General features: G+C 41.0%; 6 protein-coding genes across 10 annotated transcripts; all 6 read left to right on the plus strand.

Moving 5' to 3' along the window:
* The first annotated feature begins 1,576 nt into the window (after positions 1–1,576).
* gemin7 (gem (nuclear organelle) associated protein 7) lies at positions 1,577–4,222 on the plus strand. The gene is given in 3 exon segments (XM_034548443.1): positions 1,577–1,680; positions 2,866–3,140; positions 3,142–4,222. Coding segments are annotated over 3 exon segments (420 nt in total). The 5' UTR covers positions 1,577–1,658; the 3' UTR covers positions 3,265–4,222.
* An 18,028-nt stretch (positions 4,223–22,250) lies between these two features.
* Positions 22,251–32,598, plus strand: bmp16 (bone morphogenetic protein 16). Of its 2 annotated transcripts, none has more exons than XM_034549130.1 (4): positions 22,251–22,269; positions 22,885–22,968; positions 28,843–29,219; positions 30,083–32,598. In XM_034549130.1, exons 3-4 carry the CDS (start codon positions 28,850–28,852, stop codon positions 31,156–31,158), a joined length of 1,446 nt encoding a protein of 481 aa, XP_034405021.1. In that variant the 5' UTR covers positions 22,251–22,269; positions 22,885–22,968; positions 28,843–28,849; the 3' UTR covers positions 31,159–32,598. The 2 variants fall into 2 exon arrangements, with proteins under 2 accessions (XP_034405021.1, XP_034405019.1); XM_034549128.1 differs by lacking the exon at positions 22,251–22,269 and adding an exon at positions 22,458–22,490.
* A 17,731-nt stretch (positions 32,599–50,329) lies between these two features.
* Positions 50,330–51,005, plus strand: LOC117741432 (histone H2A, orphon-like). Its single transcript, XM_034548468.1, has 2 exons — positions 50,330–50,359; positions 50,561–51,005. Exon 2 carries the CDS (start codon positions 50,568–50,570, stop codon positions 50,982–50,984), a length of 417 nt encoding a protein of 138 aa, XP_034404359.1. The 5' UTR covers positions 50,330–50,359; positions 50,561–50,567; the 3' UTR covers positions 50,985–51,005.
* Positions 51,006–51,863: 858 nt separating this feature from the next.
* Positions 51,864–89,033, plus strand: ppp1r37 (protein phosphatase 1, regulatory subunit 37). 4 transcript variants are annotated; one of them, XR_004610685.1, is made up of 14 exons: positions 51,864–53,726; positions 66,926–67,023; positions 75,207–75,252; positions 75,366–75,466; positions 78,114–78,233; positions 79,512–79,662; positions 79,808–79,963; positions 81,030–81,142; positions 83,099–83,240; positions 83,331–83,497; positions 84,469–86,200; positions 86,321–86,406; positions 87,079–87,671; positions 88,608–89,033. XR_004610685.1 is itself a non-coding variant. In XM_034547921.1 (13 exons), exons 1-12 carry the CDS (start codon positions 52,976–52,978, stop codon positions 86,395–86,397), a joined length of 3,654 nt encoding a protein of 1,217 aa, XP_034403812.1. In that variant the 5' UTR covers positions 51,864–52,975; the 3' UTR covers positions 86,398–86,406; positions 87,079–89,033. The 4 variants fall into 4 exon arrangements, 3 of the variants coding, with proteins under 3 accessions (XP_034403812.1, XP_034403813.1, XP_034403814.1); XM_034547921.1 differs by having other exon boundaries at positions 87,079–89,033; XM_034547922.1 differs by having other exon boundaries at positions 86,321–86,401; positions 87,079–89,033.
* A 4,881-nt stretch (positions 89,034–93,914) lies between these two features.
* LOC117741915 (zinc transporter 1) lies at positions 93,915–96,997 on the plus strand. Its single transcript, XM_034549179.1, has 5 exons — positions 93,915–94,503; positions 95,218–95,547; positions 95,770–96,011; positions 96,186–96,373; positions 96,689–96,997. Exons 1-5 carry the CDS (start codon positions 93,915–93,917, stop codon positions 96,993–96,995), a joined length of 1,656 nt encoding a protein of 551 aa, XP_034405070.1. The 3' UTR covers positions 96,996–96,997.
* A 1,909-nt stretch (positions 96,998–98,906) lies between these two features.
* mrpl28 (mitochondrial ribosomal protein L28) lies at positions 98,907–101,781 on the plus strand. The gene is made up of 6 exons (XM_034548445.1): positions 98,907–99,033; positions 99,773–100,082; positions 100,505–100,657; positions 100,742–100,876; positions 101,035–101,121; positions 101,408–101,781. The coding sequence occupies exons 2-6, from the start codon at positions 99,798–99,800 to the stop codon at positions 101,498–101,500; spliced, it is 753 nt and encodes a 250-aa protein (XP_034404336.1). The 5' UTR covers positions 98,907–99,033; positions 99,773–99,797; the 3' UTR covers positions 101,501–101,781.
* Positions 101,782–104,127: the final 2,346 nt, after the last annotated feature.

Below are 104,127 nucleotides of genomic sequence, written 5' to 3' on the forward strand. Positions count from 1 at the left end.
ATTGGTAATTTTTACAAGAGACAGAGCGTTATTTTGGACTTCGTCATTTGGAGACAACAATGTGGTTGATCACATATGTGTTTGGTTGTCATATATGAGTACTGATGAGTACTAAAACTGATTTATTAGGAATTCCTTATAAAGCTGACCATTGTTAAGTGTAGAGCAAGCACAGCCTTTTATAGGTTATCGATTACCCCCTGACTAACAAACCCACTCACCCACTCAAGCCGCCGCATGCTCCTCTCGTCCTCCTTCCGTCTTCCGTCCTCGCCTCCTTCCGCCTGCCCCACTCCCTAATCGGGTGACTGGGACTCCAGTCCCATGTCCCCCCTAAGGCCTCAAACCCTGAACCCTCAGGGACTTACTGACGTCACCTGTTAATGGCTTGAAAATAGTGTCAATATGAATGGGACAGCATTTTGCTGCAACATACCACGTGACCATAACAACATCCTAAAAATATTGTGTAGAATGTGGGTATTATTTACTTTTTACTCCCTGATTTAAATGTCTTCCAGCCTCTTTCCTCATACAAGAGGTAATTTCAAATAATCTATTTACTTATTTTTTGTCAAACAGCTTCTCAATAACAAAATTAATGTTTGATGAATACATCTGTGATGTATGTAATCTCTGCTTGCATTCCTCTGATTGCATGTGTTTTTTTTGTCCCATCTTTAATCCTTAATGTTGTTGTGTAAATGTATTTATCGGGCTGAGCACCGACCACATGCGTCCTCTTTGTTTGCATCTGCATTCTTCCATTGGTAACTGGGTGTTTAACCCCACATTGCAATGAATTGTGGGTAATTCCCTTGGGCAAAGTCGGCAGCGGAAAGGGTTCATAAAGGGCTCACGTGTCTGCCAGAGAGCCCTCAAACATTCAACAATTTGACAATGTGATGTTACAGTGAAGTCATCAACTCTAAACCAATAAGCGACGACCTTTGAGCGTGGCTTCTGTTTCCATGACGTCATGATCAGAATCAGAACTGTTTATTGTTGGAATGCTGTTAAACTTCTTCACTTTTAAGCGCAAAAGTCTAAATACTTTCAGCTACAGACACAGTTCAAACGTGTATGTGTTGACAAAACCTTCAACTATTACTGTATGATTCAGATATATTGTATACTTTTGAACTGTCACTGTTTATGTGTTGGTGCTTTTTCCTGACCTTTTCTGACCTTATGTTTTCTAGTTTGAAATGACGTCTCATATCGTGAGAGAAAGAGCCTGGAAGAAGTTCAAATCAGGGAGTAAAAAACATAAATAAATACCCACAATTGTACACAATATTTTGTTTAGGTGTCATGGTAACATGATATTGCCATCTCATATCATTATCCAACCCGCTATCATATTCAAGGTCCCAGCAGATATTGAAGGCAGGGTAACCCCTGGACAGGGCGCCAATGTCTCATATAGACAGACAGACAATTCACGCTCACATTCACACCTACGGACAATTCAGAGCCTCCAACTGACCTGAGCTGCATGTCTTTGGACTGTGGGAGGAACCCGGAGGGAACCTTAAATGTTCTGCTTCACACTCCAGTCTGCTAGGGCGGCGGTAATAAGCCTGTGAGCTACTTTCCTGTCTGCCAATAAATCCAACGAAGAAGAAGGAAAGCCTGCCTGCTGGCTGGTACCGCTGATGCTGATAACTGGAGGAAACAGTGAGTAACTAAATATGTATATTAACAAAATGAGGGTTCAGTTAAACGGTAGTTCGTCTTTGATTAAACTCGCACGTTGTTGGCTCTACTGGGAGGAAGAAAGCATGTCCAAATGTGTCCAAATAAACGCAATTTGACCAAAGTTGTCTGAGCAATTAGCAACGTGCTAACTTAAAGTAAAGTTTAGGGCTAAGTTACCTAACTGTACAACATATAGTTTAACGCCTTTTCTCATGTAAAATATGTCTCTGCATTGTGGAGCGACCTTACTGGTGCGTTGAAGGCAGATGTGTCTCACTTTCGTTAGTTTACGTGTCCAACGTTAACTTGGCTGTACTAACTAATAGTTTAAAAACCTGTATTAATGTGAAGCTTATTGGTACTTCTACCACATGAAGCTCGCATCAAAAGCACGAAATGCAACGTTAGCAATGAATCCAAACACCAAAGCACACGAGTCTGTAAAAATGATCTTTAGTTGAAGTATTGAAGCCAAATGTGTTCAATGTGTTCTGATGCTGATGTTAAACTTGTGATTTATATTGATGGCCTGCTTCATTTGATTTGATTTCATCATTTAGTGAGCAAGAGAAAGTCCAAAAACAGAAAAGCAAACGTGTCCATCACAAGTTCCTAAAAGAAGGCTGAACTGTCTTAAACCCAAGTTATTGAATAAATAATGTATAAAATGGAGAAAGCAGTCAATCTTAACATGGGAGATGCTTGATGGAAGCTTTTTGATGAGTAATACAATTAATTGATTATCAAAATGATTTTCACATTTAAATAATCGTTATATCAATTTATTTTATGTCCATCAACTAATCAATTAAATGTTTGCATTGTTTTTGAGTGCTTAGAGTTAGTGCCTGCACATCCCAATATGATATCAAGTGTGTGGAATAAACCAGATGTTCCCCAAAGACTGTTTTAATTACAATGACATTTGACATGTATTCAGTGTGCGGGCATGGTCTTCTCTCGAGATTGTGATCATATTGCATTAATTGTTTGTAATTTATGAATCCAATTATCCAATTTCTTTTTGTATTTCTTGGTCATCTGTCTGAATATTCTATACGTCAAATTAATGTCTTTTTAAAAAGGTGCATTGTAATTTTAACGTAGGCCTTATTCCTAGTTGGTTTTGATCATTTGTGTTTTATTTTTAATTGCCATTGGCAGAAAGACTGAACATGGCAACGCCGGTGACTGTGCTCCGCCTGCCAAAGGGACCCGACCCCAACAGCCGCGGATTTGACCCCAAATCACCTCGTTTCATCGCTCTCTGTCGAACCTCCATTCCCACTTCTGCTGCGTCCGACGCAGATCCTGAGCAGCTGCCCAGGGAGCAGCATGCCCGATCCGTGCTGAGAGAAAGTTTCCTCCGATGTCTCCTGACCATGGCCAATAAGAAGATTCAGTTTCACATGTATGAGAGGGTGAAAGGTGGAGGCCACGTTTAGAGCATCTGACATTGACGTGTTGAACTTTCAGGTGTCGGACCTGCACACTCCCATCGGGGTGCAGAAAGAGGCACTGATCAGGTGTCAGGATGTGATTTCATTCACTTTTGATGCATGAACACTTGAAGCTTTTGTTTCCTGCTAAACAGAATATGCCATTTGGGATGAGAGGCACTTGGAAGTCTCTCTTATTGTTGATGCAAATGAGCTCTGTTTTCACAACTGTGAGATAGTTTATACAATTTGTTATATATTTTTTTTTTAGGTGTGGTTGTACATTGTGTTTTTCTGTCTGTATCATAAATCATACTGTTCTGTGAGATTGCTTTCAAAAGTCAGACGCTGACTAGCAGTCCCACTTTTGAGCACAGAGGGAGTCCGATGCCCGTGTTTCAAGAGGTTGTGAAGGAGACGTTTTTGAGAGATGCTTTCTGTAGATCGTCAACACTGCTGTCTTGCTTTTTTGAGATGCAGAAAGAGGTTATTACTGGAGATGTGCTCGAGTTGACGTGTTTTGTTGTTCGTCATATCATTCTTTAACTGAGGCAAATGAAACATTGCACTTAACATTTCTTTTGAATGTAACACTTTTCTATTTTAAATGTCTATTTTGTTTGGAAAAAATAATCAAGACACCTGCAAAGATTCATGTCTGATAAAGATTGATGTTGCTCCAGAAAATAATTTGATACTGTAACCCCAGACCACCACTTCCATCAAAACAATATCGTATTTCATAATCACTTTAAAAACAGAAGGTTTCATGCCAAGTAAGTTTTCCAGTTGTCCTCGGTGCACTGCTTGGAGATAGTTGTCCATAACTCTAACAGGGTGGTCCAGTTGATCTCTTTGTCAACAGTATCACCAGTGTCCACATTTATAACTGCAATCGATCAGTCGATTAACGGAAAATGAATCCGCAACTATTTTGATAATCAATTAATTGTATCACTTTCCAAGCAAATATTGTACATTGTTGTAAATTGATTGATTTTTGATGACACTTTGGGCCCCAGGAAATTGTTGTGGCAATTTGTCACTGTTCTTGTTGTTCATCGAAATAAACAATCTGTAGATTAATGGAGAAGTAAAATAATTATTGAATGCAACACTGTTCACAATAATGGCAGATTTAGCATCCATGTAGTTTTGTAATCATTGTCCATGTCTTTGTTGGCATGTGGCGTCTATGGAGTTGTTCGCGTCTCCTTGCATCTAAGCTGCTGTAGTTGATTTGCATGTCTTTGGGGTCATTTGGCGTCTGTAGTCATTTTGCATCTTGTTGCGTCCCCTGAGATGTGCATCACTTTGTGGTCATCTCATGTGCCTCTTTGTAGTTGTTTTGCATCTATCCATGACGGTTTTGCGTTACTTTACAACAATAAATGTTATCACTTCAAACAGATGTTCAGGGTCCGAAGACCCCTTGTACCCCAGGATGTGCGTCTTGTAGGCCTATTCGGTACTTCATACGTGAATACAGAAAGTAAATTCTGAACCGGAAAACCCCACATTGAGCTATAAATCTGTTTTGTTTTCCCATCATTGATCTAAAACATTTTTTAGAGTGGGCTATTAACCCAAATCAAAGTAATAGGCCCTGAAATGTACTGAAGTCCTCGATGAGCAGGTTTCAGTAATCCAACACAAACTGAGCCAAGGTCTCATGGCAGGACAGGTATTCGTTATAGTCACTTATTTAAATCCTTGGTCATAATAATACGGAAGAGCAGGATTGTTGTCATTGTTTAGCGCCAGCCTCATGTGGAGTAGATGCGGGCATCAATACTATTTAATCTTACTAAAAGGTGTATTTTGCGAGTTTCCAATAAGTCATTTCATTTGAGTGCCATTAGGCGGGGCGTGCTGTGCCTGTGTCTCTTTCTGTACCTAAATTATCTGACCACTCAGTGGAGAACGGTCATCAATGAGGCAGTGACTCATCCTCCCTCTCTTTCCCCCTCTCTCTCTCTCTCTCTTTCTCGCCCTCCCTAATCCGAAGTATGACTTAAACCTTGCATGACGTCATCGAGCCTGTGTGATTGAATCAGGAAGCCCTCAAGGACAACCAATGTTAATTTCATATACACAAGCCTGCTCCCTCAGTTCTCTCACCTCAGCGGCAAAACATACTGTACATAAACTAATGCATTTCCATTACTAGGTTTGTTGCGGACAACATTTCTATTCAATTTAACGCATAACCAACTAATAAAATATAACTTGTGAAGATGAAACTGCCCAACAGTATGTAAAGTTGTTCAAATGAGTTCCACTTAAAGCAGCTACACCATTAAGTCTCTTGCAGTCTAATTAAGTGCTTTTACTTTGTCATATTACTATATTTACTTTAGATCTGGATCTGAATTCTTCGTAAACAACTGAACATATATTAACGTGTAAATCATTATTACCACATTTAGTTAATTCCTTAATTGGGGTCACCATATAGCATTAAAAACAACACAAGACAGATAGCATCAACAAACAACTTTTGAATAACATTAGTAACGATACAAAAAAGAGGGGCATACTGTATAATTAACTTATTTATTTAAATGTAGTATTTTTTAGTTATTATAGATTTAGAAATTCTATTCCAATCTGGCCATAATAATATTGTCCAAACCTCAAATTTAAAGATGTTGGCCAAAAGCTGCCATAACCTATTGCTGATCAATATTTCTTTATGTTACAATGGATGAGGTGAAGGGGTCTTTCCTCATGATTAACACAACAAGTATTATCAATACATCTGCAGCTGTGTGTAGTGTCTCAGCTTCTTTCAGCTCATTGTTTTGGTTTCCCAATCTTGTGTTTAATTAAACCACAGCTTGTTTTTCTTGTACTGTAGAGGAATTACATGATTAGGATAAGAACGGTTTAGTGAGAATGTATATGTTTTAAAAGTGAATCGGCCATAAGAATGATTTATTCTGAAGAGCCAAGCTGGTTTCATGTTCTGTAATTTGTACCCGGGCACGGGGACACACTGGCTCAATGTTATCTACTCTTACTGTTTGTCTTTCCTGACTGTCTGCTTCTCCCCGATTTCAGTGGAAAAACATTCCTACCTCTTAGTATGCATGTGTGTTGGTTGTGTCAGTTATGATGGTCCAAGGAATCTGCCCTGTGTAACAGCGCTGGCCAACAGGAAGCACATTCCGCTTCTTCCTGTTTGTGGCCCTCTCTCACTTCCTGGTAAGTGTCTGATAACTTACAAAACCACTTAATCACCCTTTTGCCCAAAACTCTTACCAGCAGATTAAAATATGTGGGTGGTGACATCATGCTCATATATTTTTAGTGTGTTTTTAATAATGGACCTGAGGGTAGGAGATGATAATGATTCACTTGATAAGATACATGTTTGTGGAAGTATCAGCTCAGGTATTATTGTATCAGACTGATAGGCCATTTTTTAATAAAACATATCGAGAGCAAAGGGAGGCTGCATACATTCATAAATATGAGTCAAGCAGTGAGATCGGGAATTTACCCAACCAGCTGACGAGTCAATGAAACTGCTTCTCAGCTGGCTCATTATGAAACTAAAGTGAAACAGAGACATAATGGCTCTGCCTGATGATATTTTGACACTTTAATTTCACCTTTATACAACATTTTTGTAGACTTGTCATTTTTTGCTTAATTCCAGCTTTAATTCAATGCCTTTTCTTTTCTCTGTGGCTTCTGTGCATTTTATTTTTAGCCTCACAGCATCTATAGGCAACCTCGTCTGCTACAAAATGATGTTCCCATACAACTAAACAGCAATCTCAGTTGCTTTAAGAGGGAAACATATTTTCTCCCAGATTACGGTTGAAGCTTTAAACACATGGTTAGCATTGTAAATAAAACAAAAAACACAACAAAGATACTCGGTTATGTTTAGGTAAACTTAGTTTAGTGAAGTCATCGTGGTTTGGCTTAAAATAAATATGTTTGATATGTTATTGAACTTAAGGATGTAAATAAAAAAATTAGTGAACACACAAGGGACACAAATAGCAGTCTGCTGTGTGAAGGTCCTGTGTTGTTTGACCTACCCCTCCATCTGATGTCCTCCCTACACAGACTTCCACGGGCTATAATTGGAAACATATTTGTGAGTCATGGGACCTACGTCACAAACAAAAGTAATCCGGGTGAAAATGTGTTTCCTTTGAGACGTAATTCACAGAGCAGTTTTGTTGTATGGGAATGTTATTATTAGGAGACCAACATATTCTAGGGATAGCAATGGTCCTTTGAGGGTGAATCCCATTGACATGGTTTATCCCCTGATCTTTCCCATAGTGCATCATTCGTCAACATTTTCAATTACCCTTTAAAACAATTACCCTTTAAAACATCTCAAAAAGTACGATATGGAATGACACAACATTTGGTACAGACATTCATGTCCAGTCTTTTGCTGACTTTCCCCCTATAGAGCAGTCATTACGTATAACCAAATACCTGCGAAACCATCCCCATGTACTGTACCACCAACCGCATGTAAATATTGTCATTGTTGGTTCTAGACGCTTTGTGTGTAAGTCTGAAATCACAATCTATTTCCTGTATATTGCACTACATTAAAACACAGCCATGTTATTTGAGCGTCTGAACTCTGAGTGTGAATTGTGTGGCAGCCTCACTTACCCTACCTACCTTGGATCGACGTGTCCTTGGGTAAGACACTTATCCCCAAATTGCTCTCGAATGCTGTGCCTTGGTGTATGCTTGGGTATGAATGTTTGTTAGTCCTGATGGGAAGGTGGCACCTGACATCACTGTATGAAGGGATGTGAATGGGTGAATGACATGTAGTGTAAAAGCGCTCAGAGTGGTCGGAATACGAGCAAAGTTCAATAGTACAAGACTTTTTCTACCCTCAGAAATATTCTCAATGGAAAGAAAAATTCTGACAAGTACTCTTAATTATGTGCACTATACAGGGAATAGTGAATCGGTCCATGAGGGAGTGTTTTTGTTTCATAACTTATGTCTTGGGCTGCCCAGTGGTGTCTAGCACTGTCACCTCACAGCGAGAGGGGTCAGGGTTTGTTTCCCAGTCTGGGCGATCCTTCTGTGTGGAGTTTGCATGTTCTCCCCGGGTCAGTGTGGGTTTCCTCCAGATTCTCCGGCTTGCTCCCACAGTCCAAAGCTTAGGTTAATTGGACTCTAAATTGCTTAGGTGTGAATGTGTCTCTATATGTGACCTGAGATAGACAAGCGAGCTGTCCAGCTCCCCGCCATCCTGAATAAGATGATCGGTTCGGATGATGGAATGGGAACTTGTATCTCTTCATTATGTGTAGCCGTTTATTAGCCACTATTATTATTATAAAGAGAAATATGGTGTAAAGTCATCAATCATTAATTTTATGAATGAATAATAACACATCCCCATCTACATCAATGCATACAGTACATTAATGAATGAATGTCCCTCTAAGTACGACTATGGTGATATTTACAGTTAAGTGCTCATAGCCAGACGAGCAGACATGAGAGGAATGGCTGAGTCACCATCAGTCCCCAGCTTTGTTTGAGTTGCCACGGGGGGGGGGATGTTGGAGCAGCTCCAGCGATTGTGAGGACCAGGCGTTGTGTGGCAGCCTCACTTCCCCGACTCAAGTGGCCAGAGAGATAAAGAGGTTAGCAGGGGAGCATGCCAGCTGGACCCCACTGAGCAGCGGCCCAAACATAAACAAAGGTTTAAGGTCAATATAATGTGAATGCAACACCATATTCAGCTGGTTTTGCTTGTGCATAAAGCTGTCATTGTTTCTCTATGTTGCTTTTAGGCAACATAGAGAAATCAAAGCATTGGATTTTCTTTGTGAGATATTTAGTATGTCAGTCACATTATGACCTGCAACCCTGTGAGTGAATGCTACTGTAAATGTCCAATTTGAAGAGACAAAAGGGACACATTTGCGCAACTCAAGTCTAGACAGGAAGACATGTGAGGAGGTGGGAGGAGAAGGGAAATGCTCATTAGGAGTGAGATTAAAGTTATCTTCATTTATCTATAAGTCTGTAGACTCCATCGTGGTCCACTCCCTTCCCCACAGGAGTAAACACAGGAAGATGCTGCTAATTAGTGTCTGTGATGCTGAAGACCTCACGATATCATCACTGATTGGATAAATTCACCATCTGTGACCATTTATCCTGACCAATCAGATGGGGCTGTGCGGACTGGCTGACTGGTTTGTGAGTCTAACTGTGGGATTATGCATCAAATGTGTGTCATGTGTTATACACAAACGTCAAATTAGTGAATAATGTTTGTTTTAAGCCATAGAAATGTGGTGTTGGTCAGTCAAATGCTTTATTCCGATATCTACTGGATGAATATGAAATAGACAGACATTCAGGGGTCCCATGACACTATGGGGATGATATTTTTAGTTTTCAGCTAAATATTACATCATATAAGCATACAACTAATGGATGGATTACCATGAAGTTTGATGCGGGCAGTCATGTTACTGAACCTCTGACTTTTATAGCACCATCATCAGGTTAACGTCCTCATTCATCCAATACTTTTGTTTTTGACCAAGTACCTGAAAAACATGCAGATCAGCTGTACTTTGTGTGCTGATTAGCAAATCTTAGCATGTTGACTCGCTTTATTACAATGGTATAAATGGGAAATATGGCATGACTGTGCCTACGCAAGGACAGCCCTCCAGGCTCTCAATTTTGTTTTATAGGACCTTAAAATACATGATATACTATATAAGTGGGTTCTAAGTCAAAAGTGGGTTCTAAGTTCAAAGTGGGCTCTATTAAATATGTAAAATATATAGTGGTGTGATTTTGTTTGTGTTCATTATTTATTGATTCTGCTTTCACATGTTGATATTTTTGTGATCTAAAACAATTAAAATATTTCCCCTTACTTTACAATGTGTACGTTAATATTATATAATTTTTACTTTGTATTTTTTCAGATTGTTTAGTTATGGTATTTTTCTGTGTTCTATTAATCTTCACTAGTGCAACAGTCACTTTAAAAAAATGCATCATCTTCTGCATCATCTTATTTTATCTTATGTCCGGAAGTAGGTCAGGCTCAATAAAACCCACTTCACATTGTCAAATGACCAAGCTGTACTTTTTATATAAAACTACCTCCTGCCTCACCTCTAAAACATAATTCAAATCACAGGTTGCACAGACACTGAATAACCACTGGTCAGCCAGTGCCTGCTGCTGAAGGAGTTTCTTTTTCAGTGCTACAATCCTTTAATCAGACAAAAATAGGAAGTCGTCATGCGGTATTTGAGAAGTGGTTTCCTGTTGGAACCGGCTGCAGGCACAGACCCAATCCTGACTTCTGCTGTGTGTGCCCACTCTCAAAACGGATCATATTATTATTATCAGCATCTTATGTGGGAAAACATATGGGTACACTCCAGCAAACAGAAATTCCTTTGGCAATGTTTCCATGACCTCAAATGACTACATGGCTTTTAAAGAGATGTGCTTACGGTGTTTGTGAGGGAGGTTGAATGATGGTGTTGGTAAAGGGGAAGCTGCCTTGGCAGAGGAGGTGGTTGTCTGCTGCAGAGCTATTTAATCAGGAGGAAGATCACATGCTTGTGTAAGTTTATCATCCTATGGTCATTAACTGAGTCTGTGGGGCAGACCTGCAACAGACTCTTGGTGTTTCCCACAAGGATGAAGGGATGTTTCTGAACACCAGTGGAACCAGTGCTCTGCTTTGTACTGCAGTAACACCATGTTGTGGTATTTCTACTTTACTTAAGAATGAACTCATGCCTTACTTTTTACTCGTGACTTTTGCTATTTGTGCATTTTTATAATGTTGCATGGCTACTTTTACTTGAGAAAAGGGTCTGAATATTTTCTCCACCCTCCCTCCTCCTCTCTCAACCTCCACCTCTCATATTCTCTCTTTCACAAGTGTCCACTCCTCCATCTCTTCAGAACACCTGTTTCTCTGTTTTTTGGACTAAATACCACGCAGCGCACTCACCCTAAACACTTTAAAACACTTTAACGGAGTCATTTCACCTTCTCCGGCTTCCCTCCCCCTTCTGCCTTCATCAAAACAGCATTTCAACAGTGGACTCAGGCTGAGACTAATTGCTCATAATTTCACTTAGACACACATTCACCTCCAACCCCAGTGACGCGCTCCTCAACAATCGCAATATCTCACTTACTTTTTTCCTCCCTTCCTCTCCTCCTCTCTTTCTTTTATCCTTTCTCCCAAGAGACTTGATTTACTTGTGTCAGGGACAAGGACATCTGCCTATTAGCAAGTGCTACTGACGTAGCCGTCGCCATCCCCTCCTCCTCATCCGCCTTCTTCTCCCGCTCCTCCTCCTCCTGCCTTACTCAAATTGGGGTCACCAACCTTCATCGTGCAAGCTGGTGAATCATCAGTGGGACTCGCGTCGCACAAGGAGGAGGCACGTGGCCTGTCCAGGATACTTCCGTCCTCCTTCCCAAATTACCAGGGTAACCCGACATTGTCTGCTCTCTACTGTCACATCACTCTGTCGCAAAGAGAGGAATAAAGAAAGAGAATATGAATGAAGGGACGTAGTGGTTAAGGGGAGCGGGGACTTGTGAAAGATGCAGTATAATGTAAACTACATAATCATATTCAAAGCTCACCGCCTTTTTCTTGCTTTATCAAACAGCTATTGTAGTGTCATGATATAAATACCTCAGTACTTATTCACTGCATAAACATGGTGGACATAAAGTAGACTAAAAAATGTGGCCTATACCCCACCATTACCTCAGCATTTTAACTTGTTGCATTGCTCTATTTTATCATGTTTAAAACATATACCACCATGCTTTTCAAAATGACTTTTGTGGGCGCCTCATCCAAATTCAGGGTTGGCGTTGGTTATCCCCTGATCTCGATGTTGTCGACTTGTATACTTTCATAATTGCTATCGCCGGCGGCTTCAATGTCGCCGACCCCAGCTTCAACATTCTAGAAGTTAGACACAATATACAGATTCATGATCGTCATCTTATAGAAATTACAACAAAATCACACCTCACAAAACAAAATGTAGGATGAACATAGTGCTTATTTTCCTCAACTGTCTCTCTTGTTGTTCTTTGGCCCCACCAATGCTCTGTGTGTGTGTGTGTGTGTGTGTGTGTGTGTGTCTGTGTGTGTGTGTGTGTGTGTGTGTGTGTTCACAGAGGGCAAAGGTCAGCGCTGGCTTGGTCCGAAAGCATGCTGACTTGGCCGCAGCTTATTTGCTGATGCTATCTGTGAGTAGGAATCTGAGTAAACAGTGAGGCAAGATAACAAGGAGAACACACCTTCCTTCTCTCCTCTATCTTTCGGTTCTCCACCACAAACTTCCTAAATCCTTAAAGAGAACAAACAACTCTCATCATCCCTCCATCTCTTTCGCATCAGCCTCTTGCGAAATCTGTATTTAAAATCCCTTTCAAACCTAAAGACCGCTCTCTGTCTGTTTCTGTCTCCGTCTCTCAGTGCCAGAGAATGTAAGACTTGAGTGCCCTTCTCCTGCCAGATCTCTGCCTTCAAGCTCCGTCCTGTTCGTCTTGCTGAAGATATCAACGGACACAGCTGTCGTGACTGGACAGGCGGTGACATCCTGCCAAAGATAGTAACAGCGAGATGAATCACTTGATTACTTTAATCAAGCCAGAGATGATAATTTATTTTAGCACAAGCACAGATAAGTTTATGCTTGTGACATGATTGGAATCTTTTCTTTCACATTTTCTTCTCAAACATTCAGAGGATCTGGAAATGGGCCTGACCCTGTTTCAGGGTCTAAGAAGAGTCTGGACTGCGTGTCACTGCAGGTCACACCTGGACACATCTGGACAGTGGAGGCTCACACACTCCGAGATAGCAAGGAGATACATAAATAACACTCAGACATATGTATAGTATGTTCTTCATGGGAAATACACAAATGCAGATGGGCATGCACTTTTCTGCACCAAAGAACATCCTACGTGTGTGTGTGTGTGTGTGTGTGTGTGTGTGTGTGTGTGTGTGTGTGTGTGTGTGTGTGTGTGTGTGTGTGTGTGTGTGACTAAATGTATGTTAACTTGCACACACACATGTAGACCAGATGCAGCTGAGCCGTCCTGCCATGTCATGAGTTGTGAGCCTGCGTTTTTATTTTATGTATAAAAGGAGACTTGTGTTTTATCACACTATCTCCGAGAGAAATATGAGCAGGTGCTGCAGCTGTTTGAGGGGCATGTTAACCTCCCAGAAGAGCCCACTAACAGTGCTGGACAAAACATTCAAAATGAAAGCTCTTCCTCGAGGTCGATCCACAGATACAAAATCATCTGTGTTGTGGAATGCTTTAAATAAATAACTGGTCATCTGCAGTCAAAGCAATACATAACGGTGTCAGTTCTCATGGGTCTACGTAACAGTATGTATCATAAACAATCATCTTTTTTAAATGAGCAGTAAAGGGCGTTTTTTTCCAGGCAATTAAATGACTAAAGAAATTAAACCTCAAAGTTCAGTCTTGACCTTGGTAGGAGTAAAATAACAGTCCACTTACGTATTGCATGGTCGTACGGACTTCATCAGCAAATGCTCATTTGACGATCACATGAATGTTATGGGCTTAGGTTCAAGCAAACACACTGTTTAGTCCTTTCCTCACAACTTTGCTCTTGTATTTTAATTTATTTCTGCAGAAAGTTGTCTTGAACTACATCCCCTTCCTGTAATTCTTTTTGTTATAGTTTCCATCATTTCTCCATTTATCCGACAAGAGGGTGTGCCACCATTTACCACATAGTTATTTATTCACATTTAAGGGAGGATTGCTGTTCATATACAAATACATTCCTTTTGTCAGCCTTGTGGCTTTGGTGCTCCACAGCCACTTGCTGACTCTGAAACCAGTACTAACTCCTACTCAAACCACATCCCAGACTGGGTCTCACTGTCTTTAAAATTCCCATTCTTTGGTCACCATACATCCCCTCTCTCCTCTTCCTCATCTCTCTTTAAATCAACCTCTGCCGTCTTCTAATTGTAAAGTCTGTGTTTCTTTTCAGATGTAGCTCATGCACTATCTTCACTCGAGCCCATCTGGCATCTTCAAAATCTCTCCCACCCATCCACATCCTACTATAAACTATTTGCATGCAATGCAATTGGTTGTCATGGCGACGGGCTGGGCCGAGGGGTTGAGCTGCAGGTGTTCCTGTTTGGGTTTGGTGGCGTGGAGCGCTCCGCATTTCTTATTTTTAGTCTTGTGGAGAGCTCTTCTGCTTGTGGGTTGAGTGAGGCACTCGCTTGTTTGTGTATTTATTTCAAATAGCCAATGACTTGTTCAGGTTTGTATCAACAAGGAGGGCCAACTTCCTGTTATTACTGACCACACACACGTATGCATATACAAACCTATAATATATGTACTGTAATTGTGCATCGGTATGCAAGCGCAGAGACAGACACATGGGCTGTATGTGCACTGCATCCGCTTTCCGAGACAAAAAAATGGAAGCAAACAGTCTACTTGTCGAAATGTGCACGAACTGCAAGACACATCTGCCGAAATCCTCTCCTTATGTGTGCTTATCTGTTGAACTTATATTTTTTAATAGTTTTCTTTTCAGCAGTCTCACCGCATGCTCTTCTGACAATAAAAGGGCACCCAAAGTTATGATGAGCTGAACTTAAATCAAATCATCCAACTTTATTTGTATAACACCTTTCATTAGTGTATTTCACAGTATTTGACATGGCTGACAATAAGACTGCACAGTTGAAGAAAGTAAACAATTGGAGACTAATGTAAAGAAATAATGAGAATGTAAAATACCTTTTTTATCATGTTCAGGACAGTTATGTAAGTAATATGTAACTCATTCACTGATGAATCTCCATCTCTGAACTCCTTTAACATCAGAGATTCAGAGGATATTTGTATTCAGCCCTGACAATTAATAATGAATAATAATTCATTTCCCCCTTAAAGAGAAAGTGCTTAGCTCTTGTCTCTGTGACACATTATCCACTTTGCTGAATTCTCCAGGATAGAATGAACATTGCTCATCGAGGCCGGCTGTGTTAGACAAACCCCTCACAGGGGAGAGTGTGCCAATATAGACCAAGTTTGGCATCTGTATTTTACTGCTTTCTACAATATACACTGATTATATTAATCATCTTGTACCGAAGCTAGAATATATTTTAAAAGCTATACTCAATATACTCATAAATATAGTTTAAAATGTATGCACTATAACTTAGCACCATTTCATCATTTTTGGGTTTATTAAGTAGGAATATTAATTAACTTTACTGTTACTGAAAACTTTGATTCTTTTTTTATGCTTTCATGATAGATTGAATGTTCACTAAAACATTTAAACTGTATTTAATAGCATAACGTTTGTTTGTTTTCTGATTCAAGGATACATCCAGAAATTTGACAGTAGCTTATAACTGTATTTTTTTAATATATATTTAACGTGTCATTGTCCTGTGCTCCTGTTTTCTGAGATGTGTGTACTTCTAATTGATTCTGAGGTCATTATCTTCCATATATTATGACCTGAAAGGGGTTTGACTTGAATCAAAGTCTACAATTATTCTTTCTTCAATCTAAATTAGATCTAATTAGATTTGTCAATCTCCTACATGCATGGTACGGTTTGTTGCTTGTTTAACACCAATATTTATTTTCAAAACTAGACAAAGCTATGCTATTTTGGTTATTTTGTGTTGAAAATAATATAAATGTTAGCAAATTAGACACTACAAACCAGTGCAGCTGATAAAACATACATGAGAATATGTCTCTGAAATGATACATGTGACACCCTAATTAGATTTATAAATCACAATGCTGCTCTAACTAACAACATGACAGTGACTTGTCGGACTTTACTGTACAACATATTGAATCTTTCAGTTGAGTTCTTTTATTCCTCTAGGAATTCAAAAGACAAAGCACACCTTCGATTAACCCACATGGTTACCTCTGTGCAATAAGAAGAGGTAGTTTTTAGGACAGGAGGGTGTGTGCACGTGTGTGTGTGTGTGTGTGTGCACGTGTGTGTGTGAACTCAGATACACTGAATGCTGAATCACTGAATGAATCTGTGAAGCAGCAGTAGTAGTTTCTGGAGTGTGTAGGTGGGTGATGAATGAAAGACGAGTCCATTACTGTGTCAGTGTCCTTGACAGAGATAATGAATGCATACCAGCTTAGGATTCTCTCTCTCTCTCTCTCTTTCTCTCTGTCTCTCACACACACACACACACACACACACACACACACACACACACACACACACACACACACACACACACGGAATGACTCTTCAATGACTTTGTCTTTAGCATCTGCAAACATGATATGACTGAAATGTTTGCTTTTTATTGCTCTTATTTTGGACATTCGCCGTATGTATATTTACCCTGTATTTGCTTTCATATTTTTATTGGTTATAATAATAATGATGATTATACACTTTATTGATATATCACTTTTCTTAACAAGGTTACAAGGTGCTCAGAAAAGAAGAAACAAATGCAAGGATCATAAAACACAGGGGGATACAAAGTAAAAATAAATGTCAAGGATTATAAAACCCAACAATTTATAAAATATTAAAAAATGCAGGTCCTATATGGGTCAGCAGTGTCCTTTATGCTGTTTCCTATCCTAGCCACACAGAGTCTCCCAGATCAAAAAATCTAAGAGCTGTCAGCAAGGAAACAGGAAAGGGAGTAATGAAGAAAACAAAACAATGAAGGAGGTACAAAGGCAGGTAGGAGCTATAACTGTAAGCTTGTATCCTTTATTAGTATCTGTGTCTCTGTCTGTGTGCACATTCATGAAGAATGTGTGGCCGTGGAGTGGACTGTACTCCTTTATGTGAGCATCTGAGGAAATCTTGTATTTGTCGCTGTCCTTTTCTCGACTTCCCTCGTTCTGACGTCCATACGTCCTCCAGAGCACATAACGCTCACAAATCATCCTTCTGCCTTTTTTTGCAGCGTCATTCTGCTTTAAGACCCACATGATGTCTAAAAACAGCAAAGCATGTCAAGGTATTTACTTTATATTTTACTTTATTTTATTATATTTTTTGTATATTGGATTATGTTAATATTTTAATTGTACTTCGAAATAATACTAATAATAAGAGACCCATAAAGCATAGAAACTCAACTGTATACTATTTCTACGTACTGTGTACTACTACTTCAGTGGGAAACATTGTATAAATATAATTACCTGACAGAGGAACCTTGCAGGTACAGATTTCACTCACAAAATATAAAAGATGAAATATGATGCATTGTTAGTTCCTTTAACTATTCAGCATCATATAAGATTTGAAAGCTTAACGTTCAACAGACGTTATGCATTTAAGCACATTGTGCTGATAATGCCTGTCTTTCACCCTTTACTTGAATTAAACATTTGAACGGAGGACTTTTACTGCCATATGCTAATAGTTTTACTAATAATAGTTTACAGTGTTACTTACAACCACTGCCAATACCAACCTTCCCAGTTAGAGAGAGGATGAAAACGGAAGCCAGGCGGCGTTTGCCTGGAGGCCCAACATCACTAAATTCGCCTCCCAAAAACACATCCAAGTTACTCGGGGCCTTAGTAAACTTAGCGGAGGTATTAACTTCCAAACAGACGTATTAGTTGCCTGCAACATCATCACTACGGTTACAAAGTAGAACTTGGGTTTGTTTAGTGGAGATGTTATGAGTGTGTTATAAATTAGTCGGGCAAACATGTAATTTGAATTACATGAGCGTTGTTACAGTAGCTTTTCCCTCTGAGCTTGTTGACACTCAAAGTTATTTATTATTATGGAATGTGTCACATGTATAAATTGCTCCCGATTTGACACCGCACGTCTTTGGGTCAAACAATAAATCATTAAAACATCTAAACCATGAGTTGTCTTCTCATTTGGTTATCGGTGTGAGCTAAGCTCAGTGTGACTAAGTGTACATTTAAACTTTATAATAGAATGATGATGAGGAAAAAAACATTTACTGTAAACAAATTAAGTCCAAACTGTCTGTGTTTTTATTCTGTGAAGTCTGCAAAGTGTCATAGTTGCACATCTAAGGCATCTGGAAAAAATAAAAACATCAATAACCCATTACATCTACACAATGAAGGTAAATGTAAGGTCATTCCAGAAATGCGCTGCATGTTTGTCATTCAGACTGTTTCCTTGTGAGGCATCGATCACATTAAGTGTTTAAACATCAATCTTTGCTTATTTTTAGGTCTGTGAAGCTTTTCTCTCATGACTCACTTTGTTCCATGACGTGCTCTTCTCAGGAACATTTGATTTTGGAAAAAGTCTGTAGACGGACCGGAGTCATTAAGCTCAATTGTTTCCATACATTCCAAAACAACACTTCACATTATGTTGATCAGCGTCACTTAAAACAGCGACGGCGCTGATTGCTAAGTATTAGTTGTTTTACAACAGATCTGCAACACAATGACACATTTACAAGCCGACACACTAATCCCATTCATTATTTTGAGCTGTTTCCATGGTTTAAAGTAAAGGGACTTTCCCACAGGTTTACATGAAGTGAATATATAGCTGGGGTTAACTATTCAGAGAACATAATTATTGATGTGTTCAACTGGTCTGATAAAAAAAAAATATGCCTCATTTATTTGATACCCAAGCAAATTTAAACATTTTATTATTTCGGGTTTTCCATTGACCTAACAACTTAAAGATGCAAAATACAGCCGATTTTTTAAAATAATAAGTCAGTAACTGCCTCACATTTCTCGTCATATTCACAATTCTCAAAATGGTTTAGCCACCTGGCCGATATGAGTAAAATCGTCACTCCCCTTTTAACTCTGTAGAGCTCCGTCTGGAGCATGCGTCAGCTCTGGGAGACGGAGACAGACCTTCTGTCAGCGGTCTGATCTCTGCCTCCACACCTGATCACCTGTCAGCAAACCTTCTGATGCTGCTGTCAGGTTGGAGCCACCAGCCCGTTGGGACTCCCAACACCAGCCGAATCCAAGCCACCACAGTCGCCTTTACCTGCTGTTAGTAGTTGGCTGTTTTACATTTTGATAACTGTACATTTACATTGTATGGACTCAGTAGTAGCGGTGAAATGCAGCCTGAATTCTCTCTCCGTGCAGCAGCCATGAGTGTGATCATCATCTGACCTCCACTAGCACCTGCACCCCAGTTCCCTCATCAGCTCCTCACACCTTACCTTTAGCCACACAAGTCATTCCAGCTGAAGTGATTATATTTGTCCTCCCTTCTTATGCCCTATTGGACTGAAATCCTTGCCATACCTTTTTTTCTGTTCAGTGATCCAGTAAAATAAAAACATAAAGACACAAAGAAGTTGTATTAAAATCACCCTGTCTACATGAGTGTTGTGCACAGATAATGTCTGATGGCCTTTTATTGAAGGAATAAAGACTTATGAATTCCCCTATTATCACCGTGGAAGCATTTACTGTCACTGAATAACTGATGATCACGTTGATCGATGAGAAATTTTGTGCGACACTTTGCTGAAAGAGTAAAAAGAAGAAAAGAAGTAGTTGAACAGAGAATAAGTCCAAACGCCCTCCTCCCCCTCCTCCTCCTCTTCGCTCTGTGTGGAGCAGTATGGAGGTGGGAACACTGGGATGCAGGACGGATGGTTGGCTTGTTAAGAAGGCAGAAAGGTATTACTTTAAAAATCTCTCCGCCCCCGTCGGAAGTCAGCCGACGGCTTTTCCAGAGGATGGGAAACCTGGAGGCTGGAATTACTACTCATTTGGAGAAGCCAGATCTGTGGCTTATAGGCTGCCTGAACCATGAAGGCCTGTATCCATTTCTACAGAACAAATGCTCACACATCTCAGAACCTGTAAAGGTCCATATCAGTAAATGTATCATGTCAGTCCTTTTTTTTGTTTTTTTAATTATAGCTTTAGGGTTGGAAAAATAATTGTATAGGCAACCCCACTGTCTTATATCTTTATCAGATTATTCCAGCTGTATGATGGTTACAGGGAATGGATCAAACCCTCATGTATAAATTTAACTGACATGTTGGATATTTTTAGAAACCTGGGTTTCATATATAAAGTTCTAAAGTTTGGCTGCTCAACATGTGTTTGTCATGACTGGCCACCTGTAGGTCAGTGAGGTTTCAGAGGCTTTCTGAAATAGTATATTCAAATAGTGTATTTAACATTTAACATTTCTCCTGACTCACTGTTATATATGATGATGTTATTGCAGTATGAAAACCGCTCACAGGGACCAAGCTTGAGTTATGCAATCCATCACCGTGAGCATTATGTCACTTTTATTGTTATCAAAGTGGTGCAGTTGCAAACAGGGAATGTGATTACAGTTCAATTCTCCCTGTTAGTGCATTGAATAGTTTGTAAGAAGTATTCTGTGTTTGATCTCCTCATCAATTCAAACATGTTTTTGGACTCTAATATCAGAGTTCTTTTGAATTCACCAATAAATAATAAGTTTTAAGACAGCTTCTGTTCAACATTAACAAAAAACAAAATGGCCCCTTAATAGTCACGTTGATGGATTACCAATTTCTAGCAAGATTTGAGTCTGCATATTGATTTTTTACTCCATACTAAAATTATTTTGAATAAAAGCTGCCTGGACGGTAAGAAATCAATCTAAAAACGTAGGTATGCTTTTGGAAAAAGCTCAGTTAACTAACAAAGACCACACAATTTTAGTCAGCAAATTACAGGGAATTGGAATGGCAGATAATGGAGGTGGGGTTAAATGGAGTTGAGCACAACGGGACGGACAGAGGGTCAAATGAGGATTGATGATATAGAAACCCAGAGAGTGTTTCATCGTCCCCCCTTGTGGTTTCTGTAATGATAGAGAAGGACAAGACAAAAAAGAAAAGGCACTTTGGTTAAGAACTGACAAAAAAGAAGGAAAAAACTGAAGGTGAAGGAGGTTTGACAGAACAATACAAAGGAAACTAGATCAGAGTAAGACCTTGGTTTTTGTTCATGAAGTTGGGAAATTCTGTACAGATTAGGTGTTTCAGTTAAATTTGGATCACGCTGTCGTTTTTGAGATGAAGATGTGTGAACATTTACAAATGGACAATTTAATCATTCTCTCATATTTCATTAAATTAGTTACAAAAGCATCCTGAATCTGGTAAAATAAACAAATACATAAATCAGTAAATTCTGTGTGCTACAAGAGCAGAGCAAGTGTGTGTTTGTGTGTAAAGTTGTTCTGCACTGGGACAATTACTCTGCCTCTGGGATGAATGAGGTCTGTGGATTAGGGTTGTGTGTGTGTTTGTAGGGAGTAGACGGAAAGAGCAAGTGGAGGGGATAGAGAGGAGGAGCAGAGGGACGTGGGCAAGCGATTCCCCAGATGAGATCTAATATGTGAGACGATGCATCCCAAAGAGACGTTTTCTCATGGGTCCACCCCATGAATACCAATTCCCCGCCACCCGCTCTGCGTTGAAAGGACAAATGCACCTTGCTTCAACCCGTAGTGGAGAAACACAGCTTCTTTTTTTTTACCTCAACATTTACTTCCATCCAATCACAAAACTCAACTGAGGTGACTTCATGGCAGCTGTTATGAGTCATCCATTCATACCTTTTTCTTGTAGCTGAATCTGTGTCCTCTTATTCCCTGTCATGGGGCCTTGTGTTGGCCGAAACGTAAAATGGTGCCAACGAAAAGCAGCAGGTGAGTTTGTTAAAGGAGGAATTGTGGAAAATAATCTGTTTGCTTCTGTTTGCTGACCTTGGGGTTATCTGGAAAAGGTCGTACGCATGTGTGTTTGTGCGTGTACAAGTGTATGTGCATGTGAGTGCATCCTTGTCTGTTTGATTGTGTTGGATTTGGTTTTAGCACGATCATGTGTGTGTAAGAATGTTCATGAGTGTTTGTACTCATGCTTGTTTGCTTATGTGTCTGAGCTGTGTGTGTGTGTGTGTTTGTGTGTCTGAGAGAGAGAGAGAGAGATAACAGCAGTACAGTAAATGTATCGGGGCAGGTCTTAGTGACATCACTATCTGGGAGGATCATATGGCCAGGCAAGTCAAATACAGTTAAAGTGAGTTTACCAGCTGGGCACTTAGTATAGCATAAAAGAAATCAAAAAGATGTGTGTGTGTGTGTGTGTGTGTGTGTGTGTGTGTGTGTGTGTGTGTGTGTGTGTGTACGTGTGTGTGTGTGTGTGGGGGGGGGGGGGGGGGGGGGGGGAGGCGCGAGAGAGGGGAAGGGGAGGAGATACAAAAGGGAGGAACAGAAGGGAGTGCAACGGAGAAAGACATAGTAAGGCGGTTTAGGAACTAGAGGGAGTTGTTGCCAGTGATACAGAACTGACAGACACAACTCATTTTCCTCCTGCAGCTTCCATATGCACAGCGGCGACACCAGTGTGTTTTGAACAACCAGTGCAGGCAACAGAGAAAGGGAGTTGCCCACTTGCAGAGGTCAGACAGGCAGGCAGAGGGGAAGCCGGTTAAGAGTTTGCTTATCTGACACTGACAACAGGATGAGAAGCTGAGCGAGAGAGCAGAGAGGGGAGAAAAACATGGAGAGAGCAGCATTGCCTACAGCCCGTTTACATAGGAGACATAGAAGAGACCGACACTGGTTACCTTGAAAGAGGTAAAAAGAAAAGAGACAAGAGGTAAATAGTCCACTTTGTCCAATTTGTCCAAAGGAGCGGGAGCGAGAGCCGAGGTATCGTAACACTGGAGCTCAAGGATAAACCATGGACTCTGCATACATCCCACTACACCTGGACGTGAGTACTACATCTATTTCACACACGCACGCACACACATACACGCACACACACACACACACACACACACATCTGTCTGTCTGTCATGCCACAGGCCACAGGAACTGTGCTGGTGAAACCATTAGTCACTCTGGGGAACAACACACACACACACACACACACACACACACACACATTCATGCACATGGATACTCCGCTGGCACAGCGTCGTTCAATCAAAATCATGTCCGGTGAGCAACTTGTCCAAGAATAATGCGTCCATTATGAGTTCAAAGAGAAATAACTCACCACCCCTGCAACACACACAGGATGAATTGGCCCTCAGTGTTAACGCTCAGCAGCTTTAATGTGAAAAGCAGAGGTGTGTTTTTGTTCTGTATTTCACCATGGCTTAACTGTCAGACACACGATGAGAGCAGTCTCTGAGCTTTCAGCAGTCACGGGTTAGATATGTCAATGTTTCCATTGATGCTTGTGCAGTGTTGCGCCTCAGCGGGGCCTCCTGTTAACCACAATGCACTTGTGACACTGAGACCTACGGGCATCTCAAGAGGAGGTACTGAGGAAATAAAATAAGCAAGAGGATGAAAAGTTCTAAATACATGGCAACCTGTTGATGCTCTTTTTTTAAAGCTAACACACATGAGACTAAAACAAAGTCTGTTTATGTGATTCCTGATCAGTCGGTTATGATGAAGAAGCAGGAAAACACCGGGTCTACTCCACTCCTGAATGTCCACCAATTCCAACGTGTGTGTGTGTGCGTGCGTGCGTGCGTGCGTGCGTGCGTGCGTGCGTGCGTGCGTGCGTGCGTGCGTGCGTGCGTGCATGTGTGTTTAAACATACGTGTTAGTGCTCACTCTGCCTGGCAGTTAGCATGCGTTAAACCCTGCATATACTGCTCTCAACATGTGTGTGTCCGCATGTGTGTTTTTGATGTCTCGGTCATTAGCCAGCTAATCAGTCCAGCTGGGATGAATTAGAGAGTGTTCTATAAAGTCCAATAAAACCACACGGCAGCCTAGAATATTGTTACTAATGATTTCATCTGTTTTGTCTTAAAGAGCAGAACCACAACTCTACAACTGTTTTGGACATTTTTCACCGCGCCCCCATTATATATTAACTCCTCCGCTCAAAGTCGTACGTTAATGAGTATTGTGCAGTTATAACTTCACAGTAAATTCTACAGACTATGGCGTACACGCTCAGTTTATATATGTATGGCACAGTTGCAAGTGGAAAAAGAGCAGCAGTAAATACAGTCGTATACTCAGAAGTGCTCTCAGGTGTGCATACTGTACACACTGTACATCACATTTGGTCTCAGGAGGTTGTCCAACATGACATATTTTGGGGGTGTTTGAGTATGCTCAGGTAGAGAAAATTAAACCTGTGGCATAAACGTTGCACATATCATGTTCTGAGAGAATGAGACGGTAGCATAGAAAAATGAGAGCTAGAAGGGGAGGGGGGATCAGGGAGAATGAGAAAAGGAATTTAGGAAAAGAAACACGGGAAGAACAACAGGAAGGGAAAGTTGAGGGACCAAGCGTAACATGAAGACAGCAGCGGTGGATAAATCAGCCGGCTGCGGTGACACTCCGGCCCTCTGGCCCGGCAACAGTCTGCCGCACTCTTCCGCAAAAACACCATTCATTTAAAACCTAGGGAAAAAAAGAGCAACATTAATGGTAGAGGAAGAAAAAGAGAGAGGGAGAAAGGGAGCTAGGGAATAGAAAGGTGATGCAGAGAAGCACAAAAACAGATATTGTTAACAAGAAAGAACAAGAGAAATATATCAGAGAGGGAAATTGATGGATGAATCAAAAGAGAGGAAAGGGAAAAGAGAAAAGCAGTTAAGTGGTATGACAGCATAAAGCACAAAGCAAAAGGACAAAGTTCAAGGAATGCAAAAAGGAAGGAGGAAGGGGAAAGGGAGCAGGGTTTGAAATAAACAGATAAAAAGAGAGGCAGTTAAATAGAAACATGACAAAAGCAGGAGTTAGAAACGGACGTCAGAAGGCAGAGGTTTTAATCAGAGAGTTCAGAAAGACATGGGGCAGGCCGGCGACTATTCTCGCCCGTTGTGCAGCAGGGTCACGCCGCTGTCTGCTTGGGAGGTCAGGTCTAATATTTCTAATAGGCTGAGCCGCGTGCATGTACACAGGGAAACAATGCCCAAACGCTGCTGCTGAGGCCCTAACCCTTCATCTAACCTTATCATGGACCCATTAATCATCACAGCTGTCCTCCTTTATCCCCCAAGAACATTTGATTAGTACACATTCCTGCCAGAGAAATAATATAAAAAGTGTACAGTGAGGCAGGGAGAGTCAGATATGAAAGCAGGAACTGGGGGAATGTGATCATAAAAGCGTCAGTTTATACGGCTAACTGGAATGAGATGACGGACTGGATGTACACAACACATAAAGATGCTACATTAGGCCTGGATCATCTTTGAATTGGATAGAACCAGTCATAACACAGACACCCAGGAGAGCAGAGAGGCTGTATGTATGCCAAAGCGATGTAGGGAAAGCTTGTCTCCGCTCGCAAACCTCTTCCTGCTCTTTCCGTGTTTCTCTGCCTAGCGCAGGTCGGGACACACCCTGTTGTGTGATGACTGAACCTTTGAACCTCAGAGTCACTTGGGTGGTTTTATACTATGTGAGGAAAGTACAGGAGAGAGATGGTGTTGTTGTCCATAATCTGCTTTACAAGCCTCCAAAGAATATGGGAGAGGCTGTCCAGCATAGTGTCTAATCTGTAATTGTCCTCTGCTTCGTTGCCTCAGGTGAAACAGCCCTGGGTGGGGCCACAAGAGTTTAATGGATAGCCAGCAACAATCCCACGCTTGGAGGTGGCTTACTTTCCCAGGCCTGCCTTTTGAACTGCGTACCACATGAGCAACACACAATGCATACAAATGTACACACCTTCACACCTCTGAACTCCTTTTAACCCTTTTTCTGACAGCATGGTAAGATTAGTGGTCATTACAGTGTCATTATGTGTTCACTCAGCCATAAACGGCTCTGTTATCTTGCTGTAGAGGGCTTAATCAATTCTCTGTCCCTTAGAGAGATGAGAAACTGAGATAGAAAAGAAAGATATGTGAGAGCTCGGACGAGGAAAGAGTTGAGAGTTCTTCTTTGAATAAGTGACAGGTGCACTTTCTTTTGAAAAAGGATCATTTATACTTGTTTCGTCAACCAGGGCGACAATGGGTCGATCCAACTCTCTCCTACTTCTATTATATGTTGCACTTATGTTCCTTTGAAGTTTATATTATCTTGTGGCTCTGACCCTTTTACTCCTCCGCTCAACCTCTTCTGTTAAAGAGGGCCGTTAACTTGCTGGTTTCTAATTACTGGCTCAGTTATTATTAACACCTGCACTACAGATGTGCAGGGTGTTAGCCGGGTCGTAGTGATAATTACATGATCCCCTGTCTGCGGTCCTGTTCCCGCACTGAGAATAGTCATGGAGGGAGAGATAAGCTGATCACTTAAGTTGAGTCAGCTGAAAGAGGATTTACTCTCTGAACACAGTCAAGTTTAGCTTAAAGGAGCGCTGTTGTGCCATCTGTGGGGTTTCAGTCAGAATTATTCTTCCGTAATCAAATGAATGATGCAGGGGAGATCATCTGAGTGACAGGGAATTCATTTATAGGACAACACTACTGTTGGGGAAAGCTCAAAAGACACTTCTGCATATGTGCAAATAATACTCGCCTTGAAGTATATATTTTTTTAAGAAACAAATAGAGGTTCAAGAGCACAAATCATGCAAACCACAAACCTTATATATTTGAGCATATTTTTTTTCTTCTTTTTTTCGATATGAATTTGTTAAAAACCTCCAAAAGATTCCATATACAGACAACACTCTTCTCTTTCCCTTCAACAATATACATCAATGTTACTGGCCTGCAAAAGTCAAATGGCAATTAGCAATGCGCTCAATGTGTGCTTGAATGTAATGCTTTTGAACATAGCTGAACCAAAACTGAACTAAATGGTCTCTCAAGCACTTAAATTCAAAATGCAGGTTTTAACCCAGGTGTTATATAGATATAAGTTATATATATATATATATATATATATATATATATATATATATATATATATATATATATATACATACAATGATCAATATTAGACAACAACTGCATCTGAATGATAAATAGTGTTTAGGTTTGGTTAAAGTGTGTTTATATGCTGTCAATATACCTGTGATTTAAGGGTCCATTTAATTAATTGTAGTAGCCAGCATGTTTTTTGAGTCATTGGGCAAAGATTCCATGATAACATTTCAGCATTTTGTAATTCAAGTGGAACCCCAGGGTATGCAGTTTTATTGAAATAAAAAGCCATAATTTGAAAATACAGCCCTTCTCCTGCAGCTCTCCCCTCTCTGTCCGAAGTCCCTCCCACCAGACGAGCATGCAATTCATACAATAACCAGTACAAGTCGTCATTCTTTTCAGACTTCATCCTGATCACTTTAGACAGTGACCTTTTACTAATGGTTACTTTCAAACATCATTCTTCATACAGTAACCAAGTACTAGTACTCTCATCCCGATCGTGATTGGGATCGCGATGCCATTATAGCAGCAACCCCTGTCCTGTTTTCTTTGCAAACATGTGGGCCTGAAAGGAACTTTCTGACGACATACGTGATACGAGGCTCAAGCGAGCTCCAATTTCAACTAAGTATTTCAGAGATGAAGAGAAAATGTTGCTAATAGTTTAGCCTGCTGCTCACCATAGCTGTCATTCATGCACAGCAGCGCTGAGCATACCACTCACACAAAAGGCTAAACTATTAAATTATATCAGACAAGTGCGTTTTCCTTCAGTTATTGCCAAAGAAGGAAAAGCAACTTTTCCAGCAACTTTTTTTCCAGGACATTCCGCCATTGAATCCGGCTCTCACTGAAGGGACGTGCATCTGTATTTAGGATAGGAACACCCTGTCTCTGTGATTGGACCGGCCTCTGATTGGCCAAACTCTTTCATGTACAAAGTTTTCTAAAGCCTGAAAACAGAGTCAAGAGGAAGTGCAGAAGCTAGTTGTCTCTTAGACCACTTGAATCCAAAAATGCTCAAAGGTTCATATGGATTTTTTTCCCCAGATACACCAAAAATAAACGTCCTACCTCAGCTTTAAATGAAAAGCATTCAATCTTCTTCACTCATGCCGACATCATTATAGAAAGCTACCGAATGTTTGAATTAATATTCTCCAGTGATTTAAAAATGAAAAGAGAAGAAGATATCTATCATTGTGACTGGCCTCTACGACGCCATTACTTCACAGCCGTTGATTCATGTTATATGTATTTCATTCACAGCACTGTGATCTCTTTCACACACAACAAGGAGAATGAATACATTACAGAGTTTAATTATTCATGCGTATGTGTCCTAGGAGATAAGTGGCCCTTGGGGGTATGAAGCTCACCATAAATTAACAGAGAAAAAACAAAGTTGCACTGTTTCTACAACCAGGAGTAACAAGCAAACAACTTCATCTGGATATGGGGACAGTCAATTTCTTGAACATATGCCACATGAAGGCTGAAGACTGATGAGAAACTAGTGTGTCCAGGAAGGGGAAGACATACGCATGATATAAAGAGTCATGGAGGATCTCAGAGGAGCTATCTCTTTTGCAAATTTTATATTGTGTAATACAAAAATTTTAAGCACATGAGTTTAAAAAGGATGAAAAACTCAGCTTAAACTGCCTTCATAAGTTTCTCTATTGATGCTAAGATTGCTTCATTTGGTCTTTTATTAACCGCTTCTTCTGTTGTTTTCTCCACCACACATTTCTCCTCACCTTCCTGTCACCCTCCAGGTCCACCATGTTCACTGCTAACCTCCTGCTCCTCATGGTCCTGCTGCTACCTCAAGCCTCGTCTGGTCGCCAGGGTGGAGACACCAGCAAGATCGACCATGGCAGGGTGTCCACCGTGCCTTCCTCCTTGTCGCCCCCACCAGCTGGTTCCCTCCTCCTGGAGCCCAGTCTGGCTCAGACCATCCAGAATCTCCTCCTGAGCCGGCTGGGCCTGCACTCGCAGCCTGACCCTCGGCCTGGAGTGCCGGTGCCTGGGTACCTCCTTAATCTTTACCGCTTCCACCAGCAGCAGTACCATCTAGTGGAGGACCCCTCGTTTAGCTTTCCCAGCCATCACATCCAGCAGGCCAACACCGTACGCAGCTTCCACCATAATGGTAAGCTCACTGGTGCATCGTGATGCCATGCGGTCAACCTATTTAACTGCAATAGAATAAAGGTATTTGAAACACTATTGTTTGGCCTTTGCACTTTTGTTTCAAGGAAGCTGTTCCTTCTTTTATTTCCCACAGATGAACTGTAAAGATCCTATTTATGACTGATGTTTGTTGTGACTCACCATCACAAAGTAGGAGCCATCTGTGCGCTCGGATAAGACGGGTTGTTTACAAGTCTTCTTTCAAAAGATGTGTGAGAGCATACTTAGAAACACTGAGGGGAGGTTTGTTCTGGACGTTTGTTCTGATTAGTCCCAGGGCAAAAATTTGTTGTTGGGCCCCCGCCCATATCTTTTCTTAGTTTAATTTGTTTAAACCTTTTTTAGGAATATGCATGTGGCGGTAATAAACATGATGATCGGCTCGTTGACAGCAGCAGAATTTGAATCACCAGGTGCATGTCAGTGTAGGAATGGTTAAGAGCCTCAAATAAAGGTTATTGACCAGAAAATGCTATTCTGTAGTTATTGTTGATAGTCCAGCCTTGATTCAGATACAATAAAAACAATGTACAATTCACCAAAGTACACAATAATGCTTGTAGTGATTAAATTCCCTCAATATCTTCTGGCAAAAGGTAAAAGTTGGAACTTACAGTGTCAAGTTTAGCTATCCACCCTAGTAACATACCTTATTTCCTAATAATAGTAGATAATTTCGCGATTTTCCTGCTAATAAATATCTGGCAAATAACAAATCTGACTAATGTAGCAACTGCTATTTGTGTCTTGTTGAGTGTAAATAATATCTTTAAACCACACTAAACTCCCATACCCCCTTGTCTCTCTTCCTCTTTCTCTTAGAGCCCCTTGGAGACAGTCCTTTAGCAGTGGATCGTACGAGGGGGCACATCTCCTTCAATGTTTCCTCCATCCCTCAGGATGAGAGGGTGCTCTCTGCTGAGCTGCGGCTCCTCCGCGGTGACAGAGCCTCACTGGGTCCTGGGGTCCACAGACTAAACCTATACCTCACTGGGCACCATGAGGACCCTGAGCCCACCCTGCTGGAGACAAGATTACTCACCACCGGCCTCCACAGTCATAAAGCAACTGGTTTCTGGGAGGCTTTCAGCCTAAATGCAGAACTCCTCCATAAGGCCCTTGCTGGGACTGGCAGTCTGGGCTTCCTCCTGGAGGTCAGAAATGAGAACAGCACCACATTGATCCCTGAACAGAGCCTCTTCCTTGCCACAGCTGAAGAGGAGGCAGAGAAACACAAACAGGGACACCTGAGAGTATGCAGGTCTGTGGGTCAGGACGATCACAGCTGGGCCCAGGAAAGACCCCTCTTGGTGACATATAGTCACGACGGCCGTGGAGAGCCCTTGGTCAAACATGGTAGACGGACCCCCAATGGAGGCCAGAGGATGAGAGGGAGAAAAGGGACAAAAGACAGGACCAGGAGCAGCAGCAAGGGCCGCAATAGAGACCAAGCCTCAGACAGGGACAGGAAAACGGGGTATACGGTGCCGGGCTGGGGGGATGTTAAAGGAGGGGTCAGTTGGAGCGATGGGGGAAGGGTGAAAAGAAATGGTGGTCGTGCTGCAAAACTGAAGCGCCTTTCTCGTAACAGATGTCGCCGTCATCCTCTATATGTAGATTTCAACGATGTGGGCTGGCACAAGTGGATCATTGCACCCAGCGGCTACGACGCCTTCTTCTGCCTGGGAGAGTGTCGCTTTCCTCTGGCCGACCACATGAACTCCTCTAGCCACGCCATGGTGCAAACTCTGGTAAACTCTGTGAATGGAGCTGTGCCCCGGGCCTGCTGCGTCCCCACCTCCCTCAGCCCTATCGCCCTGCTCTACCTGGACCCTCAAGACCGAGTGGTGCTGAAGAATTACCAGGACATGGTGGTGGAAGGCTGCGGCTGCCGGTAGTGGACTGGAGAACTTACCCAGAGATAGCCATGACGTGGATGGAGGATGATCGAGGGAATAGGAGAAAGACAGAAGCATGAAAAGGCAGATGGTGGGAAGAAGAGACGCCAACTAACTGCAAACAGACATGGAGACTAATAGAGACAAATGTAACAGCTTAAGGAGGGTGAGGGGAGAGGTGGGACATAAGGGAATGAATATAGCAGCTAAATATGGATTATGAGGAGCAAGAAAAAGGGTCAGACATAGAAAGTGAAAGACAAAGAGTGAACAGACATAATCTGCTACACAACAGGATAAATAGTTAGACAGTAAGGCAGAGGAAGAAGAAATATGGTCAATACAGATATACTGCCAGGAATACTTTTCACATTTTACCATTTAGTGATGATGTAGCTGTTTACACCATCAACCAAAAGGCTACCAGCGCTTTAATATCAGATGGCGTCTATTCTATATCCCAGTGTTTGCCACTCATCTCATAAGTCTGACGGGCACATGTGCTTAGCAGTGGACACGCAATGTAAGCAGAATCCTCTAACTTCCTCATTGACTTCCTGATGATCTGATGATCAACAGCATTAGCAATATGACGATGGCACTAGTACATTATCTAAACTTTGTTTGACAGTGATGTTTCTGCAGTATTTGAACCAAGAAGTAGGGTGCATCTGTAATACGAATGTTTGTTTAATGGCAGACTGTCCCCCTTACAAGTGCCCTACATCACAAGCTATTTAAAACCACAACAATAATGCTGAGGAACTATTATGCTATTGTTTGAATGTACTACTATCACTATTATTTAAAAAATAGATTTTTTTATGTACATTTATTTTAAAGACATGAAGAAAATCCAAGTGATGGTTGTCTTGTGATTTTAAATAATTCCACTGAATGGCGATTCTAACTTAAAAAACACATGTATTTAAGTAGCAGCAATATGGTGTATTTAATCTTGAAAATATTTAAGATACCTGCACTCAGCAGAGCATACAGCAAACAAAATAAGAAAGCCTGCCGTCCACATGAAGTAATTTATGGTAGCTTTACTTCCGTACAAATGTTGAGTGTATTGAATCAACAGTCTGTGTTACTTAAACGTTCTACCTTATCATTTCACACATTTTGGTGTCCTACACATGATAGCAGACATAAGTGGTGTTGCCTTTAAAAGCTCAACTAACAAGTCAATTGAAAGCTCTGTGTATTGTAGCTCCTGAAGTGTGTAACAACAGGTGTCTTTGCTCGTTGTGTCTGCATGTGTCAAGAAAAAAAAGCAGGACCAACATTAAAACTGGACTTTAGTGCCTTTCTAACCGGTGCTTTAAACATGTTCTCTGCTGAGCTTAGTAAATGTTTTTCCGTGTTGCATTTTCCTCTCTAATGTTAAGCAACAGCTTGTAAAATGTTTGACAATATACCTCTAATAAACAAAGCAAACAGCATAACTGTCACATGGCTTTTCTTTTGCATCAACCATTTTCTCCTTTTTGCAAGTCACTTTTTTTCAGCCTACAATTGAATTATTGGCATGTTCAGGAAGAAAAAAGAAAGCCAGAAGTCCCACTGAGAGATTTAAACAGATTTGTGGATACGATACTTTAGCTAAGAAAGTAGCTTCAAATTCTCACATCGAAACAGCTGTGAGTTTTAAATTCAAGGGAAATGTCTTATCTCCAACGTGCATCCTTGCTGAGAACCACTGTATTACTTCACAGTGATACCCGGGAACAGTGCACACGTGTGTCTGATCCCTGAAATCGAACGTGGAAGCGGAAAGACAAAAAATGTAGTTGAAGAAAGATGCAGGAGCAAAGGTTTGCAGGTCATTCCTTAATGCAGGGGTCAAACCAACTCAACAGCATCTTTGACCTCCACATTCCTGCGTGTTCTCAGGAGAGGGCCGTGCCCTCTTCAGCCACCCCCAGATGGGCGAGCTCACTGCAGCTCACAGGTGTCTGAAGCGCACAACCTGTGAGGGGAAGGGTGTGATTTAGTCTGTTAGATAGAGAAAGATGTGTTGTACGTAACCTAGTAAGTATGCTACACACTCACACTATATTATTACTTCCCAGGATTATATCTTTATTTACTCATGGATTTTCTGCCATAAATGAAGGTTGAATTTTAAACGCAGAACTGTAATTATAAAAATACTGTACACACTATTTTGAAGGTGGTTGTAACACCAGGGCAACTGTTGTCACGTTGTACTCTGATGTGTGTGTGTGTGTGTGTGTGTGTGTGTGTGTGTGTGTGTGTGTGTGTGTGTGTGTGTGTATGTGTGTATGAAGAGAAAACCAGAGGCTAAACAAGAAAGTGTAGAGGCAGAAAAAGATACAGGACGTTTCACATGATGTGCACAGATGGTTTGTGCCTCTGCTCTAGTAGATACGTCTTTGGGTTAGTGCCAGTATATTTCATCTCTTGGGCTGTAACACATCGTGGTTCACTTAGTGGTTGACTGATAACCTCTGGCCTTTTTCCTCCATGACCTTCAACTCACTCTTTCACCTACAATCCATTCCCTATTCTACCTTTCCTGACTTATCTATCTCTCTCACCCTTCAGCTTGCCCTTTGCGAATCAGAGGTTCTTCAACTGCGTTTTTTTATCTCAGCCTATTTGTCAATCATCTGCCCATCTTGACTGAGTTTTTGTTTCTAAACCTTTTTCCTCTTTTAACCTGACCTATCAACTCAATCTTCTTCCAGCTGCTAAATCAGAAACAGGTGTTTCGCAGTCCATGTGTCCCTCATGCTGATGGGAGAGGAGTGAGTATTAATACGTCCTGACTGGTTTGATCAATGTACTGCTGATTGGATCGCAAAATAATTCAATGATATGTAAAAGGTCCCTCTTTCTGCACCATACAGTGAGTAGCATTTAGGGGAATCTATTTGCACAAATTGAATATAATATTATTGTTTTATTTAATGTATAATCACCTGAAAAAAGGAATAATTGTGCTTACATTGCCTTATAATTAGCTGTTCATATCTACATAAGGGGCGACCACTCTTCAATGAGCCAGCCAGCATGTTTAAAGTAGCCCAGAACTGACAAACCAGACACTGGCTCTAGATATAGGGATATTTGCGTTTTCGTGTTTCGTCATTCTTACGCTTGGCACACTGGAGAAGTTTCAGTTGGTTGCAATGTGCAACCGCACCACCAGATTCCGCCAGATCCTACAAACGAAACCTTTAAAGGAATACTTGTAGTTTGCTACAACATGGCTGTCATATGCGTTTAGTAAATTACGGTGGATCGTTCAAAGCCAATGTGATTGTCTGACTTGTGTTCCTTGATTATTATTATTGCAATATTATTAATGATAGATGTTGTAACAGCGCTCCTGCTTTGGCAGGGCTTGCTGTGTGTGTTTTCCCCCTGTCTGTCTGTGCTGCCCTGCAGTTCCTGGTGCAATTGGGCGCACCAATTCAATTCAGTTTATTTTATATAGCCCAATATCACAAATTATGAATTTGCCTCAGAAGGCTTTACAATCTGTACACATATGACATCCCTGTCCCAGGACCTCACATCGGATCAGGAAAAACTCCCCAAAAATAACCTTTCACAGGGAAAAAAGGGAAGAAACCTTCAGGAGAGCAACAGAGGAGGATCCCTCTCCCCGGATGGACAGAAGCAATAGATGTCATGTGTACAGAATGAACAGCATTACAGAGTTACATAAACATAACATTACATGAATATGACAATGTATGAATGGACCTCCACAATCCATGAAACAGATGGAGGTAGAGAGGAGGGGGGGGGCGGGGCGCATCAGCCGGGCCGAGGCAGGAGGCATCAGACACAGCCAGGTCCGATGGACCCTAGGAGACGTGAAATCAGTCGTGTTCTCTCTTGATCCTCCGACATCATGTTCTTGTTTAGTTGGTTTTTGTCATGTTTAAAGTTTAGGTTTGACGCCATTCAATACCTTTCATTCACCACACAACTATTTATACCTACTACAACTAAAATAACACTGATTAACACCCCCCATGACCTCAGTCTGTTTTGGGGTAATTGTATGTTTAGTCACTGAACTTTACCTTTCAGTTTACATCCTTGGCCCTCACTCCATTTGTCATGACTTATGTGCCAGATCATGAGTGATGGACAAAAATACAAAAATAAGGTTTTATGAAACCAAAATATGGTTTAGTAATAACAGTTTAGTAGTTAACTTATTATAGATAGCTAAACTGTGTTCAAACTCACAAAAGTGTATTTATAATCCATGAAGAGATTTCGAAGCTTCCAATGTTATTCCATATCTCAGGCTGAACTTTTAGGAAGTTTCTACAAAATGATGCTTCAGACATCTAGAATATTTCTATGTGATGGAATGGTGGAGCCCTTAAAAACATGGAATATAGGTTCTTAATATTCACTCCCTGTAAACAACTTCAATCAAGAGCTTGAACAAGTTTATAAAGAATATAAAATGTGTACAACATTAAAGGTGCTCTAAAGTGAGAACCAGTTTCTTCTGTCCTTGTTTTGTTTGGGCGACAGTAAATGTTGCAGTTCTTCAACACACTTTAACCTCTCCCTTCTAAGCTGTACGCTGCCGCCTTGATCTCATATCTATCTTTGAAGGATGTTTTCTTTCTCTCGTCTCCTTCCTCTCACAGTTGCTCTGGTTATGAATTCTTAAGGATGAGGTTGTGGAGCACAAAGACAGGATATGACCAGGATTATCTTGTCAGGTGTGGAGGCTGTTTGAGACTGTAGCAGCAGCTTTGATCCAGTCAGCCCACAGAAGCACCTTCCCTCAGTCCATAAATCATTCAGGGGGCTACGGAGGAGCAATGGAGGGTACTCTGAGTGACAGGGCGGCTCGGATCCATGGCTGTGCCTCTGTGTTTGGATTTGCCTGTGATGAACGCCAGATAAGTAGTACCAATGCCTCACATTAAAGAGAGTTCTTCTCACAAGGAGTGGGCATGGTCTAGCCGAAATTGTGTATGATTGTACAATATAATTTCCTCCTCAGGTTGATGAACCCATCCCAGTTTTAGTATCATTCTACCATACCATAACTTATAATATATACTGATATACCAGCAACAACAGTTCAACAGACATATGTCATACATGGGGATGTATGACATCATAATACACAAGTATATGTAGAATGGTTGACAGAATAGTTTAGACATTTGGAAACCCTTTGTTACAAAAAGCTTTCTATATATTTCAGAGAGATGTGTCGTTTTGGTAAATAGAACCAGCTACAAACAGTGTTTGCCTGTAGATTATTTGAACAGTGATGACAAACAAAAGACAAGATGACAGTGAAATACCAGCAGCAGAAGTACCAGGGCATCACTTAGACTGTCGGGGTCACAGCCCCTTAATGACTGCAAAATATTCCCTTTTGGACATCAGAAACTGTTTTCAATCATACTAACCTAAGTACACTAAATTGCAGTTTGATACATATAGTGTGTCAGACAATAAAATGATAGTGTAGCAAATCACTATAGCAGATGTGGATGTATCTACCAGTTGTGTGCTGCTGCTGCAGCTGCTGAGTTGGTGGTTTCAGTCTGGAACACACAGAACAGATAGTGAGAGTTTGGGGTTTAGCCTCCGAGCTTCAAAGAAAGACTCATGCTGAAACCGAATGAGCAAAACTGGACCTCCGGGTCGCAGAGTGCAGCATCCTTGTCAGTTGTGTCTCCCTGAATGTTCCACATAGCATCTTCATCAAAAGTTATACCAGTTTAAACAGGAACCTCTCTACACCATGCACCTCCTCTACTTTTCCTCCTCCTCTGTCCATCTGTTCATTTATGTTTTCATCTCATCTCTGTCTTCCCTTACAGCTCAACGATGAAAGATTATGTTTTTACAGGTGTCTCACAATGCGGTTCCTTCCCTCCTTTCTGCCATTCCTACTTTCTCTCACCACCTCTGATTTGCTCTTGACAATCGAGGCATGCGTTCAGGGACCACTGGAGTTGAGAAGAGGGAGGGGATGTTCATAAGTTCAGTTTTAATTGGCCCTGTGCTGAGGATGGAGGCAAAGATTTGGATTCTGCAGGGTTCCCCACAATATTTAGCTCTTAATTCTCCCCTGGAACAGTCAACATAAAAGATCAAATATATTACAGCTTGGGTCTCATTTTCATTCTCAGTTGTGAGAAAAGCTTATTCACCAAAATAATTACTGAGATCTGGACAAGAACATCACAAGAACAATGTCCAACAGGGTAAGAAACAAGTCAGATGAACATCAAGTTGTAAACATGTTACAGGCCTATGGTCAAGTTTAGTATTAAAAACCACTTTGATCGAGGAGAAAACATTTAAAGTGAGTGCACCTGAAATCCTGGTAATAATCTTTCATTGCAAAGCAAATGCAAAATGCAAGCGGCAAGTAGTCTCACATATACCATGCCCCTCTGCATTTGTTTAAAACCTGTCTGACTGCGCAATTAGTCTTTTCTTAACAATGTCGCCATATTCCCAGCTTTAAGCCATTAACTCGATGAGTGCAATGCTATTTTTTATCAACTGAAGTGATAGCCAAAACTACAAAGTTAAAACTCAACTCATAATAAATTGTAATCATCTTTACTTTTATTACTAAAACTATTTTAAAACTATTTAGTAAAGTCAGAAAAAACACCTTTCCCTGTGACCTTCACTCAATCTGTGTCCTCAGTGGCCTCCGTCGCTCAAATCACAAGACCCAGAACACCAGGGTAGAAGCAGTGTAAACAGATCCATCACTGATGGTTAGATGCTGATGAGCCAACATACAGGAAATATAGAGGAGGGTACAGAATGACTGAAACACAAGGCTGTGAAGAAAAGGAGAGAGAAACATGAGAAGGAATCAAGTGATGACGGAAAAGAGATGACAGGGGGGAAAGACAGAAGCTGGTGGACAGCTGTTGGTCTGTTTACTACGAGGATATCGCTCTTCTCCAGATGTTTAGCAGCACACAGAGGAAACAGGAGAGAGAGGAAGGCATCGGGACGAAAGAGAGAGAGCAACAGAAAGATGGGAGTGGAGTTTCGGTGGCGGTTGTGCTTATCGTGGTGTACTTTATGACTACATTCAAAAAGCTACGTGGTCGGTAACCAGCGGTCATAGTCAGAATGCCCTGTCACAAAATAACAGAGGAAACAAACACTAGGCTCAATGATGAGTAACCACATCCACCTAGAAAAGTAAAAAAATACATAAAGTGAAAATCACACAATGTGGATATGATATGTTAACCTATAAATCATTAGCTCATGTCCTCATGCAGAACATAAATGGTGTTTTATTTCTTCCACATGTACCTCTAATCTCTGGCTATATTTCCTGGTATTGTGACTTCTTTGTTTCTTGTCTAGCTTGTCACGAGGGGAGAGGCTTAATCCACAGGATTTGGGTTTACTGTTAGATTCCATGAAGTGAGATTAACTCCTGTGTAAACACATCGGCTGAATCTAAGGGAGCTGTCAGTGTTCAATGTATCCACTCCCTGACACAGAGTCTCCCTCCTATCGGTCAACTGGAGGGAGGAAGGCAGAAAAGGCAAGAGGGAAAATCATGGAAGAGAGTGACAAGAGAAGACAATTACTTAAAACTCGAAATGGGGTAATAAATGTATTCATTTCACCAACATGAGAGGTCGATGTAATCCCCCTTCATCCTGTATCTAACCACATTCCACAGCTGCAACACACACTTGTCTGACCTTAAATAACAAGTAAAGTCTGGACCAGTCGAGTGTTAAAAAGAAGGGCATTGCACCTGACCACTGTGGCAGATTTTCCTTAATAAAGAAAAGATCATCCCACCCTTCCTTGTTCCTCTTGTCTCATAGGTAGCTTTGTACAAGGATATTTTCACTATACTTGTTATTAGATCTAGACTCCTTCATTGAGATTGCACATGTATCTAAGTCTAAAAACAGGGCTGATAACGGGCGCGAATAACTAGGGCCCGTCACCGAGCAGCAGCGGTGCATGATGCTCCTGAGATGCATTACTGCAGGCCGCAGCATTTCCAAACTCTCTCCGAAAAAGTAACAGGAAGAAAAGAAAAAAAACTGAGACAGGGAGAGGGGAAAGAAATAGAGAGGAGGGAGAAGGCCTGGCATAAAGATTAGATTAGCACTTTAAAACATCTGTGGACTCGTCCGGCCCAAGCTACGCTTCCCCACAGATTTGGGCCTGATCTCACATTTTCTTTCCTCCAGCTCCCCTCCTCTGCACTCCACCTCTACTTCCTCCACCTTCATCCCCCTTTTGTGGTTTGTCTGTTCGATTTGATCTGTCATTGGCCTTTTAGTTATAAGGCTAAGAATAGTGTTGTTTTATCTTTTTTTATTCTCATTGAGCAAATTGTGTGTAACTGGATTTGTTTATATCATCTAAAAAAAGAGTAACTCCGTCTGACCATAAAACGGCCATTGGCTATTTGTTCCAACAACCTTGGACAAAAAGATTAACTTATATTTCAGAATTTCCAAAACTGTACAGTAACAAATCAACCTCATTATGAGACCTAACAAAAAAGATAGCTATTCGCCTGGCAGAATAATGGACCATTTGTTTTAAAAAAAAAACAATTTGACTCTTTCTGATATGTGGTGACATTTGCTATTGGCATTAGCATTGTAGCCCCGTTGGCGTCGTTAGGAGTTCAGGAGTGGTGAATAATTCACTCATCAGTGTGAATTATTTGTGACGGGAACCGGTGCATTTTCTTCCTTGGGCCCCAAAACACAAACGCATGCTTAGCACACACACACACACAGACACACACAACCACAGCATTAACACTCCCACCTTCCCAGAGTTGTGTTTATTTAGGACATGATAATGTGTGTTATAAACAGCCTCTTCCAGACCATTCAAGTGAAGGTAAGGGACAACATGCCTCCTATTCTGTTACCATATCACTTTTGTACATCTATTAGGTGGAGAAAGCACTGGCCTGGTTCAGAGGGAAAGGGTTTCCTCCTTTCCTTTCCCCTTTAGCTGTGCATTTGTTTCCAGCTGCATTGAGCTGTAACTCCAAAGGGAGGAAGGGTGGGAACAGTATGAGACAAAGCGATGGAAAGACTGATATATACTCTCTAATCTCCTCTGGTGGTCTGGTGAAGACTCAATTATTCTGTCTGAACATCAAGAGATGAGCTGAAACTCTTGAGGGACCACAAGAATGCCAATCAAAAAAATAAATGTGTGCTGAATACTGTATATTCTTTAACTAAATGCATGATGTCTCAATGGAACTTTGCTGGCACGCCCAAAAACTGTTCAGTAAAGTCCAGCTGAGTAAAAGCTATAAAAAGACTCCAGCTCTAAATTGAGAATTATCTTTCTGCCCAGCTTCATGGGTTGTAAGTTAACACAATAAAGGAACAACAATTTTACAGCTGATTAAAATAACATGAATAACTATAGACTATAGACAGCAAGAGCTTCACTTAATCAAGACATCAGAACACACATAAAACACAAGTGTGTAAAAGTAAGTAAATCTGTTGGCAAGGCATGGCAGTAATGTCAGGGTTTGGATTTCTCCACACATCGAAGAGGTGTGTATCGGATTGTTGTAAAAGATGATCGCTATGTACAAGACTTCAGTTGCCTTTCTGAAACCAAGAACACAAGCAAGTGTACTGAATGGATTAAACGGTGTGTTTGTTAGCCCGGCTGCAATCATTAGCAGACATTAGAGCACCACACCAACTACCTTCATTGCGTTACAAATATCTGGGTTCACGACTGCCACATCCACTGAGGTGTTTCTCCAGCGTGTGGATGTGATGAGAGTTTAGTTTAACATTAGCGGCACTATACTCCTGGATTTGTGGTACAATGCTTTTCTCATTTCTTCTTAATGTCTTATACATTGATCATTAACTGTGAGGGTTTTTTGCCTGATAGCTTTAGTTTCAGTTATGTTAATCACAGGGGGCTAAATGCTCAAGGAACGCCTCATAATCGTAACACTTATTAAGCGTATGATTCCTACCCATTGTTCTCTTGGGCCTTTGAAACTATTTGTATTGTACTTTTTTTTAAACTTAAATATTTCAGACATGTTTTATGGTGATAAACGGAAACGCAAATCAATTTGAATCATGCTAACACCACTCACATATTTTGGTGGTCGTTTTACTCAAATTGTATTTAGACTCAACTTGAAAGGATTCATACATTCCAAGTTACTGGAGCTTTCAGAAAATGAACAGTATGGCATAGTCTAAAATTGACTTTCATCTTGAAAATAATGAACATATTGCTGTGTCAGCGTTTCTATTGACCCAAAAGTGTATGTGGGTAAGAGTGATGGACACATTATGCTTGTTTTATAGGCGCAAATGTTCCGCATCTGTAGATATACACTTTATAATGATACAGCACAATTTTTTAATATGGTTAATTAATTGGCAGACCCCCTGACTGTGCCCCACTTTGAGAATCAATGATCCACCACCATTATCGTAAAATGTGAATGTGCTTTGCTAGAACAGGAAGCTTGACAGGCATAGCAACCATAACCAAATAGGGAGGAGCTTAGTGAATAATCAGTTGTCAGGTCTGTCTGTTTGTGGCTTGCTGCTCTAAAAATAATGTTTTGGTAGAAACACAATATTCTTCGTGGCCTGTAGTAAAGCTCTCTCATTTCTTTAGCTGATGTATTATTTCCACTCTCTACTTTTCTCTGGCTGTACTAAAACACAAACTTTTTCTTTAACTCAAAATCCAGACAAGTTCCCCATCAACCAGATGTCTAGCCGAGATCAGTGGTTTACTGGAAGCGTGAACTCTCGAACAAAACACACCAAGATCAGGTGTGTGTGCGTGTGTGTGTGCGTGTGCGTGCGCGTGTGCGTGTGCGTGTGCGCGTGCGCGTGCGCGTGTGTGAGAAAGAGAGAGAATGAGTGTTTGAGTGTGTGGGGGTGCTATATACCATTTGGCAGAATTTTGACAACAACAAGTAGGAAGGAAGAGAAGTGAGGCGAGAGCGAGAGGCTATGGAGTATTTCCATCTGAGCGCTTGCGGGACATCAACAAAGTCTGTTGTAATAACAATGAGCACTATAGCAGGTGTTGATATTATACTTTTTTTTTGCAAATTTCCTCCTGAAGATGAAATAGTATTATGTTTGGGAGTGAGAGAGAAATTGTAATTGTGGTTTGGTCACAGCATGGAAACACCAAAAACAGTGTGCAACTATAAAATGCTGCTGGGTTCATAAAAATCTGCCCGCTGGGTTATTTAAATGTGAATTGAAGAGGATCCGATGTTTGAAACGACTCGTGCCTTCATGCTTCTGCAATTGTTTTACTGTTGATTGCACTAAGTATTGTACTGCTGTCCTATAAGCTCTGATGAGCACCTCCGGCTGTTTTGTTAGACTATTTGTAATCATATCCACCAAGATGAATAAGACATGAGGTAATTCTTGGGAGGCCATCTTTTTCTTTATTTTGTTTTATTGTATGCGACGCGAGTGTATGATAAGGAATAAGTCAGTCCAACACGTTCATGGTTTTCTTCTTTAGTCCCAACACCGAACCAGACAAGCCAAAAACACTTCTCTTCATTCGCTTCTCTTTTTCTCCTCTCTCCTTACTTCACCCTAACCTCCAGATGCCTGAACAGCGCCAACTAGTGGTGACATTTTCGCATGCAAAATGATGTTTAAACCTGGGTTTACATAATGTTTTAAACCACACAATGTCACACAATGTCAACATCTCAGGGTCCTGCCGAGCTACAATTGAGCATTCAACACTTTCTTCTGTCCAGTGGCCCTTCCTTCCGTCCCTCTGTCCCCTTCCTGTTTTATTTTGGCCAAAGCAACAGCACAATAACATAAATCACAGGTTTGTTATAGTCAGATTGAGAAAACCAAGACTTAAGCTACGAGAGCATCTGCTCTTGCCTCTATATACACAGACATGCACGCAAACACACACCAGCCTTGAGCTGTCAGCACAGGGGCCTGAATCCTGCAACAGGTTATTTTTGTACATATTGACAGGCAGGGAGGGACAGACCTGAGGCGTCGTGTGGTCCACATGGGAAGAAAGGATGAAATCATGGAGGAGCAGGAAAAAGCAGCTAAATATGAGCAAGAACAGGAACATGCAGAAATGAGCAAACAGGCCGTTATGAAAAAGGACAGAGATATTACAAAAAGCTGCTACATGATCTCTGTGTATCAGAGTAGATATAAAGCAGAGGTAATGCTATTAAGACCACTCCCAAGGTAGTGCTGACCTTTGATTACACACTCTTATCCAACCAACGAAGACAACGAGTAATAGACAATTAGTGGCAGAGTCTTGGTAAAAGTTTTTGGGAAAACTGAATGAAGTAGCCGAATCAGCTGCACAATCATTCATGATGTCGCCCTGTTCCCCTCTTTGGCTTAATTCCCTTTGACTGAGACCACCAGAGAGACTCTGGATATCTTCACCTGAGAGTTGAGATTTTTTTTCAGTCTTCCAGTCTGAAATAAAATGTACGGATTCAAGTTCACATGTTTATGTTGGGGAAAACATGCCATGCATATACTGAGTGACAACCTAGGAATTGTTTCTGTCAAAAGTATTAGAGAAATTCTAGGAAACCTCCAGCTGTGAAATAGAGTAATATGCTGAGTTTATTAGCGAACAGGGATGTGCAGTAAAGAAGCTGATATTATCTGGGAAAAGGCTTTTGCAACAACCATTTTTTTTGTAACAGAATTCAGAAACCCGTAATATTAAATGGACGGGAACCTCCATGGCAGAGGTCCCTCTCTCTCCTACTCTCTTTTCCAACTCGGTCGGCGAGGTAGGTGGGAATGTGACCAGAACTGCCACTTCCTACATGACGGTTCTCAGGGAAGCAGCAGGGCTGCGAACAGGAAACTCCCCAAAACACATCACAGACAGGCGGAAATGAATATTTAAAGAAATGATGTGTGCGAGCGCCTGTGTGTGTGTGTGTGTGTGTGTGTGTGTGTGTGTGTGTGTGTGTGTGTGTGTACCAAGGGTATAAGGAGGAGAGAGAAAGGACAGGAAGAGAATTACCTTTTTTTTTAACGAGTTATACAGTGGACAGAAGCCAAAATAAGTTATGACTGAAAAGAAAGAGAGGCACAAAGGAAATAGAGAAAAACAGATGGAGGAATTAAAAGCAAGGAGGAATGGAAGTTTTGCACAGGTGGGATGGATGGTTGGTGGCTGTGGATGATGGAAAATCTCTTTGTCCGTCTTTCTTCCCCCTTCTTTAAATGATGTGGCAGTGATTTGCGGTGCCTGTCATCTTTCTGGTCAATCCCCACTCACAGGAGTTCCAATGTTATATCTTCCAAGGTCCACCCTCTGTTTTCATAATGTTTAAAAAGGGAAATGTTTTTTTATTGGGAAACCGGTGACATGTGGTATGGACATATGGAAGCCATCACAGCTGGATTAGAACCTGAGGAGGTTAAAAGATGCGTAGGATGATGCAAAAGCTGAGGAAGGAGGAGAGGAGGGGAGAGGAGAGGAGAGGAGGATGGTACGAGAGAAGGAGGGCCGGAAAGGATAAAAAATTCACAATTTCCAGAAATAGTAAGCACAGGAGGGACTACTTTTGGAAACAGACATACGGTAATGTTATTACTTTATCATAACAGGATGACCAAGCTAATATGAGGGTTCATTCTAAGTGAGACTACACAAAGTTGAATATATAAGCTTTTTAGTACCATTTATTTTTCTTACTATTCCTCCAATCTAGCTCAGCCATTCACACTAAAGAAGACTAACTGTGAAATACACCTGTTTGAATCATCTAAGCTTTGTATTAGCTTCAGCTGCACATTAGTTGTTGTTTTTGCACAGACTGTTTCATTGATGACACGTCAGAGAGGAATCTCTTAATGGCCAGAGAGGACAGGAGGAACAATTACAGCGACAACAAAAAACATTTTTAAAATGCATATGGACATAAGACATACTTTACAAAAGGTGAACTTATCCTTTAAGAGATGTCTGTATATTTACTCTTCATTGGAGCGCTGCAAACTAAACCGTTCATCGTGGACACTGACGCTCTCTACACTCTTTTTGAGCTCTCAGCAATGGGAAGTGACCCATGCGTACACTTCCCCTGCCCACCAGAAAGGTTTATCTGCTCATCCTGATGTAGGCTTCATATCAGGATTAGGCAACGGATCAGCAGTGAAGGTGCCACATGCCCCCTTTATCAAATAAAGACCCATGAAGGGCAACAAGAGCAGGTCTTTTAACAGATCAGTCATGACCCTCTTCAATCAATAATGATGACGATGATGATACGTGTTTATGCAGCGTGCCCTAAGCAGACAGTTCCCCACCTTTATGCTTTAATCTGATGTATACACAGTGTGGCCGAGTGTACAGTAATACTTAAACCAAGTGTGTGGCTTGGGGTAGCAAAAACCAGCAAGGTCATTAGTCAACTTAAGAGCCCCTTCAAAAGCTTGTGTGCCTTTAACTGAAGATTTCACTTGTATAAAGTTACATTGACATTGTAGCATACACTGACATATCCCCAAAAGAGGTCTGGTGTCTTCCTACCAAAATCCACCTACCAGCAGAGCCACGCTGTTTCCCTCAGTTTCAAGTCTTTATGCTGAGTTAAGCTAACCAGCCGCTGGTCGTACATTGAATGGACAAACATTAGAGTGGCATCAATCTTCTCACATCCCTCTCGGCAAGAAAACAACAAAAGAATTCCCAATAGGTCAAACTATTCCTTTAAAAGCTGCTTCGGAGCAATACTATCAATGTTTATATGAATTCAAATGTACACATAAAACGCAATGTGAAAGATTTCACTCACAAAATAACTTTGGAGGCATAGTCTCTCAGAGTGTTCCTTTATTTAATGGGACTGCATGAGTCCAGGATGTTGCAAAAGAAGTCATGGAAAAACAATCCCAGCCTCGCAGGCATTTTTTTCAGGAGGCGACAGACTTTAAGCACCTAAGGACACCCGACTACACTGTGGGTATCCATCAGGTTTCATAATTAAAGGAGATGCACTCAGAGAATGACTCAGACTCCAATTACTGTCTGAACACCTCACATTCATTTTGTCTTTATTGACTTCAGATTACAAGAGGGGCTAGGCGTATTTGACACCTTTTTTCTGCTGTCAATGTGGCATTATGATAATGCTAATGCAGCTGTCATCTAGGAATTTATGAATGTGGAAAAAGTGTTTTATTATGAATATGCTATTATCCGTGGAAAGAGGTGAACAGCTGCAAAAAATACTTCTTAGAAATTCTGTTATTTTCAGTGGGGTTAATGCCCTTTGAAAATGAGTCAGTAATTCAAATATGAACACCATTCTTTTCACGTGAAAGGATGTCTATAATCATACAAGTGTGTCTGCACCTACGCTAGAAGTCATTGACCCTTGACTTTGTTTCTTGTAGAAGATCAATTGCTTTCCTAAGATTGGGCACGAACTCCTGTAGTCTGCCGCTGACAAGTCAAAGTAACAGCAATCATTCTAAAAGCCACATCTTCAGATTTATTACTGCTCAGGGAAAAGAGTAAAAAAAGTCCTCTGTGTGTCCGCCTAAGAGATCGTGAGGCTGCTTTCACTGTTTACCTGAACACCTGTCTCGTGGAAAAACAGAGAAAAAGACCTACCTGTAAATTCAGCAGTCAATTTTGTGAAAAATTGCTCATCAGAGATAAACTGTCTTATTGAACTTATTGTGGGTTAGCAGACATTAAAAGAAATCTTGTTAAGGGCTTTGGTGTCTGGTTTTGCCTTCAATAGCTGAGTTTAATCATATGTTTGGATCATTACGGGACTTCCTCCACTTTCCTTTTCATCTCCTCTTCCTACTCGGCAGCAGACAGCAAATTTCAGTGTTAGTAGCTACTGTTGCTAATAAATACAGACGGCCTTCAGCCTTTATCCAGACGAAGACTCTCAGGAGAATGGCACAAAAAAGGACTGGCTTGCTTCAATGACGACGACTCACGTGATGAAAAACTACGACTTATGCACTGATCTAGTCTGAATGAAAATAAATTGTGTTAGGAAGCAACTCAATGTGTGCACTGGCTTTATACTTTTCATACTTGAAAGTCAGGCTTCAGAGAATTGCATCATGAGAACTGTTCTGTGACAGCTTGTGAGTCCCGTCCTGTCCTCCTTGTGTCGGGAGGCTGTTGAGAGGTTGCGCAGAATCACATCTAATCTGTCCAAGGACAACCTGCTGGGAAGGTCCCCTCTTAATTTGTCTTCTCACTGCTCTGCAATTGGCTCTTCGCCATGTTTTAAAGTGAATCTGAACAGTCAAAATGTCTCTCTGTGTCTCTCCTCCATATCTCACTGTCGGTACGTGGGGGAGAAGCAAAAGGTACAAAGGACGAAGTTGGTTGCCTTAAAATTTGGCAATGAGGATATTGACATTGACAGAGCTCCCGTCATTGAAGCAAAAAGAAAGTGAGAAAACATGTGACAGAGGCCTTTAAGTGTGAGGTTAGAATATTTACTTTCAGCTCAAAAAATGGGAGGTATTTTGCCTATTCTGCTCAGTTAATGTGTGTCACTAGCAATTTAATAAATCCTTCTTAGGCGCAGAGTTCAATAAATTTTTTTATGAAATATCACTCATTTAAAAAATCAGTGTATGTTCTCACATCACAAACTGTGTACTAACTTTATCAACCACCTCTTATAAATAAAATAGTTTTTTCAGTTACTGACATGTCATATTGCTATAGCTTTTTGTGTCAACCGTCATGCATGGTCTTCTTTAGCAGGTGGCGATTGCTTAGTTGCCTTAGGGATGAATGTATTGAAATGAGAGTTTACTTTTGGAAAAAGACGATATTAAATTGTGTGGATCATAACATACTGAGCTCACAGCAAACTAGGAGACTACGTAATACGGTTGAAAATACCAATAAGTGGACCTTGATTAAGGATTGTTTTGTCAAACTACTAATTCCAAAGTCAGGAATTAACGATATAACACCCAAAATGACACCCAAAAACAATGGGATGAAAACACGGGCTACCAAGTTTGGATTACTAATCACGAGTTGCCTTTAAGATCGACCTTTAGACATAAATAAATCCCTGTGTATCTCTTATCTGATTGTGATGAAACACTTGATAATACAGAGGAGATGAGTCATCATCACCCCCCAAGCAGTTAATTAGTAGGCACATCAGGCACTCAAGGAGAAAGACAGTCAAGCACCTAATCATAAAGCAAAAGATCACGACACCATTAAATGGGGTTTTATGAATGCTCCTTTATTAGGAATATGTAATTTAAGTAGACAACCAGCAACAAGCTACAGGTCAAATCTGAGGTCTGTGCTGCCCTCTGCTGTTGATGTTTTTCAGCACATTATGAGATGAATGAAATTCATTAAAATGGGCGGAATAGATGACATGCAACGTTGTCTGTTTCATGTTTAAAATAATATTGGCATAATATATACATGTGTTTCTGAAAGGAGTACAAGAAAGAATTAACAATTATACTTACAATTATGGGCGTTTTGCAGCCGAGTGCGAAGCGGCAGGGATGAGAGTTAGCACCTCCAAATCTGAGGCCATGGTGCTCTACCGGAAACCGGCGGATTGCTCCCTCCAGGTGGGGACAAACTGCCTACCGCAAGCGAAGGAGTTCAAGTATCTCGGGGTCTTGTTCACGAGTGAGGGTAAGGTGGAGCGGGAGATCGACAGGCGGATCGGTGCGGCTGCAGCAGTAAAACAGGCGCTGTACCGGTCCGTCTTGGTGAAGAGGGAGCTGAGCCGGAAGGCAAAGCTCTCCATTTACTGGTCGGTCTACGTTCCAACCCTCACCTATGGTCACGAACTCTGGGTCGTGACCGAAAGAACGAGATCTCGGATACAAGCGGCCGAAATGAGCTTCCTCCGTAGGGTGGCCGGGCTCAGCCTTAGAGATAGGGTAAGGAGCTCGGACATCAGGGGGGAGCTCAGAGTTGAGTCGCTGCTCCTTCGTGTCGAAAAGGAGTCAGCTGAGGTGGTTCGGGCATCTAGTCAGGATGCCTCCTGGACGCCTCCCATTAGAGGTTTTCCGGGCACGTCCAACTGGTAGGAGGCCCCGGGGAAGACCGAGGACACGCTGGAGGGATTATATCTCCCGGCTGGCCTTGGAACGCCTCGGGATCCCCCAGAATGAGCTGGAAAGTGCTGCGGGTGAGAGGGAGGCCTGGGTCGGCCTGCTGAACCTGCTGCCACCGCGACCCGACCCCGGATAAGCGGGTGATAATGGATGGATGGGACTTACAATTATACAATTAAACATGAAATACTTGTCTACACAGGTAGAAAATATACTTGCTTCAAATTGGCATTGTCCCACACTGCATGCAAAACACTTTGCACCAGAAAAGTGCAACGATTTTCTTTTTATTACTGAAAGATCCATTTTAGATTAATAATTGTAATTGTAATGCTGACTTTCGCAAACCAAGAATACAGAGTGAATGGCTCTGGTTACAGACATATCAAAAAAATCTAAAGGCTGTTTTCGTATCAAAAGGAAAATTGCTAAATATGCAGCAGAATGCCTGTGTCATGTTAAATATAATATTTGATTAGTATATATATATATATATATATATATATATATATATATATATATATATATATATATGTTTGCCTCTGAAAGGTTGTAGAGGGAAAGTATAAAGTAGGATCAAATTCAAATAAGCCGCAGCAATTTTGAAGCTTTATTCTGAAATTGGTTGGGAAGTTGCAAAATCGTATTCACTGCAATTGACACTTCTCTCTCCACTTTCCCTCTCTTAAATGGGCGTTTCTCCAATAATGTAAACACTATGCACATATATATTTCTTTATTTCTTTCTTTCTTTAAAATTCTTATCAGTACTTTCAGATAATCCTGCTGCCACTTTAATTTTACTTTTTTTTTCATGCAGGGAATGTGATCCGTTTCACACAAATGTTTGATATTTGGAAATTACTTTCTCTCTCCTTTCATAGCCTTCAGGACTACATTATTCCCTTTGCAAATAAGTCTGTGGGTCTTTCAACGCCCAGTCTCATGTAGCAGAGGAGCCAGGTGTGAGCAATCAACCAATTACTGCCAGACTTATATATAAGCAGCATTCTTTGTTTCAGTATGTAGCTGCAGTCTTAACGTGAAGGAAGTGCAGAATACTGGTGAGTGTTTGTCAAAGTTGTATGTAGTTCTACTGCAAGAGGAATTAGTTTATAATGTGTTGTGCATTATCAGACTGTTAGCTCTAATGTTTAAACATGACCCCAACTTATTTAAGATGTAATTCAAAATGCAGCAGCTGTTTTAATAATGCTCTTTAGTTGTTGATAAATGTATTTAAGTGAAATTTCTCCTTAACTCAGAATAAAGATGTCTGGACGTGGGAAGAAGGCTGCACCTGATGCAAAAACGCAACTCTCCCAGTCTAACAGAGCAGGGATCACTTTCCCAGTGGGCCGTATCCACAGGCTTCTGAAGAAAGGCCACTATGCGGAACGCATTGGCAAAGGTGCAGCAGTATACTTCGGCGCTGTCCTGGAGTATCTCTGTGCAGAAATCCTGGAGCTAGCAGGAAATGCCTGTCGTGACAACAAGAAGCGTCGCATCTCTCCTCGCCATATCTTGTTGGCGGTGAAAAATGACGAGGAGCTCAACAAACTGCTGGCAGGGGTCACAATCTCTGATGGTGGTGTCATCCCAAATATCCAGGCAAGCCTTCTCCCTAAGAAGACCCACTTGCCCAAGGATGACAGTTCAGCGAAAGATGTTCAGTCCCAAGAGTTTTGATTGTGAATGTTCAAGTTTTGCCAATTTTATCTATTAAAGTGTTATGGTTTTTAAAGTTTGCTTTTCTTATTTCTTGACACCTGTTGCGCAGGGCACTGGAAGCGGAAGTATTTTTTTGGGGCGATGGGGGGTAATTGTTTATCAATGTGTTTAATAAGGAAATTTCACTGAAAGCTTAAGTATTTTGTTTCCTACTTAGTAGCTGAGGGAAGGTCATGGTTTTTGAGGACTTTGGTGACATGAAATAATTCTCCCTGTGAACCTGATGTTAACGATGAACCGCTCACAAGGAAATTTAAGTTGACATTGCAGCAAGTTTACTTTTTGGCTTGGATTTGTACTGACATTTTAAATGTGGGCCTAAAATAATTACTGGCAACTTAAGCTGTTCGGTTTCAATTTTAAAAGAACGGCAGAGGCCCAAAACATTTGTAATCGTTGACCTGAGTGTGTCAAGGCAATAAGATTATGGCTCTCACTACTTTAAAAAATAAAATCTGGAATAAATAATAATAATAAACTTATCTCCTAAACGGTTCTCCTAAATTTCACTGAAATTATCAAATCGATAGCCGTAGAACATTTGGAGCCATAGATCTCTGCAGAACTCTCGAAGATTATATAAAATGTGAAAAACCTGGCAGAAGTTTGGGAAAAATGACAATGAAATGCTACAAAAAGGTTGCACTAAAATTATTTATTTACTTTTTTTTAAAAACTTTATTCATGGTATCCTTTATATGAACTCAAACAGGCAACCAATCAATTTGCCAAATAATTCAATGTTTTTATTATCTTAACTCTTCTGTAAACTAACGATTCATCTAAAACTGTAAAATGTCTTTTTTTTTAGCAACGGTCCTTAACACTGCGTCTGTTGAACGTGCCCCCGTGGGTAACGACGTCCTGACGTAAGACGTGTGAACAACAAACAGTTCTCGGACTTCAACAAGCTAGCGAATGGTAACGCTAGACAAAACAGGTTCAGCGTACTTCTCCCGGACAGAGAAACACCGACGAAACCTGTGCGGTCGGAAAATCTTCATACCCTCGTAATAATCAGCAGCATTTGTACCGGCAGCCGTCGCTTCGCCGCGGATCCCGAGCGCAAACGTTAGCCATTGAAAACATGCTCATTGCGCGGAGTATGACGCCTGTTTTTTTCCTGGCTGCCGCTCGTCGACGGTTGTGATGCGAGCCGAGCAACACGACGGAGGGTGAGACTTACAGACGGGAACATATTTTTTATTGACACGAGAAGAATGGACTTTGTCGACGAGAAACAGACGGGCTCACGTAAAGAAGCTGGCACGCGACCGTTCACGGGCCTGGACGTCATTGTTGGGGAACAACTTTGGCAAGCTAGCGAACATTAGCTCGCTCAAATTCATGCAAATTAATTGGTTTGGTGTCGGGCAGTAAGCTCTATCTGATAAGCGTTATGGAGGCACCCGGAGGGACTTGTTAATATCAATTGACGGTCCTGGTCGTCTTGTATGTTGTTGGCAATGTGCTGTGAGCATTTCTTTGGTTCCCTCTTGGAGCTGCAGGAAACTGTTGGCAGGCATTAAGTGGTGGTTGCCTGTCTGGGGGATGATAGTGTAACAAAGTTTCCTGGTTTAGTACACACAGATAATTACTGGAACAGTATCCATTTCACATAGGCGTCACATATTTCTTGTATTGACATTTTGTGTGAAATTGCACTTTAATTAGCTGTTTTTTTTAAGGATGCACCGATGTCACCTGTGATTTGGGGTTTGTGAAAACTATTAAGTAATTCACCCCTAGTACAACAAGCTGTAGTTCTGATTGCGCTTAAATATAATTTGGCCAATAACGGATCAGTATAGGTTCACATTTACGTATAAGGTTGTGAGACAAAGGCCAGAGACAGCCTTATCCATGTCGGTTGGTTCCTAGTTACTGTTTAACCTAATATCGAGGCTGTCTGGCACAGTTACAATCTGAGTTTCACTGGAAATGAAAACATGAATATCGAAGAACAGTGTCTAGATTTGTGCAATGTCAAGACGAAAAGCAATGTGGCCGATGACCACAACACTACTAACAACACCGAAGGAATCACCTCCCGGATCTCTGAACTGATGACGGACAGTAATACAGAAAAACAAAACATTGTTCCCACAGAGGCCTCAGAAACGTACCTGATGCCTCAGCTCACTGACAACCTTCAAGCAGCTGAGGAGGACAACCACCAGGCACAAGACACTCTGGAAATTGATGAGGTCAATGGAAATAGAAAGAGCACTGCTCAAGACAACCCTGCGGTAGTGAATCCTACTGACTTGATCTTTTCTAATGATGAGCAGCACAAGGATGATATTGGGGTGGAGAAAATGAAGGAAGATAAGGACACTGCAACATTTGTTGTGGAAGAAGGGGATGATGGTGGGGACATGGACATAGGTGTAGATCTGAGTCTCGATGAGAGTGGAGTGTTGGAGGCTGAATCAACAAATGACAGATCATTCACAGACAACAATACTTTAGACTCAGAGTCTACAGCTCAGGATGTCCCAGCTGGCAGCGCGGGAGAGAGCTTGTCAGATGCCATCCAGACAAGCAGCACAGAAGCCGCTGCCACAGACCAAGCTGGACTGTACCCTTCTGTGGAGCACGGGGACGATAAACTCAAACCAAGTGGCAAACGGGTGACGTTTCCCTCAGATGAGGATATTATCTCTGGAGCAGTGGAGCCCAAGGATCCCTGGAGACATGGTAATATTGTGTTTTTGTTTCTGCACGCCTGTATGTGTGAATACATTTTTTTTTTTAAACGCTTCTATTGTGCCTGTATGAACATGTCGGTTGAACATGGTTTGTCTTGAAACAGCATCTTTCTCAAGATCTATGATCTACTTCAGATTGGGTTTACAATGTAATGTGACCTGTTATGGTCCATATTCTATGTGTGGTCACTAAAAATGTGATTGGTGGATGTATGTCGACACTCATGCAAGAGAGGTGTGTCGATGTGCAGGTTTTTTTTGCAATGTTTTGTGTTAACTCGTCATCTGTTGCATAACACTACAGTGCAATTAGTGCTACACCTTTGCCCTCAAACCTTTTTTTCAAAGTTGTTTTCTTACTTTAAATAGTTGCATAAATAACATTATAGCTTAGTCTAGGTTTATTTCTGCAGCAGCCAACATATATATATATGTGTGTGTGTGTGTGTGTGTGTGTGTGTGTGTGTGTGTGTGTGTGTGTGTGTGTGTGTGTGTGTGTGTGTGTGTGTGTGTGTGTGTGTGTGTGTGTGTGTGTGTGTGTGTGTGTGTGTGTGTGTGTGTGTGTGTGTGTGTGTGTGTGTGTGTGTGTGTGTGTGTGTGTGTGTGTGTGTGTGTGTGTGTGTGTGTGTGTGTGTGTGTGTGTGTGTGTGTGTGTGTGTGTGTGTGTGTGTGTGTGTGTGTGTAAATTGTAAATGTAGGGATCCACTCACACAGTATGGCATACAGCAGTCCTCTGCTTTATCCTACCACTCCTTGAGGTGTGCCATTTTCTTGGATCCTGTTTGTTCAGTAAGAACATGTCAAAAGGAAGCGTATGCAGGATATGGCATGAACTTCTTGTGTTGACATAAGGAACACAGTCTTAAAAATGGTTCGAAAAATTAAAAGTTTCTTTTTCACCATCGCCCATGTAATCATAAGCTTATATTTACAATATATGCTTAAGTTTTTAACTTTTTTTAAATTTAGCTCTACAACAGTACAAATAAAATAGATGATAGCCTTGTTTTTTCAATTATATTGTTCTTTGTTTTTTCAGTCTTAAACTGCTTTAGTGTACGGTCTCGTTTCATGTGTGTAGTTGGGCATCATCTCATGAACTCACAGTCTTAGTGTGACGACTTTGTGTTCGCTCACAGTACTGTGACGCAGTCAACATAGTTACACAGTTGATTCCAATCTGAGAGGATGCCAAATCTGTTTATTTGAACTAGGCTATATACTTCCAGTGTGTTTGTGACCTGTGTGGTTTTGAGTGTACATCAGTGACGGTACTGTTTTTTTGTTTGTTTGTGGTGTATAAAGCCAAAAATGTAGGCCAGGCCAAAGCAAGGGTCAGTGATGCGAGATATCCAGATTGGGAAGTAGAAAGAAGCAAAACTGCTTCATGTTTAGCTGAATATGATTTTTTTTTTTTATAAACACCCCTGCAATTGGTCAGATGGCTACTCGGACACTTACGGTTTCCCCCCCATTTGTGCTCACTGCATGGTACTCTAATTTATATTCATCCAACTTAAAATAATGTACCTTGTATCCATGAACCTCATTGCTTATCGCATAATGCTGTTGCCTTTACAAATGTTTCTATATCAATTTACATTGCACATGCCAGGTAGCTAGTCTGATGGTAAATTGGACATTACATATCATCTTCCAAACTCCACGGGGGGCACAGTACAACTTGGTTAAACAAGATTTCTGGGATATTATTAAACAAACAGTCAAATATCGAGATAACAGGAATCTGTGGCTCAGATTATTTATCACAGCACATTTATCATGTAGTTTATTGAAGTTTCAAAGGTCGAACTGATTGTGCAGTTGATATAGAGGCAGACGGACAGTTGAAGCCGGTAAAGTTAATCACATGATGCAGTGTGTTCTGTAGGTAGTGTTGGTGTGTGTGTGTGTGTGTGTGTGTGTGTGTGTCTAGATCCATCTAAGGGTGGTTATATTGAGATCAGATTGAAGACATTTTGTTTATTTTTATGTTTTGAAACCTTTCATACATGCGTACTTTGTCTTCATTCTTTTCATTGTTTTCAGTGAATTGTGTTAGATTGCTTCCACACCACTGAATTTTCAACAATTCAAATGGATCTTTGGTTGTGTTCATTGACAGCAAATCTTGGATTTACATGGAATTAAGGGACGTCATATTCCTGTAGCAGATGGATGCTTTAAAAGCTCATCAGACACCAAACAACTGCAGTTTATGATGGCAGGATTTTACAACTATGGAACAACTATTTTATTGTTCATCACACGATTTCGAAATGAACTGTAGAAGAACAACGTTCACGTTACTGGGAATTTTCTATTGTTCAGTATATTGAGAAAATACTGTCACTGTTTTGACCCCTCAGTCTGCTGACTGTTTGAATGGGCTACTGTGTCATTTAAAAGCTAACTGCACTAGTTTTTAAATTGGGAAGATGGGTAGTCACCTCCTTCAGATAATTTAGATAAACATAATTATTTTTTGCAACTGATGATGCCTGATGATTACTACATACTTGGAAAGTGTGTATTGTGCAATGTGTTATCTTTTTTTTTTGTCCTGCTTGTGCCATCATTGGGCAAATATATCTGAACCTCCACTCCAAGGCCCTTGAAGTTTAGTTAGGAGCACTGTGCCACAATAGCTCCACGATCTATCCAGCCCCTGTATCTGTAGATCTAGTGTCAGGTTCTCTGGGTCCCTGTCCTTTGTCATCTGGCTGTTTATGTTTAGAAGCATAACAGTGAAGTGAGTTTGAGCCTGGAGCTCTATCCATGCACACTATGAGTTACTGTTCAGAGCAGAGGGAAGAATGTGTTTGATGGGTATTGAATGTTTGCAACACAACACATATCTGGTTTAATAGCTGTCACAAAATGATAGCTGTTTAAAATAAACACATGAGGTTCAAGAGGGAACCGTGTCAGGGGAACAATAGCAGCCAGATGGGGTGTCCTATTTCCATTTATTCCTTGGCACTTATGTATCCAGAATTGATGTCCGGTTTTGTGGCATTATCTAGCATACAATGTGCGAGTCTAGAATTTAAACTCAAACGACATATTGTACTCCACAGTTTAATTTTGACTGGTAAGATATGTCAATGTCCTCTTGTCCTGAGTTCAATAATATCTTTTCCTCAAACTTTTATTTTTTTTCTCTCTTTACTCTCCCTGTTGAGACTTGGGGGACGGTTACTTCCCTCCAGGCCTGGGCAAACACTACATCATATCCTGAGATTTCTGAACTTCCCAAAATGCTGCATTCCTTCCTCTGCTCCCTTCACTTCTCCTATTTTCGTCTTTGTACTGGCAGATCAATCAGTCTATGTGCAGTTTTTTAAAGGATTATGTCAGCAAAGCATGCTATTACAAAAGCACTAGATCATACTAGCAGCATGTGCAAGTAAGTCATTTATTTGTGTGTGTGTGTGTGTGTGTGGTTAAAATGTCAGGTGTGTTTATTTTTAATTTTTTGACAGCAATCATGGAGAATGGTGGCACATGTTAGAGCACTATAATGTTGCTGTAATACACCTTTGTACATTTTTATTAAGGCCTCGTACTTGTAGTGCAGACAATTCCTTCGCATTAATCACTGTTTATCCTGCAAGCAGTCAAACTCTTTGGCCTACGTGCAGCTCCGTCTCATGTCATCAGACCAAAGGCCCACTTGGCACCAGGTTATTAGAGGCTATGTGACCCGTGTTGTGGCTGTGAACCAAGTTACATAGTGATAAGCAAAGCTTTCAGTGTACAGAATGGACAAAGGCTTTGAAAACCTAGAAGTTAGTTCATTTCGCAATAGTCAGTTCTGGATTTTCTCGGGCAAAGCCAATGGAGAGTAAAGGGCATAATAAACTGAATTCCTGCATTTCTGAAGTCCTCGATAAATGCACCATAAGGGTTAAGTGTTGTAAATCCTCAGACTTACCTTTGCATTCTATTGGGAACAATTTAGTGTTAAATCAACCAAATTCACATTGTTAAGTATTAGTTGATAACTCAGTCTGTCAAATAGGTGTCATCAAAACCCTGTTTTCCATAAAAACATGTAAAGAAACAAAGTTTACAGTATTAGTGAGACTGGTTTAGTTTTTTAGAAATGGATGAATACCGTGTGGGAACATCAGCCACTGGATGTTACCAGTTCATTATAAGCTGATCAGCCATAACCGGTGAGTTTGTGACTTATCCTAAAAAATCTTATCCTAAAAAAAAAATACTTTCCCTTGTTTTTCCCTTCACAGTTGCCGGTGTCTGTAAAACAAGTGATGAATTCTCATCCTGTTCAAATATTATATCAAATATAATATATTCCCAAGAATTTATCTTATGACTTCTGGGGAGGCAGGAAGTGAAAAATAGTACATACACATTGCTCAAAAGGCCTTGTTTAATAATGGAGCATACAACTGTGGTTTGCTCATGTCACTTTCCATCTGGACTGGCAGCTTTCTCGGCCAAGGCCCGGTTTCATGTGGGAGATGGTTTAAAATGGATTTAGAATGTTTTTTTGTTTTTTTTCAATCAATCTAGTTCATCATAACAAGAAAGCGGCTGCTGTTGATGCACAGTTGTGTCATACTTTGTTAAAGGCATGACGTTAACCTAGACATGTTGTGATTTACTGTTCAGCTGAAGTTACGGTGTCTGCAGTATTGTGCAAATATATCTTAAAAACACAATGTTGTCTCAGAGCATTGATGTTTTTTGTATTTATTGTATTTGTTCTTTGCAGCATGATCTATAGTTTAAACCTTTTGGTTGATTTGGTTTTGAGCAGAAGGCAGCTCCCTTCTAAAATGCTAAATGTTTTCTCTGTCTGTTTACTCATTGATGCTGTCTTGTCATCCTGCCTGGTTGAGGCACACTGGCACAATCCCTGCCTTCCTGCCCCACCTCTGACCAGCCAGGCAGCCAACCGTCATGTGCGAATGACACTGTTGTCACCATCCACAGCGGTGTGAAATTGCAGGCAATGGGACTGGAGACCGGCAGATGGGGGCTATTTTGAACACTGGCACTTGCATGTTAAGTAGGAGTGGGCAATTTGGTGTTCCGCCCACAACATCCTTGCGTCTATCTCTGGAGGTTTGCCCACATGCTCTGTATACATTGGTCTTGTGAAATCCCAGTCAGTGCAAAATTGAAGTGATTTTGTGATGTTTTTTTTCTTTAAACTACATACATGCTATGCCAGCGAAATTACAAAATTACATTTATCCAACAGAACAATGGCAAAACTAAACATTTTTGTTTTTTTATTTAGCCTACCATCATTGAAATAAATGATTCTTTCACCCCTCTACTGCAATACATTTCCACAGCACCGTAAACTTCATCTTGCAAGATAATCATAAACTCAAATCAACACCTCTCTAAAACAATTATATTAAACATTATTACCTTCATGAAGGTATTATTTATAGCAAGTGTTGTACCAGTCTGCATTAGTTGTAGCTAGGTGTACTGACAGCAGAGTGATTTTCAATGTTTTCCTAAAATTCAGTCTGTTTACAGATTCATCCACGGTGGTGGCTAAGTTAAAAAAGCACACATTTTTGGGTGCGAAGAACACAGTGTGTACCAAAAGCCAAAACAGACATAAATGGATTATGTTGAGTATGAATGTACTTGAATTTTCCCCCATCCATGCTTATAAAACCTTTTTGAAACCCTCAGACTAAAATGCTCTCCATCAACAGGATGACAAATCACACCCGATGGCCTTGAGTTGAAACGCAGTGGATTATTGGACACCTGGCCTCCATTTGTTGCTGAGGGCTCTGCGTCCAATCTTCTATATTGGAGCAACTTTTTTTAACTGCTTGCTGGGAATAATTTCCTCTTAAAGCATGTAGCCTGTCAACACTGGTTTCTCTGTCACAGCCTTTCATTACAGACATTTAACCTGATGAATGTTGTCTAAATGATCAATTCAAGGTCACTTTCCAGAGACCTCACACTTTCTATCGTTTCAGTATTTAGCTCTCCCTCCTCTCAGTGTGCTAATCCTTCCACCGGATTGGTTGTCAGTTGTTGTAGAGTAGTATTAGCTGCTACATAACAATTTGTTGAAGAATGAACTAGGTCAGTCAACAGGCTGACTATCTTTTTTTTTTTTTTCGACCTCCGTTTTCTCTCTCAGTTATTCTGTGATGCTGTCTACGCAGCTTCAGATGTGTGCAGACAGCAGGTCAGGTGTTTATCTGCAGTAGCTTGACTGAGGCGGGTACAGTCTTCACCTCATTCCCAGGCACTGCCAATGGTTTTCTTAAGCTGTCCACATTCAGATCATGCTGTATCGTTTTTAACTAGTGAAACCAGACTGTGCAGACTAATGTAAACGGAAGAAATTCAAGTTGTACATTTTCAATTAAATCTTCTTTGTGTTTTCCTCTACAGACATGTAAACACTTGTCTTTGCTTGTTTCCTCCTTGTTGTTGGAAGAATGAGCATCACTTGAAGACTGTGTGTTTGCACTTGGTTTCTCAACAAAGAATAAGAGTGAGTGGCAAGGCTGAGGAGGATAAACAGACTGTGACAAATAGAAATTAGGTCAGACTTTACTCAAATCCATTCTCAACAATTGCAGATGCATTGTAGTTTCCTGAACAGTTTCACACACAGCTAAATGGGACTACAACAAATCAGTGACACACTGTGACATTCTTGACATTAAATTGACAAACATCTTTTTGGTAGGTGAGGTGCCCGCTCTTTTGCGCTCCTTTTTGAAGTGCTCTCAAAGAATGTATTAAGAAAATAGTTAGAGGTTCCCACCCCTTACTTGTTTCTTTTAGATGTTTTTCAAAAAGTCTGAAAGCAGTGGACATATCTTTTTGGACAAGCGGCGGTGTCTGTTTTGCCCAATTTCTTTGTGACTTTCCAGAACTAGCTATCCGGTTGTGCTGCTTTTTGCATAATCTGCCCAGGTGTACATTTGTGTAAAACAATAAAATAAAATAAGCAGAGCTCAAAGTCCATCACAAACTCTTCACTATCAGACTTCCCCAGACCATCGCACGCACGCACGCACACTAGGAAATGCTACAACTTGTGCAACAGGTTTTAATCCTGGGAAACAGAATTCCACGGAATACACATCCATACTACTTCTCGAGAAATATAATAAACAAAAACAAATTATTATGCTCTACGCATACACCAAAAAAGCAAAGATATACATGCAAGATATAGTTATTACTATATCAATATGGAAATTATATTTACAGGATCGGTTGTGTTGGATCATAAAAAATTACCAATCTGATTAGTAGTGGATGGTGTGGATACAATTATAAATAATTTATAAGGAAAATATGAATTATGATACACTCTCTAAAAAGTGGGCAAAGCAGTGCTGCTGAGAGACGGCATATCTTCATTGATGATTCCATTTTCTCTGTCAAGTTTGGTGCATTATTCACCATAAGCATACGCCGCCTCCTCCTCTTCCACCTGAGTCTCTGCACCACCAGATCGACACACGTAAAAAGAGTCACCTGTTTGAACTGTGCTGTCTACCGGCACTCCAGGATCCAGTCAAGTCTCAGCAAAACATAGGACAATACTGCTTATTTTTAATGTTGGTTTGCCAACTAATAGACTAAAGCTACAGGCTTTTAGTTAAACCTGTCGTTTATGCATATTTTTTATTATTGCATTTAGTGTTGCTTTAGATTTGCCCAATTCCTTTTTGAATGTAGCTTAAGTGATATATTTGTAAACAAGTCAATATGCTGGTATTCCCAGGAAAGTGTGCTCCCGGCACAGGAAATGTCTCATTTTTGGGAAATTACTCTTCTCCTTTACACTCTATTTTATTTCCGGTCGCCTGTTTTTGCTGCAGTATTATGCAAATAGTAGTTCCTTGCCCTACATTCAAAGGTAGCCTCTCACACAAAGTGTACACTTTTACAATGGCGCAAGAAGTAAAAAGTTCTGATTCATGTCTCATTAAGTTGTTTTATGGTGATGGTAACAGTTAAAGGAGCATTCATACAACAGTCAACTCGTGTCACAGTAAGACTAACACAAACTGAGTCTGGTGCTAAAGCCCACTCTTCCACTCTGCGGGTGGGAGAGGCTTTGAGTGCAACAGTGTTACAAAGGCAAGGAGTATTCTTGTATTTTTAGCTGCATTTAGTAATAGCACATTTTTTTACTGAGATGTCATACTTTCATGGCAAAAGGCCTTTGTTTCATTATAGGCTGTGCATTACTCCAACAATCCCAAATAGCCCATGAAACAAATAATAGTAATGTCACATTAGTCCTTATGCCTCAACAATAATTATTCAGAGTTATTCAAAGTTATGCACTGAAACGCAGCGCTATTGAATGATAAACAGTCTCAGAAAAACCAGGTCTTTTATATAAAGTTTCCCCAGCAGCTGTATATTTGACTGAGATCTAGTTCTCTTACTGACAGTGAAGGGTGAATTCCCCATGCTGATTTTTAAGATGTGTCAAATGTGGTAACCTCTTCATATTGACCTTTTAGGTATGTCGTTTCAAATTACTGCTCTAAAGCCTGCCTGCCGTTGTTGATGTAAAATGACAAGTTACATTTTCAATGAAAACCTTGACCTCACCTTGTGCTTTATAGCTTCCGTGTAATTAGTAAGTGTGTATGTGACATAGCAGGTTTCAGTTGAGTGCTTACGTCCAATGGCCAACTTAAAGAACAAGTTATATGTCACCATATGTGCCTGTACTTGTTGCAGCTCTGCCAGTTGTTCATCTCAAGTATTTGATTTATAATTTATGCAGCCTCCCTTGTTTCCTCACCCAAAGATACCATTCAAGGTATGATGTAACAAAGCCTCAATTTCTCATTGAAGTGTGAAAAGACACAAGTTAAAGATACAAAATAAAAAGACAAGATAAAAGTGTATGGAAGAACTTAAGAGAGGGAAATCTTCTTTCTCACATTTGGTACATTCATAATGCTTTTGAGGGGCTTACCCCAACAAACTAAATTGTACCAAATGGATTTCCAGACGTGAATACCTACACATTTGTTTGTTTTTTTCCTATCTTCAACACCATCTCATGAGGGGAAATGTGTGAGGGTTAGAGATTAGGGAAATAATTGAGTGATTTAGAGTTTGTGTGATATCTATTTATCAATCTAATTGACACTTATTTTGACACGTTAGTTGGTGACCATCTTGCCTAACTTCAGCCAGATGTTGATCTCGTTGTTCAAAATGTCCGCTCCACTTAAGGCTAAATCTGCATCTGCAAGATAGCGGTCAAAAGCTCTTCATCATTTCTTCCCATTAAGTCCACAGAGCTTGATTGATCTAAGTCAGCAGGATCCTGCTCTTTTTCTTCTTTCGCTCCTTACGCTCAGCAATGGAAGACGCACGTTTAATGTGTTGTTGCACAGTGGACTGTGGCCAACAACAATAACAAGCTGGAAAGGGGCATGCTGCTTGTTTGTGTTATTTTACAGATTCACTGAGTCAAAGCAGAGATGGACAAGTTTCCTTCACACATGTGTCTCTTCCTCCTCCCCTTGCCTGGATAGAGTAGGACAATTTGCGGAAAATCTTAGAAAAAATCTGCACCATAACAATATTAGTATTTTTACTTTTTTTGTATCTTTTAATAGTGCACTTATTTAAGGGAGGAAATACATGTAAAAGCAATGTGAGGTCTTATGGTATGTTTTAGTTAACTGCCCATTTAAGTGAACCGTAACCATGAGCTGCATGTTTAGATACATTTCCAGCATCCCAAAAAATAGGAATGCAGTAACATTACAACCCTCTGCAAACAGTGTATTTTCCCATTACATGTGCAGCCAACACTACTGCACTGTCGTAACTGTACAAGCTATACTGTGTTACATTATTACAATATTTCTTAAAGGATGTTAGCAGCATTAAATTAGCTACTGAATAAAAAAAAACAACACCAGCTGTGAGCTTTAAAATAAAGTCCTATAATTATTAACAATTAACATACTGTAGGTGAGCAATAGCGCAGCCAGGCTGCTCCTGTCAATAAATGTGTCTGCGATAACGGAATGCCTCCAATTAATTTTGCACGACATTCGGTCTCTCCCTTTCTTTTTTTGCTTCCTTCGTGCCTCATTGCATTGTTGTATAGCCTATCAAACAAAAGTAACAACATGCCATGTCTGACTTTCTATAATTGTGCTAATTTACACAATAATAATCACTTTTCAAAGATGTTGTTTGTAGCAGTCCTTTCCCCTCCCTGTCTCCCCCTTCTGCGTACCTCCTTTTCGCCACTCCTCCTCACATGTACCAGCAGCACTGATGGGAGTGTAATAGACAAAGACAAAGCAAGCAGAAATCCAGCTGTAGCTCAGCTCTTAATGATTCTGCGGGTTAAAGCTCAAATCTTCTGTTTAACGTTACAAATCTTGAGGAGTTTTATTTTCTTTTTTCTACTTTCACAAATTCCATTAATTGTTGCTGAGGTGTTGAATCTAAACTTCCTTACACTACTTTATTTGCTTTTGAGCCCAGGGGTGATAGATTAGACCATATAATCAAACAATAATTTTTTTAATTCAGTCTGCATGTTGGCCCCCCACCCTTCTCTCTCTCTCTTTCAAATGAATGAGGTATGTGTTAAAATATTATCTAGTAAACAGAGGACCCTCCTCACCCACAACCCTTCCCTCAGGAAGTGTTTACACAAATACTTGCTCCACAGCGACTCTGCACAATAACACTTTTCCAAGGACACGGTGTTCCCTTGAACGCACACACTGGGATGGACAAACTTACAAGACTCCACTCTCACACATGGGCAGAAGAGGCCTTCAGGTTAAAGTTTCAGTTCTGTGTCACTTGTTGTCGATAAATCACAAATTTAGTTTCATTGAATGGCATTTGATTTAAATTGATTTTCAAGATATAGTAATGGCATCAGCTTCCAAGAAAACTCTTGCCTGGGTTCAGACCTATGAATCACCCCTACTGATACAGTATGGTATTGTGACATGAAATCAGCACAGGAAGGAGTAATAATAACAACAATGGAGAATGCAACAGAAGACACTGATGCTGCTATCAAGTCTTAATTGATTAAAATGACCAAACGGCACTCTGCTTTGATGTCTGGAAACATTTATTATTACCTCTGCCATACTGCTACGAGATGGCGGGTTAAGACGCTGGCATTGCTTTTTTCTTCTTGACATATTTGTTGGTGTTTCTCGATTCTTCTTCTCTTCCTCATTTGTGTCCTTGACTGTAACATTAAGCTCCGACTGCCCACTCTTAGCAGTACATTGTGAATCTTCAACCCTCACAAGTATTCTAAAACATATACACACACCTATTACACACCATGGAGGGAGATAGGGCTGGGCAATATATTGTGATGTTCCACACAAACATTTTGAAAATCGTAATAGGGCATAAGTGTTATTTTTTCTGGTTTTAATGGCTACATTACAGTGAAGTGATGGAACTTTCTGAACTTACCAGACCGTTCTAGATGTTTTTTGTAGTTTCCTTTACCCGCTTAGTCATCATATCAACCAGCTTTAGTGAGTTTTTATGTCTATTTACCAGCTCCTGCTGTAAAAGTAAAGTGGTTTCCATTTGAGTGGCTGTATGGTCTTTGTCTCAAAACAAGTAAAGGATGTGTTGTGGCCGTTCTCATTGTATTCATGTGGCACTGACTCGCCCTTTAATTTAGTCTCTCTCATACACGCACACCATTACCTCACACTCACTGCAGTACCGTCTCTTGTAGTATTTTCAGCCATTAGTTTGTTTAATTGAGACGGTGAATAATACAGTTGGTCAGACATGCACGACTGCTCGTTGTTTTTTGAACCAACATCTTTGACCCAAAGTTTATTTTGGGCACCAACTTGTACAGATGATGAACGTGAGTTAAACTGATGAGGAACTCTGTGGAAGGCAAAGGGGAGAGGAGGTGGAGTTGACTGAAAAGTGAAGCAGACAAATTGTCATCTTGGCAAGAGAAATCAAAAGGCTGACTGCAACAAAAAGTCTGATTCTCACACACGCATTAGCCTTGTGTGCAGCACTGTTACAGTAGAAGCAAAGGAACTATCAGCATGCATTGCGTTATCTGTCTGTGTACACAATCTAAAATATGTCGGTAGAATGCTTATCATCCTGTTTGCGTTAATCTGATTTATGTCTTGTTGTTTACTTCCTGCATACATGTTCTACTTTTTCATTTTTTTTTCTCTTTGATTCTGTCATTATTTTGTGTCTTTCTTTTACCGAGTGCCTCACTTCATCTCTCAGCAGAGTTTCTCAGCCAGAACAGTGGGTTTGAATGCTGCCCAGTCATCTGACTGGAGTTAGCCCCAGCAACAGTCTGGGAAGGCAGCAGCGGCCTACAAACACACACACACACACACACACACACACACACACCACAAAGAACAATACCTCCTTTTTGTTGACTTGAGTAGGGGAGCCCTAAAATGGGTTACAAATGATGATCCTATTTGTCAAGAGAGTGCTCCCCTAGACAGACAGACGGGTCACATTTATAAAAGCATATGTTCCAGTAGACTTCATTATGTTGATCATTTGCAAGAGTCATGGAGGGACACATGCAGTATTGGCATCATGGCGACTCCAGCTGAAGCGCAATCCATATCCATTGCAATTTGTTGCATTGTTGGCACAGGCACCTCAGCTTTACAAATAAGTTACCTGCAAGTGAAGTAGAAAGCATACAAATTAAATAAGCATCAGTTAAGCTAATGATATGAATAATATTTCAGGGTCATATTGCAACTGTGGTTTGAAATGTTGCTAAAGATGAAGAAAAGCGGTCTAAATCCTTCCTGATGACTTTAAAAAATATTATGGGAATCCATCAGAAGAAAGCTGTTATGCACTTAAGCCATCACAGATAGTTAAATTGGATTGCTAGCTTTAATGTATTTAATGCATGTTAGTAAGCGCTGTGCAGATTCTTATGCAGAAACAGAAAGAAATACAAATAGAATAAACAGATTGTCAATAGACAATATCAGACAATATTAAAAGATACGAGCAAAAGAGCCGGATCATCAGGACATACTTGTCACATTTCTTTGTTCACTCATTTCAATTGTTTTGTGTTAGCCAAAGTTGTTTCCTCAAAGAAACGAAGCAGTTAAAGCAATCCTAACCTCCTTAATGTTCTGTCTTTTGCAGCTCAGAATGTCACAGTGGAGGAGATCCTCTCTTTCTACAAACAAGCCTGTCAGAAACTCAACTGTAAACCCATACCCAAAGTGCTCAAACAAATGCAGGTGAGGTTCAACACGGACAGTCACACACACACACACACACACACACACACACACACACTGTAAAACCGTTTCAACACAAACTGGACCGTACAACCTTCTTGCAGGTAGGAATTATTGCAGATCTGTTGTATTAAACTGCATTAGCTTTAGCTAGTTGTAGCTAATAAACTGCTAAAGGAGTATGGCTCTAGTTTTCTTTTGTTTTCCCTTTTTCTCTTTCGCATAGTTTCGATTGTTTTATAACTCAATTTGTCTGCTGCTGGGAAAGGACATTTGTCATTTCACCCAGTGAGGAAGTGCTGAAATGCTGAATAATAATGTCAGAGAAAAAGTCGTGAATGAGAAGGGCTTGAAAGGAAAATTATGTTATTTGCCACCTCGAGTTGAACGCCATAATCTTTTCCTAAATCTCTTGGCTGAGTGGAAAAGCTGAGCTCCTGCTTTTTTCCCCCCTTTTCACTCAATTTGATTTGGCCTATTCACCTCTACGGCAGTCCTTGTCACTTCAAAAACTTCAACGAGAGCTCAAAAGTTTGTGTTAAACCTGCAGGTCCCCCTGCGGACTCAACATCAGACTGCTAGTGCAGGCACAAGGACACATCCCTCACCAACTTCCCAAAACAGACATACGCAATATTGTTTAGCACATTGTACAATGTTTTTTTTCTTCTTTTTTTCTTGCTTCATAGGTTCTCTGGGTTGACTGGTGGTCAGAAATTGTCAATTTAGGCTTTAGAAAATGTAATGACATTTTATAGATAAAACCATTTATCAAGAAAGTAATCTGCAAATCTGTGCAGACTATAGCTGGACAAGCTGGCTGGGAACAGTTAGGACTTCCTTATAGATCCACCCAAAAGTTGTCTATAATTGTTACGTTCCTGTTTGTTAGATTGAACAAAATTCAGTTCCAAGAACTACATCTTAAACAATTTCTTCTGGTGATGAAAACACTTCAAACGTCTGTTAATGTGGGCACTGCATGATGCACACTGGCATGACTCTGGACAAGTACTACTATAGTATCCAGTAGAGGTGGGACTTCTTCCTTGTTCAGCAAGGGTGGTTGTTACTCTCTCCAGGCAGACGAGTGTTTCATGTCTCCTTTTTTTTTTGTTGCCCTCTCTTGTGGGTTAGCCAGCACAGTCATGGGTCTCATAATCCCTCTGCATAAGCGACTGTGCAGCGACAGTGTGTCAGTGGTTATCAGATCTGTCTTTCCATCAGGGTATTGGCGGTTCAATCGATGCCCTAGTCGATGTGTCCTTGAGCAAGACACTTAACCCTGAATTGCTCCCTGTAGCTGTGTCTACGGTGTATGAATGTAACATGATTGTAATTCGCTTTGGATAAAAGCGTCAGCTAAATGACATGTAATGTAATAAACAGTTCTAATCCAGTGGGGGAAGCCTAAGGGTTGTTTGTTTTTACATAAGCTATTTCTGCCGACCTTGTACCTTTTTTGTATGTGAATTAGTGCATGTGCTTGATCTGTATGGCAATTTTTAACATGTTCAAATGTTTCTTATCTTGGGGTTTATTCCACTGAATGTGACACGTGTGTTTTGCCACAGAGAGCAAAATAGAGAGGAAACAAAAATGAACTTTTATTTTTAAACTCCTTCTCAAGCAGACAGTCATTACTGTCCACTTATCACCCAGTGTTATAGATGCTGGAGACCTTATACTAGAGGATGGTACATAGTAGGTATACCACAGTAAACAAAGCAATGGGTGCAGGATTCTTGTTTCTTTGTGGCTACATGGAGACGAGCAGCATTTGTCCTGCTGCCTTTTGACAATGACGGTAAAGTTACAGATGTAAGATAATATAATCCTTTATTAGTCTCGCAGTGGGGAAATTTACCGCATTACAGCAGCAAAAGGTAAAGTGCACACGAGACATAGTGAAATCACAAACAAGTGATATAAATAATAAACAGTAATAATAATGTAACCAGAGTTCTACAAATCCTGAATGGCCACCAGATGCAGTGTGTTTGCAGTAACTATCTTCGGTCTCATGCTAGTGCAGGTATATTCTTTATATCAACAAAGTCACGTATTACTTGTGAAACGTTCTCTCTGTCGAATCTAGAGATTGTGCTCGATGACCCCAATAAAGCCACAGCAAATATATCTTCCTAAGGCATACCTCTCTGGGTAGCCCATGATGTGACACACTCCTGGTCAAGTGGCACTTTACTCTAAATGGCAAAACATGGCTGTTTGCCCCGTATGCATAAGCAATGACCTCAACGATCCAGTGCTGTCTCGAGCACAGCTCTTCTTCGGACCACCATAACAGACCAAGAGCTGTTCAGACCGTGAAGTGCTCTAAGAGTCTGAACCGGGCACAACAAGCGTGACCTCTGCTCTGCTTCTAATAATGTGCGAGCTGGAAAGGGCTGATCGCTAGGTGAGCATGCCAGCCCCGAGGAATGCTCCATTTGGCTACACAATGAGATGGGAGCTATCTGAGTTCTACCTCAGACATGAATCACCCACAGACAGGGAATGCAACTCATCTACATGCTTTGCCGACGTGATGGCAAGGAGAAAAGTTGTTTTGCATCTCACTGCAATCAATGAAGGGGTCCGGACACCAAATTCGACTCTCTAGCTCAAACAGGTCCTTCCTGTTCGGAAGCTCTAGTGCGTTGATGTACTCCCGGTTCAACTGGGTCCTCCTACATGTTTCTAAAAAGTGTGACGGCGCCAGCCAACTCTGATGGCAAGTCTAAACCAGAGTGAACATCCGATGCCAACTTTCCTTATCAGAGCAAATGCCTGCAATCCATCCCTGAGGCTGGGGAAGGAGACTTTGCAAGTAGCCTGCTGCAGAAAAGCAGAAAGGCCAAGCATGAAGTGAGGGAAGGAGTTGCCAATACGGCCCTTCATGCCACTGTATTATAAGCCATAAAAAGCAGATCATCTGTGTATAGACATTGAGACCAAGGGCATCTGGCCAAAGAGCCTCTTCAGGACAAACTATGAGGGAAGTAATGGGAGGCTTAAAAGCTGTCGCATATAGTGAAAACCAAATGTCAAGCATCCTGCATCCACAATTCAGCCACATGTGGATTGGATTCATCAGCTGTCCCTGTTCCAGCACCGGAATAGAAGGTCGGGATGAGCTCAGCAGTTAGCAGATCCACCCTAGAAGACAGCTTGTCATACTTGGTCTTCTTGGAAGGAGCCTCCGCAGCCCGAGGGGCAAAGGTTGTGGCCCTCTTCGGGCTAAAGAGGAGCCGTACAGGTTTTACAGCCAGGAGAGTTAAACATAGTGGCGATGCTGGATAAACTCTGCCACACTAGTTGCTGAGGTTGTAATGTCAGTCTGAGCGAGAGCACTCTAACTGTGAAAACAAGCCAGGAAAACAGTCTACACAGTGAAAGGGGAGGAGACTAGACTAGTTAACATTCGCATCCCACCAAATTAGCCTGTGAAAGAGTACTCTGCCAAATGTGAACTGGGGGCATCAGCAGGGCCGAGGCAGGAGGCCGGACCACCAGGCAGGATGCATTTCGAAAGAGGCCGGACCAATGATTTATGGTCTCAATCGCTAGTTTAAAGTTGTCTTTAATACAGCATGATGTTCATTTAGTAAATGATGGTCCCATTTTGAGTAAAATAAACAAAAAACTAGAGTATACTTTACAGCGAGCTGACTGTGATTGACAGGTGGATGCCGCTACCGTAGCCGTAAACGGCGTCGCTCTGCATTCCAAATATGGTAACTCCTGTTGACTTGTTGCAAAAAGACAAGATGGCAACAGCCAAATTGATTAACTCTGAGCTTCATAACAGCAGTCCACAAATCCAATGGGTGACGTCACAATGACTGTCCACTTCTTATATACAGTCTATGGTCTACAAATATGAGAGCCTCTGTCTAATATAGACCTAGACTTTTAAGTAAATGCATGCCCAGGGTATTTCACGGAATTGTATGTTTATGTGATATCTATGATACTTGATAATTGGGTGTGTGCAAACAAACTGGAGATGTGCCCGTCTCTGCTTGGGTTTGTGTGGAAACATCCAGTCCCCAAACTGATTCCTCTCTCGTAAGACAAAGAAGTTGTCAGTATTTGCAGCAGGGACACATTAGCACTTTCTTCTGTTTGTTCTGTTGCACAGTGCCCTGCAGCACACACTCATAAAACCCTGAACTGGGCCTCTTCACTTAAGCTTTGCATATTTGTACCTGCAGGTGTGTTTCCATTTGTGAGTGATGTTGAAGTAAAGTGAGCCCCAGATGCAAACACATTTGGGATTCAAGAGACTGCAAAGAAATCCCCACACACTTGGTCAGCTGAGAGAACGAAGTTGGGTTAACATCTCAGCTACTTGAGGAAATGCACATCACTGTGCTAAGCTGCTGCTGTGAGTTTCATTTAGTCCTACAGTCTGGGTATATTTCCACTGGGACTTAGCAGACCCGGGGACAGCTGTAGCTCAGTGGGTAGAGTGTTGGCGGTCTGATCCCTGGCTCCTACTCGCCACATGTCAAAGTGTCCTGACCAAGACACTAAACCCAAGTTTCTCCCCATGTGCTTTACAGCAGCCCACTGCTCCTAAATGCTTAGGGTGGATTAAATGCAGAGGTCAAATTTAATTTATGTATATGACAACATTTTTAGGAACGATCATCAGAGAGGTGTCCCTCCTTCCCTCCATCCATCATATTCTGCTTTTTTGGTGATTGCTCTTTTGCTTATGTCTGGCTTCTCTCCATATGTCACTGTCATCTTTTGGTCCACTCCCGCCCCCTCTCATTTCTGCTTAGTCATCCTTGCAGTAACCAGCCACACAAACAAGCCAGTCAGACCAAATGGTTAACCAGTGAGAGGGAGGTTTAAAAGAGGAGATCCATCGTTTACATTTTTTTCCCCTCTTTCACTCTAAATGCTTTCTTTATTAAGTCCAACTGCACCGTACACATTGCAGCTCGCCAGGGGCCCTGCAGGTTATGTACATTTCTGCCAAGTTGTTTGTGTGTCTTTTATAAGGTTCCCTAGTTAGAAGCTGCATGTTGAATGCTTGCTCTGCAGTAACTCCAAACAACTTGTTGGCCTTGTGTCACATTTCTGCTGCAGCAATTCCCTCAGGAACAAGTAGTTCCCCTATGATGAGAATATGAAGAAACTCTTGGTTCACTATATCTTGCACACAGTAGTTTTATTCTACTGGGAGTTTACCGTAAATCTATCTGTAAAGAAAATGAAGGATTCAATATGTTGGTACATATGCCATATGTGCATCAGCAGTGTAAGACTTGGCAATATCCATGCGCAGCACCTACACCTACTTCTTCTATTATGCAATTTAAGCACAGAAGTATCATTCTAATTAGAGATGCAATTTAAAGGTCATGCAGGCTGCCTCACAATTCAGTGGCTGGACGCTTTGAACTCTTCTAGACCAAATATGTGGACAGACTGATAAAGCATTTCTAAGGCAGACTGCAAAAGAGGCAGTGTGTTCAATGCGTTGCATGTAAAGCAGAGGTTTGGATATAAGATTATTTGTTTTCTGACAGTTCGATGAGAGGTTCTATGCCACGCTCATGTCTGTACAGAAAAGATTAGGCTATAAGGTCACATGAAGGTTTTCTCATGCATCTCCACCTGTCCGTCTATATGATCCCCAGATTTTATATTTCTTTCTTGTCTTTAAGATGACGGTAAATGGGTTTTATAGAAACACACTTGGCTAGATAAAACACACTAATTAAAACAGGGCAAATAAATAACAGATGCACAGGAATCAAGAAGAGAATCAGTAACTTGATGTTTTCCACCCACAACTAATGTTGCACGGTGTATCGTTACTAAAAAGGTACCGCGGTACCCGTACGTTAAAAACAGACAGTATCGATACTGCATTAAAATAGCGCGCGATCAGAGCGCACTCTGTTCCACTCCCTGTCATGTTGCCTGCACGCATTGACTGCAAGGGGGCGGGGCTGCCCAGTGCTCACTCACAGCGCTCTCTGTGAGTGAGCACTGGGTAAACGATCGCTGGGGTGACATGGCGTCAAGTGCAGAAGCTTTTGCCGACCGTCCTCGGCTTTTTGGGAAAAAAAGATGCCAGAAGTGAAATCTGGAAGTGCTTTGGCTAGTGAAGCCCACTGACACACAGACAGTGAAGCAAAACCCACTGACATACAGACAGGGAAGCAAAACCCACTGACATACAGACAGGGAAGCAAAACCCACTGACATACAGACAGTGAAGGAAAGCCCACTGACATACAGACAGGGAAGCAAAACCCACTGACATACAGACAGTGATGGAAAGCCCACTGACATACAGACAGGGAAGCAAAACCCACTGACATACAGACAGTGATGGAAAGCCCACTGACATACAGACAGGGAAGGAAAGCCCACTGACATACAGACAGGGAAGGAAAGCCCACTGACATACAGACAGTGATGGAAAGCCCACTGACATACAGACAGTGAAGGAAAGCCCACTGACATACAGACAGGGAAGCAAAACCCACTGACATACAGACAGTGATGGAAAGCCCACTGACATACAGACAGGGAAGCAAAACCCACTGACATACAGACATTGATGGAAAGCCCACTGACATACAGACAGGGAAGCAAAGCCCACTGACACACAGAGAGTGAAGGAAAGCCCACTGACACACAGAGTGAAGGAAAGCCCACTGACATACAGACAGGGAAGCAAAGCCCACTGACACACAGAGAGTGAAAGCTGGTAAAAAAGGGAACCATACAGATGTTTTATTTATTACTATTATAGATGAATATACCAGTATCGTATTTGTGGTATTGTATCGAATTCTGGTATCATATCATGATATTTATGGCAGGTTTCGTATCAAAGTTATAATTTGGTATCGTGACAACCCTGCCCACAACACACACACGCACACATACAGATCCACCACCCCACGTGCAGAGGCACGTTATGCGTCATGCACTATTTTGGGTTCAAGCTGCTCTGTCAGGGATGTATTTACACTGATAAGCCATTCTCAGGTGCCCCATGTGCAGAGTTACACAGTGAACACCATCTGGTTATGGAAGACCATCAACAGTCTTTAATTTAATTTAACTTTTAAATTGTACTGAGAAAATACTGTTGAAAATGTCCATTTAGGATTTTTCATATAATGCTACCTAAAATGAATGATTCAGTTGCTTTCACAGATGAATTACCTTCATAATTATTACACTCTGTTATTTACTGTCAGTCTTTCTTGCTGACTGTATTGCATCATCATGCTTTTGAGACCCGTTGAGTCATGCAGGAGGCGATGAACCCGCCGTACAACTAAGTGATCATCAGTATGTTCATACACACAGATAAGTGATGGCAGTGTGGCACAAGGTTATTGAGTTCATACTGAATGGGCTGGGCAGCCAACTAGAGAGAGGGATTTGCTGGTACATAGTTTTGAGGGCAGCACTCTGTATGTTTTCGTGTTTGTGTGGGTTGTTAGATGGGACCAGGGAAAGAGGTTCAATATCGTTCCACCTTTTTTGATCTGCGATTCTATTCAGACTATGCCACCGGATAAATGACATGATCACGTTGAACACACAGAGACAGACAGCTGTTTAGGTTTAAAGAATCAAGTGGTATATAAAATGGCCGAGGCATATTTAGTCCGCGTTTCCACTGGTATGTGTGTCCTGCTTTAATGGTGCTGAGCTGCACATGTTTCGTTTCTATTACTAAAAGGCATGCATTTTATAAACATTCACTCTTTATAAACTTTCACTCACACTTATATAGCTTCTAATTGACTCTGGTTCTGAGTATCCACACTCGAACAATGCATTTGAAAAATGTACACCAGAATTGGCAAAACCCTTCTTGTACTAAGAAAAAATACTGTTCCTATACAAGTTTCCATCATTGGGACTCGCTCAGTGTTCACATTCAGAAGTTCCCATTGGTACCAGAACTCAAAGGCACAATGACACACACATATAGTAGGAACACACACACGGGGGGTTGAGCAAACGTGTCCTTCTTTGCAACAAGGTTTATCTTGGTTGACACGAGATCTGTGTTTTTATCTCCAGTACCAGTGTATTGAATTGCCTCCTGTGTGATGTATGTTTCAACCTGAGAAAAGCAACGTTTTTTTCCATGGACAACTCTTACTGACACTGTTTATTTTTGTCTCTAGGAAATGAAAGACCTGACTCAGCGAAATGAATGCTTAGATCTGAAAGGTAAGCACCAAAACATCAGCATACCATAAATCCAACTAGTGGGACTCAACACATACCAAGACTTCTTCATATTGAGATTACTTTTTACTAATTATTTCAATGTATGTCTTTAGGTGAGAAGCTGGACTACAAAGCATGTGAGTCTCTGGAGGAGATTTTGAAGAGGGTCCAGTTTAAAGTGATAGACCTGGAGCAAACCAACCTGGATGAAGATGTAAGAAGATCCTGCCTTTTTTTAAATATGTCTCTGTCTCATGCCCTTTCTTACTTTCTCTGAGTAGCTAGCATACTTACATCTTACATCCTTAATTCATGCTTGTCACTCTTTCACTGTTGCTTTCTGCCTTCATTCACACTGATCCTCTTTTTCACTCTCACTGTACTGACAGGATGTGGAATGTTTGCCATGGGTTTTCTGATTACTCCAGATGTCCACTTGTGTAAACACCGTTAGGGATGTTTGGGCTGTAGACACGCACCGATAGAGACCGTGCTGCACTGTGGAGCAGAGGCACACAGCCTGGACCACACTTCCTTTCACACAGCTCCAGAGATACTGTATAACATACACACTCTGCTTTTAGCCAGATTTGCATAAAATAAGCTTCTTTAGTGTTGGAAGGCTCACTTTAATTACTGCTCATTCTTTTATTCCCCCTGGCAAAACACTTTAACCACCAAATTGATTTTGGCCCCAATCTCCTGCTGTTTTTCAGCAAACTTGTAGATGGTGTGATAGTTGTAGTCCGGTATTTAGAGACACATGTGGACTTAAGGGTTATTTGGGCAGCTGTCGCATTACCTTCAGACTGTCTGTTAAGTGTGGAGATACAGATCACCTTAATAACCAGTCTACATGTGTTTTCCTTGAGATGGACTGGTGTTCTGTGTATATGGCTTATATGGAATAGGTCCAGCCCCATAAGATGGCATTGACAATTATGTGAACTCAAATATGTCTTTCTAAAGTGGAACAGACTTTACCCAGTTGCATGCTGGAACATTGTATTGTGTCATTTTACTTCACCTGCAACCAATCACAAGAAAAGTGTCACCTGACTGGCAACTCTGATTTGGTTTCATGGTATAGTTTTTATTTATACACAGAACAAAATGCAATCGGTCAACAATTCATGTTCATATCGACAATATTGTACATATACGTTTTCAACACATCTATGTTTTAGAAAATACAGACGCAGCTTAGACGCACACCGGAGCATCACATAATCCAAACAAATGCAGAGTGACGTACGTGCTTTTCTTTCAGCAAACATGGAGCGCTGCCCCGGAAATATGAAATGAAGTAGTTGAATGAGTCGGTGACTGAGTCACCAGAGAGCTGCATCTGTCTGAGACAAGTCTTTCATCTGAGCCTTGGGCTCAGATGAAATGAAAAGTGTTGAAAGGAGAAAAGGAAGTCGAGGTTAGAACGAAGGTAGGTCGGATGGGAAAGGAGTCAAATGGTGAAGCGAGAAGAAAGGAGTGAGAGACATACAGTAGTAGCAGTTGATTTGGCAGAGCTCCAGTAGTGTCGTCTAGTAAGGAATGATATGGGAAGTTCTTCTGAGTTTGGACTCATGGTTGAATGCACTTATTGTAAGTCGCTTTGGATAAAAGCGTCAGCTAAATGACATGTAATGTAATGTAATGTAAAGATGAAAGGAGAAGAAATAGTTTTGGAGAGATGTTTTTAGAAGCATGGGGAGGAGAAACACAGGATGGCTTTTATTGGGCTGGATGGAACTCGCCTTCCCCCACCCTGTAAATAAACACACTTGGATATACTCTATATTGTGAGTAGACACGCACACACACACACACGCACACAAATGGGAAAGGGTAAATATGAGACACTATGCAGCAGCTTGTCTTGTTATTTCTCAGTGGAGGGTGAACACTCACACCCCCATTGCGATCTGCTTGTCACATCCTGCAATTGGCTGCACAATTGAGCAAAGTCCCCACTGGATGTTGGTTCTGGTGGTGTTTAAGTTTGCTTTAAACTGTTGCAAAGTAAAAGACACGGGGTAAACATAATACACACATGAAAGCATGAAAGGACCCATTACTAATTTTGTTCTTAAAACATGCTAAGAAGTTGCTGTAAAACTGCAGAAAGCTAAAACAACAGGCCATCCACCTTTTTAATAACGTCATAACACTGTTCCATTGTTAGATGAAAGAGATGCACACCACATCACTACCAAAACCAGAATGAGATTAAAAACCTCTGATCCCATGAGTGCACTTTGGCTGCATCACCTGACTTTTCACTTTAGTCCTTCATCTGCTCTTTACCAAACATGCTTTTACCCCATGAGTTCAGTGTTTCAGCCTGCAAAGAATACCATTCTTTCATTATCGCTACAGCACAGCTGAAATGAAAATGTCTTGTTTTGATATATATACTGTCTATGTATATAGTTGGAAAGGTCATTTTTAGGTTTGAACTGTTGAAAATGATTAAGAAAGAAAAGAATCAGCAGATTAATCTAAAGTTGTATTCAACGCCCCACTCTAAAATACACTTCTTTCGGTATTTTATCTAGAAGATAGGAGCGGTAACATTGCCCATTTTCTCATGTTCACTACTTTATTGTTTACTGACTTTTTATTTGCAACTGTAGACGGTAACCCAGGCAGGTGTGTCTTTATCCCCATCTGAGGCCCCTTTGAACACCTCAGCAGGTCTCACCTATTCTGAGGGACTGTTACCGTGGCAACTACAGCTGCTCCAGCCTATATCATGTAACATCTCTTTCAGGGTGTTGACACTGACCAACTGAGATGTGTTTAAAACTGGTGGATTTCAATTTTGAAATCCATAATTGTTGTTGTTGTTGTTCTCCTATGCTCAGGGTGCATCAGCTCTCTTTGACATGATCGAGTACTATGAGTCGGCCACACATCTCAACATCTCCTTCAACAAGCACATCGGCACACGGGGATGGCAAGCCGCAGCTCACATGATGAGGAAGGTGAGAGGTCATCCCCACCTTCAGTGGAAAATATTGTCCACGGAAAAAATTGACAGAATGGGAAAGGATTTCATTGATCCACAAAACGCGCATATAACGTGTAAAATAGATTTTATTTAGTTGTTGTCAACCTGATATTTAATAGAAGACTGTTCAACAGTGCTGCATCAGCGGATAGCTCCTCGGTCTTAAGACCAAACTGAGTGCAAAATGTTATGTTCATTTTGTGTACCTGACTCAAAATAGTTTTCTTTACTTCTGTACGTGTAGCTTTGTGCCCAGAGGAGAAGATCAATCATTCCTCTGGTTGTTTTTTTTGTTTTGTTTTTAATCTCTGGACAAACTTGTGTTGTCTCTGCTCTGTCAGCACTCAGACATAAGGGGTCGACCTTTCCTCCCTTGCTGTTCTAAAGTCTTGCCCTTTACGGTGCTCTTTGACGTCAGTTATCACTTACTGTGAAGAATACAAATGGGCCTCCAGGCCAGCCCATTAATATATCACCCCAAGCAATATATGTGAGAAAACATATGGATATGAACAGCTGCAGGTTGGCTTTTAAAGATTTGGTTTGTTACTTTTCCACCTAAAGGGAAATTCAACAAATTATCAATCACAGGCACTAATGATCCAATAATTGAGTTTACAAAACATGGAATCATATTACTGTGTGTGTGTGTGTGTGTGTAACATATTTCTCATCTGCACAGTGTTTATAAAAGGCATTCCTTTGTCTTCAAGCATCGGGTGGCTTATGATTAATGAAGAGCTGTCTAGAGACACCAACTTGTAGATTGTTTGTCGTGTAGCTTGTCAATAAAAAGCTGCAGTAGCTAATTTTATCAAAACCCAATATATCTTATGACACCAATGCTTTGACAAGTGTGTGTGTGTGTGTGTCCTTGAATCCCCGAGGTAAGGCCTTGGATTAAGCAGGTGAAAAACAATATTATGCCTTTTTTATATTGGTGACAATGTGCATACACGTCATCTTTGTCTTTCACATTTGCTCATTTGAGGATCATGTTTTATCAATGAATTCTGATGAAACACTCATCTGGTGTTCGTCGGTTTACAACAGCAGCTAACGAGAGGTTAGAGGATAAGGAATAAATATCAAAGGAAATTGGGTGTCTTGTTACTTACTTGCATAACACAACGTTTTTTTTCATCACCTTAACGATGACATTATTTCAGAGACGTTTTAAATATCTGATTTGGGTGTGTGACCTTTTTATACGTACACACTAAATTTAATTGTATCTCTGTTGCCGTTTCAGACGAGCTCTCTGCAGTATCTTGATGCACGTAACACTCCTCTGCTGGACCACTCGGCTCCCTTTGTAGCACGAGCACTCCGGATCAGTGGCAGCCTGGCAGTACTCCACCTAGAGAACGCTGGTCTGTCTGGCAGACCTCTCATGTTACTGGGTAAGATGGGAAGAGCGGTTTCTCTTTCCAGCATGCCTTCAATGTCGGAGAATCCCAAATCAAGAATGTCGTCCTCTATTTCTGACATTTTGGTTGTCTTTTTTTTTTTTCCTCACGTTCCCTCATCATTTATTTTTCTGGACAGCTACGGCTTTGAAGATGAATATGAACCTGCGGGAATTGTACCTGGCAGACAACAAGCTCAATGGCCTGCAGGACTCAGCCCAACTCGGCAACTTGCTTAAGTTCAACTACAACATTCAGATCCTGGACCTGCGCAACAACCACATCCTAGACTCTGGTACGCAGCCGTGATAGAGCACTAACACATACTGCAGCCTAACTTTTTTATAGTCTAGGTGGAACTGTATTGTAAAATAGATGTTGTTTATTGTGCACCTCAGTACCACAAACTCCGATAAGTTGAGTTTATTGATCCTTGTGGGGAAATAAGATCATTACTAGAAAAGTAATACAAAATAATTCAATAAATAGAAAAGAGTAAAAGCAATACATATTTTTGCAAAGGTACATTAAATACTAATAAGTCTCCATTTGAGCATGTGTTTTTACAAAAGGTTTTTGCTGTTTAGTACAAACCAGTAAAGCATCTTCCTCATATTTTTAGAATGTGCCTGTTTATTTAACAGCTGCAGCACAGAGAGGTGTTGTGTTCAAAGAGAGACGGTATCATGAGTTTGATTATCTGGTCGATTACGTTCAATATGATGGTAGTTTTAAACCCAACCGTGGTCATGATAATTTGGTTTCATTTCACTTCAGAATATGATTACTGTTAAGGCTGGGAAGCAAACAAAAGTATTACATTTTGACATCTTTGTCTGTTTGTTTTTCTTGCAGTAAAGAGCTATTCATTTGGATTGGACAGCATTATGTTGCCAAACACTCTCAAATATCTCTGTTTAGAGGTCTGCATAAGACTAATTAATGAGCTAAAAATGACATCCAAGTCTTGGTGTAAAAATGTGTTTGTTGCTTTGCTTTCAACCAATACATACAGTATCTTTCATCTACAGTTGATAAATGGATGCACACATACAACTAAACGTATTCTAGCACTGAATACTCCCAGATGCAAAAACATAGGATGTGATGTCATCATTGTGCTCTCATATAGTATAGCTGAGGCCCATCGATTATGTTTCTTAGGCCATCTAAATTCATTGTTTTTCTTATGTTTAGAGTAAGTGAGGTCCTTTTGCTAGGACACATAATGCAAAGAAGCAGCTGCTATTGCACCAAACCACCTCAAATTAGACATTTAATTTGATGTTTTTTAAAATTGTGATATGTTAAAGTTGAGTTGGATACAGATGTACTAACTCTGTCTCTGTTTGTCATCACAGGTCTGGCCTACGTGTGCGAAGGACTAAAAGAGCAGAGGAAGGGCCTCGTCACTTTGGTGCTATGGAACAACCAGCTCACACACAATGGCATGGGCTACCTCGCTGCTGCACTGGTACAAACACACACACACAAATACACACTATGGGACAATAGATCTATTCGCACACACTTATCAGAGGCTTCAAGAGGAACACACTGGCTGTTTGTGTGTCTATAGCAGTTTCTCCTCAGCAGTCTGGCATAGATGATCCATTACTAAAGTAATTGGTTTGTTTAATGATAGCGTCGTTATCTTCTCACTCATTCTTCACTCATTGTTTTAGTACTGTGGTGTTTACATTTACTGCAGTGCTGAGTCATTACAGTCTCCTTGTCAGAGTAAGATGAACCTTTTTGTTGCTTTTTTCTTTCTTTTTTTTACTGCTTTCTACTTTTAATAGAACCACTGAAAATGTTCCAAGCATATCATAAATCACATTGTTGAATGACTATAATACAGCATGTTCACCCTGTTTATTGATACTGTTTTATGAGATTACCTTTTGTGAAGTGTATAATGAAGCTTGAATGTTGATCACGTTTGACGTCAGAAATTAGCTAGATATTTCTTATTAATTCCAATATCTTTCACAAACAAGAGATGTCTTTGAATAAAGTATCAGTGCTGTGAGTAATTATCAACAAAAATGCAATTTTGTTTATAAACTATACCACTGTAACATTCAGCTGTTATTACATTTATCACTGATGTTTGTGGAAGCAGTAAAATGTTTATAAAAGTAATCTTCAAGAAGTGGAATGAAGTAACTTCTAACTATTGATCAGATCAGGTAGAGCTATAAAGGAGCAAGAACCGAGAGCCTTTTGATTGCCTCTCAGTGGCTCTCAACATGTCGTAGCTAACAGTTCCTACAGTGCAAACTATGGCAAAAGTGCTTACAGAGTTAACAGTGTTTACCTGGGGGCGAATGTTTACAGCGTAGGTGACTTATGTCTGAAAAGCACTATAAATTAATTTTGCTTTACTTACTTTTTCATTATCAGCTGAAACCACCGTATGAGAGCAGTGCAGAGCAGCGGCTGTGATCTAACCAGTGGGGCAGGCTCACATGCACTAAACATGCACTAAAAGCACACACGGCCGACCCGGCTAAGTAAACAAAGCAAGGAGAAGCTTGAATAACTACATACAGAAGAAGAGTGTCTTTATTCTCTGTTTAAGTAGATATTACTCCACTGCATCTTTACAGCGCAAATGGTTGTTTGCTGCTATAATAATGTTCAGGGTGATATTTATAGCGCCCCAAAAGTTTTTAATAAACCAAAACAGACAAATAATGCATTTTACCTCTCACATGTTGTTGTGTAATGGAGAATTATGACACAGTAGTCTTGTTATTTTTAGAAACACATGATGGTTGTTCCTTTGAATTAGAAATACTGCCAGAAATATGTCTGATGGTGAGGCTTGTGACATGATGCAGGGCACACAGAAATGGCCTAAAAGCCTCATGTATACTGATAAAGAACATCCCATGACTGTCTACTTCATAACCCCAGAGATAACCACAGTGCACTTGGTGTCCTCATTGCAATGAGTTGGTGAAGTTGGTCATGTAACAGTAATGAGTATAAAGAGATGAGGCCGATACAGTGACCAAATTAATAGAGAGATAGAGATTTCTTGCGCAGTAATAAAAGAGCAGATTATAGACCTCAAACCACTCTAGCACTCACTGGGAAGTTGAAGCAGCAGCTAACCAAAAGGATAATTGAAAGGAGTCTAAAGCGTCGGACATACTTGACATGGTCTGCAGACTTGTACCAGTCGCATAGACGTGGACTAGGTTCCATTCATACGGTGACTGAGGGTCCACATTGGCCTGGCTTTCCATGGAAAAATGACATATTTTCATAATACACAGATTTCATGAACACATGTTTACACATAATAGCATCAGTTAATCACTCTATTTGTATGGTATATGTATGACTCCACTGCATTCTACCATTGCAAAATAAACTATTGTACACATCAATAGCTCTGTTTTTTCTCTGCCCCCCTCAGCCATGCACCCAGAGTCTGGAGACTCTGAATCTCGGCCATAACTCTTTGGGTAATGAAGGGGTCCACAAGCTGAAGGACGGACTGATTACCAACCGCTCTGTGCTCAGACTGGGCCTCGCTTCCATCAAACTGTGCTGCGAAGGTGGGACTTAGTGCAGTTTTTGTGGACAATTTTTAGCTGTCTTGCTTTCTTTTTTGACTTTCTTGTTTCTTCTTTTTCTCTGTGCTATAGGAGCTGTGGCTGTGGCTGAATTTATTGCTGAGAGCCCCAGACTGCTGCGTCTAGACCTACGAGAGAATGAGATCAAGACAGGTGGACTGATGGCCCTGTCACTCGCCCTAAAAGTCAACACCTCTCTGCTGCGACTCGACCTTGACCGGGAGCCCAAAAAAGAAACCGTGAGCATGCGGACATGGCTTGGGAAGGGTTTAGAGGAGAGGAAGTAAAGGGAGGGATAATGCATGCATTTCTGTTTTCACTACCATATGTGTCTGCATAAACGTTTGTTAGCAGGGCCTGTTTAGTCAAAGCCTGATATTATTCTTCTGAGCCATAGTCCTCCATTCCTGCACTTAATTCTACTGAACATGGACTCTATAGAGAGATATTTGTTTTCACAGCCAGTATTTAGTAACGTACATATATAGACGGGACAGAAAGTCTTAATGTATGGATTAATTCATTCAGCCCAATGCACATCAGCGAGGCAGATTGTTCGGGGCTAAGTAAATCCCCAACACACCATCCTGCTGCAAATACTCAACAGCACCAAAAAGAATAGTTGAAATTAATCCTCAAAGTGCACAATGAACTCCCGTTTGAATAATGACTTTGCGTTGAACTACAGTGCCCAACTGTTTAAAGCTAAATTTATCATTTTCTATTGTTTATTTTTTTTAAGAAAATTATAATAAAACTATGTATTTATGACTGCTTTCTTTAACACGTATGCCTTCAGTAGGAATAAATAGATTTGGTGCTGAGAGCTACAGACAGGGTACAAAAGTCAGAAAGTATTGAGAGATGGACGAAAGCAACTATGAGGTTTTCAGTGGATTTGTTGACAATAACTACAATACAGAATAATACTAGCTTTAGCCTTTTATGATTTTTCGGGAAATGTTATGCCTTTTTATTAAATGTCTCACAGGGGAAAGATGAGGGAGAGAGACAGAGCGACAATAAAGGTCTCCTTAACCCGAGGGCCACCAAAGCACTCCAGCTGTAGCTTTTTAAAGAAAATAGTTTTTTTAGATAAAGATAATATTACTGACAAACTGCAGCCTTAAGGGTTGCTTTGATTTCGTTTGATTTATTCTGATATTGTTTTCTGTTCCATGTTTGAGACATATTTGTTCATGTTTTTAAGGTGAAGAGCTTCATTGAGACCCAGCGCGCCCTGCTGGCTGAGATCCAGAATGGCTGCAAGAGGAACTTCATCCTGGCTAAGGAAAAGGAGGAAACGGAGCAGAAGATGAGGCAGTCGGCATCCATGGCTGAAATAGCCACAGAGGATGGGACCAGAGAAGAAGAGGAGGAAGAACCATTAGCAGAAGAGAAAGTGGAAATAGAGGTTACAGACGCAGAAGAAAAAGGTGAAACAACAAAGAAGGAAGAACAGTCATGCAGCCAATCACGAGAGAGCACTGAGACAAGCATTCCTCAAATGATCCTGGAGTCGGACTCAGACACTGAGGATGAGGAGGCGGAAGTGGTCACAAAGTCATCCTCCTCGTCAAACTCTTCCACTCGGTTTAACCAGACTAATCCTCAAACCCATACAGGGGTTGCACAGCCTCTGCTCAGTGCCTCATGCACGTCCTCACTCCCGTCTGCCTCACCTGCTGGCGGGCCGAGTGCCATCTCCGTCATCACCGTTACAGAATCCACAGTGCCTCCAGGTACCCCGCCATCTCCTGGTCGCTGTATATCTGTCTCTAGTCCAGGGAGGGGTCACAAGATCTTCATGGTAACTCGGGTGGAGAGCCCCCCTGAGCAGCAGCAGCAGCAGCAGCAGCAGCTACAAATCCAAAGGGGTTTACCTGGAGCTCCCAGCCATGGTAAAGAGGCCTCAAAGAAGCCTGGAGGAGGGAACACCCCCCCGACACAGCAGACACAGCCACCGCCCTCATCTCAAACAGCTACACAAACACAACTAACACAAGAAGACGTGAAGGTGAGCTCACCTGCTCCGTCAACTGACCCTAAACTCACAGAGCAGAATCCTGTAGCACACTTGGAGTCTCCACTAAATACTCCACTAGCGCCACAGTCTACAAGGCAACCCACAGAGGATGTGAGCGCGAGCACTTTAGAAGTGACAGATACAAGTCAACAAGCACCAGCCATGCCTTCAAATTCCTCGTCAGTGCAGGCTGCAGCATTTCAGCTCACTGAGGAGGTAATGGAGAGCATTAAAAGCCCCCAATTTGAGCTCACTTGTGTAGAAGAAAAGAAGGAAGGAGAGGAGGAGGAGGAGGAGGAGGAGAGTCATATAGAAGATAAGAGACAGGTGAGCACAGACGAAGGGTGTAAACTGTTAGGTGAACTGAGTCAAACCCACACTACTTCAATCCCTGCGGTACAAACGCAGCAGCAGCCGTTACCATCTGCTCTTGAAAACCTACAGGATGAGCTAGTATCCGCATCCGCGCAGACTCAGGTGGAGAACCAAACCGAGGAAGAAAAAGAGGATCTACTTCCACAGGAAAAGCAGGATGCACCAGCCGACTTGTCGGAAATTGAAAAACAGCCAACCCAAGATGAACCATGTCCAAAGCAGCAAACAGAGGCAGATGAGCAGGCAGTAGAGCCTGTTCTCTCTGTCCATACTGATAAACAGGAACCATCTGTTGCTCAGGAGTTAAATCCTCGAGCAGAGGAAGTCTCAAAGAGTCCCGAACCTGCCACAACAGAGTCTGTGTCCCCAGTCAAAGACGAGGATTCACCCGATGAGAGCTCTGCAGACGAGGACGAGTGTTTTGCCGAGGCTCCGGAGGAGATCATTGGTTCAGCGCTACCCAACGGCCTGAAGCCTGAGTTCTCCCTCCATCTTCTCGATGCTGAAAGCTCCAAGCCAGGCAGCTGTGTGATGGAGCACGGTGAGGCGCTGTAATCACTGATCTCTGCTGTTCTTTCGATTTTAAATAAAGTGCCATGTACAGTCGGTTTTAGGTCTAAATATCCTGTTTGATAATGTGTGCTGTGTGTCACTTGTGTAGTGAGTGTCAGCTGTGGACTAGACCTGGAGGAGCTGCTGCTAGAAGCCAGTTTGGAGACGGGTAGAGGGGCACCATGAGGATGTAAGGTAAATATTTATCTATACGCATGTTCAATACAGCAAAATCAATCACACGTTGACATGCATTAAAAATCTCTTTTAGTGACTTCATGCTGAACTGTCTGAATAAAAAATGTCATCAAATAAAACCTAATTTAAACAATAAAAGTAATCTCTTCCTTCCTATAATTGAACCCTTATTCTTTATTTTAATAATACCTCAATAATACCTCATTAGTTGGTAGTTCACAATGTAGTTTGGTCATGACACCCTTACCAGAAATACTAAATATGGGTCCAACAGGGAGAGAAAACGGTTGTCTTTTGTTACAACCTGTCTGAGCAGCATTGGGTTTTTTTCTACAATTAGTCAGTTTTCTGCTGACAATGCACAACTACAGTGATTCTCTGTTGCCCTTTTGAACGTTGTCTAAATGCAATAAACACACACTGAAGGAAGCGATGCTGCTGCAGCCGGCGTAGACGAGGTTCAAGGCCGGCAGTTTAGGTTTGCATGTATTTGTGCAGCCAAAGTAGCATTTTAGTGGCACAAAAAGTGCTGTAATGGCTTCAGACTACGCCGTGTGCACACGGTGAGCTACGTGGTTTTATCAGAAGACTTGATTGATAATTAGGTTGCTTTTACAAATGTTCTGTCCTACATTCAGTAATGATGTATCACCTCTCTTACTTCAACAGGGACCATGAGGACTCCGTTTGTCTGGCTCTACTACGTGACTGGTTGCCCTACAATGTTTTTGTTGTTTCTTTGACTTTACCACCGACACAACCTTTCCTTAAAGGAGCTGGTGTGACAGTTGAAGCTCTCTGAAAATATAAGCAAATTATGGAAAGATAATAGGACTAAATTAACTCCTGGAGCGTTGCTGTGACAAATAAGGAACCCTCGACATCCACATCCCATTAACCACTGAGACACACATACATATGCACATTATGAGGAAGAGAAAGAAAATCACCATGTTATCACTACATTTTGTTAAATCTGCAATCTTTCCACACAAGCAGCCGCCTGCAAGTGAGAAAGAAGAGCGCTGGGGGATGAAACACTAACCAAAGACAGAACACAGACCTTTCCCTCTTGTTGCGCTCTTGTGTAGATTTCCACTGTAGTTGGGGAAATATCAATTTAATTTTGTTTCTTGTTTTTTTCAGAAAATACATACACAAAAGACATAACGGTGATAATAAGAATAGCGTGGTTCACAAAATAATGGTGACGGACCCTGCTAAGCGCATGCTGGCTTCAAACACTAGTTCTGGAGGTGGAAGTAGGTCACTGTCAAATGCTTTTATATCTGAGGAAGCTGAAGATGTTAACGTGTCTGTTTAAATGTCAATGTTTTATGTCTGTGTACCCACTCCCGACCATTTTTTACCTTCGAGGGGCCAAGCTCTTAAGGGACCTCTTCCAAAGTGACCTCCCTCTTTGTCTGTTTTCTCTTCCTCCGCTCACTTTGGCCCCTCAGGAATCAGCGTCCCCCTCCGATCGGTCTCCTCAGATCTGATGTGGAGGAGCTGTAACTGTCTCCACTTGCCTTTCAAACACTTTTTGAAAGTGACAGTCGTTAATTTTGCTTTCAGCTGAAAAAGACAGAACTTGCGATTGTTGGAAAGCAAGATGTCTGCATTTGGGTTATTTACATCTTTTTTTCCTTGATTCTCTGCAACTTTCAGACACTATTATTGCTTAGTTCGACCAGTCATTGTTGTGTTAAACTCTTTCAAGATAAGCAGCTCGGTGTCTGTCGTCATCTCTTCCACTGGTACTTTATGCCATTACCGCTCCAGCTCATCATTCATGTTGCCTTCAAAACTTACCACTTCAGATTTGGTCCTTTTTTTGTTTGGGCTGCTTTGAGAAATTCGTTATTTTCTATTTATTTTATAGCTTTATGAGACTTTTCTGATCCATTTTCCCATTTTCTTCTTCACCCCATCATCATTTTATCTTTTCTTTTCCATTTTGGGGGTTGCTTTTAAAGATTAACCCCATTGTGATGTATATTTCAGATTAAAACTAGAGCAAATATTTTGTTTTGTTTTTGTGGGGGTGGGGGAGGGGGGCAGTGTAATCTATGTTGGAAGGAAAGGTGAATATGATTGGATGGTTGACTGGTAGCAGTCGGGTGCAGTAATAAAAGCAAACACAAGGGAGCAGCAAAGATATTAGTTCTCATCAAAGTCCTTGTTGTTTTTAACTCTAGTCTGCTGGGTGACGCTGTGGCCACAAGGGGGCGCTGTGGGCCGTGTTGTTTCCCACAGAGTTTACAGCCATAAAGGAGCACACTGCAGGAGCTGATGTCCGCGCTCAAATCCAACTCCGGTCTTGAATTTTCCAGATCAAGAACTTGAGCAAGAAACTTTACATGAACTTCATGCATGTTCGTGAAAAGAGTTGCTTTGTATTAGTCGAGGCAGGTGTGTTTGTTTCTTTTCTTAATTAAAAGGAGCAGCATTCAACCTTCCTGCTCCTCTTCACCCAACGGATAGTTTGCCCCCACTGTTTGTTATGCTTTCATTTTTAGAAATTTGTAATAATAATTTGTTAACTTAATTGAAAAGTGCTGGTAATCACAAAGATATGTATGAAATGTGTTCCTCTCAAATAAATGCATGTAATGACTAAATGATATGACTGAATGTTAATGTCTGAACTGAGAACATGTGAGCAGATCAAGTTTGGTTGGGATTGTTGGATACAGCTGGTGACTTATGTGATCTTTGAAACCTCTGCTAAATGTTTTGCAGTAGTCAATATATCACTTCTCTAAAAACAGTACTAGTTAAAAAGTACAGTCTATTAAAAGGTGGGTTTTTATTTTCACTTTCTGTTGATACCAAAATTAGCAACAATCTGCTGTGTTCCGTCTGGACGTATGAAACGTTTCAGTCTGTAGTGTAGTTTTAGTATATTGTTATCATTAGTGTCACGTTGGTTGTATTCCAGAATTTTAGGAAAATCAAGTTTCTCGGTCAAAATTGCAACTTTGATGTTGAATATATTTTCTAAGTTTCCTATCCTGTCCATTATTTAATTGTTCATGTATCTGTCGCATGCTATATCTGTTGAAAAATCATTCCTGTAAAGTACAAACAAATATTTTTGATGACTCATCTTGAACCCTTGGTGGATACATTATTGTATCCAATCAATTGTAAGTTGGGGTGATCGGACAAACCCGGCCATCAAATATGGCGTAAATAAAACAAACCGTTAGCATTTAGGATGGCGAAACCTTTGTTCCAGAGAATGTGACCGTTTGTCTTGGAGGCCAGGGACCTAAACAAGAAGGATCACAGAGGGACACTTACACACTTCTCCCCCATAAAGACTACTGCATTGCCTTGTTGTCAGTTGTAGTTTGTTTGTTTGGCAGCCAGCAGGCAAATTCCACCCTAATTTACAGAATTGTTTTTAATTTAAAACATTTTGAAACCTCCCTTTTTTTTCTTTCTTTTTTTTTTGCTGGTCAGTCCTACATTTCTGGGGATCCCACAATGCCTTGCAAATTGATTTGCTCATGTTCACATTAAAAAAAGAGCTTTGCGTTGTGCCTTTCTAAGCGGGTCTTTCCCCTCATGACACGGTCGGACCCAAATTCACCCGTCGTGGCATTCCCTTCAACATTGGCTCACGCTATTAGCATGACTGAAGAGAAATACATGATAAATATTCAAAATCAACATCTATTTCCAAAAGGAAGATTTACAGGATTACACATGGAAAGAAAAAATATGCTTCAGCAACCCTAAAATCTTCTCTTTTTTTCAGAAGCTCCTCTAATATTGTGTGTCTTGCAATGCATTTTGAATAATGTGTATGTCTTTCACGCCCTTCTGTCTCATGGAGTGAGGTGTATGATGGTGGGGGTCGAGCGGGGTGGGAGCTCTGCTCTGTGTGAGGAATTCCACACTGCACTAATCCACTCCCCCAATAATGCTTTAATAATACAGAGCTGTGAGACTTTATTTTACACCCAGAAAATAAAGGTCTCTCTCTATAGTGTGAATATTGGAAGTGTGTGTATAGAGCAATGGTTATTGTAGGCATTTACAAGAATGTTGTGCAATCCTACAGTCATTTTTAAGCTCTCGCAAATCATCCAACCAAAAGTGTCCGTTTCATATCCCAGTGAGTTGAGTCGGTGCCGAGAAACATTGTGACACGCGGGGATAAAGGTCTGGCTTCTCCAACCTCCACATGAGCACCGCAGGGGTTCGGTTTCATTGCATCTTTGGGGTACCTGTAACATTCTGGTGAAAATAAAACATTTCCTGATGTTCTGTGTGCCTCTTGTTCCTGTTCACGACTAATCATGTGTTCAGAGAACCTCCTCACTGTCTCTGTCCAGGTCGATATGAAACAGGGATTGAGCACCGCGGGGTGAACAGTTGAAGAGTCGATGTGAAGTCGTCCTGTGAAAACGTTTCGTTAGATCCACGGACAGATTCATTCCCTCAGTCTGGGCAACAAGAAGCTGAGCCTGATTTGATATACTGAGGTGTGCATGTTTTTCTGCAGGGAGTCAAATGGACCACAACAATCGTCAATGTTGTGTTTTTATATTGTTCCGTTGCCTCCAAGTGGACAAATAATTCAATTATAGCAGCTTTAAAGAAATCCTCCAAAGATAAAGGAGCAGGCAGTAAGTAAAAGCCAGCTTTGGGTGCAACAGGTTGAGCCAAGCTGCCGGGTCTCTCTCTCTCAGGAATGTGCTGGCATGCTGGTGGAACAGTAGGATTTATCCGTGGTGTCAACCCGTATCTGGCCTGTTGATTCGCAGTCCAGTGGACTGCAACAGAGCAGGCTGACGGGACTGATGCATCATCTGTGGGTTTACCAGTGCTGAGATGCATGAGAGGGATAGCAGTCTGAATCGTCCCATTTCTTGCGGGTGTGAATACATGTTTTTCCACAAATCTATACCAGCTATTCCATACATTTCCACTTTAAGCAGCTTTCAAGTGAGAATATAATTATCAAACGAGGAGTTGTTCTTCCTCCTACAAACAGTTGATATGAGCAATAAAATGTGCTGTTTCACTCTGTAGCCTGTACTTGGGGGTTTTGCTTATAGTCTGGTATGACCATTAGCTTACGTGGCTAATGTTATATACATGTTAAAGGTTCTACGACATTCAGGACCACGAGGACCACTACTGCAGGGACAGCGGAGCACGTTCTCCAACAGACGCTGTCACCAGGACAGAAACAGAAGAACATTCCTGCCCAATTAGACTTTATAATAAATCAACATCAATAGCACCGCTTTCACTTTATATACTTTACATACACAGATACAGTCTATACACTTTGCATTTCATTTTCTTAAATGTAATATGTCCTGCTCTGCTATTTTATTGTTTTGTATATATTGTGCATTTTTTCATACTTAATATTAATATTTGTATGTTTACTCTGTAACTTTGCTTGCTGTTGCTACAAACAAATTCCCCCCAGGGGATGACTAAAGTGTATATATATATATATATATATATATATATATATATATATATATATATATATATATATATATATATGTATGTGTGTATATGTATATGTGTGTGTATATATATATGTCCCACTGGACAGGTTCTGTTGGTGCTCGCCACCTGAACCATCAGGTGCTTCATTCTCTGCTCAGCACGCCATTCATCTGTATCTTTACATAGAAAATAGTTGTTTACGGCTATATCAATGTTCAAAATCTCATATGTAGCTCCTTTAAAGTCATGTTGTACTCCTATTGAACAATATGTGCAAAACAAGATTACAAAAACACTTTTCTGTCTTTTTTTAATTGTATTTGTATTGCTGTACAACAAAATGTTTCTAAAATACATTACCCAGCCAAGCTGTAATTGTTCGTATATCTGCATATTCATTGCCATGGACGATACACACCCCTTTTTTTAAACTTGGTACCCAGACTAGAGATGGGTGTCCTTTACACAATGATTATATCTAGTCTTGAAGTGATACTGATAACAATAGAGTACTTCATTTGAAGCCATGTTGATCTCCTTCATTCCGTCCTTAAAATGTCACCATACATCATTGGTCGGGCGCCATAGGTGTATACAGTCTATTAAAGCCATATTGTCCAACGTTATGGACCTGCCACGACTGGACTTCACCGCTCCCCGGTATGAGGAGCTGCTAGTGGGGAACACGTTGATTGGCTGTGAGCCATACAGAGTATAAGACTACAAAAAGGTTTAGGAAGGTCGAGACTACTTGAATTATTTTTCGTCGGTACCTTAAAGTTCGTCGGTACCGAGCCCTAACTCTGGCTCTGGTCGGGGCTCTTTTTTTCAGACCTAACCTTATAATCCGGTTATGTAATCCTAAAATACAATGGGGATTTAATTCGTGCAAATTAGCTTCAGTGGATTTGCTCCGTGGGTGAAGGCTGGGTGGGCTCTGTGATCGTCCAGCGAAGAGCTGAGGAGGGAACGCAAACAGGGATGACTGAGGAGAGGACGGTACACACACACACACACACACACACACGGCTCACATGACTGTGATTAGCGCAGCGCAGTGTGGTGGGACAGAGATGGTGAGCAAGATGAATTACATTTGTCGGATTTAGGCGCACACATCACATCCAAGAACTCCACTTTTTTATTGCCGGCTGAGGGTCCTCCGCTTTTCTGGGGTAATTCAACTTTATACTAAACAGAAAAACATTTACATTTATTGCATTTGTCTTAAATTTGGATTCCCCAGTTATGCTTGAGCAAATAGTTTGCTGTGTGTTAAATGTACACGACTGAGCAGTGGCGGAAGAAATGTTCAGATATTAGTAAAACTACTTAAATCCAATTACCAAAAGTAATTATTATGCATATGTCAATTTCAGAACAATATATTATATTTCTGGATAATTACTGATGCATTATCGATACTTTAATGTTTCATATGGTAACGGTGGGGTGGATCAATATCGTTTTATCTTCACCTATAAATACATGTATTTGTTAGTTATATTTTGCATTATTAATCTCAATCTGAAAACTAACTTTTATCTCAAGTAATCAAATCACTGTCGTTGAGTAAAAAGTTGCATCTGAAATGATGGACTATTTGTATAAAGTTTCAGAAAATTAAAGTAAAGTGCCTTAAATTGTACAGGAGTGAATAACTGAAGCACGCTGGCGTAATTAATTTTGAATTAATATTAAAAGCAGTGATGGAAAGTACCAATGTTTCTATAATTAAATAAATGTTTTTTTTATTTTAGCGCATTTACATACATTTTTTTTTTTTTAGAATGACCATTATATAGAATTTGCAAGGTGGAGGTTGAGAACAGGTGTGTGTATGTGTGTGCGTGTGTGTATGTGCGTGTGCGTGTGTGTGTGTGTGTGTGTGTGTGTGTGTGCGCGCGTGCGTGCGCTGCTGGCTGGCTGGATTGGTATTGGGCGGGCGGGCGTGCGGGCGGGCGTGTGTGCGTGTGAGAGTATACAAAGTATTCTAGTGTGGCTTTATCCTCTCAGTTGCAGGTATGAGGGTGCTACACTGGTGCATGCTGGGAGTGACCATCCTGCTGCTGGTCTGCGAGGTCACCATCAGCCAGCTGTGCAAGTCCCTCATCACCTTAGTAGATGGTTTCCACACGCTCTTCGTCCTCTTGCGCATGGCTCTTCCTCCTCCTCAAACGACAAGCATTAAAAAGTCAACGCTCCCCTCTTTGGATTCCTCCACATCTCCTCCACATGCGTCCTCCTCTTCTTCAGCAGTGCTGCCCTCCATCCTGCCTGTACAGTCCTCCATTAAATCTCCACCTGGGACCCGGGCTGAGGGGCCTCCGGACTGTGGCGTGTCCTTCACCAGCAGCAGGATTCAGCCTGTGGGAGCGTTCATTTCTGCTCTCCTCCTGACCTTTCTGTGTCTCTCCTACTTCATGGAAATCATCAGCTTTTCCCTGGAGCCACACACAGTGCAGCGCCCCCTGCTGCTGGTGGTGGTCGGAGCTGTCAGTCTGCTTCATAAGTTGCTGGTGGTCCGGCTGAACTGGGATCAGCTGCAGAAGGAAAGGGCCAAAGCAAGCAAGCAGCTGAAGACCGAGTCTCACCTTGAAGAGAACCACAAAGGTAACATCAGCTACAGGTTACATTGTCACTTTGACAGCATGAAGCACAAATATACATGAAGATTTGTTTTAAATGTGTAATATGGCATAATTATTTAGGCTGTAATTAAGAGTAACAGTCAGTTAAATTTAAAATGCCTAAATATTAGTTATACGCCATTAATGAGACATTTTGGTTTGCTAGGTTCTGGTCGGTGTTGCCCTCCTCCCAGTTTTCAGTTTGGATGCTAAGTTACCGTAATGCTAGCTGAAGCTTCTACCATGCAGACATGAGAACGGTATTGATCCTCATGGGACAGCCAGTTCCTACAAATGTAAATCTGATCAATCTAATCTGAGATACAATAGTTAGTTGTTCAATGATGACCACACCCTTAACTGTTATAAGGATTTTAAAGTCCAATGACATGTAAAACAAATTACTGCAATTCTGGTGGGTGAAATTAATTAATTTTGGAGAATGTGGAATGTGTGACAGATCACAATGATGCATGAGGCTTATTAAAAATATCGCTGCGGCGCGGCGATGTGAAAGCATATTTGTAATGGCATTATGTACAAATATTTTATTAAAGAATAATTAGTGTGCCTGTCCAGGTGATGCTAGTGTACAGACATATTTCGCTTTGAAGTATTTGCCAAGTGTATACTCAGGTGTAAGGAGCATCAAACAGTGCCCATGTTTGTTTTTCATTCCTCTGTTCGACTCCCACAGTCTTGGCTGCAGAGGAAACCAAAGGCCGGCCTGAGCCGTGGCGAGTCCTGGATGATGTTCGCCATGTCCAATCTGTCGTGGACCACTCGCTCCACAATGGGGCGCTTGTCCTCTGCAACCCGGGAACCTCGAGCGTCCCTGACACCGACTCTCAAACTGCCCGACAACAGCCATTCCTCCTCCGTGCAGCAGCTCAACGGGACAGCAGGGACAGTGAGGCAGGCGGTCGGGTTGCAGAGTTGAAGGTTTGCCAGTGTGAGAGTCGTTCAGTTGACACCACAGAGGCTTCCAAAGACGACGCCTGCATGGGACATCTTGGTAAGAGAGCTTGTCACCTGTCACCTTTCTCACTTTAGTGTCCTGAAAAGGAGCCACACGAGAATCAAATGTACATATTTAAATATCTGGTTTTCATATGTGACCAAATGAGATTACCTATTTGTTACGGGTGAGGTGGGTTTTTTCAGTTGAAAGTTTTGTTGTACATATCTGAAGATCATCTTTTACTGTTTTCTCTGTATTCAGACAGTAAAAATGCATCTAATACCAAAGTGTACAAGTCATCACATCACATGACTGTACCAAGCATCCAGAGGCCAGTCGGTCTCCTGTCCTTCGTCCTCGTCGTGCAGGGCCTCTGCACCTCTCTGCTGGCTCTGTTCAACAGCCTGGTGATGCTGCTGGTCGGCCCACAGTTCCTCCACAGCTCGGGAACCTGTGGCCTGCTGATCTACATGGATCCTGTTCTCTCCCTACTGGCTGTGATTATGCTGATTGCCACAGCTGCACCACAGGTCTGTGTGTTTATGGCATGCCTTTTAGTTTAAATGTTGCTTTTAAGCATTTAGCTGAAGTTCTTATGAAGACCGAATTGGGAATCAAACCCACTGATAAGAATAATACATTTGTGCTGCAGCTGTATCCAAACCTGCACTGACTGTCGTTTTGTCACCGGTAAACCTCTCCAGGTGCACAGGTATGGACTTCTGCTGCTACAGGCCACGCCTCCACACATTTTCGCATCTGATCTTGGACAAAGGATTACGAGTGTCCCTGGGGTGCAGGCTGTGCACAACCTTCACATCTGGCAGTTAACTGACTCATTCATGGTGGCCTCTGTCCATGTACATTGCCATGCTGGGTTTCCAATGCACAGGTGAAGTGGGAAAGCAATTTGGCTTCTGTGTCTAGGGGGTTTTAACAACAGTTTATTTGTAGCTAGGGTTATGACAATGACTGGTATAGTTTGATTAAATGTTCAACTGTTTGGGATGAGACAGACCAAATCCATCCGTTACTGAATCCATTACCTCTTATCCTGTGTGTCTGTGCATCATCACATGGGGTTGTAGACAGTCATTAATTTATTTTAGATTCTAGGGGCTGTAACTGGTTGGTTACCATAGAAATGTTTTTGTCCGGATTTAAAAACTCTATATTTCGTTAATGCAGAATCCTTTCACACATGCAGGTGTGCTGATCTGATGTCGGGGGTCACTAAGGTGCTGCAGAGTGTTGGCGTGAGCTGCTGCACCGTCCAACCAGAGTTTGCCACATGCTCTGTGTCCTCTGCAGGCAGTGAGGGGGACGCCTTACCTGTCATCCACAGAGAGGACCCCTCCCTGCCACCTCTTCTGACCTGCAGCCTCGCCTGTGGAAAGGCCTGCGCTGGTCATATGTGTTGCTCCACCCGAGAGGAGACCAGCCTGCTGGCACCACCAGCTGGAGAAACAAAGGAAGAGCCTCAGACACTGGTCATCGAGAACACCTTCCTCTGAATGGAGGAAAATAAATGAATGAATGTAGCGGTAAAAGTAATAGATGATGCGGGAAATGAACAGAGTGTAATCTCTCTTAAAATAGTGCTTGTACATTTTATGTAAATGTTATGTTAGTTTGATGACATTAACATGGTGCTGCCATAAAGTGAGGTCCTTCTTCTTTTGATGCTGCAAACCTCTGTATTCTCTGCCATGTATGTTTAAACAAATAATACTAAAGTGTGTCTTTTTTATTTTAACATAATACTAAATGTATACCAGTGTCACAGCAACCAAAGAAAGTAGAAGAACTAATAAAGATGTGTGATTTAATAGGCTATTGTATTATGAGTATCCACTTTAATACTTAAAACTTAACACATTACACCCGGTGGTTGAAAGTAACAAAGTACATTTACTCAAGTACTGTACTTTATGAACTTGAACTTTACTTCATTGTATGCCTCTTTTTCTACTCCATAAAATTTCAAACGCTCTATTGTACCTTTTTTTAAGCCAGTACACTTATTGTACAACTATAACTACTAGCTATCTTACAAATTAAGATTGAACATGTCAAACAAAAAGTTTATAAAATATTATACTGTTACATAACAGTGTAGATATAGTATAACGTATAGATTAGCTGCACCTCAACTAACTACAATATTGATGTATCACTTACATATTAATACATCACTGATAATGACCCATGCACATGGGAGCCACTCTGCATAATAGGTACTCTTAATACTTTAAATAAATGATTTTCTAAAACTACTTCCTACTTCCATAGACCATGAATAAAATGAGAAGGATTGGATCTGGGTGGTAATGTATATATTTATTTTTTGTAGCAATGTAAGCAACAAATACAGCTGCTGCGGCAAAAATGTGAAGCTGAGAGAATTAATCGGTTTACACAGAAGACGTTTTCATGGAAAACGCTGCAGGAAAGACACAGTAGCACACTAGCTGCACACCTGGTCAGCCATTATTCCTGTCATCAGTTGCACCTGTGCCGGCCTTTCCAGATTAGATTTATATCTGTGTTTAATTGTAACCCTCTGTATTTATTACTCTATGATGACGCCATGTGGCGCCACCTTTTTATTTTCAGACAGCCAATCACAACACGCCTACTTTGAATAACACAACACAGACCAGACTATGTTTTACCGTTTTGGGGTTTATTTGACAGGAATATGCTTCAGGACATCCAGTACGTGTAGCATGTGTTGGTCCTTTATATCTCAGCGCTCTGTCATGAGAGCAAACTAACATTCATTGACGACGCACCCTAACTCAAAGTAGTGTCGGTGGTAGATCGTATAAATACGATCCAGCAGCCAAGTCTAAAGTGCCCGGATGAGCCTCGGTGGTCCGGGGTGCAGGCTTCAAACCTGTAGCTGCTTAGCGGCAGAGTGGTTCAATTCCACCTTTCGGGCGTATTATAGTCACATCATACATGAGTTGTGTTTCATGCTTGTTTTAAAGGGAACATTTATTATTAGTATTTAAAAGTAATGCACTCTCGAAAATATTTTTGCGTGAGTAATTCGTAATAATTATTGCACGTTTAGCTTTTACTACATGATTTACAGCTAACGTTATTTATATTTTATACTCATGCCCAATGTGCGCAATATGTATTTTAAGATAATTTAATTCTGCAGTTTTGTTCATCGGAAACTGAGCATTCACATAAATTGAAAACACAAGATCAATGATTTTGTAAAATGGTTTGGTATTGTAAAAAGTGTATACAGTATATGTTGTAAATAAATGAAGGGTGATATCTGTGGAAGCAGAATCTACATCCGCTTTGCCAAGAAACCCACGTTGATTGACAGTGTGTGAAAACCAATCATCTTCGAGTATTTCCTGTCCACCATCCAATCAAGTTCCTCCCCGGTGGAGGCTGGCCGATCAACGCGGAAACGTGTCTGTGCAGCGGAGGCTGTGGGTGGTGTGCGTCCTTGCCCTCTGGATTTTGGGCTAACCTGGGTTGAACAACTCACTTTGTTCTCGGTTTTCACAGTTTTATCATAACCTGGTAAGGCAGACTGATGCACGTGCGCTCACCGTTGCATTAGAGATCGATGTATAGATGTGTGGTTGCCCTGTCCCAGTTAGTGTCCTGCTAACTAACGTCAGTAACGTTATGGAAGTTGTTCACTTGTGTTTCGGTCAATGTATATTTATTAATAAAGAGATAGTCTAATTGGTTTAGTTTAAACTTAACTTTACTGTCACTTTTCATGTCGGATCGTTATTTAGGAGGGTTTTTTGTCCTAAATGTGATATGTATGGCTGCAATTAGGTCTCAGTCTAGTCTTAAAACAGTATATGAAAAGTATTGGAATATATGTCGCTGGTGTCTTCAACATTTGTGTCTAATCAAAATATCATCCTCAAACTGAAGTAGACACACTGGTTGGTTACTGGGAGCTTGAACAACATTTTTAATTTATTAACTTGCATGCCAAACAATCACTGCTACCAATTGCAAGCAATTCGAAATTTCGACTTGGTAGAATGAACCCGTCAATCAAATTAGAAATACAGTTTATCTATAATAAATGTCATTGTTACTTGGTTGAATTGAAATGGCCTATTTTCTTTAACTAAATCCGAAATATCTATTGTATGAAATAATCTGTATCACTTAATAAACGGCAGTGCAACTTGCAAAACTAAGTACGGAAAGGGATTCCCGTTTCCACTCTGACTCTGAGTTATAATGCTGTGTTGTGAACTACTTTCAAATGTTTCACCCTTAATCTGTCTTTCAGATTTGACTAGAAGAGACAGTCCGTTATGCCTTTTCATAAATACTCCCCCAAAATCTGGGAGGTCCTGAAACTGAAGCAGGGCATCTACGCTCGTCTCCCCAAACACTACCTCAAGTCCCTGGAACTGAAAGATCCGACCCCTGTCCACTGGAAGCCTTTGGGAGTACAGTACCAAGCCAACCCAACAACGGGCCACAAGGAACGGGTACAGGATGTCCCGATACCGATCTTCTACCCTCCACCCTCCCAAGACGGCCTGTGGGGAGGAGAGGGCTTGATATCAGGCTTCAGATACGCCAATAATGACAAAGTGAGTACTAGTGTGTTGACATGACATAGTTATACCGTAATGCTCCAGTATAAACATCCAGCTGCTGTACGTTAACATCTGACCACTCGTTGTCAACCTCCTTCTTTTAACTTTTCAATAAACCAAAAATATCATTTTGTTTTTGTGGGAATTCAAATCAAATATTTGTAAGTGAACTCTATTAAGAATTACGTTAACAACAAACACAGACTTAACAGCACTATCATAGATATCACTATCCAGGATAGTACAGCATTATAAATTGTATGTTTACACAATCCAGCTTCAGTGAATATACATATGTTATCATTGCATGTTTAAAATATGTATTGAAATATATAAATATGTGGCACTAAAACCCAGAGGACATTTAGATTATATTTGTGTTGACACATGTCCCTCTGAATTGTGTCTCTCTGCAGATGTCCACTCGTCTGAAGAAGACCTGGAAACCACAGCTGTTCAAGAGAGAGTTGTACAGCGAGATCCTGGACCACACGTTCACCATCACAGTCACAGTCCGCACTCTGAACCTCATCGACGCTGCCTTCGGATTCGACTTCTATATTCTCAACGTAAGAAAGCGCGACCATTGTGGAACAAAATTTCATTTTCCAACTGTCTTTTTATGTGACTTATAATTATCCAACTCCTGTCAGACATCAAAGGAAGACCTGAACTCCAAGTTGGGGATGGACCTGAAGAGGGCCATGTTGCTTCGCCTGGCACGCAGGAACACAGAGCTTTACCCCTCCGAGCCCGTCAAGGGAGAGAAGGTCTACAAAAAATACAAGGTGGGTGGGGTTTGTTCAAGTCCGCTGACTGATCCTACATGTGTGGAAATGGAGTGATTCAAACCACATTGATGTTTACCAGCTGCTGTACAAGAGAAGGAGTTGTGATTAAGAAACAAATGATGTCTTTCTTTTTCTGGTTCCTTCGGTCTGAGCAGCAGTTTGAGATCCCGGAGGAGGAGGCCGAGTGGTTGGGTCTGAGCCTGGAGGAGGCCGTGGAAAAACAGAGGCAGCTGGAGCACAAGGTAACAAAGTCCTCACACACCACTGCCCGAAGCTTACCTCATTCAGCACTTGTTTCAGCCGTTTTACCTCAACAACAATACATGTGAAATGTTCCTAAATATGTTCTATTTTTTGTGAGAAAGACATTACAAATAATAGAAATTGAGTTCACATCTATATCCCACCTTAACAAAGTCACAGACCCCTAAAAGACGTGAAAATAATGTTGATTTGTTCTGATGAAGCTGTGCACAGTCCATGAGTATTCGGTCCTAACTCCGTTTTGTTCACTCTCTTGTCTCTCAGGAGCCGGAGCCTCTGTTTAAGGCCTGTGTGGAGGAGCTGGTGGAGGATCTGCACGTCCAAAAACTTTCAGAGCCACACATAGAGAATAAGTGACGGCGCAAACCGCCTGAGCGGGACAGAGGCATTCTTTTCAGGCTGAAAAAGGAAGTAGCTTGAATTGCAAGCTTCTTCAGATGGTGGTTTCACCCCGTAGAACATCCTGCAGTTTCAGCTTGTATTTTCATCTGAGAGCGACACAAATGCTTATTTATTTACCCATACATTAAAGATCCATACATAAGACATTTTAGGAATTAAGAGAAAAGCCTCCGTTAGTGTAAATACTACCTGACCAGTTAGTTGTGATATTCAAATAATAAAAGATACCCTTTTTTTCTAAAACCCTGTTTCTGCTGATCTGTTATCTCAAATAATTATTAAATCAGGTCATTTATTATTTTATCACTGCATGAATTTAGGTGAGATGACTTCGGTCTTGTAAGGTTCAACGGTTTGAGCGATGTGTTTATTTTGCTTGCTTGATAAATGTAATCCATGCAGCTCAAAGTTATTAAACGCAATTGTAAAAGTATTAATACCACATTGATGATAAAATACTAAATACGGCCATACATATTCAAGCCTGGACAAGTTGGCAAAATAACTAAGTGATAAAGTTTCTTGTTTCATTTCGTAGGGAGCGTAAATATGAGAGCGATATCAATCTTCCTAATCATGGTGGAAAATAACTAAGCGCGTTTCCTCAAATACTACGCTTAAGTAAAAGTTTAGAGGTGCTTGAATATTTCCAATTGATGGTGTTTTATATATAGTTCTTTATGGATCAAATGAAAAAATACACACATGACTTAAAACCCTCATGTGTATAAAATGTTTATAATGGCCAGACATTAACACTACAATGCTGTTTAGCAAGCAATTGTAATCGCCTAATATATGTGGTAAATAACAGAATGGAATCATTGTACTATACGATGAATTACGAATACCAACAATATATCTGTACTTTTAAATAATATTTTTAATGCAGGACTTTTACATTGTGGTATTTGTACTTTGTAAACTCTACAAATAAGCGTGTTTATTTAGGTTTCTAAAGTACACGTTAAATGTGTATTTCACTACCTTTTAAGTATGTAGTCAGGACATGTTATGTTTATGTTTATCCAGTAGATGGAGCCAAAGTGCTTTGAGTCAAATCTCCATTTAATAGAGTGAGATTATAGCCTGTTTAAATTATGATCAGTTATTTGTTTTATTAAAATCGAGTCTTAATTTAAGAACTACAGAACAAAAACAGGCAAATAAAACTGCAGTTAAATGCATCTGCCCATGAAGACCCAGTAAGCTCAGGTCCTTATATGGTGACAGACACAGAGGTATATTAAACATAAAAACAGTTGTTTCACGCCTGGTTTCGTTTTCAACCCTCTGGTCTGACAGTTGTATTGGTGTTGTGTGGTTTAGCGGTTGCAAAGTGCTATTATGGTAAGATGGGGAATCTTTACTGGTGTGGGGACTCCCGTGGGCGTTGTAACTTGGCAACAGAGGAAAAAGAGTGTAAACCTGGCCCCGGTAAACAGAAAGATTCACTCCTTATATAGATACTGGAATTACCCCATTATTGAATGTGATTAATCTACTATCAAATTTTGTGATGTTTCTCTGTCAGCAAACACAGGTTTAATTAGGCAGCTTCATCTTCACTCTCTTTAGCTAAGTAATACTTAAAGTTAAAGATGTTAGACCAAATGTTTTGTTCATCTTTACTTATCATGGTAAATCCCCTTTCCACTCCACCTTTGGCCAAATATGGATTTTTATTATTTTTAATGGTTTAATGTTTACACTCATATTTCACACTTAAGAAGAAAAAACATGTTAACTTTATGGATTGTGATGTCTTCCACCACTTTGGTCCAGACTGAAATATCTAAACAGCTGCCGGATGGATTTCCATGTAATGTGGTGCAGACATGTATGGTTCCCATACAATGAACCCCAGTGGTGTTGAAGATTCCCAGAATTTTCCTCTTGTGCCATCATTAAATTTACATTTTTGGTTTTGAAATGTCTCAACAACCACTAGATGTATTCCCATCTATATTTCAGAGGCAAATATTCTGCGTTAGTTACTAGTTACTTTGTGAATTGGGTTGAATACAAAAAATATAACCAACAAATTAATGATGTATTATTGTAGATAAAGATATACTTTGTTGATCCCTGGGGGTAAAGTCACACGTTACCCAGTAGTTATAACCATTCTGCATACTTTTTACTTTTGATACTTTAAGTATATTTGAGTCATGCAACTGAAAGTTAAACTTCCAGCTCTACACAGGTCAGGTTAAAAAAATGACTTGAGCAACCTGATTAAATCTCTTCCCATCACTATTTCTGTATCTGATTGTTTCCACCGCACAAGAGTCATCCTGCTCAGTTTCCGCTTCAGTCTCCACAAACCAGCAGACAGACGTCTGAGAGTTGAGGTTCATAACTGCAGTTTTAACGGGTATAAATACCTTTATTCAGATCCTTGACTCAAGTAAAGGTACCTCCAATTTGTACGTAATTCCACTTCTGAAGTGAATAAATGTACTTTGTTACATCCCACCACAAACATTTTATTTGTGGATACTGCTGTCGTAGAAACAAAAATCTCAGATCAACTAGAGACCATCTTGCGATGGTATCACAGGACCAAATCAGGCCTGATG

Source organism: Cyclopterus lumpus, chromosome 13 (assembly GCF_009769545.1).
Source record: "Cyclopterus lumpus isolate fCycLum1 chromosome 13, fCycLum1.pri, whole genome shotgun sequence".
Lineage (NCBI taxonomy): Eukaryota > Metazoa > Chordata > Actinopteri > Perciformes > Cyclopteridae > Cyclopterus > Cyclopterus lumpus.

Excerpts from the sequence above, each read along its gene's own strand:
- bmp16 (XM_034549130.1), top strand. The coding sequence starts at position 28,850 with ATGTTCACTGCTAACCTCCTGCTCCTCATGGTCCTGCTGCTACCTCAA. Across the intron at positions 29,220-30,082 it reads ACGCAGCTTCCACCATAATG|AGCCCCTTGGAGACAGTCCT; the intron begins GTAAGCTCACTG and ends TCTTTCTCTTAG.
- LOC117741432 (XM_034548468.1), top strand. The coding sequence starts at position 50,568 with ATGTCTGGACGTGGGAAGAAGGCTGCACCTGATGCAAAAACGCAACTC.
- ppp1r37 (XM_034547921.1), top strand. The coding sequence starts at position 52,976 with ATGAATATCGAAGAACAGTGTCTAGATTTGTGCAATGTCAAGACGAAA. Across the intron at positions 79,663-79,807 it reads CAGACCTCTCATGTTACTGG|CTACGGCTTTGAAGATGAAT; the intron begins GTAAGATGGGAA and ends TTTTCTGGACAG. Across the intron at positions 86,201-86,320 it reads CAGCTGTGTGATGGAGCACG|TGAGTGTCAGCTGTGGACTA; the intron begins GTGAGGCGCTGT and ends TCACTTGTGTAG.
- LOC117741915 (XM_034549179.1), top strand. The coding sequence starts at position 93,915 with ATGAGGGTGCTACACTGGTGCATGCTGGGAGTGACCATCCTGCTGCTG. Across the intron at positions 94,504-95,217 it reads CCTTGAAGAGAACCACAAAG|TCTTGGCTGCAGAGGAAACC; the intron begins GTAACATCAGCT and ends CGACTCCCACAG. Across the intron at positions 96,012-96,185 it reads TTGCCACAGCTGCACCACAG|GTGCACAGGTATGGACTTCT; the intron begins GTCTGTGTGTTT and ends AAACCTCTCCAG.
- mrpl28 (XM_034548445.1), top strand. The coding sequence starts at position 99,798 with ATGCCTTTTCATAAATACTCCCCCAAAATCTGGGAGGTCCTGAAACTG. Across the intron at positions 100,083-100,504 it reads GATACGCCAATAATGACAAA|ATGTCCACTCGTCTGAAGAA; the intron begins GTGAGTACTAGT and ends GTCTCTCTGCAG. Across the intron at positions 100,658-100,741 it reads TCGACTTCTATATTCTCAAC|ACATCAAAGGAAGACCTGAA; the intron begins GTAAGAAAGCGC and ends AACTCCTGTCAG.